Source organism: Rhinoderma darwinii, unplaced genomic scaffold (genome assembly GCF_050947455.1).
Source record: "Rhinoderma darwinii isolate aRhiDar2 unplaced genomic scaffold, aRhiDar2.hap1 Scaffold_448, whole genome shotgun sequence".
Classification (NCBI taxonomy): domain Eukaryota; kingdom Metazoa; phylum Chordata; class Amphibia; order Anura; family Rhinodermatidae; genus Rhinoderma; species Rhinoderma darwinii.
The window spans coordinates 1-123136 of record NW_027463921.1 but is presented as its reverse complement, the minus strand read 5'-3'; the positions used below and the strand labels follow the sequence as shown (position 1 = coordinate 123136).

The 123136-nt window shown below is 47.1% G+C and overlaps 73 non-coding genes and 1 pseudogene across 73 annotated transcripts; all 74 read right to left on the bottom strand.

Annotated features, from left to right (window-relative positions):
- Positions 1–11388: 11388 nt before the first annotated feature.
- Positions 11389–11579, bottom strand: LOC142716299 (U2 spliceosomal RNA). The gene has a single exon (XR_012871549.1). It is a non-coding gene; the product is annotated as a U2 spliceosomal RNA (small nuclear RNA).
- Positions 11580–12859: 1280 nt separating this feature from the next.
- On the bottom strand, positions 12860–13050 carry LOC142716298 (U2 spliceosomal RNA). The gene has a single exon (XR_012871548.1). It is a non-coding gene; the product is annotated as a U2 spliceosomal RNA (small nuclear RNA).
- Positions 13051–14342: 1292 nt separating this feature from the next.
- On the bottom strand, positions 14343–14533 carry LOC142716219 (U2 spliceosomal RNA). The gene has a single exon (XR_012871477.1). It is a non-coding gene; the product is annotated as a U2 spliceosomal RNA (small nuclear RNA).
- Positions 14534–15817: 1284 nt separating this feature from the next.
- Positions 15818–16008, bottom strand: LOC142716218 (U2 spliceosomal RNA). The gene has a single exon (XR_012871476.1). It is a non-coding gene; the product is annotated as a U2 spliceosomal RNA (small nuclear RNA).
- Positions 16009–17292: 1284 nt separating this feature from the next.
- LOC142716217 (U2 spliceosomal RNA) lies at positions 17293–17483 on the bottom strand. The gene has a single exon (XR_012871475.1). It is a non-coding gene; the product is annotated as a U2 spliceosomal RNA (small nuclear RNA).
- A 1280-nt stretch (positions 17484–18763) lies between these two features.
- LOC142716215 (U2 spliceosomal RNA) lies at positions 18764–18954 on the bottom strand. The gene has a single exon (XR_012871473.1). It is a non-coding gene; the product is annotated as a U2 spliceosomal RNA (small nuclear RNA).
- A 1288-nt stretch (positions 18955–20242) lies between these two features.
- LOC142716305 (U2 spliceosomal RNA) lies at positions 20243–20433 on the bottom strand. Its single transcript, XR_012871554.1, has one exon. It is a non-coding gene; the product is annotated as a U2 spliceosomal RNA (small nuclear RNA).
- A 1280-nt stretch (positions 20434–21713) lies between these two features.
- LOC142716214 (U2 spliceosomal RNA) lies at positions 21714–21904 on the bottom strand. The gene has a single exon (XR_012871472.1). It is a non-coding gene; the product is annotated as a U2 spliceosomal RNA (small nuclear RNA).
- A 1276-nt stretch (positions 21905–23180) lies between these two features.
- On the bottom strand, positions 23181–23371 carry LOC142716213 (U2 spliceosomal RNA). Its single transcript, XR_012871471.1, has one exon. It is a non-coding gene; the product is annotated as a U2 spliceosomal RNA (small nuclear RNA).
- A 1276-nt stretch (positions 23372–24647) lies between these two features.
- LOC142716211 (U2 spliceosomal RNA) lies at positions 24648–24838 on the bottom strand. The gene has a single exon (XR_012871470.1). It is a non-coding gene; the product is annotated as a U2 spliceosomal RNA (small nuclear RNA).
- Positions 24839–26122: 1284 nt separating this feature from the next.
- LOC142716210 (U2 spliceosomal RNA) lies at positions 26123–26313 on the bottom strand. The gene has a single exon (XR_012871469.1). It is a non-coding gene; the product is annotated as a U2 spliceosomal RNA (small nuclear RNA).
- A 1280-nt stretch (positions 26314–27593) lies between these two features.
- Positions 27594–27784, bottom strand: LOC142716209 (U2 spliceosomal RNA). The gene has a single exon (XR_012871468.1). It is a non-coding gene; the product is annotated as a U2 spliceosomal RNA (small nuclear RNA).
- Positions 27785–29064: 1280 nt separating this feature from the next.
- On the bottom strand, positions 29065–29255 carry LOC142716208 (U2 spliceosomal RNA). Its single transcript, XR_012871467.1, has one exon. It is a non-coding gene; the product is annotated as a U2 spliceosomal RNA (small nuclear RNA).
- Positions 29256–30524: 1269 nt separating this feature from the next.
- Positions 30525–30715, bottom strand: LOC142716207 (U2 spliceosomal RNA). Its single transcript, XR_012871466.1, has one exon. It is a non-coding gene; the product is annotated as a U2 spliceosomal RNA (small nuclear RNA).
- A 1288-nt stretch (positions 30716–32003) lies between these two features.
- LOC142716206 (U2 spliceosomal RNA) lies at positions 32004–32194 on the bottom strand. Its single transcript, XR_012871465.1, has one exon. It is a non-coding gene; the product is annotated as a U2 spliceosomal RNA (small nuclear RNA).
- Positions 32195–33478: 1284 nt separating this feature from the next.
- On the bottom strand, positions 33479–33669 carry LOC142716205 (U2 spliceosomal RNA). Its single transcript, XR_012871464.1, has one exon. It is a non-coding gene; the product is annotated as a U2 spliceosomal RNA (small nuclear RNA).
- Positions 33670–34961: 1292 nt separating this feature from the next.
- Positions 34962–35152, bottom strand: LOC142716203 (U2 spliceosomal RNA). Its single transcript, XR_012871462.1, has one exon. It is a non-coding gene; the product is annotated as a U2 spliceosomal RNA (small nuclear RNA).
- Positions 35153–36440: 1288 nt separating this feature from the next.
- LOC142716202 (U2 spliceosomal RNA) lies at positions 36441–36631 on the bottom strand. The gene has a single exon (XR_012871461.1). It is a non-coding gene; the product is annotated as a U2 spliceosomal RNA (small nuclear RNA).
- A 1288-nt stretch (positions 36632–37919) lies between these two features.
- On the bottom strand, positions 37920–38110 carry LOC142716200 (U2 spliceosomal RNA). The gene has a single exon (XR_012871460.1). It is a non-coding gene; the product is annotated as a U2 spliceosomal RNA (small nuclear RNA).
- A 1288-nt stretch (positions 38111–39398) lies between these two features.
- Positions 39399–39589, bottom strand: LOC142716199 (U2 spliceosomal RNA). The gene has a single exon (XR_012871459.1). It is a non-coding gene; the product is annotated as a U2 spliceosomal RNA (small nuclear RNA).
- A 1288-nt stretch (positions 39590–40877) lies between these two features.
- On the bottom strand, positions 40878–41068 carry LOC142716198 (U2 spliceosomal RNA). The gene has a single exon (XR_012871458.1). It is a non-coding gene; the product is annotated as a U2 spliceosomal RNA (small nuclear RNA).
- Positions 41069–42356: 1288 nt separating this feature from the next.
- LOC142716358 (U2 spliceosomal RNA) lies at positions 42357–42547 on the bottom strand. Its single transcript, XR_012871601.1, has one exon. It is a non-coding gene; the product is annotated as a U2 spliceosomal RNA (small nuclear RNA).
- A 1288-nt stretch (positions 42548–43835) lies between these two features.
- LOC142716357 (U2 spliceosomal RNA) lies at positions 43836–44026 on the bottom strand. Its single transcript, XR_012871600.1, has one exon. It is a non-coding gene; the product is annotated as a U2 spliceosomal RNA (small nuclear RNA).
- Positions 44027–45302: 1276 nt separating this feature from the next.
- On the bottom strand, positions 45303–45493 carry LOC142716355 (U2 spliceosomal RNA). Its single transcript, XR_012871599.1, has one exon. It is a non-coding gene; the product is annotated as a U2 spliceosomal RNA (small nuclear RNA).
- A 1272-nt stretch (positions 45494–46765) lies between these two features.
- Positions 46766–46956, bottom strand: LOC142716354 (U2 spliceosomal RNA). The gene has a single exon (XR_012871598.1). It is a non-coding gene; the product is annotated as a U2 spliceosomal RNA (small nuclear RNA).
- A 1292-nt stretch (positions 46957–48248) lies between these two features.
- Positions 48249–48439, bottom strand: LOC142716353 (U2 spliceosomal RNA). Its single transcript, XR_012871597.1, has one exon. It is a non-coding gene; the product is annotated as a U2 spliceosomal RNA (small nuclear RNA).
- A 1279-nt stretch (positions 48440–49718) lies between these two features.
- LOC142716351 (U2 spliceosomal RNA) lies at positions 49719–49909 on the bottom strand. Its single transcript, XR_012871595.1, has one exon. It is a non-coding gene; the product is annotated as a U2 spliceosomal RNA (small nuclear RNA).
- Positions 49910–51201: 1292 nt separating this feature from the next.
- Positions 51202–51392, bottom strand: LOC142716350 (U2 spliceosomal RNA). Its single transcript, XR_012871594.1, has one exon. It is a non-coding gene; the product is annotated as a U2 spliceosomal RNA (small nuclear RNA).
- A 1284-nt stretch (positions 51393–52676) lies between these two features.
- Positions 52677–52867, bottom strand: LOC142716349 (U2 spliceosomal RNA). The gene has a single exon (XR_012871593.1). It is a non-coding gene; the product is annotated as a U2 spliceosomal RNA (small nuclear RNA).
- A 1296-nt stretch (positions 52868–54163) lies between these two features.
- Positions 54164–54354, bottom strand: LOC142716348 (U2 spliceosomal RNA). Its single transcript, XR_012871592.1, has one exon. It is a non-coding gene; the product is annotated as a U2 spliceosomal RNA (small nuclear RNA).
- Positions 54355–55621: 1267 nt separating this feature from the next.
- On the bottom strand, positions 55622–55812 carry LOC142716347 (U2 spliceosomal RNA). The gene has a single exon (XR_012871591.1). It is a non-coding gene; the product is annotated as a U2 spliceosomal RNA (small nuclear RNA).
- A 1285-nt stretch (positions 55813–57097) lies between these two features.
- On the bottom strand, positions 57098–57288 carry LOC142716346 (U2 spliceosomal RNA). The gene has a single exon (XR_012871590.1). It is a non-coding gene; the product is annotated as a U2 spliceosomal RNA (small nuclear RNA).
- A 1265-nt stretch (positions 57289–58553) lies between these two features.
- On the bottom strand, positions 58554–58744 carry LOC142716308 (U2 spliceosomal RNA). The gene has a single exon (XR_012871557.1). It is a non-coding gene; the product is annotated as a U2 spliceosomal RNA (small nuclear RNA).
- Positions 58745–60040: 1296 nt separating this feature from the next.
- LOC142716344 (U2 spliceosomal RNA) lies at positions 60041–60231 on the bottom strand. Its single transcript, XR_012871589.1, has one exon. It is a non-coding gene; the product is annotated as a U2 spliceosomal RNA (small nuclear RNA).
- Positions 60232–61519: 1288 nt separating this feature from the next.
- On the bottom strand, positions 61520–61710 carry LOC142716343 (U2 spliceosomal RNA). Its single transcript, XR_012871588.1, has one exon. It is a non-coding gene; the product is annotated as a U2 spliceosomal RNA (small nuclear RNA).
- Positions 61711–62994: 1284 nt separating this feature from the next.
- On the bottom strand, positions 62995–63185 carry LOC142716342 (U2 spliceosomal RNA). Its single transcript, XR_012871587.1, has one exon. It is a non-coding gene; the product is annotated as a U2 spliceosomal RNA (small nuclear RNA).
- A 1292-nt stretch (positions 63186–64477) lies between these two features.
- On the bottom strand, positions 64478–64668 carry LOC142716341 (U2 spliceosomal RNA). Its single transcript, XR_012871586.1, has one exon. It is a non-coding gene; the product is annotated as a U2 spliceosomal RNA (small nuclear RNA).
- Positions 64669–65972: 1304 nt separating this feature from the next.
- LOC142716339 (U2 spliceosomal RNA) lies at positions 65973–66163 on the bottom strand. Its single transcript, XR_012871584.1, has one exon. It is a non-coding gene; the product is annotated as a U2 spliceosomal RNA (small nuclear RNA).
- Positions 66164–67447: 1284 nt separating this feature from the next.
- LOC142716338 (U2 spliceosomal RNA) lies at positions 67448–67638 on the bottom strand. Its single transcript, XR_012871583.1, has one exon. It is a non-coding gene; the product is annotated as a U2 spliceosomal RNA (small nuclear RNA).
- A 1280-nt stretch (positions 67639–68918) lies between these two features.
- Positions 68919–69109, bottom strand: LOC142716337 (U2 spliceosomal RNA). The gene has a single exon (XR_012871582.1). It is a non-coding gene; the product is annotated as a U2 spliceosomal RNA (small nuclear RNA).
- A 1278-nt stretch (positions 69110–70387) lies between these two features.
- LOC142716336 (U2 spliceosomal RNA) lies at positions 70388–70578 on the bottom strand. The gene has a single exon (XR_012871581.1). It is a non-coding gene; the product is annotated as a U2 spliceosomal RNA (small nuclear RNA).
- Positions 70579–71870: 1292 nt separating this feature from the next.
- On the bottom strand, positions 71871–72061 carry LOC142716335 (U2 spliceosomal RNA). Its single transcript, XR_012871580.1, has one exon. It is a non-coding gene; the product is annotated as a U2 spliceosomal RNA (small nuclear RNA).
- A 1296-nt stretch (positions 72062–73357) lies between these two features.
- Positions 73358–73548, bottom strand: LOC142716333 (U2 spliceosomal RNA). The gene has a single exon (XR_012871579.1). It is a non-coding gene; the product is annotated as a U2 spliceosomal RNA (small nuclear RNA).
- A 1288-nt stretch (positions 73549–74836) lies between these two features.
- On the bottom strand, positions 74837–75027 carry LOC142716332 (U2 spliceosomal RNA). The gene has a single exon (XR_012871578.1). It is a non-coding gene; the product is annotated as a U2 spliceosomal RNA (small nuclear RNA).
- A 1300-nt stretch (positions 75028–76327) lies between these two features.
- Positions 76328–76518, bottom strand: LOC142716331 (U2 spliceosomal RNA). Its single transcript, XR_012871577.1, has one exon. It is a non-coding gene; the product is annotated as a U2 spliceosomal RNA (small nuclear RNA).
- Positions 76519–77802: 1284 nt separating this feature from the next.
- On the bottom strand, positions 77803–77993 carry LOC142716330 (U2 spliceosomal RNA). The gene has a single exon (XR_012871576.1). It is a non-coding gene; the product is annotated as a U2 spliceosomal RNA (small nuclear RNA).
- Positions 77994–79281: 1288 nt separating this feature from the next.
- On the bottom strand, positions 79282–79472 carry LOC142716329 (U2 spliceosomal RNA). Its single transcript, XR_012871575.1, has one exon. It is a non-coding gene; the product is annotated as a U2 spliceosomal RNA (small nuclear RNA).
- Positions 79473–80756: 1284 nt separating this feature from the next.
- On the bottom strand, positions 80757–80947 carry LOC142716327 (U2 spliceosomal RNA). Its single transcript, XR_012871573.1, has one exon. It is a non-coding gene; the product is annotated as a U2 spliceosomal RNA (small nuclear RNA).
- Positions 80948–82231: 1284 nt separating this feature from the next.
- On the bottom strand, positions 82232–82422 carry LOC142716307 (U2 spliceosomal RNA). The gene has a single exon (XR_012871556.1). It is a non-coding gene; the product is annotated as a U2 spliceosomal RNA (small nuclear RNA).
- Positions 82423–83718: 1296 nt separating this feature from the next.
- Positions 83719–83909, bottom strand: LOC142716309 (U2 spliceosomal RNA). The gene has a single exon (XR_012871558.1). It is a non-coding gene; the product is annotated as a U2 spliceosomal RNA (small nuclear RNA).
- Positions 83910–85185: 1276 nt separating this feature from the next.
- On the bottom strand, positions 85186–85376 carry LOC142716326 (U2 spliceosomal RNA). Its single transcript, XR_012871572.1, has one exon. It is a non-coding gene; the product is annotated as a U2 spliceosomal RNA (small nuclear RNA).
- A 1308-nt stretch (positions 85377–86684) lies between these two features.
- On the bottom strand, positions 86685–86875 carry LOC142716325 (U2 spliceosomal RNA). The gene has a single exon (XR_012871571.1). It is a non-coding gene; the product is annotated as a U2 spliceosomal RNA (small nuclear RNA).
- Positions 86876–88163: 1288 nt separating this feature from the next.
- Positions 88164–88354, bottom strand: LOC142716324 (U2 spliceosomal RNA). Its single transcript, XR_012871570.1, has one exon. It is a non-coding gene; the product is annotated as a U2 spliceosomal RNA (small nuclear RNA).
- A 1284-nt stretch (positions 88355–89638) lies between these two features.
- Positions 89639–89817, bottom strand: LOC142716313 (U2 spliceosomal RNA; annotated as a pseudogene).
- A 1300-nt stretch (positions 89818–91117) lies between these two features.
- On the bottom strand, positions 91118–91308 carry LOC142716322 (U2 spliceosomal RNA). Its single transcript, XR_012871569.1, has one exon. It is a non-coding gene; the product is annotated as a U2 spliceosomal RNA (small nuclear RNA).
- A 4945-nt stretch (positions 91309–96253) lies between these two features.
- LOC142716321 (U2 spliceosomal RNA) lies at positions 96254–96444 on the bottom strand. Its single transcript, XR_012871568.1, has one exon. It is a non-coding gene; the product is annotated as a U2 spliceosomal RNA (small nuclear RNA).
- Positions 96445–97744: 1300 nt separating this feature from the next.
- On the bottom strand, positions 97745–97935 carry LOC142716320 (U2 spliceosomal RNA). The gene has a single exon (XR_012871567.1). It is a non-coding gene; the product is annotated as a U2 spliceosomal RNA (small nuclear RNA).
- A 1292-nt stretch (positions 97936–99227) lies between these two features.
- Positions 99228–99418, bottom strand: LOC142716319 (U2 spliceosomal RNA). The gene has a single exon (XR_012871566.1). It is a non-coding gene; the product is annotated as a U2 spliceosomal RNA (small nuclear RNA).
- A 1295-nt stretch (positions 99419–100713) lies between these two features.
- Positions 100714–100904, bottom strand: LOC142716318 (U2 spliceosomal RNA). The gene has a single exon (XR_012871565.1). It is a non-coding gene; the product is annotated as a U2 spliceosomal RNA (small nuclear RNA).
- Positions 100905–102205: 1301 nt separating this feature from the next.
- LOC142716317 (U2 spliceosomal RNA) lies at positions 102206–102396 on the bottom strand. Its single transcript, XR_012871564.1, has one exon. It is a non-coding gene; the product is annotated as a U2 spliceosomal RNA (small nuclear RNA).
- Positions 102397–103685: 1289 nt separating this feature from the next.
- LOC142716340 (U2 spliceosomal RNA) lies at positions 103686–103876 on the bottom strand. Its single transcript, XR_012871585.1, has one exon. It is a non-coding gene; the product is annotated as a U2 spliceosomal RNA (small nuclear RNA).
- A 1316-nt stretch (positions 103877–105192) lies between these two features.
- Positions 105193–105383, bottom strand: LOC142716306 (U2 spliceosomal RNA). The gene has a single exon (XR_012871555.1). It is a non-coding gene; the product is annotated as a U2 spliceosomal RNA (small nuclear RNA).
- A 1277-nt stretch (positions 105384–106660) lies between these two features.
- On the bottom strand, positions 106661–106851 carry LOC142716314 (U2 spliceosomal RNA). The gene has a single exon (XR_012871561.1). It is a non-coding gene; the product is annotated as a U2 spliceosomal RNA (small nuclear RNA).
- Positions 106852–108140: 1289 nt separating this feature from the next.
- LOC142716328 (U2 spliceosomal RNA) lies at positions 108141–108331 on the bottom strand. Its single transcript, XR_012871574.1, has one exon. It is a non-coding gene; the product is annotated as a U2 spliceosomal RNA (small nuclear RNA).
- Positions 108332–109623: 1292 nt separating this feature from the next.
- On the bottom strand, positions 109624–109814 carry LOC142716302 (U2 spliceosomal RNA). Its single transcript, XR_012871551.1, has one exon. It is a non-coding gene; the product is annotated as a U2 spliceosomal RNA (small nuclear RNA).
- A 1292-nt stretch (positions 109815–111106) lies between these two features.
- LOC142716289 (U2 spliceosomal RNA) lies at positions 111107–111297 on the bottom strand. Its single transcript, XR_012871540.1, has one exon. It is a non-coding gene; the product is annotated as a U2 spliceosomal RNA (small nuclear RNA).
- A 1277-nt stretch (positions 111298–112574) lies between these two features.
- On the bottom strand, positions 112575–112765 carry LOC142716277 (U2 spliceosomal RNA). The gene has a single exon (XR_012871529.1). It is a non-coding gene; the product is annotated as a U2 spliceosomal RNA (small nuclear RNA).
- A 1292-nt stretch (positions 112766–114057) lies between these two features.
- Positions 114058–114248, bottom strand: LOC142716265 (U2 spliceosomal RNA). The gene has a single exon (XR_012871518.1). It is a non-coding gene; the product is annotated as a U2 spliceosomal RNA (small nuclear RNA).
- Positions 114249–115528: 1280 nt separating this feature from the next.
- On the bottom strand, positions 115529–115719 carry LOC142716253 (U2 spliceosomal RNA). Its single transcript, XR_012871507.1, has one exon. It is a non-coding gene; the product is annotated as a U2 spliceosomal RNA (small nuclear RNA).
- A 1280-nt stretch (positions 115720–116999) lies between these two features.
- LOC142716297 (U2 spliceosomal RNA) lies at positions 117000–117190 on the bottom strand. Its single transcript, XR_012871547.1, has one exon. It is a non-coding gene; the product is annotated as a U2 spliceosomal RNA (small nuclear RNA).
- A 1296-nt stretch (positions 117191–118486) lies between these two features.
- Positions 118487–118677, bottom strand: LOC142716240 (U2 spliceosomal RNA). The gene has a single exon (XR_012871496.1). It is a non-coding gene; the product is annotated as a U2 spliceosomal RNA (small nuclear RNA).
- A 1300-nt stretch (positions 118678–119977) lies between these two features.
- Positions 119978–120168, bottom strand: LOC142716228 (U2 spliceosomal RNA). Its single transcript, XR_012871485.1, has one exon. It is a non-coding gene; the product is annotated as a U2 spliceosomal RNA (small nuclear RNA).
- A 1280-nt stretch (positions 120169–121448) lies between these two features.
- LOC142716216 (U2 spliceosomal RNA) lies at positions 121449–121639 on the bottom strand. Its single transcript, XR_012871474.1, has one exon. It is a non-coding gene; the product is annotated as a U2 spliceosomal RNA (small nuclear RNA).
- Positions 121640–122923: 1284 nt separating this feature from the next.
- Positions 122924–123114, bottom strand: LOC142716204 (U2 spliceosomal RNA). The gene has a single exon (XR_012871463.1). It is a non-coding gene; the product is annotated as a U2 spliceosomal RNA (small nuclear RNA).
- Between the last annotated feature and the right edge of the window lie 22 nt (positions 123115–123136).

Genomic DNA, 123136 nt, shown 5'->3' with positions numbered 1-123136 from the left:
TAAAAAAAAAAAAAAAAAAAAAAATAAATAAATAAATAAATAAATAAATAAATGTGATAAATAGGGGTCAGTGCTGTGAATAGTACATGGGGTGTCAGTACTATGTGTAATACGTGGAGGGATAATGTGCTGGTCGTCAGGCATGGCGTATCTTGCCGAATAACAGCCTATTTGTAACGCCGCTAGTGTTAGCTAAAGCGGGCTGCTCTGCATTCCAAACCAAACGCCAGCACATCATGCCCTCCCAGCATATAAGACCCGGCTGCGTCCTGAAAAAAAGTGTAGTATACGTAGTAAGAAATATCCATGAAACATGGGGTATTAGTTGTTATTTTGGCCAAAATACGCAAAGCTCGCAACCCAACGTCAAGGGTCCCCAGTGCCTTGCGAGTCCCTAACCAGAACTTTTCGTTCCTAATTTAAAAACACAAACAGAAAAAATGGGACATAAAGATCATCAAAACCACAAAAAAGGCCATACTCACTAGGTAGGTGGGTGGGTGAAAACCCGTTCCCATCAGGACGCAGACGGGTCAAAGAATGCTGCAGAAGGAGTGTGCATTAAGTAGTGATAGCCCCTCCCACTAGTCTTGAGGGGAGTGGCGGACTAAGTGCTCAAAGGTGTGCGATAAATGAGTGTCAGTGTAGTGCTAGGGTGTGAATGGATGGTAAAAAATAAATATGTATGTATGAAAGTGTGTAATAATGTAAAAAAAAAAAAAAAAAAAAAAATAAATAAATAAATAAATGTGATAAATAGGGGTCAGTGCTGTGAATAGTACATGGGGTGTCAGTACTATGTGTAATACGTGGAGGGATAATGTGCTGGTCGTCAGGCATGGCGTATCTTGCCGAATAACAGCCTATTTGTAACGCCGCTAGTGTTAGCTAAAGCGGGCTGCTCTGCATTCCAAACCAAACGCCAGCACATCATGCCCTCCCAGCATATAAGACCCGGCTGCGTCCTGAAAAAAAGTGTAGTATACGTAGTAAGAAATATCCATGAAACATGGGGTATTAGTTGTTATTTTGGCCAAAATACGCAAAGCTCGCAACCCAACGTCAAGGGTCCCCAGTGCCTTGCGAGTCCCTAACCAGAACTTTTCGTTCCTAATTTAAAAACACAAACAGAAAAAATGGGACATAAAGATCATCAAAACCACAAAAAAGGCCATACTCACTAGGTAGGTGGGTGGGTGAAAACCCGTTCCCATCAGGACGCAGACGGGTCAAAGAATGCTGCAGAAGGAGTGTGCATTAAGTAGTGATAGCCCCTCCCACTAGTCTTGAGGGGAGTGGCGGACTAAGTGCTCAAAGGTGTGCGATAAATGAGTGTCAGTGTAGTGCTAGGGTGTGAATGGATGGTAAAAAATAAATATGTATGTATGAAAGTGTGTAATAATGTAAAAAAAAAAAAAAAAAATAAATAAATAAATAAATAAATGTGATAAATAGGGGTCAGTGCTGTGAATAGTACATGGGGTGTCAGTACTATGTGTAATACGTGGAGGGATAATGTGCTGGTCGTCAGGCATGGCGTATCTTGCCGAATAACAGCCTATTTGTAACGCCGCTAGTGTTAGCTAAAGCGGGCTGCTCTGCATTCCAAACCAAACGCCAGCACATCATGCCCTCCCAGCATATAAGACCCGGCTGCGTCCTGAAAAAAAGTGTAGTATACGTAGTAAGAAATATCCATGAAACATGGGGTATTAGTTGTTATTTTGGCCAAAATACGCAAAGCTCGCAACCCAACGTCAAGGGTCCCCAGTGCCTTGCGAGTCCCTAACCAGAACTTTTCGTTCCTAATTTAAAAACACAAACAGAAAAAATGGGACATAAAGATCATCAAAACCACAAAAAAGGCCATACTCACTAGGTAGGTGGGTGGGTGAAAACCCGTTCCCATCAGGACGCAGACGGGTCAAAGAATGCTGCAGAAGGAGTGTGCATTAAGTAGTGATAGCCCCTCCCACTAGTCTTGAGGGGAGTGGCGGACTAAGTGCTCAAAGGTGTGCGATAAATGAGTGTCAGTGTAGTGCTAGGGTGTGAATGGATGGTAAAAAATAAATATGTATGTATGAAAGTGTGTAATAATGTAAAAAAAAAATAAAAAATAAATAAATAAATAAATAAATGTGATAAATAGGGGTCAGTGCTGTGAATAGTACATGGGGTGTCAGTACTATGTGTAATACGTGGAGGGATAATGTGCTGGTCGTCAGGCATGGCGTATCTTGCCGAATAACAGCCTATTTGTAACGCCGCTAGTGTTAGCTAAAGCGGGCTGCTCTGCATTCCAAACCAAACGCCAGCACATCATGCCCTCCCAGCATATAAGACCCGGCTGCGTCCTGAAAAAAAGTGTAGTATACGTAGTAAGAAATATCCATGAAACATGGGGTATTAGTTGTTATTTTGGCCAAAATACGCAAAGCTCGCAACCCAACGTCAAGGGTCCCCAGTGCCTTGCGAGTCCCTAACCAGAACTTTTCGTTCCTAATTTAAAAACACAAACAGAAAAAATGGGACATAAAGATCATCAAAACCACAAAAAAGGCCATACTCACTAGGTAGGTGGGTGGGTGAAAACCCGTTCCCATCAGGACGCAGACGGGTCAAAGAATGCTGCAGAAGGAGTGTGCATTAAGTAGTGATAGCCCCTCCCACTAGTCTTGAGGGGAGTGGCGGACTAAGTGCTCAAAGGTGTGCGATAAATGAGTGTCAGTGTAGTGCTAGGGTGTGAATGGATGGTAAAAAATAAATATGTATGTATGAAAGTGTGTAATAATGTAAAAAAAAAAATAAATAAATAAATAAATAAATAAATGTGATAAATAGGGGTCAGTGCTGTGAATAGTACATGGGGTGTCAGTACTATGTGTAATACGTGGAGGGATAATGTGCTGGTCGTCAGGCATGGCGTATCTTGCCGAATAACAGCCTATTTGTAACGCCGCTAGTGTTAGCTAAAGCGGGCTGCTCTGCATTCCAAACCAAACGCCAGCACATCATGCCCTCCCAGCATATAAGACCCGGCTGCGTCCTGAAAAAAAGTGTAGTATACGTAGTAAGAAATATCCATGAAACATGGGGTATTAGTTGTTATTTTGGCCAAAATACGCAAAGCTCGCAACCCAACGTCAAGGGTCCCCAGTGCCTTGCGAGTCCCTAACCAGAACTTTTCGTTCCTAATTTAAAAACACAAACAGAAAAAATGGGACATAAAGATCATCAAAACCACAAAAAAGGCCATACTCACTAGGTAGGTGGGTGGGTGAAAACCCGTTCCCATCAGGACGCAGACGGGTCAAAGAATGCTGCAGAAGGAGTGTGCATTAAGTAGTGATAGCCCCTCCCACTAGTCTTGAGGGGAGTGGCGGACTAAGTGCTCAAAGGTGTGCGATAAATGAGTGTCAGTGTAGTGCTAGGGTGTGAATGGATGGTAAAAAATAAATATGTATGTATGAAAGTGTGTAATAATGTAAAAAAAAAAAAAAAATAAATAAATAAATAAATAAATGTGATAAATAGGGGTCAGTGCTGTGAATAGTACATGGGGTGTCAGTACTATGTGTAATACGTGGAGGGATAATGTGCTGGTCGTCAGGCATGGCGTATCTTGCCGAATAACAGCCTATTTGTAACGCCGCTAGTGTTAGCTAAAGCGGGCTGCTCTGCATTCCAAACCAAACGCCAGCACATCATGCCCTCCCAGCATATAAGACCCGGCTGCGTCCTGAAAAAAAGTGTAGTATACGTAGTAAGAAATATCCATGAAACATGGGGTATTAGTTGTTATTTTGGCCAAAATACGCAAAGCTCGCAACCCAACGTCAAGGGTCCCCAGTGCCTTGCGAGTCCCTAACCAGAACTTTTCGTTCCTAATTTAAAAACACAAACAGAAAAAATGGGACATAAAGATCATCAAAACCACAAAAAAGGCCATACTCACTAGGTAGGTGGGTGGGTGAAAACCCGTTCCCATCAGGACGCAGACGGGTCAAAGAATGCTGCAGAAGGAGTGTGCATTAAGTAGTGATAGCCCCTCCCACTAGTCTTGAGGGGAGTGGCGGACTAAGTGCTCAAAGGTGTGCGATAAATGAGTGTCAGTGTAGTGCTAGGGTGTGAATGGATGGTAAAAAATAAATATGTATGTATGAAAGTGTGTAATAATGTAAAAAAAAAAAAAAAAATAAATAAATAAATAAATAAATGTGATAAATAGGGGTCAGTGCTGTGAATAGTACATGGGGTGTCAGTACTATGTGTAATACGTGGAGGGATAATGTGCTGGTCGTCAGGCATGGCGTATCTTGCCGAATAACAGCCTATTTGTAACGCCGCTAGTGTTAGCTAAAGCGGGCTGCTCTGCATTCCAAACCAAACGCCAGCACATCATGCCCTCCCAGCATATAAGACCCGGCTGCGTCCTGAAAAAAAGTGTAGTATACGTAGTAAGAAATATCCATGAAACATGGGGTATTAGTTGTTATTTTGGCCAAAATACGCAAAGCTCGCAACCCAACGTCAAGGGTCCCCAGTGCCTTGCGAGTCCCTAACCAGAACTGACGACCAGCACATTATCCCTCCACGTATTACACATAGTACTGACACCCCATGTACTATTCACAGCACTGACCCCTATTTATCACATTTATTTATTTATTTATTTATTTTTTTTTTTTTTTTTTTTTTTTTTTATTTTTTTTTTTACATTATTACACACTTTCATACATACATATTTATTTTTTACCATCCATTCACACCCTAGCACTACACTGACACTCATTTATCGCACACCTTTGAGCACTTAGTCCGCCACTCCCCTCAAGACTAGTGGGAGGGGCTATCACTACTTAATGCACACTCCTTCTGCAGCATTCTTTGACCCGTCTGCGTCCTGATGGGAACGGGTTTTCACCCACCCACCTACCTAGTGAGTATGGCCTTTTTTGTGGTTTTGATGATCTTTATGTCCCATTTTTTCTGTTTGTGTTTTTAAATTAGGAACGAAAAGTTCTGGTTAGGGACTCGCAAGGCACTGGGGACCCTTGACGTTGGGTTGCGAGCTTTGCGTATTTTGGCCAAAATAACAACTAATACCCCATGTTTCATGGATATTTCTTACTACGTATACTACACTTTTTTTCAGGACGCAGCCGGGTCTTATATGCTGGGAGGGCATGATGTGCTGGCGTTTGGTTTGGAATGCAGAGCAGCCCGCTTTAGCTAACACTAGCGGCGTTACAAATAGGCTGTTATTCGGCAAGATACGCCATGCCTGACGACCAGCACATTATCCCTCCACGTATTACACATAGTACTGACACCCCATGTACTATTCACAGCACTGACCCCTATTTATCACATTTATTTATTTATTTTTTTTTTTTTTTTTTTTACATTATTACACACTTTCATACATACATATTTATTTTTTACCATCCATTCACACCCTAGCACTACACTGACACTCATTTATCGCACACCTTTGAGCACTTAGTCCGCCACTCCCCTCAAGACTAGTGGGAGGGGCTATCACTACTTAATGCACACTCCTTCTGCAGCATTCTTTGACCCGTCTGCGTCCTGATGGGAACGGGTTTTCACCCACCCACCTACCTAGTGAGTATGGCCTTTTTTGTGGTTTTGATGATCTTTATGTCCCATTTTTTCTGTTTGTGTTTTTAAATTAGGAACGAAAAGTTCTGGTTAGGGACTCGCAAGGCACTGGGGACCCTTGACGTTGGGTTGCGAGCTTTGCGTATTTTGGCCAAAATAACAACTAATACCCCATGTTTCATGGATATTTCTTACTACGTATACTACACTTTTTTTCAGGACGCAGCCGGGTCTTATATGCTGGGAGGGCATGATGTGCTGGCGTTTGGTTTGGAATGCAGAGCAGCCCGCTTTAGCTAACACTAGCGGCGTTACAAATAGGCTGTTATTCGGCAAGATACGCCATGCCTGACGACCAGCACATTATCCCTCCACGTATTACACATAGTACTGACACCCCATGTACTATTCACAGCACTGACCCCTATTTATCACATTTATTTATTTATTTATTTATTTATTTTTTTTTTTTTTACATTATTACACACTTTCATACATACATATTTATTTTTTACCATCCATTCACACCCTAGCACTACACTGACACTCATTTATCGCACACCTTTGAGCACTTAGTCCGCCACTCCCCTCAAGACTAGTGGGAGGGGCTATCACTACTTAATGCACACTCCTTCTGCAGCATTCTTTGACCCGTCTGCGTCCTGATGGGAACGGGTTTTCACCCACCCACCTACCTAGTGAGTATGGCCTTTTTTGTGGTTTTGATGATCTTTATGTCCCATTTTTTCTGTTTGTGTTTTTAAATTAGGAACGAAAAGTTCTGGTTAGGGACTCGCAAGGCACTGGGGACCCTTGACGTTGGGTTGCGAGCTTTGCGTATTTTGGCCAAAATAACAACTAATACCCCATGTTTCATGGATATTTCTTACTACGTATACTACACTTTTTTTCAGGACGCAGCCGGGTCTTATATGCTGGGAGGGCATGATGTGCTGGCGTTTGGTTTGGAATGCAGAGCAGCCCGCTTTAGCTAACACTAGCGGCGTTACAAATAGGCTGTTATTCGGCAAGATACGCCATGCCTGACGACCAGCACATTATCCCTCCACGTATTACACATAGTACTGACACCCCATGTACTATTCACAGCACTGACCCCTATTTATCACATTTATTTATTTATTTATTTATTTTTTTTTTTTTTTTTTTTTTTTTTTTACATTATTACACACTTTCATACATACATATTTATTTTTTACCATCCATTCACACCCTAGCACTACACTGACACTCATTTATCGCACACCTTTGAGCACTTAGTCCGCCACTCCCCTCAAGACTAGTGGGAGGGGCTATCACTACTTAATGCACACTCCTTCTGCAGCATTCTTTGACCCGTCTGCGTCCTGATGGGAACGGGTTTTCACCCACCCACCTACCTAGTGAGTATGGCCTTTTTTGTGGTTTTGATGATCTTTATGTCCCATTTTTTCTGTTTGTGTTTTTAAATTAGGAACGAAAAGTTCTGGTTAGGGACTCGCAAGGCACTGGGGACCCTTGACGTTGGGTTGCGAGCTTTGCGTATTTTGGCCAAAATAACAACTAATACCCCATGTTTCATGGATATTTCTTACTACGTATACTACACTTTTTTTCAGGACGCAGCCGGGTCTTATATGCTGGGAGGGCATGATGTGCTGGCGTTTGGTTTGGAATGCAGAGCAGCCCGCTTTAGCTAACACTAGCGGCGTTACAAATAGGCTGTTATTCGGCAAGATACGCCATGCCTGACGACCAGCACATTATCCCTCCACGTATTACACATAGTACTGACACCCCATGTACTATTCACAGCACTGACCCCTATTTATCACATTTATTTATTTTTTTTTTTTTTTTTTTTTTTTTTTTTTTACATTATTACACACTTTCATACATACATATTTATTTTTTACCATCCATTCACACCCTAGCACTACACTGACACTCATTTATCGCACACCTTTGAGCACTTAGTCCGCCACTCCCCTCAAGACTAGTGGGAGGGGCTATCACTACTTAATGCACACTCCTTCTGCAGCATTCTTTGACCCGTCTGCGTCCTGATGGGAACGGGTTTTCACCCACCCACCTACCTAGTGAGTATGGCCTTTTTTGTGGTTTTGATGATCTTTATGTCCCATTTTTTCTGTTTGTGTTTTTAAATTAGGAACGAAAAGTTCTGGTTAGGGACTCGCAAGGCACTGGGGACCCTTGACGTTGGGTTGCGAGCTTTGCGTATTTTGGCCAAAATAACAACTAATACCCCATGTTTCATGGATATTTCTTACTACGTATACTACACTTTTTTTCAGGACGCAGCCGGGTCTTATATGCTGGGAGGGCATGATGTGCTGGCGTTTGGTTTGGAATGCAGAGCAGCCCGCTTTAGCTAACACTAGCGGCGTTACAAATAGGCTGTTATTCGGCAAGATACGCCATGCCTGACGACCAGCACATTATCCCTCCACGTATTACACATAGTACTGACACCCCATGTACTATTCACAGCACTGACCCCTATTTATCACATTTATTTATTTATTTATTTATTTATTTTTTTTTTTTTTTTTTTTTTTTTTTTTACATTATTACACACTTTCATACATACATATTTATTTTTTACCATCCATTCACACCCTAGCACTACACTGACACTCATTTATCGCACACCTTTGAGCACTTAGTCCGCCACTCCCCTCAAGACTAGTGGGAGGGGCTATCACTACTTAATGCACACTCCTTCTGCAGCATTCTTTGACCCGTCTGCGTCCTGATGGGAACGGGTTTTCACCCACCCACCTACCTAGTGAGTATGGCCTTTTTTGTGGTTTTGATGATCTTTATGTCCCATTTTTTCTGTTTGTGTTTTTAAATTAGGAACGAAAAGTTCTGGTTAGGGACTCGCAAGGCACTGGGGACCCTTGACGTTGGGTTGCGAGCTTTGCGTATTTTGGCCAAAATAACAACTAATACCCCATGTTTCATGGATATTTCTTACTACGTATACTACACTTTTTTTCAGGACGCAGCCGGGTCTTATATGCTGGGAGGGCATGATGTGCTGGCGTTTGGTTTGGAATGCAGAGCAGCCCGCTTTAGCTAACACTAGCGGCGTTACAAATAGGCTGTTATTCGGCAAGATACGCCATGCCTGACGACCAGCACATTATCCCTCCACGTATTACACATAGTACTGACACCCCATGTACTATTCACAGCACTGACCCCTATTTATCACATTTATTTATTTATTTATTTATTTTTTTTTTTTTTTTTTACATTATTACACACTTTCATACATACATATTTATTTTTTACCATCCATTCACACCCTAGCACTACACTGACACTCATTTATCGCACACCTTTGAGCACTTAGTCCGCCACTCCCCTCAAGACTAGTGGGAGGGGCTATCACTACTTAATGCACACTCCTTCTGCAGCATTCTTTGACCCGTCTGCGTCCTGATGGGAACGGGTTTTCACCCACCCACCTACCTAGTGAGTATGGCCTTTTTTGTGGTTTTGATGATCTTTATGTCCCATTTTTTCTGTTTGTGTTTTTAAATTAGGAACGAAAAGTTCTGGTTAGGGACTCGCAAGGCACTGGGGACCCTTGACGTTGGGTTGCGAGCTTTGCGTATTTTGGCCAAAATAACAACTAATACCCCATGTTTCATGGATATTTCTTACTACGTATACTACACTTTTTTTCAGGACGCAGCCGGGTCTTATATGCTGGGAGGGCATGATGTGCTGGCGTTTGGTTTGGAATGCAGAGCAGCCCGCTTTAGCTAACACTAGCGGCGTTACAAATAGGCTGTTATTCGGCAAGATACGCCATGCCTGACGACCAGCACATTATCCCTCCACGTATTACACATAGTACTGACACCCCATGTACTATTCACAGCACTGACCCCTATTTATCACATTTATTTATTTATTTATTTATATTTTTTTTTTTTTTTTTTTTTACATTATTACACACTTTCATACATACATATTTATTTTTTACCATCCATTCACACCCTAGCACTACACTGACACTCATTTATCGCACACCTTTGAGCACTTAGTCCGCCACTCCCCTCAAGACTAGTGGGAGGGGCTATCACTACTTAATGCACACTCCTTCTGCAGCATTCTTTGACCCGTCTGCGTCCTGATGGGAACGGGTTTTCACCCACCCACCTACCTAGTGAGTATGGCCTTTTTTGTGGTTTTGATGTCCCTTACAACAGACCCCGAACGCCGTGCCCGACGTGGCGAAACGGCGTCCGGGATCCGCGTTAATGCAGCCACGGTCTCCTCCAGCCATCCGGGACCGTGGTGCACAGCAGCGGCGCGCAGCCGCTCTAAAATCAAGGCCTCTGCCATTACTAAAAAACCGGGCAACGGGGAGCTTTGCTTACTGTGTGTTACTCCTCCCGCTGCTTCCGGCTCAATGCCGAGAAACAGCGGGAAGCGCAGTAACGGCCCCCCCGCCCCCCTTAACTCCTCCCCGTCCCTCCTTCAGCTCCTTCAACTTTCCCTGACCTCGTAACATTAACCCTTTCCCTACCAGGACGGTCATGTCGGCTTCCCTTAAGCCTGCAGCTGCGTCCAGCCTCTTCTGGATTTGCTTCTTTTGCTTGCACCACAATGCAGTGCTGAAAGAGGAGGAATCTACATAAAAACGCCTTCCTGGCAACGCCCAAATGCCCTGCTGCCATGCAGATAAACACTGGCAGCGGCAGCAAGTGCATGCCCACAGCCACCCCTTGTTCCTTCACACCTTGTATCAGCTGTAATCCAGTCCAGTCCAGTGCTGCCTGCTGAGCAGCACTGACCAACACTGCCTGGGCCCAGGCTTTTATCTCTGAGGCCCCATTATGATGTCAGAAAGCTGGCTCTGGAATCCTGAGGGCTCCACTATGACACGTGCAAAGTTCCGTCTGAACTTTATATAAGACGGTGAGGCTCAGTCAGTCACTCAGTGTTGCCTGAGAGGGCAACACTGCAACAGCCGGCCGCCAGGCTGTCTTTTTTTTGCACAGCTAGTTGCCTCCAGGAGGCCACAAGAGGGAGACAAGGGACTGCAAAATGGAAAATAGGCATCCACCAACTTTACAGACAACTTCTCCTTGCTCCTACAACCTCCATCCTTGCACAGTTTGTTATTCTTCTAGGTAACATAGTAACAAATCCAAATTGCTGCTCTCTTTGTAGGCAAGCAAGGCTTTGTTGCAACTGCAATTCTTACTTCTTCTTGAAATGTAGGGACGACAGTACATTCCATCACATCCATCTAGTGTACACAGGTAGGTCCATTGTGGCGGGCAGGCGAGCGGGCGGGCTGCTTTATTGGCTGTTTGCTGTTCCCCTACTCCACTCCACTATTTGACTGTTGTGCTGCATCAATCAATCAATCAATCAATCAATCAATCAATCAATCAATCAATCAATCAATCAATCAATCAGTGGCTGGCTCAGGTGCAGCTCTTTAACTTACCTAAAAGGGAGGGCGGAGAGAAGACAAGGAAGGTGAATGAGGTGTTCCAATGTGAAATGCCGGAAACACAGAAACACAGACGACACACAACAAGAGGTGGCAATCTATTCATTAATTGCATTTAATCAATGAGCTCATTATCACTCATGCATTGTCCAACAGGTGTTGAAATAATGGGATTAAAAGGGGAGATCCCTTCAGAAAGACAGAAACAATAGCAAAGACAAAAAACACTTTTGGAATCTGCTTTTAGTCAACACATAAGGAAAGGGTGCACCGGTCCTGGAAATACTGCAATACCAGGTCAATGCGTGGAGTGGACAGAGCAAGCTCTATTTCCATCTCCCTGTTCTAAAAATCCATTTAATATATGGTCCCCAGATAGGGGACGTATCAGATATTAAACTGATAAGAACAGATACTACACTTGATCTTAGCCAAAAGGCAGAGAAGCGATAACCCGAACGGGCCGCGCGTTGCCCGAGCCTGCCCGATACTGCTGTTCAGCCCTTGCAGCGATTCAGCCTACTTCTAGGCAATTCCATGGGGCCCTGCAGGCTCACACACTCACAGCTACACGGGAGGTGAATAAAGGCCGGAGAGGAAGCCAGACAGGATTTGCTTCTTTTGCTTGCACCACAATGCAGTGCTGAAAGAGGAGGAATCTACATAAAAACGCCTTCCTGGCAACGCCCAAATGCCCTGCTGCCATGCAGATAAACACTGGCAGCGGCAGCAAGTGCATGCCCACAGCCACCCCTTGTTCCTTCACACCTTGTATCAGCTGTAATCCAGTCCAGTCCAGTGCTGCCTGCTGAGCAGCACTGACCAACACTGCCTGGGCCCAGGCTTTTATCTCTGAGGCCCCATTATGATGTCAGAAAGCTGGCTCTGGAATCCTGAGGGCTCCACTATGACACGTGCAAAGTTCCGTCTGAACTTTATATAAGACGGTGAGGCTCAGTCAGTCACTCAGTGTTGCCTGAGAGGGCAACACTGCAACAGCCGGCCGCCAGGCTGTCTTTTTTTTGCACAGCTAGTTGCCTCCAGGAGGCCACAAGAGGGAGACAAGGGACTGCAAAATGGAAAATAGGCATCCACCAACTTTACAGACAACTTCTCCTTGCTCCTACAACCTCCATCCTTGCACAGTTTGTTATTCTTCTAGGTAACATAGTAACAAATCCAAATTGCTGCTCTCTTTGTAGGCAAGCAAGGCTTTGTTGCAACTGCAATTCTTACTTCTTCTTGAAATGTAGGGACGACAGTACATTCCATCACATCCATCTAGTGTACACAGGTAGGTCCATTGTGGCGGGCAGGCGAGCGGGCGAGCTGCTTTATTGGCTGTTTGCTGTTCCCCTACTCCACTCCACTATTTGACTGTTGTGCTGCATCAATCAATCAATCAATCAATCAATCAATCAATCAATCAATCAGTGGCTGGCTCAGGTGCAGCTCTTTAACTTACCTAAAAGGGAGGGCGGAGAGAAGACAAGGAAGGTGAATGAGGTGTTCCAATGTGAAATGCCGGAAACACAGAAACACAGACGACACACAACAAGAGGTGGCAATCTATTCATTAATTGCATTTAATCAATGAGCTCATTATCACTCATGCATTGTCCAACAGGTGTTGAAATAATGGGATTAAAAGGGGAGATCCCTTCAGAAAGACAGAAACAATAGCAAAGACAAAAAACACTTTTGGAATCTGCTTTTAGTCAACACATAAGGAAAGGGTGCACCGGTCCTGGAAATACTGCAATACCAGGTCAATGCGTGGAGTGGACAGAGCAAGCTCTATTTCCATCTCCCTGTTCTAAAAATCCATTTAATATATGGTCCCCAGATAGGGGACGTATCAGATATTAAACTGATAAGAACAGATACTACACTTGATCTTAGCCAAAAGGCAGAGAAGCGATAACCCGAACGGGCCGCGCGTTGCCCGAGCCTGCCCGATACTGCTGTTCAGCCCTTGCAGCGATTCAGCCTACTTCTAGGCAATTCCATGGGGCCCTGCAGGCTCACACACTCACAGCTACACGGGAGGTGAATAAAGGCCGGAGAGGAAGCCAGACAGGATTTGCTTCTTTTGCTTGCACCACAATGCAGTGCTGAAAGAGGAGGAATCTACATAAAAACGCCTTCCTGGCAACGCCCAAATGCCCTGCTGCCATGCAGATAAACACTGGCAGCGGCAGCAAGTGCATGCCCACAGCCACCCCTTGTTCCTTCACACCTTGTATCAGCTGTAATCCAGTCCAGTCCAGTGCTGCCTGCTGAGCAGCACTGACCAACACTGCCTGGGCCCAGGCTTTTATCTCTGAGGCCCCATTATGATGTCAGAAAGCTGGCTCTGGAATCCTGAGGGCTCCACTATGACACGTGCAAAGTTCCGTCTGAACTTTATATAAGACGGTGAGGCTCAGTCAGTCACTCAGTGTTGCCTGAGAGGGCAACACTGCAACAGCCGGCCGCCAGGCTGTCTTTTTTTTGCACAGCTAGTTGCCTCCAGGAGGCCACAAGAGGGAGACAAGGGACTGCAAAATGGAAAATAGGCATCCACCAACTTTACAGACAACTTCTCCTTGCTCCTACAACCTCCATCCTTGCACAGTTTGTTATTCTTCTAGGTAACATAGTAACAAATCCAAATTGCTGCTCTCTTTGTAGGCAAGCAAGGCTTTGTTGCAACTGCAATTCTTACTTCTTCTTGAAATGTAGGGACGACAGTACATTCCATCACATCCATCTAGTGTACACAGGTAGGTCCATTGTGGCGGGCAGGCGAGCGGGCGGGCTGCTTTATTGGCTGTTTGCTGTTCCCCTACTCCACTCCACTATTTGACTGTTGTGCTGCATCAATCAATCAATCAATCAATCAATCAATCAATCAATCAATCAATCAATCAATCAGTGGCTGGCTCAGGTGCAGCTCTTTAACTTACCTAAAAGGGAGGGCGGAGAGAAGACAAGGAAGGTGAATGAGGTGTTCCAATGTGAAATGCCGGAAACACAGAAACACAGACGACACACAACAAGAGGTGGCAATCTATTCATTAATTGCATTTAATCAATGAGCTCATTATCACTCATGCATTGTCCAACAGGTGTTGAAATAATGGGATTAAAAGGGGAGATCCCTTCAGAAAGACAGAAACAATAGCAAAGACAAAAAACACTTTTGGAATCTGCTTTTAGTCAACACATAAGGAAAGGGTGCACCGGTCCTGGAAATACTGCAATACCAGGTCAATGCGTGGAGTGGACAGAGCAAGCTCTATTTCCATCTCCCTGTTCTAAAAATCCATTTAATATATGGTCCCCAGATAGGGGACGTATCAGATATTAAACTGATAAGAACAGATACTACACTTGATCTTAGCCAAAAGGCCGAGAAGCGATAACCCGAACGGGCCGCGCGTTGCCCGAGCCTGCCCGATACTGCTGTTCAGCCCTTGCAGCGATTCAGCCTACTTCTAGGCAATTCCATGGGGCCCTGCAGGCTCACACACTCACAGCTACACGGGAGGTGAATAAAGGCCGGAGAGGAAGCCAGACAGGATTTGCTTCTTTTGCTTGCACCACAATGCAGTGCTGAAAGAGGAGGAATCTACATAAAAACGCCTTCCTGGCAACGCCCAAATGCCCTGCTGCCATGCAGATAAACACTGGCAGCGGCAGCAAGTGCATGCCCACAGCCACCCCTTGTTCCTTCACACCTTGTATCAGCTGTAATCCAGTCCAGTCCAGTGCTGCCTGCTGAGCAGCACTGACCAACACTGCCTGGGCCCAGGCTTTTATCTCTGAGGCCCCATTATGATGTCAGAAAGCTGGCTCTGGAATCCTGAGGGCTCCACTATGACACGTGCAAAGTTCCGTCTGAACTTTATATAAGACGGTGAGGCTCAGTCAGTCACTCAGTGTTGCCTGAGAGGGCAACACTGCAACAGCCGGCCGCCAGGCTGTCTTTTTTTTGCACAGCTAGTTGCCTCCAGGAGGCCACAAGAGGGAGACAAGGGACTGCAAAATGGAAAATAGGCATCCACCAACTTTACAGACAACTTCTCCTTGCTCCTACAACCTCCATCCTTGCACAGTTTGTTATTCTTCTAGGTAACATAGTAACAAATCCAAATTGCTGCTCTCTTTGTAGGCAAGCAAGGCTTTGTTGCAACTGCAATTCTTACTTCTTCTTGAAATGTAGGGACGACAGTACATTCCATCACATCCATCTAGTGTACACAGGTAGGTCCATTGTGGCGGGCAGGCGAGCGGGCGGGCTGCTTTATTGGCTGTTTGCTGTTCCCCTACTCCACTCCACTATTTGACTGTTGTGCTGCATTAATCAATCAATCAATCAATCAATCAATCAATCAATCAATCAATCAGTGGCTGGCTCAGGTGCAGCTCTTTAACTTACCTAAAAGGGAGGGCGGAGAGAAGACAAGGAAGGTGAATGAGGTGTTCCAATGTGAAATGCCGGAAACACAGAAACACAGACGACACACAACAAGAGGTGGCAATCTATTCATTAATTGCATTTAATCAATGAGCTCATTATCACTCATGCATTGTCCAACAGGTGTTGAAATAATGGGATTAAAAGGGGAGATCCCTTCAGAAAGACAGAAACAATAGCAAAGACAAAAAACACTTTTGGAATCTGCTTTTAGTCAACACATAAGGAAAGGGTGCACCGGTCCTGGAAATACTGCAATACCAGGTCAATGCGTGGAGTGGACAGAGCAAGCTCTATTTCCATCTCCCTGTTCTAAAAATCCATTTAATATATGGTCCCCAGATAGGGGACGTATCAGATATTAAACTGATAAGAACAGATACTACACTTGATCTTAGCCAAAAGGCCGAGAAGCGATAACCCGAACGGGCCGCGCGTTGCCCGAGCCTGCCCGATACTGCTGTTCAGCCCTTGCAGCGATTCAGCCTACTTCTAGGCAATTCCATGGGGCCCTGCAGGCTCACACACTCACAGCTACACGGGAGGTGAATAAAGGCCGGAGAGGAAGCCAGACAGGATTTGCTTCTTTTGCTTGCACCACAATGCAGTGCTGAAAGAGGAGGAATCTACATAAAAACGCCTTCCTGGCAACGCCCAAATGCCCTGCTGCCATGCAGATAAACACTGGCAGCGGCAGCAAGTGCATGCCCACAGCCACCCCTTGTTCCTTCACACCTTGTATCAGCTGTAATCCAGTCCAGTCCAGTGCTGCCTGCTGAGCAGCACTGACCAACACTGCCTGGGCCCAGGCTTTTATCTCTGAGGCCCCATTATGATGTCAGAAAGCTGGCTCTGGAATCCTGAGGGCTCCACTATGACACGTGCAAAGTTCCGTCTGAACTTTATATAAGACGGTGAGGCTCAGTCAGTCACTCAGTGTTGCCTGAGAGGGCAACACTGCAACAGCCGGCCGCCAGGCTGTCTTTTTTTTGCACAGCTAGTTGCCTCCAGGAGGCCACAAGAGGGAGACAAGGGACTGCAAAATGGAAAATAGGCATCCACCAACTTTACAGACAACTTCTCCTTGCTCCTACAACCTCCATCCTTGCACAGTTTGTTATTCTTCTAGGTAACATAGTAACAAATCCAAATTGCTGCTCTCTTTGTAGGCAAGCAAGGCTTTCTTGCAACTGCAATTCTTACTTCTTCTTGAAATGTAGGGACGACAGTACATTCCATCACATCCATCTAGTGTACACAGGTAGGTCCATTGTGGCGGGCAGGCGAGCGGGCGGGCTGCTTTATTGGCTGTTTGCTGTTCCCCTACTCCACTCCACTATTTGACTGTTGTGCTGCATCAATCAATCAATCAATCAATCAATCAATCAATCAATCAATCAATCAGTGGCTGGCTCAGGTGCAGCTCTTTAACTTACCTAAAAGGGAGGGCGGAGAGAAGACAAGGAAGGTGAATGAGGTGTTCCAATGTGAAATGCCGGAAACACAGAAACACAGACGACACACAACAAGAGGTGGCAATCTATTCATTAATTGCATTTAATCAATGAGCTCATTATCACTCATGCATTGTCCAACAGGTGTTGAAATAATGGGATTAAAAGGGGAGATCCCTTCAGAAAGACAGAAACAATAGCAAAGACAAAAAACACTTTTGGAATCTGCTTTTAGTCAACACATAAGGAAAGGGTGCACCGGTCCTGGAAATACTGCAATACCAGGTCAATGCGTGGAGTGGACAGAGCAAGCTCTATTTCCATCTCCCTGTTCTAAAAATCCATTTAATATATGGTCCCCAGATAGGGGACGTATCAGATATTAAACTGATAAGAACAGATACTACACTTGATCTTAGCCAAAAGGCCGAGAAGCGATAACCCGAACGGGCCGCGCGTTGCCCGAGCCTGCCCGATACTGCTGTTCAGCCCTTGCAGCGATTCAGCCTACTTCTAGGCAATTCCATGGGGCCCTGCAGGCTCACACACTCACAGCTACACGGGAGGTGAATAAAGGCCGGAGAGGAAGCCAGACAGGATTTGCTTCTTTTGCTTGCACCACAATGCAGTGCTGAAAGAGGAGGAATCTACATAAAAACGCCTTCCTGGCAACGCCCAAATGCCCTGCTGCCATGCAGATAAACACTGGCAGCGGCAGCAAGTGCATGCCCACAGCCACCCCTTGTTCCTTCACACCTTGTATCAGCTGTAATCCAGTCCAGTCCAGTGCTGCCTGCTGAGCAGCACTGACCAACACTGCCTGGGCCCAGGCTTTTATCTCTGAGGCCCCATTATGATGTCAGAAAGCTGGCTCTGGAATCCTGAGGGCTCCACTATGACACGTGCAAAGTTCCGTCTGAACTTTATATAAGACGGTGAGGCTCAGTCAGTCACTCAGTGTTGCCTGAGAGGGCAACACTGCAACAGCCGGCCGCCAGGCTGTCTTTTTTTTGCACAGCTAGTTGCCTCCAGGAGGCCACAAGAGGGAGACAAGGGACTGCAAAATGGAAAATAGGCATCCACCAACTTTACAGACAACTTCTCCTTGCTCCTACAACCTCCATCCTTGCACAGTTTGTTATTCTTCTAGGTAACATAGTAACAAATCCAAATTGCTGCTCTCTTTGTAGGCAAGCAAGGCTTTCTTGCAACTGCAATTCTTACTTCTTCTTGAAATGTAGGGACGACAGTACATTCCATCACATCCATCTAGTGTACACAGGTAGGTCCATTGTGGCGGGCAGGCGAGCGGGCGGGCTGCTTTATTGGCTGTTTGCTGTTCCCCTACTCCACTCCACTATTTGACTGTTGTGCTGCATTAATCAATCAATCAATCAATCAATCAATCAATCAATCAATCAGTGGCTGGCTCAGGTGCAGCTCTTTAACTTACCTAAAAGGGAGGGCGGAGAGAAGACAAGGAAGGTGAATGAGGTGTTCCAATGTGAAATGCCGGAAACACAGAAACACAGACGACACACAACAAGAGGTGGCAATCTATTCATTAATTGCATTTAATCAATGAGCTCATTATCACTCATGCATTGTCCAACAGGTGTTGAAATAATGGGATTAAAAGGGGAGATCCCTTCAGAAAGACAGAAACAATAGCAAAGACAAAAAACACTTTTGGAATCTGCTTTTAGTCAACACATAAGGAAAGGGTGCACCGGTCCTGGAAATACTGCAATACCAGGTCAATGCGTGGAGTGGACAGAGCAAGCTCTATTTCCATCTCCCTGTTCTAAAAATCCATTTAATATATGGTCCCCAGATAGGGGACGTATCAGATATTAAACTGATAAGAACAGATACTACACTTGATCTTAGCCAAAAGGCCGAGAAGCGATAACCCGAACGGGCCGCGCGTTGCCCGAGCCTGCCCGATACTGCTGTTCAGCCCTTGCAGCGATTCAGCCTACTTCTAGGCAATTCCATGGGGCCCTGCAGGCTCACACACTCACAGCTACACGGGAGGTGAATAAAGGCCGGAGAGGAAGCCAGACAGGATTTGCTTCTTTTGCTTGCACCACAATGCAGTGCTGAAAGAGGAGGAATCTACATAAAAACGCCTTCCTGGCAACGCCCAAATGCCCTGCTGCCATGCAGATAAACACTGGCAGCGGCAGCAAGTGCATGCCCACAGCCACCCCTTGTTCCTTCACACCTTGTATCAGCTGTAATCCAGTCCAGTCCAGTGCTGCCTGCTGAGCAGCACTGACCAACACTGCCTGGGCCCAGGCTTTTATCTCTGAGGCCCCATTATGATGTCAGAAAGCTGGCTCTGGAATCCTGAGGGCTCCACTATGACACGTGCAAAGTTCCGTCTGAACTTTATATAAGACGGTGAGGCTCAGTCAGTCACTCAGTGTTGCCTGAGAGGGCAACACTGCAACAGCCGGCCGCCAGGCTGTCTTTTTTTTGCACAGCTAGTTGCCTCCAGGAGGCCACAAGAGGGAGACAAGGGACTGCAAAATGGAAAATAGGCATCCACCAACTTTACAGACAACTTCTCCTTGCTCCTACAACCTCCATCCTTGCACAGTTTGTTATTCTTCTAGGTAACATAGTAACAAATCCAAATTGCTGCTCTCTTTGTAGGCAAGCAAGGCTTTCTTGCAACTGCAATTCTTACTTCTTCTTGAAATGTAGGGACGACAGTACATTCCATCACATCCATCTAGTGTACACAGGTAGGTCCATTGTGGCGGGCAGGCGAGCGGGCGGGCTGCTTTATTGGCTGTTTGCTGTTCCCCTACTCCACTCCACTATTTGACTGTTGTGCTGCATCAATCAATCAATCAATCAATCAATCAATCAATCAATCAATCAATCAATCAGTGGCTGGCTCAGGTGCAGCTCTTTAACTTACCTAAAAGGGAGGGCGGAGAGAAGACAAGGAAGGTGAATGAGGTGTTCCAATGTGAAATGCCGGAAACACAGAAACACAGACGACACACAACAAGAGGTGGCAATCTATTCATTAATTGCATTTAATCAATGAGCTCATTATCACTCATGCATTGTCCAACAGGTGTTGAAATAATGGGATTAAAAGGGGAGATCCCTTCAGAAAGACAGAAACAATAGCAAAGACAAAAAACACTTTTGGAATCTGCTTTTAGTCAACACATAAGGAAAGGGTGCACCGGTCCTGGAAATACTGCAATACCAGGTCAATGCGTGGAGTGGACAGAGCAAGCTCTATTTCCATCTCCCTGTTCTAAAAATCCATTTAATATATGGTCCCCAGATAGGGGACGTATCAGATATTAAACTGATAAGAACAGATACTACACATGATCTTAGCCAAAAGGCCGAGAAGCGATAACCCGAACGGGCCGCGCGTTGCCCGAGCCTGCCCGATACTGCTGTTCAGCCCTTGCAGCGATTCAGCCTACTTCTAGGCAATTCCATGGGGCCCTGCAGGCTCACACACTCACAGCTACACGGGAGGTGAATAAAGGCCGGAGAGGAAGCCAGACAGGATTTGCTTCTTTTGCTTGCACCACAATGCAGTGCTGAAAGAGGAGGAATCTACATAAAAACGCCTTCCTGGCAACGCCCAAATGCCCTGCTGCCATGCAGATAAACACTGGCAGCGGCAGCAAGTGCATGCCCACAGCCACCCCTTGTTCCTTCACACCTTGTATCAGCTGTAATCCAGTCCAGTCCAGTGCTGCCTGCTGAGCAGCACTGACCAACACTGCCTGGGCCCAGGCTTTTATCTCTGAGGCCCCAATATGATGTCAGAAAGCTGGCTCTGGAATCCTGAGGGCTCCACTATGACACGTGCAAAGTTCCGTCTGAACTTTATATAAGACGGTGAGGCTCAGTCAGTCACTCAGTGTTGCCTGAGAGGGCAACACTGCAACAGCCGGCCGCCAGGCTGTCTTTTTTTTGCACAGCTAGTTGCCTCCAGGAGGCCACAAGAGGGAGACAAGGGACTGCAAAATGGAAAATAGGCATCCACCAACTTTACAGACAACTTCTCCTTGCTCCTACAACCTCCATCCTTGCACAGTTTGTTATTCTTCTAGGTAACATAGTAACAAATCCAAATTGCTGCTCTCTTTGTAGGCAAGCAAGGCTTTGTTGCAACTGCAATTCTTACTTCTTCTTGAAATGTAGGGACGACAGTACATTCCATCACATCCATCTAGTGTACACAGGTAGGTCCATTGTGGCGGGCAGGCGAGCGGGCGGGCTGCTTTATTGGCTGTTTGCTGTTCCCCTACTCCACTCCACTATTTGACTGTTGTGCTGCATCAATCAATCAATCAATCAATCAATCAATCAATCAATCAATCAGTGGCTGGCTCAGGTGCAGCTCTTTAACTTACCTAAAAGGGAGGGCGGAGAGAAGACAAGGAAGGTGAATGAGGTGTTCCAATGTGAAATGGCGGAAACACAGAAACACAGACGACACACAACAAGAGGTGGCAATCTATTCATTAATTGCATTTAATCAATGAGCTCATTATCACTCATGCATTGTCCAACAGGTGTTGAAATAATGGGATTAAAAGGGGAGATCCCTTCAGAAAGACAGAAACAATAGCAAAGACAAAAAACACTTTTGGAATCTGCTTTTAGTCAACACATAAGGAAAGGGTGCACCGGTCCTGGAAATACTGCAATACCAGGTCAATGCGTGGAGTGGACAGAGCAAGCTCTATTTCCATCTCCCTGTTCTAAAAATCCATTTAATATATGGTCCCCAGATAGGGGACGTATCAGATATTAAACTGATAAGAACAGATACTACACTTGATCTTAGCCAAAAGGCCGAGAAGCGATAACCCGAACGGGCCGCGCGTTGCCCGAGCCTGCCCGATACTGCTGTTCAGCCCTTGCAGCGATTCAGCCTACTTCTAGGCAATTCCATGGGGCCCTGCAGGCTCACACACTCACAGCTACACGGGAGGTGAATAAAGGCCGGAGAGGAAGCCAGACAGGATTTGCTTCTTTTGCTTGCACCACAATGCAGTGCTGAAAGAGGAGGAATCTACATAAAAATGCCTTCCTGGCAACGCCCAAATGCCCTGCTGCCATGCAGATAAACACTGGCAGCGGCAGCAAGTGCATGCCCACAGCCACCCCTTGTTCCTTCACACCTTGTATCAGCTGTAATCCAGTCCAGTCCAGTGCTGCCTGCTGAGCAGCACTGACCAACACTGCCTGGGCCCAGGCTTTTATCTCTGAGGCCCCATTATGATGTCAGAAAGCTGGCTCTGGAATCCTGAGGGCTCCACTATGACACGTGCAAAGTTCCGTCTGAACTTTATATAAGACGGTGAGGCTCAGTCAGTCACTCAGTGTTGCCTGAGAGGGCAACACTGCAACAGCCGGCCGCCAGGCTGTCTTTTTTTTGCACAGCTAGTTGCCTCCAGGAGGCCACAAGAGGGAGACAAGGGACTGCAAAATGGAAAATAGGCATCCACCAACTTTACAGACAACTTCTCCTTGCTCCTACAACCTCCATCCTTGCACAGTTTGTTATTCTTCTAGGTAACATAGTAACAAATCCAAATTGCTGCTCTCTTTGTAGGCAAGCAAGGCTTTGTTGCAACTGCAATTCTTACTTCTTCTTGAAATGTAGGGACGACAGTACATTCCATCACATCCATCTAGTGTACACAGGTAGGTCCATTGTGGCGGGCAGGCGAGCGGGCGGGCTGCTTTATTGGCTGTTTGCTGTTCCCCTACTCCACTCCACTATTTGACTGTTGTGCTGCATCAATCAATCAATCAATCAATCAATCAATCAATCAATCAGTGGCTGGCTCAGGTGCAGCTCTTTAACTTACCTAAAAGGGAGGGCGGAGAGAAGACAAGGAAGGTGAATGAGGTGTTCCAATGTGAAATGCCGGAAACACAGAAACACAGACGACACACAACAAGAGGTGGCAATCTATTCATTAATTGCATTTAATCAATGAGCTCATTATCACTCATGCATTGTCCAACAGGTGTTGAAATAATGGGATTAAAAGGGGAGATCCCTTCAGAAAGACAGAAACAATAGCAAAGACAAAAAACACTTTTGGAATCTGCTTTTAGTCAACACATAAGGAAAGGGTGCACCGGTCCTGGAAATACTGCAATACCAGGTCAATGCGTGGAGTGGACAGAGCAAGCTCTATTTCCATCTCCCTGTTCTAAAAATCCATTTAATATATGGTCCCCAGATAGGGGACGTATCAGATATTAAACTGATAAGAACAGATACTACACTTGATCTTAGCCAAAAGGCCGAGAAGCGATAACCCGAACGGGCCGCGCGTTGCCCGAGCCTGCCCGATACTGCTGTTCAGCCCTTGCAGCGATTCAGCCTACTTCTAGGCAATTCCATGGGGCCCTGCAGGCTCACACACTCACAGCTACACGGGAGGTGAATAAAGGCCGGAGAGGAAGCCAGACAGGATTTGCTTCTTTTGCTTGCACCACAATGCAGTGCTGAAAGAGGAGGAATCTACATAAAAACGCCTTCCTGGCAACGCCCAAATGCCCTGCTGCCATGCAGATAAACACTGGCAGCGGCAGCAAGTGCATGCCCACAGCCACCCCTTGTTCCTTCACACCTTGTATCAGCTGTAATCCAGTCCAGTCCAGTGCTGCCTGCTGAGCAGCACTGACCAACACTGCCTGGGCCCAGGCTTTTATCTCTGAGGCCCCATTATGATGTCAGAAAGCTGGCTCTGGAATCCTGAGGGCTCCACTATGACACGTGCAAAGTTCCGTCTGAACTTTATATAAGACGGTGAGGCTCAGTCAGTCACTCAGTGTTGCCTGAGAGGGCAACACTGCAACAGCCGGCCGCCAGGCTGTCTTTTTTTTGCACAGCTAGTTGCCTCCAGGAGGCCACAAGAGGGAGACAAGGGACTGCAAAATGGAAAATAGGCATCCACCAACTTTACAGACAACTTCTCCTTGCTCCTACAACCTCCATCCTTGCACAGTTTGTTATTCTTCTAGGTAACATAGTAACAAATCCAAATTGCTGCTCTCTTTGTAGGCAAGCAAGGCTTTGTTGCAACTGCAATTCTTACTTCTTCTTGAAATGTAGGGACGACAGTACATTCCATCACATCCATCTAGTGTACACAGGTAGGTCCATTGTGGCGGGCAGGCGAGCGGGCGGGCTGCTTTATTGGCTGTTTGCTGTTCCCCTACTCCACTCCACTATTTGACTGTTGTGCTGCATCAATCAATCAATCAATCAATCAATCAATCAATCAATCAGTGGCTGGCTCAGGTGCAGCTCTTTAACTTACCTAAAAGGGAGGGCGGAGAGAAGACAAGGAAGGTGAATGAGGTGTTCCAATGTGAAATGCCGGAAACACAGAAACACAGACGACACACAACAAGAGGTGGCAATCTATTCATTAATTGCATTTAATCAATGAGCTCATTATCACTCATGCATTGTCCAACAGGTGTTGAAATAATGGGATTAAAAGGGGAGATCCCTTCAGAAAGACAGAAACAATAGCAAAGACAAAAAACACTTTTGGAATCTGCTTTTAGTCAACACATAAGGAAAGGGTGCACCGGTCCTGGAAATACTGCAATACCAGGTCAATGCGTGGAGTGGACAGAGCAAGCTCTATTTCCATCTCCCTGTTCTAAAAATCCATTTAATATATGGTCCCCAGATAGGGGACGTATCAGATATTAAACTGATAAGAACAGATACTACACTTGATCTTAGCCAAAAGGCCGAGAAGCGATAACCCGAACGGGCCGCGCGTTGCCCGAGCCTGCCCGATACTGCTGTTCAGCCCTTGCAGCGATTCAGCCTACTTCTAGGCAATTCCATGGGGCCCTGCAGGCTCACACACTCACAGCTACACGGGAGGTGAATAAAGGCCGGAGAGGAAGCCAGACAGGATTTGCTTCTTTTGCTTGCACCACAATGCAGTGCTGAAAGAGGAGGAATCTACATAAAAACGCCTTCCTGGCAACGCCCAAATGCCCTGCTGCCATGCAGATAAACACTGGCAGCGGCAGCAAGTGCATGCCCACAGCCACCCCTTGTTCCTTCACACCTTGTATCAGCTGTAATCCAGTCCAGTCCAGTGCTGCCTGCTGAGCAGCACTGACCAACACTGCCTGGGCCCAGGCTTTTATCTCTGAGGCCCCATTATGATGTCAGAAAGCTGGCTCTGGAATCCTGAGGGCTCCACTATGACACGTGCAAAGTTCCGTCTGAACTTTATATAAGACGGTGAGGCTCAGTCAGTCACTCAGTGTTGCCTGAGAGGGCAACACTGCAACAGCCGGCCGCCAGGCTGTCTTTTTTTTGCACAGCTAGTTGCCTCCAGGAGGCCACAAGAGGGAGACAAGGGACTGCAAAATGGAAAATAGGCATCCACCAACTTTACAGACAACTTCTCCTTGCTCCTACAACCTCCATCCTTGCACAGTTTGTTATTCTTCTAGGTAACATAGTAACAAATCCAAATTGCTGCTCTCTTTGTAGGCAAGCAAGGCTTTGTTGCAACTGCAATTCTTACTTCTTCTTGAAATGTAGGGACGACCGTACATTCCATCACATCCATCTAGTGTACACAGGTAGGTCCATTGTGGCGGGCAGGCGAGCGGGCGGGCTGCTTTATTGGCTGTTTGCTGTTCCCCTACTCCACTCCACTATTTGACTGTTGTGCTGCATCAATCAATCAATCAATCAATCAATCAATCAATCAATCAATCAATCAGTGGCTGGCTCAGGTGCAGCTCTTTAACTTACCTAAAAGGGAGGGCGGAGAGAAGACAAGGAAGGTGAATGAGGTGTTCCAATGTGAAATGCCGGAAACACAGAAACACAGACGACACACAACAAGAGGTGGCAATCTATTCATTAATTGCATTTAATCAATGAGCTCATTATCACTCATGCATTGTCCAACAGGTGTTGAAATAATGGGATTAAAAGGGGAGATCCCTTCAGAAAGACAGAAACAATAGCAAAGACAAAAAACACTTTTGGAATCTGCTTTTAGTCAACACATAAGGAAAGGGTGCACCGGTCCTGGAAATACTGCAATACCAGGTCAATGCGTGGAGTGGACAGAGCAAGCTCTATTTCCATCTCCCTGTTCTAAAAATCCATTTAATATATGGTCCCCAGATAGGGGACGTATCAGATATTAAACTGATAAGAACAGATACTACACTTGATCTTAGCCAAAAGGCCGAGAAGCGATAACCCGAACGGGCCGCGCGTTGCCCGAGCCTGCCCGATACTGCTGTTCAGCCCTTGCAGCGATTCAGCCTACTTCTAGGCAATTCCATGGGGCCCTGCAGGCTCACACACTCACAGCTACACGGGAGGTGAATAAAGGCCGGAGAGGAAGCCAGACAGGATTTGCTTCTTTTGCTTGCACCACAATGCAGTGCTGAAAGAGGAGGAATCTACATAAAAACGCCTTCCTGGCAACGCCCAAATGCCCTGCTGCCATGCAGATAAACACTGGCAGCGGCAGCAAGTGCATGCCCACAGCCACCCCTTGTTCCTTCACACCTTGTATCAGCTGTAATCCAGTCCAGTCCAGTGCTGCCTGCTGAGCAGCACTGACCAACACTGCCTGGGCCCAGGCTTTTATCTCTGAGGCCCCATTATGATGTCAGAAAGCTGGCTCTGGAATCCTGAGGGCTCCACTATGACACGTGCAAAGTTCCGTCTGAACTTTATATAAGACGGTGAGGCTCAGTCAGTCACTCAGTGTTGCCTGAGAGGGCAACACTGCAACAGCCGGCCGCCAGGCTGTCTTTTTTTTGCACAGCTAGTTGCCTCCAGGAGGCCACAAGAGGGAGACAAGGGACTGCAAAATGGAAAATAGGCATCCACCAACTTTACAGACAACTTCTCCTTGCTCCTACAACCTCCATCCTTGCACAGTTTGTTATTCTTCTAGGTAACATAGTAACAAATCCAAATTGCTACTCTCTTTGTAGGCAAGCAAGGCTTTGTTGCAACTGCAATTCTTACTTCTTCTTGAAATGTAGGGACGACAGTACATTCCATCACATCCATCTAGTGTACACAGGTAGGTCCATTGTGGCGGGCAGGCGAGCGGGCGGGCTGCTTTATTGGCTGTTTGCTGTTCCCCTACTCCACTCCACTATTTGACTGTTGTGCTGCATCAATCAATCAATCAATCAATCAATCAATCAATCAATCAATCAGTGGCTGGCTCAGGTGCAGCTCTTTAACTTACCTAAAAGGGAGGGCGGAGAGAAGACAAGGAAGGTGAATGAGGTGTTCCAATGTGAAATGCCGGAAACACAGAAACACAGACGACACACAACAAGAGGTGGCAATCTATTCATTAATTGCATTTAATCAATGAGCTCATTATCACTCATGCATTGTCCAACAGGTGTTGAAATAATGGGATTAAAAGGGGAGATCCCTTCAGAAAGACAGAAACAATAGCAAAGACAAAAAACACTTTTGGAATCTGCTTTTAGTCAACACATAAGGAAAGGGTGCACCGGTCCTGGAAATACTGCAATACCAGGTCAATGCGTGGAGTGGACAGAGCAAGCTCTATTTCCATCTCCCTGTTCTAAAAATCCATTTAATATATGGTCCCCAGATAGGGGACGTATCAGATATTAAACTGATAAGAACAGATACTACACTTGATCTTAGCCAAAAGGCCGAGAAGCGATAACCCGAACGGGCCGCGCGTTGCCCGAGCCTGCCCGATACTGCTGTTCAGCCCTTGCAGCGATTCAGCCTACTTCTAGGCAATTCCATGGGGCCCTGCAGGCTCACACACTCACAGCTACACGGGAGGTGAATAAAGGCCGGAGAGGAAGCCAGACAGGATTTGCTTCTTTTGCTTGCACCACAATGCAGTGCTGAAAGAGGAGGAATCTACATAAAAACGCCTTCCTGGCAACGCCCAAATGCCCTGCTGCCATGCAGATAAACACTGGCAGCGGCAGCAAGTGCATGCCCACAGCCACCCCTTGTTCCTTCACACCTTGTATCAGCTGTAATCCAGTCCAGTCCAGTGCTGCCTGCTGAGCAGCACTGACCAACACTGCCTGGGCCCAGGCTTTTATCTCTGAGGCCCCATTATGATGTCAGAAAGCTGGCTCTGGAATCCTGAGGGCTCCACTATGACACGTGCAAAGTTCCGTCTGAACTTTATATAAGACGGTGAGGCTCAGTCAGTCACTCAGTGTTGCCTGAGAGGGCAACACTGCAACAGCCGGCCGCCAGGCTGTCTTTTTTTTGCACAGCTAGTTGCCTCCAGGAGGCCACAAGAGGGAGACAAGGGACTGCAAAATGGAAAATAGGCATCCACCAACTTTACAGACAACTTCTCCTTGCTCCTACAACCTCCATCCTTGCACAGTTTGTTATTCTTCTAGGTAACATAGTAACAAATCCAAATTGCTGCTCTCTTTGTAGGCAAGCAAGGCTTTGTTGCAACTGCAATTCTTACTTCTTCTTGAAATGTAGGGACGACAGTACATTCCATCACATCCATCTAGTGTACACAGGTAGGTCCATTGTGGCGGGCAGGCGAGCGGGCGGGCTGCTTTATTGGCTGTTTGCTGTTCCCCTACTCCACTCCACTATTTGACTGTTGTGCTGCATCAATCAATCAATCAATCAATCAATCAATCAATCAATCAATCAGTGGCTGGCTCAGGTGCAGCTCTTTAACTTACCTAAAAGGGAGGGCGGAGAGAAGACAAGGAAGGTGAATGAGGTGTTCCAATGTGAAATGCCGGAAACACAGAAACACAGACGACACACAACAAGAGGTGGCAATCTATTCATTAATTGCATTTAATCAATGAGCTCATTATCACTCATGCATTGTCCAACAGGTGTTGAAATAATGGGATTAAAAGGGGAGATCCCTTCAGAAAGACAGAAACAATAGCAAAGACAAAAAACACTTTTGGAATCTGCTTTTAGTCAACACATAAGGAAAGGGTGCACCGGTCCTGGAAATACTGCAATACCAGGTCAATGCGTGGAGTGGACAGAGCAAGCTCTATTTCCATCTCCCTGTTCTAAAAATCCATTTAATATATGGTCCCCAGATAGGGGACGTATCAGATATTAAACTGATAAGAACAGATACTACACTTGATCTTAGCCAAAAGGCCGAGAAGCGATAACCCGAACGGGCCGCGCGTTGCCCGAGCCTGCCCGATACTGCTGTTCAGCCCTTGCAGCGATTCAGCCTACTTCTAGGCAATTCCATGGGGCCCTGCAGGCTCACACACTCACAGCTACACGGGAGGTGAATAAAGGCCGGAGAGGAAGCCAGACAGGATTTGCTTCTTTTGCTTGCACCACAATGCAGTGCTGAAAGAGGAGGAATCTACATAAAAACGCCTTCCTGGCAACGCCCAAATGCCCTGCTGCCATGCAGATAAACACTGGCAGCGGCAGCAAGTGCATGCCCACAGCCACCCCTTGTTCCTTCACACCTTGTATCAGCTGTAATCCAGTCCAGTCCAGTGCTGCCTGCTGAGCAGCACTGACCAACACTGCCTGGGCCCAGGCTTTTATCTCTGAGGCCCCATTATGATGTCAGAAAGCTGGCTCTGGAATCCTGAGGGCTCCACTATGACACGTGCAAAGTTCCGTCTGAACTTTATATAAGACGGTGAGGCTCAGTCAGTCACTCAGTGTTGCCTGAGAGGGCAACACTGCAACAGCCGGCCGCCAGGCTGTCTTTTTTTTGCACAGCTAGTTGCCTCCAGGAGGCCACAAGAGGGAGACAAGGGACTGCAAAATGGAAAATAGGCATCCACCAACTTTACAGACAACTTCTCCTTGCTCCTACAACCTCCATCCTTGCACAGTTTGTTATTCTTCTAGGTAACATAGTAACAAATCCAAATTGCTGCTCTCTTTGTAGGCAAGCAAGGCTTTGTTGCAACTGCAATTCTTACTTCTTCTTGAAATGTAGGGACGACAGTACATTCCATCACATCCATCTAGCCATTGTGGCGGGCAGGCGAGCGGGCGGGCTGCTTTATTGGCTGTTTGCTGTTCCCCTACTCCACTCCACTATTTGACTGTTGTGCTGCATCAATCAATCAATCAATCAATCAATCAATCAATCAATCAATCAATCAGTGGCTGGCTCAGGTGCAGCTCTTTAACTTACCTAAAAGGGAGGGCGGAGAGAAGACAAGGAAGGTGAATGAGGTGTTCCAATGTGAAATGCCGGAAACACAGAAACACAGACGACACACAACAAGAGGTGGCAATCTATTCATTAATTGCATTTAATCAATGAGCTCATTATCACTCATGCATTGTCCAACAGGTGTTGAAATAATGGGATTAAAAGGGGAGATCCCTTCAGAAAGACAGAAACAATAGCAAAGACAAAAAACACTTTTGGAATCTGCTTTTAGTCAACACATAAGGAAAGGGTGCACCGGTCCTGGAAATACTGCAATACCAGGTCAATGCGTGGAGTGGACAGAGCAAGCTCTATTTCCATCTCCCTGTTCTAAAAATCCATTTAATATATGGTCCCCAGATAGGGGACGTATCAGATATTAAACTGATAAGAACAGATACTACACTTGATCTTAGCCAAAAGGCCGAGAAGCGATAACCCGAACGGGCCGCGCGTTGCCCGAGCCTGCCCGATACTGCTGTTCAGCCCTTGCAGCGATTCAGCCTACTTCTAGGCAATTCCATGGGGCCCTGCAGGCTCACACACTCACAGCTACACGGGAGGTGAATAAAGGCCGGAGAGGAAGCCAGACAGGATTTGCTTCTTTTGCTTGCACCACAATGCAGTGCTGAAAGAGGAGGAATCTACATAAAAACGCCTTCCTGGCAACGCCCAAATGCCCTGCTGCCATGCAGATAAACACTGGCAGCGGCAGCAAGTGCATGCCCACAGCCACCCCTTGTTCCTTCACACCTTGTATCAGCTGTAATCCAGTCCAGTCCAGTGCTGCCTGCTGAGCAGCACTGACCAACACTGCCTGGGCCCAGGCTTTTATCTCTGAGGCCCCATTATGATGTCAGAAAGCTGGCTCTGGAATCCTGAGGGCTCCACTATGACACGTGCAAAGTTCCGTCTGAACTTTATATAAGACGGTGAGGCTCAGTCAGTCACTCAGTGTTGCCTGAGAGGGCAACACTGCAACAGCCGGCCGCCAGGCTGTCTTTTTTTTGCACAGCTAGTTGCCTCCAGGAGGCCACAAGAGGGAGACAAGGGACTGCAAAATGGAAAATAGGCATCCACCAACTTTACAGACAACTTCTCCTTGCTCCTACAACCTCCATCCTTGCACAGTTTGTTATTCTTCTAGGTAACATAGTAACAAATCCAAATTGCTGCTCTCTTTGTAGGCAAGCAAGGCTTTGTTGCAACTGCAATTCTTACTTCTTCTTGAAATGTAGGGACGACAGTACATTCCATCACATCCATCTAGTGTACACAGGTAGGTCCATTGTGGCGGGCAGGCGAGCGGGCGGGCTGCTTTATTGGCTGTTTGCTGTTCCCCTACTCCACTCCACTATTTGACTGTTGTGCTGCATCAATCAATCAATCAATCAATCAATCAATCAATCAATCAATCAATCAATCAGTGGCTGGCTCAGGTGCAGCTCTTTAACTTACCTAAAAGGGAGGGCGGAGAGAAGACAAGGAAGGTGAATGAGGTGTTCCAATGTGAAATGCCGGAAACACAGAAACACAGACGACACACAACAAGAGGTGGCAATCTATTCATTAATTGCATTTAATCAATGAGCTCATTATCACTCATGCATTGTCCAACAGGTGTTGAAATAATGGGATTAAAAGGGGAGATCCCTTCAGAAAGACAGAAACAATAGCAAAGACAAAAAACACTTTTGGAATCTGCTTTTAGTCAACACATAAGGAAAGGGTGCACCGGTCCTGGAAATACTGCAATACCAGGTCAATGCGTGGAGTGGACAGAGCAAGCTCTATTTCCATCTCCCTGTTCTAAAAATCCATTTAATATATGGTCCCCAGATAGGGGACGTATCAGATATTAAACTGATAAGAACAGATACTACACTTGATCTTAGCCAAAAGGCCGAGAAGCGATAACCCGAACGGGCCGCGCATTGCCCGAGCCTGCCCGATACTGCTGTTCAGCCCTTGCAGCGATTCAGCCTACTTCTAGGCAATTCCATGGGGCCCTGCAGGCTCACACACTCACAGCTACACGGGAGGTGAATAAAGGCCGGAGAGGAAGCCAGACAGGATTTGCTTCTTTTGCTTGCACCACAATGCAGTGCTGAAAGAGGAGGAATCTACATAAAAACGCCTTCCTGGCAACGCCCAAATGCCCTGCTGCCATGCAGATAAACACTGGCAGCGGCAGCAAGTGCATGCCCACAGCCACCCCTTGTTCCTTCACACCTTGTATCAGCTGTAATCCAGTCCAGTCCAGTGCTGCCTGCTGAGCAGCACTGACCAACACTGCCTGGGCCCAGGCTTTTATCTCTGAGGCCCCATTATGATGTCAGAAAGCTGGCTCTGGAATCCTGAGGGCTCCACTATGACACGTGCAAAGTTCCGTCTGAACTTTATATAAGACGGTGAGGCTCAGTCAGTCACTCAGTGTTGCCTGAGAGGGCAACACTGCAACAGCCGGCCGCCAGGCTGTCTTTTTTTTGCACAGCTAGTTGCCTCCAGGAGGCCACAAGAGGGAGACAAGGGACTGCAAAATGGAAAATAGGCATCCACCAACTTTACAGACAACTTCTCCTTGCTCCTACAACCTCCATCCTTGCACAGTTTGTTATTCTTCTAGGTAACATAGTAACAAATCCAAATTGCTGCTCTCTTTGTAGGCAAGCAAGGCTTTGTTGCAACTGCAATTCTTACTTCTTCTTGAAATGTAGGGACGACAGTACATTCCATCACATCCATCTAGTGTACACAGGTAGGTCCATTGTGGCGGGCAGGCGAGCGGGCGGGCTGCTTTATTGGCTGTTTGCTGTTCCCCTACTCCACTCCACTATTTGACTGTTGTGCTGCATCAATCAATCAATCAATCAATCAATCAATCAATCAATCAATCAATCAGTGGCTGGCTCAGGTGCAGCTCTTTAACTTACCTAAAAGGGAGGGCGGAGAGAAGACAAGGAAGGTGAATGAGGTGTTCCAATGTGAAATGCCGGAAACACAGAAACACAGACGACACACAACAAGAGGTGGCAATCTATTCATTAATTGCATTTAATCAATGAGCTCATTATCACTCATGCATTGTCCAACAGGTGTTGAAATAATGGGATTAAAAGGGGAGATCCCTTCAGAAAGACAGAAACAATAGCAAAGACAAAAAACACTTTTGGAATCTGCTTTTAGTCAACACATAAGGAAAGGGTGCACCGGTCCTGGAAATACTGCAATACCAGGTCAATGCGTGGAGTGGACAGAGCAAGCTCTATTTCCATCTCCCTGTTCTAAAAATCCATTTAATATATGGTCCCCAGATAGGGGACGTATCAGATATTAAACTGATAAGAACAGATACTACACTTGATCTTAGCCAAAAGGCCGAGAAGCGATAACCCGAACGGGCCGCGCGTTGCCCGAGCCTGCCCGATACTGCTGTTCAGCCCTTGCAGCGATTCAGCCTACTTCTAGGCAATTCCATGGGGCCCTGCAGGCTCACACACTCACAGCTACACGGGAGGTGAATAAAGGCCGGAGAGGAAGCCAGACAGGATTTGCTTCTTTTGCTTGCACCACAATGCAGTGCTGAAAGAGGAGGAATCTACATAAAAACGCCTTCCTGGCAACGCCCAAATGCCCTGCTGCCATGCAGATAAACACTGGCAGCGGCAGCAAGTGCATGCCCACAGCCACCCCTTGTTCCTTCACACCTTGTATCAGCTGTAATCCAGTCCAGTCCAGTGCTGCCTGCTGAGCAGCACTGACCAACACTGCCTGGGCCCAGGCTTTTATCTCTGAGGCCCCATTATGATGTCAGAAAGCTGGCTCTGGAATCCTGAGGGCTCCACTATGACACGTGCAAAGTTCCGTCTGAACTTTATATAAGACGGTGAGGCTCAGTCAGTCACTCAGTGTTGCCTGAGAGGGCAACACTGCAACAGCCGGCCGCCAGGCTGTCTTTTTTTTGCACAGCTAGTTGCCTCCAGGAGGCCACAAGAGGGAGACAAGGGACTGCAAAATGGAAAATAGGCATCCACCAACTTTACAGACAACTTCTCCTTGCTCCTACAACCTCCATCCTTGCACAGTTTGTTATTCTTCTAGGTAACATAGTAACAAATCCAAATTGCTGCTCTCTTTGTAGGCAAGCAAGGCTTTGTTGCAACTGCAATTCTTACTTCTTCTTGAAATGTAGGGACGACAGTACATTCCATCACATCCATCTAGTGTACACAGGTAGGTCCATTGTGGCGGGCAGGCGAGCGGGCGGGCTGCTTTATTGGCTGTTTGCTGTTCCCCTACTCCACTCCACTATTTGACTGTTGTGCTGCATCAATCAATCAATCAATCAATCAATCAATCAATCAATCAATCAATCAATCAATCAGTGGCTGGCTCAGGTGCAGCTCTTTAACTTACCTAAAAGGGAGGGCGGAGAGAAGACAAGGAAGGTGAATGAGGTGTTCCAATGTGAAATGCCGGAAACACAGAAACACAGACGACACACAACAAGAGGTGGCAATCTATTCATTAATTGCATTTAATCAATGAGCTCATTATCACTCATGCATTGTCCAACAGGTGTTGAAATAATGGGATTAAAAGGGGAGATCCCTTCAGAAAGACAGAAACAATAGCAAAGACAAAAAACACTTTTGGAATCTGCTTTTAGTCAACACATAAGGAAAGGGTGCACCGGTCCTGGAAATACTGCAATACCAGGTCAATGCGTGGAGTGGACAGAGCAAGCTCTATTTCCATCTCCCTGTTCTAAAAATCCATTTAATATATGGTCCCCAGATAGGGGACGTATCAGATATTAAACTGATAAGAACAGATACTACACTTGATCTTAGCCAAAAGGCCGAGAAGCGATAACCCGAACGGGCCGCGCGTTGCCCGAGCCTGCCCGATACTGCTGTTCAGCCCTTGCAGCGATTCAGCCTACTTCTAGGCAATTCCATGGGGCCCTGCAGGCTCACACACTCACAGCTACACGGGAGGTGAATAAAGGCCGGAGAGGAAGCCAGACAGGATTTGCTTCTTTTGCTTGCACCACAATGCAGTGCTGAAAGAGGAGGAATCTACATAAAAACGCCTTCCTGGCAACGCCCAAATGCCCTGCTGCCATGCAGATAAACACTGGCAGCGGCAGCAAGTGCATGCCCACAGCCACCCCTTGTTCCTTCACACCTTGTATCAGCTGTAATCCAGTCCAGTCCAGTGCTGCCTGCTGAGCAGCACTGACCAACACTGCCTGGGCCCAGGCTTTTATCTCTGAGGCCCCATTATGATGTCAGAAAGCTGGCTCTGGAATCCTGAGGGCTCCACTATGACACGTGCAAAGTTCCGTCTGAACTTTATATAAGACGGTGAGGCTCAGTCAGTCACTCAGTGTTGCCTGAGAGGGCAACACTGCAACAGCCGGCCGCCAGGCTGTCTTTTTTTTGCACAGCTAGTTGCCTCCAGGAGGCCACAAGAGGGAGACAAGGGACTGCAAAATGGAAAATAGGCATCCACCAACTTTACAGACAACTTCTCCTTGCTCCTACAACCTCCATCCTTGCACAGTTTGTTATTCTTCTAGGTAACATAGTAACAAATCCAAATTGCTGCTCTCTTTGTAGGCAAGCAAGGCTTTGTTGCAACTGCAATTCTTACTTCTTCTTGAAATGTAGGGACGACAGTACATTCCATCACATCCATCTAGTGTACACAGGTAGGTCCATTGTGGCGGGCAGGCGAGCGGGCGGGCTGCTTTATTGGCTGTTTGCTGTTCCCCTACTCCACTCCACTATTTGACTGTTGTGCTGCATCAATCAATCAATCAATCAATCAATCAATCAATCAATCAATCAATCAATCAGTGGCTGGCTCAGGTGCAGCTCTTTAACTTACCTAAAAGGGAGGGCGGAGAGAAGACAAGGAAGGTGAATGAGGTGTTCCAATGTGAAATGCCGGAAACACAGAAACACAGACGACACACAACAAGAGGTGGCAATCTATTCATTAATTGCATTTAATCAATGAGCTCATTATCACTCATGCATTGTCCAACAGGTGTTGAAATAATGGGATTAAAAGGGGAGATCCCTTCAGAAAGACAGAAACAATAGCAAAGACAAAAAACACTTTTGGAATCTGCTTTTAGTCAACACATAAGGAAAGGGTGCACCGGTCCTGGAAATACTGCAATACCAGGTCAATGCGTGGAGTGGACAGAGCAAGCTCTATTTCCATCTCCCTGTTCTAAAAATCCATTTAATATATGGTCCCCAGATAGGGGACGTATCAGATATTAAACTGATAAGAACAGATACTACACTTGATCTTAGCCAAAAGGCCGAGAAGCGATAACCCGAACGGGCCGCGCGTTGCCCGAGCCTGCCCGATACTGCTGTTCAGCCCTTGCAGCGATTCAGCCTACTTCTAGGCAATTCCATGGGGCCCTGCAGGCTCACACACTCACAGCTACACGGGAGGTGAATAAAGGCCGGAGAGGAAGCCAGACAGGATTTGCTTCTTTTGCTTGCACCACAATGCAGTGCTGAAAGAGGAGGAATCTACATAAAAACGCCTTCCTGGCAACGCCCAAATGCCCTGCTGCCATGCAGATAAACACTGGCAGCGGCAGCAAGTGCATGCCCACAGCCACCCCTTGTTCCTTCACACCTTGTATCAGCTGTAATCCAGTCCAGTCCAGTGCTGCCTGCTGAGCAGCACTGACCAACACTGCCTGGGCCCAGGCTTTTATCTCTGAGGCCCCATTATGATGTCAGAAAGCTGGCTCTGGAATCCTGAGGGCTCCACTATGACACGTGCAAAGTTCCGTCTGAACTTTATATAAGACGGTGAGGCTCAGTCAGTCACTCAGTGTTGCCTGAGAGGGCAACACTGCAACAGCCGGCCGCCAGGCTGTCTTTTTTTTGCACAGCTAGTTGCCTCCAGGAGGCCACAAGAGGGAGACAAGGGACTGCAAAATGGAAAATAGGCATCCACCAACTTTACAGACAACTTCTCCTTGCTCCTACAACCTCCATCCTTGCACAGTTTGTTATTCTTCTAGGTAACATAGTAACAAATCCAAATTGCTGCTCTCTTTGTAGGCAAGCAAGGCTTTGTTGCAACTGCAATTCTTACTTCTTCTTGAAATGTAGGGACGACAGTACATTCCATCACATCCATCTAGTGTACACAGGTAGGTCCATTGTGGCGGGCAGGCGAGCGGGCGGGCTGCTTTATTGGCTGTTTGCTGTTCCCCTACTCCACTCCACTATTTGACTGTTGTGCTGCATCAATCAATCAATCAATCAATCAATCAATCAATCAATCAATCAATCAATCAGTGGCTGGCTCAGGTGCAGCTCTTTAACTTACCTAAAAGGGAGGGCGGAGAGAAGACAAGGAAGGTGAATGAGGTGTTCCAATGTGAAATGCCGGAAACACAGAAACACAGACGACACACAACAAGAGGTGGCAATCTATTCATTAATTGCATTTAATCAATGAGCTCATTATCACTCATGCATTGTCCAACAGGTGTTGAAATAATGGGATTAAAAGGGGAGATCCCTTCAGAAAGACAGAAACAATAGCAAAGACAAAAAACACTTTTGGAATCTGCTTTTAGTCAACACATAAGGAAAGGGTGCACCGGTCCTGGAAATACTGCAATACCAGGTCAATGCGTGGAGTGGACAGAGCAAGCTCTATTTCCATCTCCCTGTTCTAAAAATCCATTTAATATATGGTCCCCAGATAGGGGACGTATCAGATATTAAACTGATAAGAACAGATACTACACTTGATCTTAGCCAAAAGGCCGAGAAGCGATAACCCGAACGGGCCGCGCGTTGCCCGAGCCTGCCCGATACTGCTGTTCAGCCCTTGCAGCGATTCAGCCTACTTCTAGGCAATTCCATGGGGCCCTGCAGGCTCACACACTCACAGCTACACGGGAGGTGAATAAAGGCCGGAGAGGAAGCCAGACAGGATTTGCTTCTTTTGCTTGCACCACAATGCAGTGCTGAAAGAGGAGGAATCTACATAAAAACGCCTTCCTGGCAACGCCCAAATGCCCTGCTGCCATGCAGATAAACACTGGCAGCGGCAGCAAGTGCATGCCCACAGCCACCCCTTGTTCCTTCACACCTTGTATCAGCTGTAATCCAGTCCAGTCCAGTGCTGCCTGCTGAGCAGCACTGACCAACACTGCCTGGGCCCAGGCTTTTATCTCTGAGGCCCCATTATGATGTCAGAAAGCTGGCTCTGGAATCCTGAGGGCTCCACTATGACACGTGCAAAGTTCCGTCTGAACTTTATATAAGACGGTGAGGCTCAGTCAGTCACTCAGTGTTGCCTGAGAGGGCAACACTGCAACAGCCGGCCGCCAGGCTGTCTTTTTTTTGCACAGCTAGTTGCCTCCAGGAGGCCACAAGAGGGAGACAAGGGACTGCAAAATGGAAAATAGGCATCCACCAACTTTACAGACAACTTCTCCTTGCTCCTACAACCTCCATCCTTGCACAGTTTGTTATTCTTCTAGGTAACATAGTAACAAATCCAAATTGCTGCTCTCTTTGTAGGCAAGCAAGGCTTTGTTGCAACTGCAATTCTTACTTCTTCTTGAAATGTAGGGACGACAGTACATTCCATCACATCCATCTAGTGTACACAGGTAGGTCCATTGTGGCGGGCAGGCGAGCGGGCGGGCTGCTTTATTGGCTGTTTGCTGTTCCCCTACTCCACTCCACTATTTGACTGTTGTGCTGCATCAATCAATCAATCAATCAATCAATCAATCAATCAATCAATCAATCAATCAGTGGCTGGCTCAGGTGCAGCTCTTTAACTTACCTAAAAGGGAGGGCGGAGAGAAGACAAGGAAGGTGAATGAGGTGTTCCAATGTGAAATGCCGGAAACACAGAAACACAGACGACACACAACAAGAGGTGGCAATCTATTCATTAATTGCATTTAATCAATGAGCTCATTATCACTCATGCATTGTCCAACAGGTGTTGAAATAATGGGATTAAAAGGGGAGATCCCTTCAGAAAGACAGAAACAATAGCAAAGACAAAAAACACTTTTGGAATCTGCTTTTAGTCAACACATAAGGAAAGGGTGCACCGGTCCTGGAAATACTGCAATACCAGGTCAATGCGTGGAGTGGACAGAGCAAGCTCTATTTCCATCTCCCTGTTCTAAAAATCCATTTAATATATGGTCCCCAGATAGGGGACGTATCAGATATTAAACTGATAAGAACAGATACTACACTTGATCTTAGCCAAAAGGCCGAGAAGCGATAACCCGAACGGGCCGCGCGTTGCCCGAGCCTGCCCGATACTGCTGTTCAGCCCTTGCAGCGATTCAGCCTACTTCTAGGCAATTCCATGGGGCCCTGCAGGCTCACACACTCACAGCTACACGGGAGGTGAATAAAGGCCGGAGAGGAAGCCAGACAGGATTTGCTTCTTTTGCTTGCACCACAATGCAGTGCTGAAAGAGGAGGAATCTACATAAAAACGCCTTCCTGGCAACGCCCAAATGCCCTGCTGCCATGCAGATAAACACTGGCAGCGGCAGCAAGTGCATGCCCACAGCCACCCCTTGTTCCTTCACACCTTGTATCAGCTGTAATCCAGTCCAGTCCAGTGCTGCCTGCTGAGCAGCACTGACCAACACTGCCTGGGCCCAGGCTTTTATCTCTGAGGCCCCATTATGATGTCAGAAAGCTGGCTCTGGAATCCTGAGGGCTCCACTATGACACGTGCAAAGTTCCGTCTGAACTTTATATAAGACGGTGAGGCTCAGTCAGTCACTCAGTGTTGCCTGAGAGGGCAACACTGCAACAGCCGGCCGCCAGGCTGTCTTTTTTTTGCACAGCTAGTTGCCTCCAGGAGGCCACAAGAGGGAGACAAGGGACTGCAAAATGGAAAATAGGCATCCACCAACTTTACAGACAACTTCTCCTTGCTCCTACAACCTCCATCCTTGCACAGTTTGTTATTCTTCTAGGTAACATAGTAACAAATCCAAATTGCTGCTCTCTTTGTAGGCAAGCAAGGCTTTGTTGCAACTGCAATTCTTACTTCTTCTTGAAATGTAGGGACGACAGTACATTCCATCACATCCATCTAGTGTACACAGGTAGGTCCATTGTGGCGGGCAGGCGAGCGGGCGGGCTGCTTTATTGGCTGTTTGCTGTTCCCCTACTCCACTCCACTATTTGACTGTTGTGCTGCATCAATCAATCAATCAATCAATCAATCAATCAATCAATCAATCAATCAATCAGTGGCTGGCTCAGGTGCAGCTCTTTAACTTACCTAAAAGGGAGGGCGGAGAGAAGACAAGGAAGGTGAATGAGGTGTTCCAATGTGAAATGCCGGAAACACAGAAACACAGACGACACACAACAAGAGGTGGCAATCTATTCATTAATTGCATTTAATCAATGAGCTCATTATCACTCATGCATTGTCCAACAGGTGTTGAAATAATGGGATTAAAAGGGGAGATCCCTTCAGAAAGACAGAAACAATAGCAAAGACAAAAAACACTTTTGGAATCTGCTTTTAGTCAACACATAAGGAAAGGGTGCACCGGTCCTGGAAATACTGCAATACCAGGTCAATGCGTGGAGTGGACAGAGCAAGCTCTATTTCCATCTCCCTGTTCTAAAAATCCATTTAATATATGGTCCCCAGATAGGGGACGTATCAGATATTAAACTGATAAGAACAGATACTACACTTGATCTTAGCCAAAAGGCCGAGAAGCGATAACCCGAACGGGCCGCGCGTTGCCCGAGCCTGCCCGATACTGCTGTTCAGCCCTTGCAGCGATTCAGCCTACTTCTAGGCAATTCCATGGGGCCCTGCAGGCTCACACACTCACAGCTACACGGGAGGTGAATAAAGGCCGGAGAGGAAGCCAGACAGGATTTGCTTCTTTTGCTTGCACCACAATGCAGTGCTGAAAGAGGAGGAATCTACATAAAAACGCCTTCCTGGCAACGCCCAAATGCCCTGCTGCCATGCAGATAAACACTGGCAGCGGCAGCAAGTGCATGCCCACAGCCACCCCTTGTTCCTTCACACCTTGTATCAGCTGTAATCCAGTCCAGTCCAGTGCTGCCTGCTGAGCAGCACTGACCAACACTGCCTGGGCCCAGGCTTTTATCTCTGAGGCCCCATTATGATGTCAGAAAGCTGGCTCTGGAATCCTGAGGGCTCCACTATGACACGTGCAAAGTTCCGTCTGAACTTTATATAAGACGGTGAGGCTCAGTCAGTCACTCAGTGTTGCCTGAGAGGGCAACACTGCAACAGCCGGCCGCCAGGCTGTCTTTTTTTTGCACAGCTAGTTGCCTCCAGGAGGCCACAAGAGGGAGACAAGGGACTGCAAAATGGAAAATAGGCATCCACCAACTTTACAGACAACTTCTCCTTGCTCCTACAACCTCCATCCTTGCACAGTTTGTTATTCTTCTAGGTAACATAGTAACAAATCCAAATTGCTGCTCTCTTTGTAGGCAAGCAAGGCTTTGTTGCAACTGCAATTCTTACTTCTTCTTGAAATGTAGGGACGACAGTACATTCCATCACATCCATCTAGTGTACACAGGTAGGTCCATTGTGGCGGGCAGGCGAGCGGGCGGGCTGCTTTATTGGCTGTTTGCTGTTCCCCTACTCCACTCCACTATTTGACTGTTGTGCTGCATCAATCAATCAATCAATCAATCAATCAATCAATCAATCAATCAATCAATCAGTGGCTGGCTCAGGTGCAGCTCTTTAACTTACCTAAAAGGGAGGGCGGAGAGAAGACAAGGAAGGTGAATGAGGTGTTCCAATGTGAAATGCCGGAAACACAGAAACACAGACGACACACAACAAGAGGTGGCAATCTATTCATTAATTGCATTTAATCAATGAGCTCATTATCACTCATGCATTGTCCAACAGGTGTTGAAATAATGGGATTAAAAGGGGAGATCCCTTCAGAAAGACAGAAACAATAGCAAAGACAAAAAACACTTTTGGAATCTGCTTTTAGTCAACACATAAGGAAAGGGTGCACCGGTCCTGGAAATACTGCAATACCAGGTCAATGCGTGGAGTGGACAGAGCAAGCTCTATTTCCATCTCCCTGTTCTAAAAATCCATTTAATATATGGTCCCCAGATAGGGGACGTATCAGATATTAAACTGATAAGAACAGATACTACACTTGATCTTAGCCAAAAGGCCGAGAAGCGATAACCCGAACGGGCCGCGCGTTGCCCGAGCCTGCCCGATACTGCTGTTCAGCCCTTGCAGCGATTCAGCCTACTTCTAGGCAATTCCATGGGGCCCTGCAGGCTCACACACTCACAGCTACACGGGAGGTGAATAAAGGCCGGAGAGGAAGCCAGACAGGATTTGCTTCTTTTGCTTGCACCACAATGCAGTGCTGAAAGAGGAGGAATCTACATAAAAACGCCTTCCTGGCAACGCCCAAATGCCCTGCTGACATGCAGATAAACACTGGCAGCGGCAGCAAGTGCATGCCCACAGCCACCCCTTGTTCCTTCACACCTTGTATCAGCTGTAATCCAGTCCAGTCCAGTGCTGCCTGCTGAGCAGCACTGACCAACACTGCCTGGGCCCAGGCTTTTATCTCTGAGGCCCCATTATGATGTCAGAAAGCTGGCTCTGGAATCCTGAGGGCTCCACTATGACACGTGCAAAGTTCCGTCTGAACTTTATATAAGACGGTGAGGCTCAGTCAGTCACTCAGTGTTGCCTGAGAGGGCAACACTGCAACAGCCGGCCGCCAGGCTGTCTTTTTTTTGCACAGCTAGTTGCCTCCAGGAGGCCACAAGAGGGAGACAAGGGACTGCAAAATGGAAAATAGGCATCCACCAACTTTACAGACAACTTCTCCTTGCTCCTACAACCTCCATCCTTGCACAGTTTGTTATTCTTCTAGGTAACATAGTAACAAATCCAAATTGCTGCTCTCTTTGTAGGCAAGCAAGGCTTTGTTGCAACTGCAATTCTTACTTCTTCTTGAAATGTAGGGACGACAGTACATTCCATCACATCCATCTAGTGTACACAGGTAGGTCCATTGTGGCGGGCAGGCGAGCGGGCGGGCTGCTTTATTGGCTGTTTGCTGTTCCCCTACTCCACTCCACTATTTGACTGTTGTGCTGCATCAATCAATCAATCAATCAATCAATCAATCAATCAATCAATCAATCAATCAGTGGCTGGCTCAGGTGCAGCTCTTTAACTTACCTAAAAGGGAGGGCGGAGAGAAGACAAGGAAGGTGAATGAGGTGTTCCAATGTGAAATGCCGGAAACACAGAAACACAGACGACACACAACAAGAGGTGGCAATCTATTCATTAATTGCATTTAATCAATGAGCTCATTATCACTCATGCATTGTCCAACAGGTGTTGAAATAATGGGATTAAAAGGGGAGATCCCTTCAGAAAGACAGAAACAATAGCAAAGACAAAAAACACTTTTGGAATCTGCTTTTAGTCAACACATAAGGAAAGGGTGCACCGGTCCTGGAAATACTGCAATACCAGGTCAATGCGTGGAGTGGACAGAGCAAGCTCTATTTCCATCTCCCTGTTCTAAAAATCCATTTAATATATGGTCCCCAGATAGGGGACGTATCAGATATTAAACTGATAAGAACAGATACTACACTTGATCTTAGCCAAAAGGCCGAGAAGCGATAACCCGAACGGGCCGCGCGTTGCCCGAGCCTGCCCGATACTGCTGTTCAGCCCTTGCAGCGATTCAGCCTACTTCTAGGCAATTCCATGGGGCCCTGCAGGCTCACACACTCACAGCTACACGGGAGGTGAATAAAGGCCGGAGAGGAAGCCAGACAGGATTTGCTTCTTTTGCTTGCACCACAATGCAGTGCTGAAAGAGGAGGAATCTACATAAAAACGCCATCCTGGCAACGCCCAAATGCCCTGCTGCCATGCAGATAAACACTGGCAGCGGCAGCAAGTGCATGCCCACAGCCACCCCTTGTTCCTTCACACCTTGTATCAGCTGTAATCCAGTCCAGTCCAGTGCTGCCTGCTGAGCAGCACTGACCAACACTGCCTGGGCCCAGGCTTTTATCTCTGAGGCCCCATTATGATGTCAGAAAGCTGGCTCTGGAATCCTGAGGGCTCCACTATGACACGTGCAAAGTTCCGTCTGAACTTTATATAAGACGGTGAGGCTCAGTCAGTCACTCAGTGTTGCCTGAGAGGGCAACACTGCAACAGCCGGCTGCCAGGCTGTCTTTTTTTTGCACAGCTAGTTGCCTCCAGGAGGCCACAAGAGGGAGACAAGGGACTGCAAAATGGAAAATAGGCATCCACCAACTTTACAGACAACTTCTCCTTGCTCCTACAACCTCCATCCTTGCACAGTTTGTTATTCTTCTAGGTAACATAGTAACAAATCCAAATTGCTGCTCTCTTTGTAGGCAAGCAAGGCTTTGTTGCAACTGCAATTCTTACTTCTTCTTGAAATGTAGGGACGACAGTACATTCCATCACATCCATCTAGTGTACACAGGTAGGTCCATTGTGGCGGGCAGGCGAGCGGGCGGGCTGCTTTATTGGCTGTTTGCTGTTCCCCTACTCCACTCCACTATTTGACTGTTGTGCTGCATCAATCAATCAATCAATCAATCAATCAATCAATCAATCAGTGGCTGGCTCAGGTGCAGCTCTTTAACTTACCTAAAAGGGAGGGCGGAGAGAAGACAAGGAAGGTGAATGAGGTGTTCCAATGTGAAATGCCGGAAACACAGAAACACAGACGACACACAACAAGAGGTGGCAATCTATTCATTAATTGCATTTAATCAATGAGCTCATTATCACTCATGCATTGTCCAACAGGTGTTGAAATAATGGGATTAAAAGGGGAGATCCCTTCAGAAAGACAGAAACAATAGCAAAGACAAAAAACACTTTTGGAATCTGCTTTTAGTCAACACATAAGGAAAGGGTGCACCGGTCCTGGAAATACTGCAATACCAGGTCAATGCGTGGAGTGGACAGAGCAAGCTCTATTTCCATCTCCCTGTTCTAAAAATCCATTTAATATATGGTCCCCAGATAGGGGACGTATCAGATATTAAACTGATAAGAACAGATACTACACTTGATCTTAGCCAAAAGGCCGAGAAGCGATAACCCGAACGGGCCGCGCGTTGCCCGAGCCTGCCCGATACTGCTGTTCAGCCCTTGCAGCGATTCAGCCTACTTCTAGGCAATTCCATGGGGCCCTGCAGGCTCACACACTCACAGCTACACGGGAGGTGAATAAAGGCCGGAGAGGAAGCCAGACAGGATTTGCTTCTTTTGCTTGCACCACAATGCAGTGCTGAAAGAGGAGGAATCTACATAAAAACGCCTTCCTGGCAACGCCCAAATGCCCTGCTGCCATGCAGATAAACACTGGCAGCGGCAGCAAGTGCATGCCCACAGCCACCCCTTGTTCCTTCACACCTTGTATCAGCTGTAATCCAGTCCAGTCCAGTGCTGCCTGCTGAGCAGCACTGACCAACACTGCCTGGGCCCAGGCTTTTATCTCTGAGGCCCCATTATGATGTCAGAAAGCTGGCTCTGGAATCCTGAGGGCTCCACTATGACACGTGCAAAGTTCCGTCTGAACTTTATATAAGACGGTGAGGCTCAGTCAGTCACTCAGTGTTGCCTGAGAGGGCAACACTGCAACAGCCGGCCGCCAGGCTGTCTTTTTTTTGCACAGCTAGTTGCCTCCAGGAGGCCACAAGAGGGAGACAAGGGACTGCAAAATGGAAAATAGGCATCCACCAACTTTACAGACAACTTCTCCTTGCTCCTACAACCTCCATCCTTGCACAGTTTGTTATTCTTCTAGGTAACATAGTAACAAATCCAAATTGCTGCTCTCTTTGTAGGCAAGCAAGGCTTTGTTGCAACTGCAATTCTTACTTCTTCTTGAAATGTAGGGACGACAGTACATTCCATCACATCCATCTAGTGTACACAGGTAGGTCCATTGTGGCGGGCAGGCGAGCGGGCGGGCTGCTTTATTGGCTGTTTGCTGTTCCCCTACTCCACTCCACTATTTGACTGTTGTGCTGCATCAATCAATCAATCAATCAATCAATCAATCAATCAGTGGCTGGCTCAGGTGCAGCTCTTTAACTTACCTAAAAGGGAGGGCGGAGAGAAGACAAGGAAGGTGAATGAGGTGTTCCAATGTGAAATGCCGGAAACACAGAAACACAGACGACACACAACAAGAGGTGGCAATCTATTCATTAATTGCATTTAATCAATGAGCTCATTATCACTCATGCATTGTCCAACAGGTGTTGAAATAATGGGATTAAAAGGGGAGATCCCTTCAGAAAGACAGAAACAATAGCAAAGACAAAAAACACTTTTGGAATCTGCTTTTAGTCAACACATAAGGAAAGGGTGCACCGGTCCTGGAAATACTGCAATACCAGGTCAATGCGTGGAGTGGACAGAGCAAGCTCTATTTCCATCTCCCTGTTCTAAAAATCCATTTAATATATGGTCCCCAGATAGGGGACGTATCAGATATTAAACTGATAAGAACAGATACTACACTTGATCTTAGCCAAAAGGCCGAGAAGCGATAACCCGAACGGGCCGCGCGTTGCCCGAGCCTGCCCGATACTGCTGTTCAGCCCTTGCAGCGATTCAGCCTACTTCTAGGCAATTCCATGGGGCCCTGCAGGCTCACACACTCACAGCTACACGGGAGGTGAATAAAGGCCGGAGAGGAAGCCAGACAGGATTTGCTTCTTTTGCTTGCACCACAATGCAGTGCTGAAAGAGGAGGAATCTACATAAAAACGCCTTCCTGGCAACGCCCAAATGCCCTGCTGCCATGCAGATAAACACTGGCAGCGGCCGCAAGTGCATGCCCACAGCCACCCCTTGTTCCTTCACACCTTGTATCAGCTGTAATCCAGTCCAGTCCAGTGCTGCCTGCTGAGCAGCACTGACCAACACTGCCTGGGCCCAGGCTTTTATCTCTGAGGCCCCATTATGATGTCAGAAAGCTGGCTCTGGAATCCTGAGGGCTCCACTATGACACGTGCAAAGTTCCGTCTGAACTTTATATAAGACGGTGAGGCTCAGTCAGTCACTCAGTGTTGCCTGAGAGGGCAACACTGCAACAGCCGGCCGCCAGGCTGTCTTTTTTTTGCACAGCTAGTTGCCTCCAGGAGGCCACAAGAGGGAGACAAGGGACTGCAAAATGGAAAATAGGCATCCACCAACTTTACAGACAACTTCTCCTTGCTCCTACAACCTCCATCCTTGCACAGTTTGTTATTCTTCTAGGTAACATAGTAACAAATCCAAATTGCTGCTCTCTTTGTAGGCAAGCAAGGCTTTGTTGCAACTGCAATTCTTACTTCTTCTTGAAATGTAGGGACGACAGTACATTCCATCACATCCATCTAGTGTACACAGGTAGGTCCATTGTGGCGGGCAGGCGAGCGGGCGGGCTGCTTTATTGGCTGTTTGCTGTTCCCCTACTCCACTCCACTATTTGACTGTTGTGCTGCATCAATCAATCAATCAATCAATCAATCAATCAATCAATCAATCAATCAATCAATCAGTGGCTGGCTCAGGTGCAGCTCTTTAACTTACCTAAAAGGGAGGGCGGAGAGAAGACAAGGAAGGTGAATGAGGTGTTCCAATGTGAAATGCCGGAAACACAGAAACACAGACGACACACAACAAGAGGTGGCAATCTATTCATTAATTGCATTTAATCAATGAGCTCATTATCACTCATGCATTGTCCAACAGGTGTTGAAATAATGGGATTAAAAGGGGAGATCCCTTCAGAAAGACAGAAACAATAGCAAAGACAAAAAACACTTTTGGAATCTGCTTTTAGTCAACACATAAGGAAAGGGTGCACCGGTCCTGGAAATACTGCAATACCAGGTCAATGCGTGGAGTGGACAGAGCAAGCTCTATTTCCATCTCCCTGTTCTAAAAATCCATTTAATATATGGTCCCCAGATAGGGGACGTATCAGATATTAAACTGATAAGAACAGATACTACACTTGATCTTAGCCAAAAGGCCGAGAAGCGATAACCCGAACGGGCCGCGCGTTGCCCGAGCCTGCCCGATACTGCTGTTCAGCCCTTGCAGCGATTCAGCCTACTCCTAGGCAATTCCATGGGGCCCTGCAGGCTCACACACTCACAGCTACACGGGAGGTGAATAAAGGCCGGAGAGGAAGCCAGACAGGATTTGCTTCTTTTGCTTGCACCACAATGCAGTGCTGAAAGAGGAGGAATCTACATAAAAACGCCTTCCTGGCAACGCCCAAATGCCCTGCTGACATGCAGATAAACACTGGCAGCGGCAGCAAGTGCATGCCCACAGCCACCCCTTGTTCCTTCACACCTTGTATCAGCTGTAATCCAGTCCAGTCCAGTGCTGCCTGCTGAGCAGCACTGACCAACACTGCCTGGGCCCAGGCTTTTATCTCTGAGGCCCCATTATGATGTCAGAAAGCTGGCTCTGGAATCCTGAGGGCTCCACTATGACACGTGCAAAGTTCCGTCTGAACTTTATATAAGACGGTGAGGCTCAGTCAGTCACTCAGTGTTGCCTGAGAGGGCAACACTGCAACAGCCGGCCGCCAGGCTGTCTTTTTTTTGCACAGCTAGTTGCCTCCAGGAGGCCACAAGAGGGAGACAAGGGACTGCAAAATGGAAAATAGGCATCCACCAACTTTACAGACAACTTCTCCTTGCTCCTACAACCTCCATCCTTGCACAGTTTGTTATTCTTCTAGGTAACATAGTAACAAATCCAAATTGCTGCTCTCTTTGTAGGCAAGCAAGGCTTTGTTGCAACTGCAATTCTTACTTCTTCTTGAAATGTAGGGACGACAGTACATTCCATCACATCCATCTAGTGTACACAGGTAGGTCCATTGTGGCGGGCAGGCGAGCGGGCGGGTTGCTTTATTGGCTGTTTGCTGTTCCCCTACTCCACTCCACTATTTGACTGTTGTGCTGCATCAATCATCAATCAATCAATCAATCAATCAATCAATCAATCAGTGGCTGGCTCAGGTGCAGCTCTTTAACTTACCTAAAAGGGAGGGCGGAGAGAAGACAAGGAAGGTGAATGAGGTGTTCCAATGTGAAATGCCGGAAACACAGAAACACAGACGACACACAACAAGAGGTGGCAATCTATTCATTAATTGCATTTAATCAATGAGCTCATTATCACTCATGCATTGTCCAACAGGTGTTGAAATAATGGGATTAAAAGGGGAGATCCCTTCAGAAAGACAGAAACAATAGCAAAGACAAAAAACACTTTTGGAATCTGCTTTTAGTCAACACATAAGGAAAGGGTGCACCGGTCCTGGAAATACTGCAATACCAGGTCAATGCGTGGAGTGGACAGAGCAAGCTCTATTTCCATCTCCCTGTTCTAAAAATCCATTTAATATATGGTCCCCAGATAGGGGACGTATCAGATATTAAACTGATAAGAACAGATACTACACTTGATCTTAGCCAAAAGGCCGAGAAGCGATAACCCGAACGGGCCGCGCGTTGCCCGAGCCTGCCCGATACTGCTGTTCAGCCCTTGCAGCGATTCAGCCTACTTCTAGGCAATTCCATGGGGCCCTGCAGGCTCACACACTCACAGCTACACGGGAGGTGAATAAAGGCCGGAGAGGAAGCCAGACAGGATTTGCTTATTTTGCTTGCACCACAATGCAGTGCTGAAAGAGGAGGAATCTACATAAAAACGCCTTCCTGGCAACGCCCAAATGCCCTGCTGCCATGCAGATAAACACTGGCAGCGGCAGCAAGTGCATGCCCACAGCCACCCCTTGTTCCTTCACACCTTGTATCAGCTGTAATCCAGTCCAGTCCAGTGCTGCCTGCTGAGCAGCACTGACCAACACTGCCTGGGCCCAGGGTTTTATCTCTGAGGCCCCATTATGATGTCAGAAAGCTGGCTCTGGAATCCTGAGGGCTCCACTATGACACGTGCAAAGTTCCGTCTGAACTTTATATAAGACGGTGAGGCTCAGTCAGTCACTCAGTGTTGCCTGAGAGGGCAACACTGCAACAGCCGGCCGCCAGGCTGTCTTTTTTTTGCACAGCTAGTTGCCTCCAGGAGGCCACAAGAGGGAGACAAGGGACTGCAAAATGGAAAATAGGCATCCACCAACTTTACAGACAACTTCTCCTTGCTCCTACAACCTCCATCCTTGCACAGTTTGTTATTCTTCTAGGTAACATAGTAACAAATCCAAATTGCTGCTCTCTTTGTAGGCAAGCAAGGCTTTGTTGCAACTGCAATTCTTACTTCTTCTTGAAATGTAGGGACGACAGTACATTCCATCACATCCATCTAGTGTACACAGGTAGGTCCATTGTGGCGGGCAGGCGAGCGGGCGGGCTGCTTTATTGGCTGTTTGCTGTTCCCCTACTCCACTCCACTATTTGACTGTTGTGCTGCATCAATCAATCAATCAATCAATCAATCAATCAATCAATCAATCAATCAATCAATCAGTGGCTGGCTCAGGTGCAGCTCTTTAACTTACCTAAAAGGGAGGGCGGAGAGAAGACAAGGAAGGTGAATGAGGTGTTCCAATGTGAAATGCCGGAAACACAGAAACACAGACGACACACAACAAGAGGTGGCAATCTATTCATTAATTGCATTTAATCAATGAGCTCATTATCACTCATGCATTGTCCAACAGGTGTTGAAATAATGGGATTAAAAGGGGAGATCCCTTCAGAAAGACAGAAACAATAGCAAAGACAAAAAACACTTTTGGAATCTGCTTTTAGTCAACACATAAGGAAAGGGTGCACCGGTCCTGGAAATACTGCAATACCAGGTCAATGCGTGGAGTGGACAGAGCAAGCTCTATTTCCATCTCCCTGTTCTAAAAATCCATTTAATATATGGTCCCCAGATAGGGGACGTATCAGATATTAAACTGATAAGAACAGATACTACACTTGATCTTAGCCAAAAGGCCGAGAAGCGATAACCCGAACGGGCCGCGCGTTGCCCGAGCCTGCCCGATACTGCTGTTCAGCCCTTGCAGCGATTCAGCCTACTTCTAGGCAATTCCATGGGGCCCTGCAGGCTCACACACTCACAGCTACACGGGAGGTGAATAAAGGCCGGAGAGGAAGCCAGACAGGATTTGCTTCTTTTGCTTGCACCACAATGCAGTGCTGAAAGAGGAGGAATCTACATAAAAACGCCTTCCTGGCAACGCCCAAATGCCCTGCTGCCATGCAGATAAACACTGGCAGCGGCAGCAAGTGCATGCCCACAGCCACCCCTTGTTCCTTCACACCTTGTATCAGCTGTAATCCAGTCCAGTCCAGTGCTGCCTGCTGAGCAGCACTGACCAACACTGCCTGGGCCCAGGCTTTTATCTCTGAGGCCCCATTATGATGTCAGAAAGCTGGCTCTGGAATCCTGAGGGCTCCACTATGACACGTGCAAAGTTCCGTCTGAACTTTATATAAGACGGTGAGGCTCAGTCAGTCACTCAGTGTTGCCTGAGAGGGCAACACTGCAACAGCCGGCCGCCAGGCTGTCTTTTTTTTGCACAGCTAGTTGCCTCCAGGAGGCCACAAGAGGGAGACAAGGGACTGCAAAATGGAAAATAGGCATCCACCAACTTTACAGACAACTTCTCCTTGCTCCTACAACCTCCATCCTTGCACAGTTTGTTATTCTTCTAGGTAACATAGTAACAAATCCAAATTGCTGCTCTCTTTGTAGGCAAGCAAGGCTTTGTTGCAACTGCAATTCTTACTTCTTCTTGAAATGTAGGGACGACAGTACATTCCATCACATCCATCTAGTGTACACAGGTAGGTCCATTGTGGCGGGCAGGCGAGCGGGCGGGCTGCTTTATTGGCTGTTTGCTGTTCCCCTACTCCACTCCACTATTTGACTGTTGTGCTGCATCAATCAATCAATCAATCAATCAATCAATCAATCAATCAATCAATCAGTGGCTGGCTCAGGTGCAGCTCTTTAACTTACCTAAAAGGGAGGGCGGAGAGAAGACAAGGAAGGTGAATGAGGTGTTCCAATGTGAAATGCCGGAAACACAGAAACACAGACGACACACAACAAGAGGTGGCAATCTATTCATTAATTGCATTTAATCAATGAGCTCATTATCACTCATGCATTGTCCAACAGGTGTTGAAATAATGGGATTAAAAGGGGAGATCCCTTCAGAAAGACAGAAACAATAGCAAAGACAAAAAACACTTTTGGAATCTGCTTTTAGTCAACACATAAGGAAAGGGTGCACCGGTCCTGGAAATACTGCAATACCAGGTCAATGCGTGGAGTGGACAGAGCAAGCTCTATTTCCATCTCCCTGTTCTAAAAATCCATTTAATATATGGTCCCCAGATAGGGGACGTATCAGATATTAAACTGATAAGAACAGATACTACACTTGATCTTAGCCAAAAGGCCGAGAAGCGATAACCCGAACGGGCCGCGCGTTGCCCGAGCCTGCCCGATACTGCTGTTCAGCCCTTGCAGCGATTCAGCCTACTTCTAGGCAATTCCATGGGGCCCTGCAGGCTCACACACTCACAGCTACACGGGAGGTGAATAAAGGCCGGAGAGGAAGCCAGACAGGATTTGCTTCTTTTGCTTGCACCACAATGCAGTGCTGAAAGAGGAGGAATCTACATAAAAACGCCTTCCTGGCAACGCCCAAATGCCCTGCTGCCATGCAGATAAACACTGGCAGCGGCAGCAAGTGCATGCCCACAGCCACCCCTTGTTCCTTCACACCTTGTATCAGCTGTAATCCAGTCCAGTCCAGTGCTGCCTGCTGAGCAGCACTGACCAACACTGCCTGGGCCCAGGCTTTTATCTCTGAGGCCCCATTATGATGTCAGAAAGCTGGCTCTGGAATCCTGAGGGCTCCACTATGACACGTGCAAAGTTCCGTCTGAACTTTATATAAGACGGTGAGGCTCAGTCAGTCACTCAGTGTTGCCTGAGAGGGCAACACTGCAACAGCCGGCCGCCAGGCTGTCTTTTTTTTGCACAGCTAGTTGCCTCCAGGAGGCCACAAGAGGGAGACAAGGGACTGCAAAATGGAAAATAGGCATCCACCAACTTTACAGACAACTTCTCCTTGCTCCTACAACCTCCATCCTTGCACAGTTTGTTATTCTTCTAGGTAACATAGTAACAAATCCAAATTGCTGCTCTCTTTGTAGGCAAGCAAGGCTTTGTTGCAACTGCAATTCTTACTTCTTCTTGAAATGTAGGGACGACAGTACATTCCATCACATCCATCTAGTGTACACAGGTAGGTCCATTGTGGCGGGCAGGCGAGCGGGCGGGCTGCTTTATTGGCTGTTTGCTGTTCCCCTACTCCACTCCACTATTTGACTGTTGTGCTGCATCAATCAATCAATCAATCAATCAATCAATCAATCAATCAATCAATCAATCAATCAATCAGTGGCTGGCTCAGGTGCAGCTCTTTAACTTACCTAAAAGGGAGGGCGGAGAGAAGACAAGGAAGGTGAATGAGGTGTTCCAATGTGAAATGCCGGAAACACAGAAACACAGACGACACACAACAAGAGGTGGCAATCTATTCATTAATTGCATTTAATCAATGAGCTCATTATCACTCATGCATTGTCCAACAGGTGTTGAAATAATGGGATTAAAAGGGGAGATCCCTTCAGAAAGACAGAAACAATAGCAAAGACAAAAAACACTTTTGGAATCTGCTTTTAGTCAACACATAAGGAAAGGGTGCACCGGTCCTGGAAATACTGCAATACCAGGTCAATGCGTGGAGTGGACAGAGCAAGCTCTATTTCCATCTCCCTGTTCTAAAAATCCATTTAATATATGGTCCCCAGATAGGGGACGTATCAGATATTAAACTGATAAGAACAGATACTACACTTGATCTTAGCCAAAAGGCCGAGAAGCGATAACCCGAACGGGCCGCGCGTTGCCCGAGCCTGCCCAATACTGCTGTTCAGCCCTTGCAGCGATTCAGCCTACTTCTAGGCAATTCCATGGGGCCCTGCAGGCTCACACACTCACAGCTACACGGGAGGTGAATAAAGGCCGGAGAGGAAGCCAGACAGGATTTGCTTCTTTTGCTTGCACCACAATGCAGTGCTGAAAGAGGAGGAATCTACATAAAAACGCCTTCCTGGCAACGCCCAAATGCCCTGCTGCCATGCAGATAAACACTGGCAGCGGCAGCAAGTGCATGCCCACAGCCACCCCTTGTTCCTTCACACCTTGTATCAGCTGTAATCCAGTCCAGTCCAGTGCTGCCTGCTGAGCAGCACTGACCAACACTGCCTGGGCCCAGGCTTTTATCTCTGAGGCCCCATTATGATGTCAGAAAGCTGGCTCTGGAATCCTGAGGGCTCCACTATGACACGTGCAAAGTTCCGTCTGAACTTTATATAAGACGGTGAGGCTCAGTCAGTCACTCAGTGTTGCCTGAGAGGGCAACACTGCAACAGCCGGCCGCCAGGCTGTCTTTTTTTTGCACAGCTAGTTGCCTCCAGGAGGCCACAAGAGGGAGACAAGGGACTGCAAAATGGAAAATAGGCATCCACCAACTTTACAGACAACTTCTCCTTGCTCCTACAACCTCCATCCTTGAAATTGCTGCTCTCTTTGGCTCTCTTTGTAGGCAAGCAAGGCTTTGTTGCAACTGCAATTCTTACTTCTTCTTGAAATGTAGGGACGACAGTACATTCCATCACATCCATCTAGTGTACACAGGTAGGTCCATTGTGGCGGGCAGGCGAGCGGGCGGGCTGCTTTATTGGCTGTTTGCTGTTCCCCTACTCCACTCCACTATTTGACTGTTGTGCTGCAATCAATCAATCAATCAATCAATCAATCAATCAATCAATCAATCAATCAATCAATCAATCAGTGGCTGGCTCAGGTGCAGCTCTTTAACTTACCTAAAAGGGAGGGCGGAGAGAAGACAAGGAAGGTGAATGAGGTGTTCCAATGTGAAATGCCGGAAACACAGAAACACAGACGACACACAACAAGAGGTGGCAATCTATTCATTAATTGCATTTAATCAATGAGCTCATTATCACTCATGCATTGTCCAACAGGTGTTGAAATAATGGGATTAAAAGGGGAGATCCCTTCAGAAAGACAGAAACAATAGCAAAGACAAAAAACACTTTTGGAATCTGCTTTTAGTCAACACATAAGGAAAGGGTGCACCGGTCCTGGAAATACTGCAATACCAGGTCAATGCGTGGAGTGGACAGAGCAAGCTCTATTTCCATCTCCCTGTTCTAAAAATCCATTTAATATATGGTCCCCAGATAGGGGACGTATCAGATATTAAACTGATAAGAACAGATACTACACTTGATCTTAGCCAAAAGGCCGAGAAGCGATAACCCGAACGGGCCGCGCGTTGCCCGAGCCTGCCCGATACTGCTGTTCAGCCCTTGCAGCGATTCAGCCTACTTCTAGGCAATTCCATGGGGCCCTGCAGGCTCACACACTCACAGCTACACGGGAGGTGAATAAAGGCCGGAGAGGAAGCCAGACAGGATTTGCTTCTTTTGCTTGCACCACAATGCAGTGCTGAAAGAGGAGGAATCTACATAAAAACGCCTTCCTGGCAACGCCCAAATGCCCTGCTGCCATGCAGATAAACACTGGCAGCGGCAGCAAGTGCATGCCCACAGCCACCCCTTGTTCCTTCACACCTTGTATCAGCTGTAATCCAGTCCAGTCCAGTGCTGCCTGCTGAGCAGCACTGACCAACACTGCCTGGGCCCAGGCTTTTATCTCTGAGGCCCCATTATGATGTCAGAAAGCTGGCTCTGGAATCCTGAGGGCTCCACTATGACACGTGCAAAGTTCCGTCTGAACTTTATATAAGACGGTGAGGCTCAGTCAGTCACTCAGTGTTGCCTGAGAGGGCAACACTGCAACAGCCGGCCGCCAGGCTGTCTTTTTTTTGCACAGCTAGTTGCCTCCAGGAGGCCACAAGAGGGAGACAAGGGACTGCAAAATGGAAAATAGGCATCCACCAACTTTACAGACAACTTCTCCTTGCTCCTACAACCTCCATCCTTGCACAGTTTGTTATTCTTCTAGGTAACATAGTAACAAATCCAAATTGCTGCTCTCTTTGTAGGCAAGCAAGGCTTTGTTGCAACTGCAATTCTTACTTCTTCTTGAAATGTAGGGACGACAGTACATTCCATCACATCCATCTAGTGTACACAGGTAGGTCCATTGTGGCGGGCAGGCGAGCGGGCGGGCTGCTTTATTGGCTGTTTGCTGTTCCCCTACTCCACTCCACTATTTGACTGTTGTGCTGCAATCAATCAATCAATCAATCAATCAATCAATCAATCAATCAATCAATCAGTGGCTGGCTCAGGTGCAGCTCTTTAACTTACCTAAAAGGGAGGGCGGAGAGAAGACAAGGAAGGTGAATGAGGTGTTCCAATGTGAAATGCCGGAAACACAGAAACACAGACGACACACAACAAGAGGTGGCAATCTATTCATTAATTGCATTTAATCAATGAGCTCATTATCACTCATGCATTGTCCAACAGGTGTTGAAATAATGGGATTAAAAGGGGAGATCCCTTCAGAAAGACAGAAACAATAGCAAAGACAAAAAACACTTTTGGAATCTGCTTTTAGTCAACACATAAGGAAAGGGTGCACCGGTCCTGGAAATACTGCAATACCAGGTCAATGCGTGGAGTGGACAGAGCAAGCTCTATTTCCATCTCCCTGTTCTAAAAATCCATTTAATATATGGTCCCCAGATAGGGGACGTATCAGATATTAAACTGATAAGAACAGATACTACACTTGATCTTAGCCAAAAGGCCGAGAAGCGATAACCCGAACGGGCCGCGCGTTGCCCGAGCCTGCCCGATACTGCTGTTCAGCCCTTGCAGCGATTCAGCCTACTTCTAGGCAATTCCATGGGGCCCTGCAGGCTCACACACTCACAGCTAGAAGCCAGACAGGATTTGCTTCTTTTGCTTGCACCACAATGCAGTGCTGAAAGAGGAGGAATCTACATAAAAACGCCTTCCTGGCAACGCCCAAATGCCCTGCTGCCATGCAGATAAACACTGGCAGCGGCAGCAAGTGCATGCCCACAGCCACCCCTTGTTCCTTCACACCTTGTATCAGCTGTAATCCAGTCCAGTCCAGTGCTGCCTGCTGAGCAGCACTGACCAACACTGCCTGGGCCCAGGCTTTTATCTCTGAGGCCCCATTATGATGTCAGAAAGCTGGCTCTGGAATCCTGAGGGCTCCACTATGACACGTGCAAAGTTCCGTCTGAACTTTATATAAGACGGTGAGGCTCAGTCAGTCACTCAGTGTTGCCTGAGAGGGCAACACTGCAACAGCCGGCCGCCAGGCTGTCTTTTTTTTGCACAGCTAGTTGCCTCCAGGAGGCCACAAGAGGGAGACAAGGGACTGCAAAATGGAAAATAGGCATCCACCAACTTTACAGACAACTTCTCCTTGCTCCTACAACCTCCATCCTTGCACAGTTTGTTATTCTTCTAGGTAACATAGTAACAAATCCAAATTGCTGCTCTCTTTGTAGGCAAGCAAGGCTTTGTTGCAACTGCAATTCTTACTTCTTCTTGAAATGTAGGGACGACAGTACATTCCATCACATCCATCTAGTGTACACAGGTAGGTCCATTGTGGCGGGCAGGCGAGCGGGCGGGCTGCTTTATTGGCTGTTTGCTGTTCCCCTACTCCACTCCACTATTTGACTGTTGTGCTGCATCAATCAATCAATCAATCAATCAATCAATCAATCAATCAATCAATCAATCAATCAGTGGCTGGCTCAGGTGCAGCTCTTTAACTTACCTAAAAGGGAGGGCGGAGAGAAGACAAGGAAGGTGAATGAGGTGTTCCAATGTGAAATGCCGGAAACACAGAAACACAGACGACACACAACAAGAGGTGGCAATCTATTCATTAATTGCATTTAATCAATGAGCTCATTATCACTCATGCATTGTCCAACAGGTGTTGAAATAATGGGATTAAAAGGGGAGATCCCTTCAGAAAGACAGAAACAATAGCAAAGACAAAAAACACTTTTGGAATCTGCTTTTAGTCAACACATAAGGAAAGGGTGCACCGGTCCTGGAAATACTGCAATACCAGGTCAATGCGTGGAGTGGACAGAGCAAGCTCTATTTCCATCTCCCTGTTCTAAAAATCCATTTAATATATGGTCCCCAGATAGGGGACGTATCAGATATTAAACTGATAAGAACAGATACTACACTTGATCTTAGCTAAAAGGCCGAGAAGCGATAACCCGAACGGGCCGCGCGTTGCCCGAGCCTGCCCGATACTGCTGTTCAGCCCTTGCAGCGATTCAGCCTACTTCTAGGCAATTCCATGGGGCCCTGCAGGCTCACACACTCACAGCTACACGGGAGGTGAATAAAGGCCGGAGAGGAAGCCAGACAGGATTTGCTTCTTTTGCTTGCACCACAATGCAGTGCTGAAAGAGGAGGAATCTACATAAAAACGCCTTCCTGGCAACGCCCAAATGCCCTGCTGCCATGCAGATAAACACTGGCAGCGGCAGCAAGTGCATGCCCACAGCCACCCCTTGTTCCTTCACACCTTGTATCAGCTGTAATCCAGTCCAGTCCAGTGCTGCCTGCTGAGCAGCACTGACCAACACTGCCTGGGCCCAGGCTTTTATCTCTGAGGCCCCATTATGATGTCAGAAAGCTGGCTCTGGAATCCTGAGGGCTCCACTATGACACGTGCAAAGTTCCGTCTGAACTTTATATAAGACGGTGAGGCTCAGTCAGTCACTCAGTGTTGCCTGAGAGGGCAACACTGCAACAGCCGGCCGCCAGGCTGTCTTTTTTTTGCACAGCTAGTTGCCTCCAGGAGGCCACAAGAGGGAGACAAGGGACTGCAAAATGGAAAATAGGCATCCACCAACTTTACAGACAACTTCTCCTTGCTCCTACAACCTCCATCCTTGCACAGTTTGTTATTCTTCTAGGTAACATAGTAACAAATCCAAATTGCTGCTCTCTTTGTAGGCAAGCAAGGCTTTGTTGCAACTGCAATTCTTACTTCTTCTTGAAATGTAGGGACGACAGTACATTCCATCACATCCATCTAGTGTACACAGGTAGGTCCATTGTGGCGGGCAGGCGAGCGGGCGGGCTGCTTTATTGGCTGTTTGCTGTTCCCCTACTCCACTCCACTATTTGACTGTTGTGCTGCATCAATCAATCAATCAATCAATCAATCAATCAATCAATCAATCAATCAATCAATCAATCAGTGGCTGGCTCAGGTGCAGCTCTTTAACTTACCTAAAAGGGAGGGCGGAGAGAAGACAAGGAAGGTGAATGAGGTGTTCCAATGTGAAATGCCGGAAACACAGAAACACAGACGACACACAACAAGAGGTGGCAATCTATTCATTAATTGCATTTAATCAATGAGCTCATTATCACTCATGCATTGTCCAACAGGTGTTGAAATAATGGGATTAAAAGGGGAGATCCCTTCAGAAAGACAGAAACAATAGCAAAGACAAAAAACACTTTTGGAATCTGCTTTTAGTCAACACATAAGGAAAGGGTGCACCGGTCCTGGAAATACTGCAATACCAGGTCAATGCGTGGAGTGGACAGAGCAAGCTCTATTTCCATCTCCCTGTTCTAAAAATCCATTTAATATATGGTCCCCAGATAGGGGACGTATCAGATATTAAACTGATAAGAACAGATACTACACTTGATCTTAGCCAAAAGGCCGAGAAGCGATAACCCGAACGGGCCGCGCGTTGCCCGAGCCTGCCCGATACTGCTGTTCAGCCCTTGCAGCGATTCAGCCTACTTCTAGGCAATTCCATGGGGCCCTGCAGGCTCACACACTCACAGCTACACGGGAGGTGAATAAAGGCCGGAGAGGAAGCCAGACAGGATTTGCTTCTTTTGCTTGCACCACAATGCAGTGCTGAAAGAGGAGGAATCTACATAAAAACGCCTTCCTGGCAACGCCCAAATGCCCTGCTGCCATGCAGATAAACACTGGCAGCGGCAGCAAGTGCATGCCCACAGCCACCCCTTGTTCCTTCACACCTTGTATCAGCTGTAATCCAGTCCAGTCCAGTGCTGCCTGCTGAGCAGCACTGACCAACACTGCCTGGGCCCAGGCTTTTATCTCTGAGGCCCCATTATGATGTCAGAAAGCTGGCTCTGGAATCCTGAGGGCTCCACTATGACACGTGCAAAGTTCCGTCTGAACTTTATATAAGACGGTGAGGCTCAGTCAGTCACTCAGTGTTGCCTGAGAGGGCAACACTGCAACAGCCGGCCGCCAGGCTGTCTTTTTTTTGCACAGCTAGTTGCCTCCAGGAGGCCACAAGAGGGAGACAAGGGACTGCAAAATGGAAAATAGGCATCCACCAACTTTACAGACAACTTCTCCTTGCTCCTACAACCTCCATCCTTGCACAGTTTGTTATTCTTCTAGGTAACATAGTAACAAATCCAAATTGCTGCTCTCTTTGTAGGCAAGCAAGGCTTTGTTGCAACTGCAATTCTTACTTCTTCTTGAAATGTAGGGACGACAGTACATTCCATCACATCCATCTAGTGTACACAGGTAGGTCCATTGTGGCGGGCAGGCGAGCGGGCGGGCTGCTTTATTGGCTGTTTGCTGTTCCCCTACTCCACTCCACTATTTGACTGTTGTGCTGCATCAATCAATCAATCAATCAATCAATCAATCAATCAATCAATCAATCAATCAGTGGCTGGCTCAGGTGCAGCTCTTTAACTTACCTAAAAGGGAGGGCGGAGAGAAGACAAGGAAGGTGAATGAGGTGTTCCAATGTGAAATGCCGGAAACACAGAAACACAGACGACACACAACAAGAGGTGGCAATCTATTCATTAATTGCATTTAATCAATGAGCTCATTATCACTCATGCATTGTCCAACAGGTGTTGAAATAATGGGATTAAAAGGGGAGATCCCTTCAGAAAGACAGAAACAATAGCAAAGACAAAAAACACTTTTGGAATCTGCTTTTAGTCAACACATAAGGAAAGGGTGCACCGGTCCTGGAAATACTGCAATACCAGGTCAATGCGTGGAGTGGACAGAGCAAGCTCTATTTCCATCTCCCTGTTCTAAAAATCCATTTAATATATGGTCCCCAGATAGGGGACGTATCAGATATTAAACTGATAAGAACAGATACTACACTTGATCTTAGCCAAAAGGCCGAGAAGCGATAACCCGAACGGGCCGCGCGTTGCCCGAGCCTGCCCGATACTGCTGTTCAGCCCTTGCAGCGATTCAGCCTACTTCTAGGCAATTCCATGGGGCCCTGCAGGCTCACACACTCACAGCTACACGGGAGGTGAATAAAGGCCGGAGAGGAAGCCAGACAGGATTTGCTTCTTTTGCTTGCACCACAATGCAGTGCTGAAAGAGGAGGAATCTACATAAAAACGCCTTCCTGGCAACGCCCAAATGCCCTGCTGCCATGCAGATAAACACTGGCAGCGGCAGCAAGTGCATGCCCACAGCCACCCCTTGTTCCTTCACACCTTGTATCAGCTGTAATCCAGTCCAGTCCAGTGCTGCCTGCTGAGCAGCACTGACCAACACTGCCTGGGCCCAGGCTTTTATCTCTGAGGCCCCATTATGATGTCAGAAAGCTGGCTCTGGAATCCTGAGGGCTCCACTATGACACGTGCAAAGTTCCGTCTGAACTTTATATAAGACGGTGAGGCTCAGTCAGTCACTCAGTGTTGCCTGAGAGGGCAACACTGCAACAGCCGGCCGCCAGGCTGTCTTTTTTTTGCACAGCTAGTTGCCTCCAGGAGGCCACAAGAGGGAGACAAGGGACTGCAAAATGGAAAACATCCACCAACTTTACAGACAACTTCTCCTTGCTCCTACAACCTCCATCCTTGCACAGTTTGTTATTCTTCTAGGTAACATAGTAACAAATCCAAATTGCTGCTCTCTTTGTAGGCAAGCAAGGCTTTGTTGCAACTGCAATTCTTACTTCTTCTTGAAATGTAGGGACGACAGTACATTCCATCACATCCATCTAGTGTACACAGGTAGGTCCATTGTGGCGGGCAGGCGAGCGGGCGGGCTGCTTTATTGGCTGTTTGCTGTTCCCCTACTCCACTCCACTATTTGACTGTTGTGCTGCATCAATCAATCAATCAATCAATCAATCAATCAATCAATCAATCAATCAATCAGTGGCTGGCTCAGGTGCAGCTCTTTAACTTACCTAAAAGGGAGGGCGGAGAGAAGACAAGGAAGGTGAATGAGGTGTTCCAATGTGAAATGCCGGAAACACAGAAACACAGACGACACACAACAAGAGGTGGCAATCTATTCATTAATTGCATTTAATCAATGAGCTCATTATCACTCATGCATTGTCCAACAGGTGTTGAAATAATGGGATTAAAAGGGGAGATCCCTTCAGAAAGACAGAAACAATAGCAAAGACAAAAAACACTTTTGGAATCTGCTTTTAGTCAACACATAAGGAAAGGGTGCACCGGTCCTGGAAATACTGCAATACCAGGTCAATGCGTGGAGTGGACAGAGCAAGCTCTATTTCCATCTCCCTGTTCTAAAAATCCATTTAATATATGGTCCCCAGATAGGGGACGTATCAGATATTAAACTGATAAGAACAGATACTACACTTGATCTTAGCCAAAAGGCCGAGAAGCGATAACCCGAACGGGCCGCGCGTTGCCCGAGCCTGCCCGATACTGCTGTTCAGCCCTTGCAGCGATTCAGCCTACTTCTAGGCAATTCCATGGGGCCCTGCAGGCTCACACACTCACAGCTACACGGGAGGTGAATAAAGGCCGGAGAGGAAGCCAGACAGGATTTGCTTCTTTTGCTTGCACCACAATGCAGTGCTGAAAGAGGAGGAATCTACATAAAAACGCCTTCCTGGCAACGCCCAAATGCCCTGCTGCCATGCAGATAAACACTGGCAGCGGCAGCAAGTGCATGCCCACAGCCACCCCTTGTTCCTTCACACCTTGTATCAGCTGTAATCCAGTCCAGTCCAGTGCTGCCTGCTGAGCAGCACTGACCAACACTGCCTGGGCCCAGGCTTTTATCTCTGAGGCCCCATTATGATGTCAGAAAGCTGGCTCTGGAATCCTGAGGGCTCCACTATGACACGTGCAAAGTTCCGTCTGAACTTTATATAAGACGGTGAGGCTCAGTCAGTCACTCAGTGTTGCCTGAGAGGGCAACACTGCAACAGCCGGCCGCCAGGCTGTCTTTTTTTTGCACAGCTAGTTGCCTCCAGGAGGCCACAAGAGGGAGACAAGGGACTGCAAAATGGAAAATAGGCATCCACCAACTTTACAGACAACTTCTCCTTGCTCCTACAACCTCCATCCTTGCACAGTTTGTTATTCTTCTAGGTAACATAGTAACAAATCCAAATTGCTGCTCTCTTTGTAGGCAAGCAAGGCTTTGTTGCAACTGCAATTCTTACTTCTTCTTGAAATGTAGGGACGACAGTACATTCCATCACATCCATCTAGTGTACACAGGTAGGTCCATTGTGGCGGGCAGGCGAGCGGGCGGGCTGCTTTATTGGCTGTTTGCTGTTCCCCTACTCCACTCCACTATTTGACTGTTGTGCTGCATCAATCAATCAATCAATCAATCAATCAATCAATCAATCAATCAATCAATCAATCAGTGGCTGGCTCAGGTGCAGCTCTTTAACTTACCTAAAAGGGAAGGCGGAGAGAAGACAAGGAAGGTGAATGAGGTGTTCCAATGTGAAATGCCGGAAACACAGAAACACAGACGACACACAACAAGAGGTGGCAATCTATTCATTAATTGCATTTAATCAATGAGCTCATTATCACTCATGCATTGTCCAACAGGTGTTGAAATAATGGGATTAAAAGGGGAGATCCCTTCAGAAAGACAGAAACAATAGCAAAGACAAAAAACACTTTTGGAATCTGCTTTTAGTCAACACATAAGGAAAGGGTGCACCGGTCCTGGAAATACTGCAATACCAGGTCAATGCGTGGAGTGGACAGAGCAAGCTCTATTTCCATCTCCCTGTTCTAAAAATCCATTTAATATATGGTCCCCAGATAGGGGACGTATCAGATATTAAACTGATAAGAACAGATACTACACTTGATCTTAGCCAAAAGGCCGAGAAGCGATAACCCGAACGGGCCGCGCGTTGCCCGAGCCTGCCCGATACTGCTGTTCAGCCCTTGCAGCGATTCAGCCTACTTCTAGGCAATTCCATGGGGCCCTGCAGGCTCACACACTCACAGCTACACGGGAGGTGAATAAAGGCCGGAGAGGAAGCCAGACAGGATTTGCTTCTTTTGCTTGCACCACAATGCAGTGCTGAAAGAGGAGGAATCTACATAAAAACGCCTTCCTGGCAACGCCCAAATGCCCTGCTGCCATGCAGATAAACACTGGCAGCGGCAGCAAGTGCATGCCCACAGCCACCCCTTGTTCCTTCACACCTTGTATCAGCTGTAATCCAGTCCAGTCCAGTGCTGCCTGCTGAGCAGCACTGACCAACACTGCCTGGGCCCAGGCTTTTATCTCTGAGGCCCCATTATGATGTCAGAAAGCTGGCTCTGGAATCCTGAGGGCTCCACTATGACACGTGCAAAGTTCCGTCTGAACTTTATATAAGACGGTGAGGCTCAGTCAGTCACTCAGTGTTGCCTGAGAGGGCAACACTGCAACAGCCGGCCGCCAGGCTGTCTTTTTTTTGCACAGCTAGTTGCCTCCAGGAGGCCACAAGAGGGAGACAAGGGACTGCAAAATGGAAAATAGGCATCCACCAACTTTACAGACAACTTCTCCTTGCTCCTACAACCTCCATCCTTGCACAGTTTGTTATTCTTCTAGGTAACATAGTAACAAATCCAAATTGCTGCTCTCTTTGTAGGCAAGCAAGGCTTTGTTGCAACTGCAATTCTTACTTCTTCTTGAAATGTAGGGACGACAGTACATTCCATCACATCCATCTAGTGTACACAGGTAGGTCCATTGTGGCGGGCAGGCGAGCGGGCGGGCTGCTTTATTGGCTGTTTGCTGTTCCCCTACTCCACTCCACTATTTGACTGTTGTGCTGCATCAATCAATCAATCAATCAATCAATCAATCAATCAATCAATCAATCAATCAATCAATCAATCAATCAGTGGCTGGCTCAGGTGCAGCTCTTTAACTTACCTAAAAGGGAGGGCGGAGAGAAGACAAGGAAGGTGAATGAGGTGTTCCAATGTGAAATGCCGGAAACACAGAAACACAGACGACACACAACAAGAGGTGGCAATCTATTCATTAATTGCATTTAATCAATGAGCTCATTATCACTCATGCATTGTCCAACAGGTGTTGAAATAATGGGATTAAAAGGGGAGATCCCTTCAGAAAGACAGAAACAATAGCAAAGACAAAAAACACTTTTGGAATCTGCTTTTAGTCAACACATAAGGAAAGGGTGCACCGGTCCTGGAAATACTGCAATACCAGGTCAATGCGTGGAGTGGACAGAGCAAGCTCTATTTCCATCTCCCTGTTCTAAAAATCCATTTAATATATGGTCCCCAGATAGGGGACGTATCAGATATTAAACTGATAAGAACAGATACTACACTTGATCTTAGCCAAAAGGCCGAGAAGCGATAACCCGAACGGGCCGCGCGTTGCCCGAGCCTGCCCGATACTGCTGTTCAGCCCTTGCAGCGATTCAGCCTACTTCTAGGCAATTCCATGGGGCCCTGCAGGCTCACACACTCACAGCTACACGGGAGGTGAATAAAGGCCGGAGAGGAAGCCAGACAGGATTTGCTTCTTTTGCTTGCACCACAATGCAGTGCTGAAAGAGGAGGAATCTACATAAAAACGCCTTCCTGGCAACGCCCAAATGCCCTGCTGCCATGCAGATAAACACTGGCAGCGGCAGCAAGTGCATGCCCACAGCCACCCCTTGTTCCTTCACACCTTGTATCAGCTGTAATCCAGTCCAGTCCAGTGCTGCCTGCTGAGCAGCACTGACCAACACTGCCTGGGCCCAGGCTTTTATCTCTGAGGCCCCATTATGATGTCAGAAAGCTGGCTCTGGAATCCTGAGGGCTCCACTATGACACGTGCAAAGTTCCGTCTGAACTTTATATAAGACGGTGAGGCTCAGTCAGTCACTCAGTGTTGCCTGAGAGGGCAACACTGCAACAGCCGGCCGCCAGGCTGTCTTTTTTTTGCACAGCTAGTTGCCTCCAGGAGGCCACAAGAGGGAGACAAGGGACTGCAAAATGGAAAATAGGCATCCACCAACTTTACAGACAACTTCTCCTTGCTCCTACAACCTCCATCCTTGCACAGTTTGTTATTCTTCTAGGTAACATAGTAACAAATCCAAATTGCTGCTCTCTTTGTAGGCAAGCAAGGCTTTGTTGCAACTGCAATTCTTACTTCTTCTTGAAATGTAGGGACGACAGTACATTCCATCACATCCATCTAGTGTACACAGGTAGGTCCATTGTGGCGGGCAGGCGAGCGGGCGGGCTGCTTTATTGGCTGTTTGCTGTTCCCCTACTCCACTCCACTATTTGACTGTTGTGCTGCATCAATCAATCAATCAATCAATCAATCAATCAATCAATCAATCAATCAGTGGCTGGCTCAGGTGCAGCTCTTTAACTTACCTAAAAGGGAGGGCGGAGAGAAGACAAGGAAGGTGAATGAGGTGTTCCAATGTGAAATGCCGGAAACACAGAAACACAGACGACACACAACAAGAGGTGGCAATCTATTCATTAATTGCATTTAATCAATGAGCTCATTATCACTCATGCATTGTCCAACAGGTGTTGAAATAATGGGATTAAAAGGGGAGATCCCTTCAGAAAGACAGAAACAATAGCAAAGACAAAAAACACTTTTGGAATCTGCTTTTAGTCAACACATAAGGAAAGGGTGCACCGGTCCTGGAAATACTGCAATACCAGGTCAATGCGTGGAGTGGACAGAGCAAGCTCTATTTCCATCTCCCTGTTCTAAAAATCCATTTAATATATGGTCCCCAGATAGGGGACGTATCAGATATTAAACTGATAAGAACAGATACTACACTTGATCTTAGCCAAAAGGCCGAGAAGCGATAACCCGAACGGGCCGCGCGTTGCCCGAGCCTGCCCGATACTGCTGTTCAGCCCTTGCAGCGATTCAGCCTACTTCTAGGCAATTCCATGGGGCCCTGCAGGCTCACACACTCACAGCTACACGGGAGGTGAATAAAGGCCGGAGAGGAAGCCAGACAGGATTTGCTTCTTTTGCTTGCACCACAATGCAGTGCTGAAAGAGGAGGAATCTACATAAAAACGCCTTCCTGGCAACGCCCAAATGCCCTGCTGCCATGCAGATAAACACTGGCAGCGGCAGCAAGTGCATGCCCACAGCCACCCCTTGTTCCTTCACACCTTGTATCAGCTGTAATACAGTCCAGTCCAGTGCTGCCTGCTGAGCAGCACTGACCAACACTGCCTGGGCCCAGGCTTTTATCTCTGAGGCCCCATTATGATGTCAGAAAGCTGGCTCTGGAATCCTGAGGGCTCCACTATGACACGTGCAAAGTTCCGTCTGAACTTTATATAAGACGGTGAGGCTCAGTCAGTCACTCAGTGTTGCCTGAGAGGGCAACACTGCAACAGCCGGCCGCCAGGCTGTCTTTTTTTTGCACAGCTAGTTGCCTCCAGGAGGCCACAAGAGGGAGACAAGGGACTGCAAAATGGAAAATAGGCATCCACCAACTTTACAGACAACTTCTCCTTGCTCCTACAACCTCCATCCTTGCACAGTTTGTTATTCTTCTAGGTAACATAGTAACAAATCCAAATTGCTGCTCTCTTTGTAGGCAAGCAAGGCTTTGTTGCAACTGCAATTCTTACTTCTTCTTGAAATGTAGGGACGACAGTACATTCCATCACATCCATCTAGTGTACACAGGTAGGTCCATTGTGGCGGGCAGGCGAGCGGGCGGGCTGCTTTATTGGCTGTTTGCTGTTCCCCTACTCCACTCCACTATTTGACTGTTGTGCTGCATCAATCAATCAATCAATCAATCAATCAATCAATCAATCAATCAGTGGCTGGCTCAGGTGCAGCTCTTTAACTTACCTAAAAGGGAGGGCGGAGAGAAGACAAGGAAGGTGAATGAGGTGTTCCAATGTGAAATGCCGGAAACACAGAAACACAGACGACACACAACAAGAGGTGGCAATCTATTCATTAATTGCATTTAATCAATGAGCTCATTATCACTCATGCATTGTCCAACAGGTGTTGAAATAATGGGATTAAAAGGGGAGATCCCTTCAGAAAGACAGAAACAATAGCAAAGACAAAAAACACTTTTGGAATCTGCTTTTAGTCAACACATAAGGAAAGGGTGCACCGGTCCTGGAAATACTGCAATACCAGGTCAATGCGTGGAGTGGACAGAGCAAGCTCTATTTCCATCTCCCTGTTCTAAAAATCCATTTAATATATGGTCCCCAGATAGGGGACGTATCAGATATTAAACTGATAAGAACAGATACTACACTTGATCTTAGCCAAAAGGCCGAGAAGCGATAACCCGAACGGGCCGCGCGTTGCCCGAGCCTGCCCGATACTGCATGTTCAGCCCTTGCAGCGATTCAGCCTACTTCTAGGCAATTCCATGGGGCCCTGCAGACTCACACACTCACAGCTAGAAGCCAGACAGGATTTGCTTCTTTTGCTTGCACCACAATGCAGTGCTGAAAGAGGAGGAATCTACATAAAAACGCCTTCCTGGCAACGCCCAAATGCCCTGCTGCCATGCAGATAAACACTGGCAGCGGCAGCAAGTGCATGCCCACAGCCACCCCTTGTTCCTTCACACCTTGTATCAGCTGTAATCCAGTCCAGTCCAGTGCTGCCTGCTGAGCAGCACTGACCAACACTGCCTGGGCCCAGGCTTTTATCTCTGAGGCCCCATTATGATGTCAGAAAGCTGGCTCTGGAATCCTGAGGGCTCCACTATGACACGTGCAAAGTTCCGTCTGAACTTTATATAAGACGGTGAGGCTCAGTCAGTCACTCAGTGTTGCCTGAGAGGGCAACACTGCAACAGCCGGCCGCCAGGCTGTCTTTTTTTTGCACAGCTAGTTGCCTCCAGGAGGCCACAAGAGGGAGACAAGGGACTGCAAAATGGAAAATAGGCATCCACCAACTTTACAGACAACTTCTCCTTGCTCCTACAACCTCCATCCTTGCACAGTTTGTTATTCTTCTAGGTAACATAGTAACAAATCCAAATTGCTGCTCTCTTTGTAGGCAAGCAAGGCTTTGTTGCAACTGCAATTCTTACTTCTTCTTGAAATGTAGGGACGACAGTACATTCCATCACATCCATCTAGTGTACACAGGTAGGTCCATTGTGGCGGGCAGGCGAGCGGGCGGGCTGCTTTATTGGCTGTTTGCTGTTCCCCTACTCCACTCCACTATTTGACTGTTGTGCTGCATCAATCAATCAATCAATCAATCAATCAATCAATCAATCAATCAATCACTCAATCAATCAATCAATCAGTGGCTGGCTCAGGTGCAGCTCTTTAACTTACCTAAAAGGGAGGGCGGAGAGAAGACAAGGAAGGTGAATGAGGTGTTCCAATGTGAAATGCCGGAAACACAGAAACACAGACGACACACAACAAGAGGTGGCAATCTATTCATTAATTGCATTTAATCAATGAGCTCATTATCACTCATGCATTGTCCAACAGGTGTTGAAATAATGGGATTAAAAGGGGAGATCCCTTCAGAAAGACAGAAACAATAGCAAAGACAAAAAACACTTTTGGAATCTGCTTTTAGTCAACACATAAGGAAAGGGTGCACCGGTCCTGGAAATACTGCAATACCAGGTCAATGCGTGGAGTGGACAGAGCAAGCTCTATTTCCATCTCCCTGTTCTAAAAATCCATTTAATATATGGTCCCCAGATAGGGGACGTATCAGATATTAAACTGATAAGAACAGATACTACACTTGATCTTAGCCAAAAGGCCGAGAAGCGATAACCCGAACGGGCCGCGCGTTGCCCGAGCCTGCCCGATACTGCTGTTCAGCCCTTGCAGCGATTCAGCCTACTTCTAGGCAATTCCATGGGGCCCTGCAGGCTCACACACTCACAGCTACACGGGAGGTGAATAAAGGCCGGAGAGGAAGCCAGACAGGATTTGCTTCTTTTGCTTGCACCACAATGCAGTGCTGAAAGAGGAGGAATCTACATAAAAACGCCTTCCTGGCAACGCCCAAATGCCCTGCTGCCATGCAGATAAACACTGGCAGCGGCAGCAAGTGCATGCCCACAGCCACCCCTTGTTCCTTCACACCTTGTATCAGCTGTAATCCAGTCCAGTCCAGTGCTGCCTGCTGAGCAGCACTGACCAACACTGCCTGGGCCCAGGCTTTTATCTCTGAGGCCCCATTATGATGTCAGAAAGCTGGCTCTGGAATCCTGAGGGCTCCACTATGACACGTGCAAAGTTCCGTCTGAACTTTATATAAGACGGTGAGGCTCAGTCAGTCACTCAGTGTTGCCTGAGAGGGCAACACTGCAACAGCCGGCCGCCAGGCTGTCTTTTTTTTGCACAGCTAGTTGCCTCCAGGAGGCCACAAGAGGGAGACAAGGGACTGCAAAATGGAAAATAGGCATCCACCAACTTTACAGACAACTTCTCCTTGCTCCTACAACCTCCATCCTTGCACAGTTTGTTATTCTTCTAGGTAACATAGTAACAAATCCAAATTGCTGCTCTCTTTGTAGGCAAGCAAGGCTTTGTTGCAACTGCAATTCTTACTTCTTCTTGAAATGTAGGGACGACAGTACATTCCATCACATCCATCTAGTGTACACAGGTAGGTCCATTGTGGCGGGCAGGCGAGCGGGCGGGCTGCTTTATTGGCTGTTTGCTGTTCCCCTACTCCACTCCACTATTTGACTGTTGTGCTGCATCAATCAATCAATCAATCAATCAATCAATCAATCAATCAATCAATCAATCAATCAGTGGCTGGCTCAGGTGCAGCTCTTTAACTTACCTAAAAGGGAGGGCGGAGAGAAGACAAGGAAGGTGAATGAGGTGTTCCAATGTGAAATGCCGGAAACACAGAAACACAGACGACACACAACAAGAGGTGGCAATCTATTCATTAATTGCATTTAATCAATGAGCTCATTATCACTCATGCATTGTCCAACAGGTGTTGAAATAATGGGATTAAAAGGGGAGATCCCTTCAGAAAGACAGAAACAATAGCAAAGACAAAAAACACTTTTGGAATCTGCTTTTAGTCAACACATAAGGAAAGGGTGCACCGGTCCTGGAAATACTGCAATACCAGGTCAATGCGTGGAGTGGACAGAGCAAGCTCTATTTCCATCTCCCTGTTCTAAAAATCCATTTAATATATGGTCCCCAGATAGGGGACGTATCAGATATTAAACTGATAAGAACAGATACTACACTTGATCTTAGCCAAAAGGCCGAGAAGCGATAACCCGAACGGGCCGCGCGTTGCCCGAGCCTGCCCGATACTGCTGTTCAGCCCTTGCAGCGATTCAGCCTACTTCTAGGCAATTCCATGGGGCCCTGCAGGCTCACACACTCACAGCTACACGGGAGGTGAATAAAGGCCGGAGAGGAAGCCAGACAGGATTTGCTTCTTTTGCTTGCACCACAATGCAGTGCTGAAAGAGGAGGAATCTACATAAAAACGCCTTCCTGGCAACGCCCAAATGCCCTGCTGCCATGCAGATAAACACTGGCAGCGGCAGCAAGTGCATGCCCACAGCCACCCCTTGTTCCTTCACACCTTGTATCAGCTGTAATCCAGTCCAGTCCAGTGCTGCCTGCTGAGCAGCACTGACCAACACTGCCTGGGCCCAGGCTTTTATCTCTGAGGCCCCATTATGATGTCAGAAAGCTGGCTCTGGAATCCTGAGGGCTCCACTATGACACGTGCAAAGTTCCGTCTGAACTTTATATAAGACGGTGAGGCTCAGTCAGTCACTCAGTGTTGCCTGAGAGGGCAACACTGCAACAGCCGGCCGCCAGGCTGTCTTTTTTTTGCACAGCTAGTTGCCTCCAGGAGGCCACAAGAGGGAGACAAGGGACTGCAAAATGGAAAATAGGCATCCACCAACTTTACAGACAACTTCTCCTTGCTCCTACAACCTCCATCCTTGCACAGTTTGTTATTCTTCTAGGTAACATAGTAACAAATCCAAATTGCTGCTCTCTTTGTAGGCAAGCAAGGCTTTGTTGCAACTGCAATTCTTACTTCTTCTTGAAATGTAGGGACGACAGTACATTCCATCACATCCATCTAGTGTACACAGGTAGGTCCATTGTGGCGGGCAGGCGAGCGGGCGGGCTGCTTTATTGGCTGTTTGCTGTTCCCCTACTCCACTCCACTATTTGACTGTTGTGCTGCATCAATCAATCAATCAATCAATCAATCAATCAATCAATCAATCAATCAATCAATCAATCAGTGGCTGGCTCAGGTGCAGCTCTTTAACTTACCTAAAAGGGAGGGCGGAGAGAAGACAAGGAAGGTGAATGAGGTGTTCCAATGTGAAATGCCGGAAACACAGAAACACAGACGACACACAACAAGAGGTGGCAATCTATTCATTAATTGCATTTAATCAATGAGCTCATTATCACTCATGCATTGTCCAACAGGTGTTGAAATAATGGGATTAAAAGGGGAGATCCCTTCAGAAAGACAGAAACAATAGCAAAGACAAAAAACACTTTTGGAATCTGCTTTTAGTCAACACATAAGGAAAGGGTGCACCGGTCCTGGAAATACTGCAATACCAGGTCAATGCGTGGAGTGGACAGAGCAAGCTCTATTTCCATCTCCCTGTTCTAAAAATCCATTTAATATATGGTCCCCAGATAGGGGACGTATCAGATATTAAACTGATAAGAACAGATACTACACTTGATCTTAGCCAAAAGGCCGAGAAGCGATAACCCGAACGGGCCGCGCGTTGCCCGAGCCTGCCCGATACTGCTGTTCAGCCCTTGCAGCGATTCAGCCTACTTCTAGGCAATTCCATGGGGCCCTGCAGGCTCACACACTCACAGCTACACGGGAGGTGAATAAAGGCCGGAGAGGAAGCCAGACAGGATTTGCTTCTTTTGCTTGCACCACAATGCAGTGCTGAAAGAGGAGGAATCTACATAAAAACGCCTTCCTGGCAACGCCCAAATGCCCTGCTGCCATGCAGATAAACACTGGCAGCGGCAGCAAGTGCATGCCCACAGCCACCCCTTGTTCCTTCACACCTTGTATCAGCTGTAATCCAGTCCAGTCCAGTGCTGCCTGCTGAGCAGCACTGACCAACACTGCCTGGGCCCAGGCTTTTATCTCTGAGGCCCCATTATGATGTCAGAAAGCTGGCTCTGGAATCCTGAGGGCTCCACTATGACACGTGCAAAGTTCCGTCTGAACTTTATATAAGACGGTGAGGCTCAGTCAGTCACTCAGTGTTGCCTGAGAGGGCAACACTGCAACAGCCGGCCGCCAGGCTGTCTTTTTTTTGCACAGCTAGTTGCCTCCAGGAGGCCACAAGAGGGAGACAAGGGACTGCAAAATGGAAAATAGGCATCCACCAACTTTACAGACAACTTCTCCTTGCTCCTACAACCTCCATCCTTGCACAGTTTGTTATTCTTCTAGGTAACATAGTAACAAATCCAAATTGCTGCTCTCTTTGTAGGCAAGCAAGGCTTTGTTGCAACTGCAATTCTTACTTCTTCTTGAAATGTAGGGACGACAGTACATTCCATCACATCCATCTAGTGTACACAGGTAGGTCCATTGTGGCGGGCAGGCGAGCGGGCGGACTGCTTTATTGGCTGTTTGCTGTTCCCCTACTCCACTCCACTATTTGACTGTTGTGCTGCATCAATCAATCAATCAATCAATCAATCAATCAATCAATCAATCAATCAATCAGTGGCTGGCTCAGGTGCAGCTCTTTAACTTACCTAAAAGGGAGGGCGGAGAGAAGACAAGGAAGGTGAATGAGGTGTTCCAATGTGAAATGCCGGAAACACAGAAACACAGACGACACACAACAAGAGGTGGCAATCTATTCATTAATTGCATTTAATCAATGAGCTCATTATCACTCATGCATTGTCCAACAGGTGTTGAAATAATGGGATTAAAAGGGGAGATCCCTTCAGAAAGACAGAAACAATAGCAAAGACAAAAAACACTTTTGGAATCTGCTTTTAGTCAACACATAAGGAAAGGGTGCACCGGTCCTGGAAATACTGCAATACCAGGTCAATGCGTGGAGTGGACAGAGCAAGCTCTATTTCCATCTCCCTGTTCTAAAAATCCATTTAATATATGGTCCCCAGATAGGGGACGTATCAGATATTAAACTGATAAGAACAGATACTACACTTGATCTTAGCCAAAAGGCCGAGAAGCGATAACCCGAACGGGCCGCGCGTTGCCCGAGCCTGCCCGATACTGCTGTTCAGCCCTTGCAGCGATTCAGCCTACTTCTAGGCAATTCCATGGGGCCCTGCAGGCTCACACACCCACAGCTACACGGGAGGTGAATAAAGGCCGGAGAGGAAGCCAGACAGGATTTGCTTCTTTTGCTTGCACCACAATGCAGTGCTGAAAGAGGAGGAATCTACATAAAAACGCCTTCCTGGCAACGCCCAAATGCCCTGCTGCCATGCAGATAAACACTGGCAGCGGCAGCAAGTGCATGCCCACAGCCACCCCTTGTTCCTTCACACCTTGTATCAGCTGTAATCCAGTCCAGTCCAGTGCTGCCTGCTGAGCAGCACTGACCAACACTGCCTGGGCCCAGGCTTTTATCTCTGAGGCCCCATTATGATGTCAGAAAGCTGGCTCTGGAATCCTGAGGGCTCCACTATGACACGTGCAAAGTTCCGTCTGAACTTTATATAAGACGGTGAGGCTCAGTCAGTCACTCAGTGTTGCCTGAGAGGGCAACACTGCAACAGCCGGCCGCCAGGCTGTCTTTTTTTTGCACAGCTAGTTGCCTCCAGGAGGCCACAAGAGGGAGACAAGGGACTGCAAAATGGAAAATAGGCATCCACCAACTTTACAGACAACTTCTCCTTGCTCCTACAACCTCCATCCTTGCACAGTTTGTTATTCTTCTAGGTAACATAGTAACAAATCCAAATTGCTGCTCTCTTTGTAGGCAAGCAAGGCTTTGTTGCAACTGCAATTCTTACTTCTTCTTGAAATGTAGGGACGACAGTACATTCCATCACATCCATCTAGTGTACACAGGTAGGTCCATTGTGGCGGGCAGGCGAGCGGGCGGGCTGCTTTATTGGCTGTTTGCTGTTCCCCTACTCCACTCCACTATTTGACTGTTGTGCTGCATCAATCAATCAATCAATCAATCAATCAATCAATCAATCAATCAATCAATCAATCAATCAATCAGTGGCTGGCTCAGGTGCAGCTCTTTAACTTACCTAAAAGGGAGGGCGGAGAGAAGACAAGGAAGGTGAATGAGGTGTTCCAATGTGAAATGCCGGAAACACAGAAACACAGACGACACACAACAAGAGGTGGCAATCTATTCATTAATTGCATTTAATCAATGAGCTCATTATCACTCATGCATTGTCCAACAGGTGTTGAAATAATGGGATTAAAAGGGGAGATCCCTTCAGAAAGACAGAAACAATAGCAAAGACAAAAAACACTTTTGGAATCTGCTTTTAGTCAACACATAAGGAAAGGGTGCACCGGTCCTGGAAATACTGCAATACCAGGTCAATGCGTGGAGTGGACAGAGCAAGCTCTATTTCCATCTCCCTGTTCTAAAAATCCATTTAATATATGGTCCCCAGATAGGGGACGTATCAGATATTAAACTGATAAGAACAGATACTACACTTGATCTTAGCCAAAAGGCCGAGAAGCGATAACCCGAACGGGCCGCGCGTTGCCCGAGCCTGCCCGATACTGCTGTTCAGCCCTTGCAGCGATTCAGCCTACTTCTAGGCAATTCCATGGGGCCCTGCAGGCTCACACACTCACAGCTACACGGGAGGTGAATAAAGGCCGGAGAGGAAGCCAGACAGGATTTGCTTCTTTTGCTTGCACCACAATGCAGTGCTGAAAGAGGAGGAATCTACATAAAAACGCCTTCCTGGCAACGCCCAAATGCCCTGCTGCCATGCAGATAAACACTGGCAGCGGCAGCAAGTGCATGCCCACAGCCACCCCTTGTTCCTTCACACCTTGTATCAGCTGTAATCCAGTCCAGTCCAGTGCTGCCTGCTGAGCAGCACTGACCAACACTGCCTGGGCCCAGGCTTTTATCTCTGAGGCCCCATTATGATGTCAGAAAGCTGGCTCTGGAATCCTGAGGGCTCCACTATGACACGTGCAAAGTTCCGTCTGAACTTTATATAAGACGGTGAGGCTCAGTCAGTCACTCAGTGTTGCCTGAGAGGGCAACACTGCAACAGCCGGCCGCCAGGCTGTCTTTTTTTTGCACAGCTAGTTGCCTCCAGGAGGCCACAAGAGGGAGACAAGGGACTGCAAAATGGAAAATAGGCATCCACCAACTTTACAGACAACTTCTCCTTGCTCCTACAACCTCCATCCTTGCACAGTTTGTTATTCTTCTAGGTAACATAGTAACAAATCCAAATTGCTGCTCTCTTTGTAGGCAAGCAAGGCTTTGTTGCAACTGCAATTCTTACTTCTTCTTGAAATGTAGGGACGACAGTACATTCCATCACATCCATCTAGTGTACACAGGTAGGTCCATTGTGGCGGGCAGGCGAGCGGGCGGGCTGCTTTATTGGCTGTTTGCTGTTCCCCTACTCCACTCCACTATTTGACTGTTGTGCTGCATCAATCAATCAATCAATCAATCAATCAATCAATCAATCAATCAATCAGTGGCTGGCTCAGGTGCAGCTCTTTAACTTACCTAAAAGGGAGGGCGGAGAGAAGACAAGGAAGGTGAATGAGGTGTTCCAATGTGAAATGCCGGAAACACAGAAACACAGACGACACACAACAAGAGGTGGCAATCTATTCATTAATTGCATTTAATCAATGAGCTCATTATCACTCATGCATTGTCCAACAGGTGTTGAAATAATGGGATTAAAAGGGGAGATCCCTTCAGAAAGACAGAAACAATAGCAAAGACAAAAAACACTTTTGGAATCTGCTTTTAGTCAACACATAAGGAAAGGGTGCACCGGTCCTGGAAATACTGCAATACCAGGTCAATGCGTGGAGTGGACAGAGCAAGCTCTATTTCCATCTCCCTGTTCTAAAAATCCATTTAATATATGGTCCCCAGATAGGGGACGTATCAGATATTAAACTGATAAGAACAGATACTACACTTGATCTTAGCCAAAAGGCCGAGAAGCGATAACCCGAACGGGCCGCGCGTTGCCCGAGCCTGCCCGATACTGCTGTTCAGCCCTTGCAGCGATTCAGCCTACTTCTAGGCAATTCCATGGGGCCCTGCAGGCTCACACACTCACAGCTACACGGGAGGTGAATAAAGGCCGGAGAGGAAGCCAGACAGGATTTGCTTCTTTTGCTTGCACCACAATGCAGTGCTGAAAGAGGAGGAATCTACATAAAAACGCCTTCCTGGCAACGCCCAAATGCCCTGCTGCCATGCAGATAAACACTGGCAGCGGCAGCAAGTGCATGCCCACAGCCACCCCTTGTTCCTTCACACCTTGTATCAGCTGTAATCCAGTCCAGTCCAGTGCTGCCTGCTGAGCAGCACTGACCAACACTGCCTGGGCCCAGGCTTTTATCTCTGAGGCCCCATTATGATGTCAGAAAGCTGGCTCTGGAATCCTGAGGGCTCCACTATGACACGTGCAAAGTTCCGTCTGAACTTTATATAAGACGGTGAGGCTCAGTCAGTCACTCAGTGTTGCCTGAGAGGGCAACACTGCAACAGCCGGCCGCCAGGCTGTCTTTTTTTTGCACAGCTAGTTGCCTCCAGGAGGCCACAAGAGGGAGACAAGGGACTGCAAAATGGAAAATAGGCATCCACCAACTTTACAGACAACTTCTCCTTGCTCCTACAACCTCCATCCTTGCACAGTTTGTTATTCTTCTAGGTAACATAGTAACAAATCCAAATTGCTGCTCTCTTTGTAGGCAAGCAAGGCTTTGTTGCAACTGCAATTCTTACTTCTTCTTGAAATGTAGGGACGACAGTACATTCCATCACATCCATCTAGTGTACACAGGTAGGTCCATTGTGGCGGGCAGGCGAGCGGGCGGGCTGCTTTATTGGCTGTTTGCTGTTCCCCTACTCCACTCCACTATTTGACTGTTGTGCTGCATCAATCAATCAATCAATCAATCAATCAATCAATCAATCAATCAATCAATCAGTGGCTGGCTCAGGTGCAGCTCTTTAACTTACCTAAAAGGGAGGGCGGAGAGAAGACAAGGAAGGTGAATGAGGTGTTCCAATGTGAAATGCCGGAAACACAGAAACACAGACGACACACAACAAGAGGTGGCAATCTATTCATTAATTGCATTTAATCAATGAGCTCATTATCACTCATGCATTGTCCAACAGGTGTTGAAATAATGGGATTAAAAGGGGAGATCCCTTCAGAAAGACAGAAACAATAGCAAAGACAAAAAACACTTTTGGAATCTGCTTTTAGTCAACACATAAGGAAAGGGTGCACCGGTCCTGGAAATACTGCAATACCAGGTCAATGCGTGGAGTGGACAGAGCAAGCTCTATTTCCATCTCCCTGTTCTAAAAATCCATTTAATATATGGTCCCCAGATAGGGGACGTATCAGATATTAAACTGATAAGAACAGATACTACACTTGATCTTAGCCAAAAGGCCGAGAAGCGATAACCCGAACGGGCCGCGCGTTGCCCGAGCCTGCCCGATACTGCTGTTCAGCCCTTGCAGCGATTCAGCCTACTTCTAGGCAATTCCATGGGGCCCTGCAGGCTCACACACTCACAGCTACACGGGAGGTGAATAAAGGCCGGAGAGGAAGCCAGACAGGATTTGCTTCTTTTGCTTGCACCACAATGCAGTGCTGAAAGAGGAGGAATCTACATAAAAACGCCTTCCTGGCAACGCCCAAATGCCCTGCTGCCATGCAGATAAACACTGGCAGCGGCAGCAAGTGCATGCCCACAGCCACCCCTTGTTCCTTCACACCTTGTATCAGCTGTAATCCAGTCCAGTCCAGTGCTGCCTGCTGAGCAGCACTGACCAACACTGCCTGGGCCCAGGCTTTTATCTCTGAGGCCCCATTATGATGTCAGAAAGCTGGCTCTGGAATCCTGAGGGCTCCACTATGACACGTGCAAAGTTCCGTCTGAACTTTATATAAGACGGTGAGGCTCAGTCAGTCACTCAGTGTTGCCTGAGAGGGCAACACTGCAACAGCCGGCCGCCAGGCTGTCTTTTTTTTGCACAGCTAGTTGCCTCCAGGAGGCCACAAGAGGGAGACAAGGGACTGCAAAATGGAAAATAGGCATCCACCAACTTTACAGACAACTTCTCCTTGCTCCTACAACCTCCATCCTTGCACAGTTTGTTATTCTTCTAGGTAACATAGTAACAAATCCAAATTGCTGCTCTCTTTGTAGGCAAGCAAGGCTTTGTTGCAACTGCAATTCTTACTTCTTCTTGAAATGTAGGGACGACAGTACATTCCATCACATCCATCTAGTGTACACAGGTAGGTCCATTGTGGCGGGCAGGCGAGCGGGCGGACTGCTTTATTGGCTGTTTGCTGTTCCCCTACTCCACTCCACTATTTGACTGTTGTGCTGCATCAATCAATCAATCAATCAATCAATCAATCAATCAATCAATCAATCAGTGGCTGGCTCAGGTGCAGCTCTTTAACTTACCTAAAAGGGAGGGCGGAGAGAAGACAAGGAAGGTGAATGAGGTGTTCCAATGTGAAATGCCGGAAACACAGAAACACAGACGACACACAACAAGAGGTGGCAATCTATTCATTAATTGCATTTAATCAATGAGCTCATTATCACTCATGCATTGTCCAACAGGTGTTGAAATAATGGGATTAAAAGGGGAGATCCCTTCAGAAAGACAGAAACAATAGCAAAGACAAAAAACACTTTTGGAATCTGCTTTTAGTCAACACATAAGGAAAGGGTGCACCGGTCCTGGAAATACTGCAATACCAGGTCAATGCGTGGAGTGGACAGAGCAAGCTCTATTTCCATCTCCCTGTTCTAAAAATCCATTTAATATATGGTCCCCAGATAGGGGACGTATCAGATATTAAACTGATAAGAACAGATACTACACTTGATCTTAGCCAAAAGGCCGAGAAGCGATAACCCGAACGGGCCGCGCGTTGCCCGAGCCTGCCCGATACTGCTGTTCAGCCCTTGCAGCGATTCAGCCTACTTCTAGGCAATTCCATGGGCCCCTGCAGGCTCACACACTCACAGCTACACGGGAGGTGAATAAAGGCCGGAGAGGAAGCCAGACAGGATTTGCTTCTTTTGCTTGCACCACAATGCAGTGCTGAAAGAGGAGGAATCTACATAAAAACGCCTTCCTGGCAACGCCCAAATGCCCTGCTGCCATGCAGATAAACACTGGCAGCGGCAGCAAGTGCATGCCCACAGCCACCCCTTGTTCCTTCACACCTTGTATCAGCTGTAATCCAGTCCAGTCCAGTGCTGCCTGCTGAGCAGCACTGACCAACACTGCCTGGGCCCAGGCTTTTATCTCTGAGGCCCCATTATGATGTCAGAAAGCTGGCTCTGGAATCCTGAGGGCTCCACTATGACACGTGCAAAGTTCCGTCTGAACTTTATATAAGACGGTGAGGCTCAGTCAGTCACTCAGTGTTGCCTGAGAGGGCAACACTGCAACAGCCGGCCGCCAGGCTGTCTTTTTTTTGCACAGCTAGTTGCCTCCAGGAGGCCACAAGAGGGAGACAAGGGACTGCAAAATGGAAAATAGGCATCCACCAACTTTACAGACAACTTCTCCTTGCTCCTACAACCTCCATCCTTGCACAGTTTGTTATTCTTCTAGGTAACATAGTAACAAATCCAAATTGCTGCTCTCTTTGTAGGCAAGCAAGGCTTTGTTGCAACTGCAATTCTTACTTCTTCTTGAAATGTAGGGACGACAGTACATTCCATCACATCCATCTAGTGTACACAGGTAGGTCCATTGTGGCGGGCAGGCGAGCGGGCGGACTGCTTTATTGGCTGTTTGCTGTTCCCCTACTCCACTCCACTATTTGACTGTTGTGCTGCATCAATCAATCAATCAATCAATCAATCAATCAATCAATCAATCAATCAGTGGCTGGCTCAGGTGCAGCTCTTTAACTTACCTAAAAGGGAGGGCGGAGAGAAGACAAGGAAGGTGAATGAGGTGTTCCAATGTGAAATGCCGGAAACACAGAAACACAGACGACACACAACAAGAGGTGGCAATCTATTCATTAATTGCATTTAATCAATGAGCTCATTATCACTCATGCATTGTCCAACAGGTGTTGAAATAATGGGATTAAAAGGGGAGATCCCTTCAGAAAGACAGAAACAATAGCAAAGACAAAAAACACTTTTGGAATCTGCTTTTAGTCAACACATAAGGAAAGGGTGCACCGGTCCTGGAAATACTGCAATACCAGGTCAATGCGTGGAGTGGACAGAGCAAGCTCTATTTCCATCTCCCTGTTCTAAAAATCCATTTAATATATGGTCCCCAGATAGGGGACGTATCAGATATTAAACTGATAAGAACAGATACTACACTTGATCTTAGCCAAAAGGCCGGGAAGCGATAACCCGAACGGGCCGCGCGTTGCCCGAGCCTGCCCGATACTGCTGTTCAGCCCTTGCAGCGATTCAGCCTACTTCTAGGCAATTCCATGGGGCCCTGCAGGCTCACACACTCACAGCTACACGGGAGGTGAATAAAGGCCGGAGAGGAAGCCAGACAGGATTTGCTTCTTTTGCTTGCACCACAATGCAGTGCTGAAAGAGGAGGAATCTACATAAAAACGCCTTCCTGGCAACGCCCAAATGCCCTGCTGCCATGCAGATAAACACTGGCAGCGGCAGCAAGTGCATGCCCACAGCCACCCCTTGTTCCTTCACACCTTGTATCAGCTGTAATCCAGTCCAGTCCAGTGCTGCCTGCTGAGCAGCACTGACCAACACTGCCTGGGCCCAGGCTTTTATCTCTGAGGCCCCATTATGATGTCAGAAAGCTGGCTCTGGAATCCTGAGGGCTCCACTATGACACGTGCAAAGTTCCGTCTGAACTTTATATAAGACGGTGAGGCTCAGTCAGTCACTCAGTGTTGCCTGAGAGGGCAACACTGCAACAGCCGGCCGCCAGGCTGTCTTTTTTTTGCACAGCTAGTTGCCTCCAGGAGGCCACAAGAGGGAGACAAGGGACTGCAAAATGGAAAATAGGCATCCACCAACTTTACAGACAACTTCTCCTTGCTCCTACAACCTCCATCCTTGCACAGTTTGTTATTCTTCTAGGTAACATAGTAACAAATCCAAATTGCTGCTCTCTTTGTAGGCAAGCAAGGCTTTGTTGCAACTGCAATTCTTACTTCTTCTTGAAATGTAGGGACGACAGTACATTCCATCACATCCATCTAGTGTACACAGGTAGGTCCATTGTGGCGGGCAGGCGAGCGGGCGGGCTGCTTTATTGGCTGTTTGCTGTTCCCCTACTCCACTCCACTATTTGACTGTTGTGCTGCATCAATCAATCAATCAATCAATCAATCAATCAATCAATCAATCAATCAATCAATCAATCAGTGGCTGGCTCAGGTGCAGCTCTTTAACTTACCTAAAAGGGAGGGCGGAGAGAAGACAAGGAAGGTGAATGAGGTGTTCCAATGTGAAATGCCGGAAACACAGAAACACAGACGACACACAACAAGAGGTGGCAATCTATTCATTAATTGCATTTAATCAATGAGCTCATTATCACTTATGCATTGTCCAACAGGTGTTGAAATAATGGGATTAAAAGGGGAGATCCCTTCAGAAAGACAGAAACAATAGCAAAGACAAAAAACACTTTTGGAATCTGCTTTTAGTCAACACATAAGGAAAGGGTGCACCGGTCCTGGAAATACTGCAATACCAGGTCAATGCGTGGAGTGGACAGAGCAAGCTCTATTTCCATCTCTCTGTTCTAAAAATCCATTTAATATATGGTCCCCAGATAGGGGACGTATCAGATATTAAACTGATAAGAACAGATACTACACTTGATCTTAGCCAAAAGGCCGAGAAGCGATAACCCGAACGGGCCGCGCGTTGCCCGAGCCTGCCCGATACTGCTGTTCAGCCCTTGCAGCGATTCAGCCTACTTCTAGGCAATTCCATGGGGCCCTGCAGGCTCACACACTCACAGCTACACGGGAGGTGAATAAAGGCCGGAGAGGAAGCCAGACAGGATTTGCTTCTTTTGCTTGCACCACAATGCAGTGCTGAAAGAGGAGGAATCTACATAAAAACGCCTTCCTGGCAACGCCCAAATGCCCTGCTGCCATGCAGATAAACACTGGCAGCGGCAGCAAGTGCATGCCCACAGCCACCCCTTGTTCCTTCACACCTTGTATCAGCTGTAATCCAGTCCAGTCCAGTGCTGCCTGCTGAGCAGCACTGACCAACACTGCCTGGGCCCAGGCTTTTATCTCTGAGGCCCCATTATGATGTCAGAAAGCTGGCTCTGGAATCCTGAGGGCTCCACTATGACACGTGCAAAGTTCCGTCTGAACTTTATATAAGACGGTGAGGCTCAGTCAGTCACTCAGTGTTGCCTGAGAGGGCAACACTGCAACAGCCGGCCGCCAGGCTGTCTTTTTTTTGCACAGCTAGTTGCCTCCAGGAGGCCACAAGAGGGAGACAAGGGACTGCAAAATGGAAAATAGGCATCCACCAACTTTACAGACAACTTCTCCTTGCTCCTACAACCTCCATCCTTGCACAGTTTGTTATTCTTCTAGGTAACATAGTAACAAATCCAAATTGCTGCTCTCTTTGTAGGCAAGCAAGGCTTTGTTGCAACTGCAATTCTTACTTCTTCTTGAAATGTAGGGACGACAGTACATTCCATCACATCCATCTAGTGTACACAGGTAGGTCCATTGTGGCGGGCAGGCGAGCGGGCGGGCTGCTTTATTGGCTGTTTGCTGTTCCCCTACTCCACTCCACTATTTGACTGTTGTGCTGCATCAATCAATCAATCAATCAATCAATCAATCAATCAATCAGTGGCTGGCTCAGGTGCAGCTCTTTAACTTACCTAAAAGGGAGGGCGGAGAGAAGACAAGGAAGGTGAATGAGGTGTTCCAATGTGAAATGCCGGAAACACAGAAACACAGACGACACACAACAAGAGGTGGCAATCTATTCATTAATTGCATTTAATCAATGAGCTCATTATCACTCATGCATTGTCCAACAGGTGTTGAAATAATGGGATTAAAAGGGGAGATCCCTTCAGAAAGACAGAAACAATAGCAAAGACAAAAAACACTTTTGGAATCTGCTTTTAGTCAACACATAAGGAAAGGGTGCACCGGTCCTGGAAATACTGCAATACCAGGTCAATGCGTGGAGTGGACAGAGCAAGCTCTATTTCCATCTCCCTGTTCTAAAAATCCATTTAATATATGGTCCCCAGATAGGGGACGTATCAGATATTAAACTGATAAGAACAGATACTACACTTGATCTTAGCCAAAAGGCCGAGAAGCGATAACCCGAACGGGCCGCGCGTTGCCCGAGCCTGCCCGATACTGCTGTTCAGCCCTTGCAGCGATTCAGCCTACTTCTAGGCAATTCCATGGGGCCCTGCAGGCTCACACACTCACAGCTACACGGGAGGTGAATAAAGGCCGGAGAGGAAGCCAGACAGGATTTGCTTCTTTTGCTTGCACCACAATGCAGTGCTGAAAGAGGAGGAATCTACATAAAAACGCCTTCCTGGCAACGCCCAAATGCCCTGCTGCCATGCAGATAAACACTGGCAGCGGCAGCAAGTGCATGCCCACAGCCACCCCTTGTTCCTTCACACCTTGTATCAGCTGTAATCCAGTCCAGTCCAGTGCTGCCTGCTGAGCAGCACTGACCAACACTGCCTGGGCCCAGGCTTTTATCTCTGAGGCCCCATTATGATGTCAGAAAGCTGGCTCTGGAATCCTGAGGGCTCCACTATGACACGTGCAAAGTTCCGTCTGAACTTTATATAAGACGGTGAGGCTCAGTCAGTCACTCAGTGTTGCCTGAGAGGGCAACACTGCAACAGCCGGCCGCCAGGCTGTCTTTTTTTTGCACAGCTAGTTGCCTCCAGGAGGCCACAAGAGGGAGACAAGGGACTGCAAAATGGAAAATAGGCATCCACCAACTTTACAGACAACTTCTCCTTGCTCCTACAACCTCCATCCTTGCACAGTTTGTTATTCTTCTAGGTAACATAGTAACAAATCCAAATTGCTGCTCTCTTTGTAGGCAAGCAAGGCTTTGTTGCAACTGCAATTCTTACTTCTTCTTGAAATGTAGGGACGACAGTACATTCCATCACATCCATCTAGTGTACACAGGTAGGTCCATTGTGGCGGGCAGGCGAGCGGGCGGGCTGCTTTATTGGCTGTTTGCTGTTCCCCTACTCCACTCCACTATTTGACTGTTGTGCTGCATCAATCAATCAATCAATCAATCAATCAATCAATCAATCAATCAATCAATCAATCAATCAATCAATCAATCAGTGGCTGGCTCAGGTGCAGCTCTTTAACTTACCTAAAAGGGAGGGCGGAGAGAAGACAAGGAAGGTGAATGAGGTGTTCCAATGTGAAATGCCGGAAACACAGAAACACAGACGACACACAACAAGAGGTGGCAATCTATTCATTAATTGCATTTAATCAATGAGCTCATTATCACTCATGCATTGTCCAACAGGTGTTGAAATAATGGGATTAAAAGGGGAGATCCCTTCAGAAAGACAGAAACAATAGCAAAGACAAAAAACACTTTTGGAATCTGCTTTTAGTCAACACATAAGGAAAGGGTGCACCGGTCCTGGAAATACTGCAATACCAGGTCAATGCGTGGAGTGGACAGAGCAAGCTCTATTTCCATCTCCCTGTTCTAAAAATCCATTTAATATATGGTCCCCAGATAGGGGACGTATCAGATATTAAACTGATAAGAACAGATACTACACTTGATCTTAGCCAAAAGGCCGAGAAGCGATAACCCGAACGGGCCGCGCGTTGCCCGAGCCTGCCCGATACTGCTGTTCAGCCCTTGCAGCGATTCAGCCTACTTCTAGGCAATTCCATGGGGCCCTGCAGGCTCACACACTCACAGCTACACGGGAGGTGAATAAAGGCCGGAGAGGAAGCCAGACAGGATTTGCTTCTTTTGCTTGCACCACAATGCAGTGCTGAAAGAGGAGGAATCTACATAAAAACGCCTTCCTGGCAACGCCCAAATGCCCTGCTGCCATGCAGATAAACACTGGCAGCGGCAGCAAGTGCATGCCCACAGCCACCCCTTGTTCCTTCACACCTTGTATCAGCTGTAATCCAGTCCAGTCCAGTGCTGCCTGCTGAGCAGCACTGACCAACACTGCCTGGGCCCAGGCTTTTATCTCTGAGGCCCCATTATGATGTCAGAAAGCTGGCTCTGGAATCCTGAGGGCTCCACTATGACACGTGCAAAGTTCCGTCTGAACTTTATATAAGACGGTGAGGCTCAGTCAGTCACTCAGTGTTGCCTGAGAGGGCAACACTGCAACAGCCGGCCGCCAGGCTGTCTTTTTTTTGCACAGCTAGTTGCCTCCAGGAGGCCACAAGAGGGAGACAAGGGACTGCAAAATGGAAAATAGGCATCCACCAACTTTACAGACAACTTCTCCTTGCTCCTACAACCTCCATCCTTGCACAGTTTGTTATTCTTCTAGGTAACATAGTAACAAATCCAAATTGCTGCTCTCTTTGTAGGCAAGCAAGGCTTTGTTGCAACTGCAATTCTTACTTCTTCTTGAAATGTAGGGACGACAGTACATTCCATCACATCCATCTAGTGTACACAGGTAGGTCCATTGTGGCGGGCAGGCGAGCGGGCGGGCTGCTTTATTGGCTGTTTGCTGTTCCCCTACTCCACTCCACTATTTGACTGTTGTGCTGCATCAATCAATCAATCAATCAATCAATCAATCAATCAATCAATCAATCAATCAGTGGCTGGCTCAGGTGCAGCTCTTTAACTTACCTAAAAGGGAGGGCGGAGAGAAGACAAGGAAGGTGAATGAGGTGTTCCAATGTGAAATGCCGGAAACACAGAAACACAGACGACACACAACAAGAGGTGGCAATCTATTCATTAATTGCATTTAATCAATGAGCTCATTATCACTCATGCATTGTCCAACAGGTGTTGAAATAATGGGATTAAAAGGGGAGATCCCTTCAGAAAGACAGAAACAATAGCAAAGACAAAAAACACTTTTGGAATCTGCTTTTAGTCAACACATAAGGAAAGGGTGCACCGGTCCTGGAAATACTGCAATACCAGGTCAATGCGTGGAGTGGACAGAGCAAGCTCTATTTCCATCTCCCTGTTCTAAAAATCCATTTAATATATGGTCCCCAGATAGGGGACGTATCAGATATTAAACTGATAAGAACAGATACTACACTTGATCTTAGCCAAAAGGCCGAGAAGCGATAACCCGAACGGGCCGCGCGTTGCCCGAGCCTGCCCGATACTGCTGTTCAGCCCTTGCAGCGATTCAGCCTACTTCTAGGCAATTCCATGGGGCCCTGCAGGCTCACACACTCACAGCTACACGGGAGGTGAATAAAGGCCGGAGAGGAAGCCAGACAGGATTTGCTTCTTTTGCTTGCACCACAATGCAGTGCTGAAAGAGGAGGAATCTACATAAAAACGCCTTCCTGGCAACGCCCAAATGCCCTGCTGCCATGCAGATAAACACTGGCAGCGGCAGCAAGTGCATGCCCACAGCCACCCCTTGTTCCTTCACACCTTGTATCAGCTGTAATCCAGTCCAGTCCAGTGCTGCCTGCTGAGCAGCACTGACCAACACTGCCTGGGCCCAGGCTTTTATCTCTGAGGCCCCATTATGATGTCAGAAAGCTGGCTCTGGAATCCTGAGGGCTCCACTATGACACGTGCAAAGTTCCGTCTGAACTTTATATAAGACGGTGAGGCTCAGTCAGTCACTCAGTGTTGCCTAAGAGGGCAACACTGCAACAGCCGGCCGCCAGGCTGTCTTTTTTTTGCACAGCTAGTTGCCTCCAGGAGGCCACAAGAGGGAGACAAGGGACTGCAAAATGGAAAATAGGCATCCACCAACTTTACAGACAACTTCTCCTTGCTCCTACAACCTCCATCCTTGCACAGTTTGTTATTCTTCTAGGTAACATAGTAACAAATCCAAATTGCTGCTCTCTTTGTAGGCAAGCAAGGCTTTGTTGCAACTGCAATTCTTACTTCTTCTTGAAATGTAGGGACGACAGTACATTCCATCACATCCATCTAGTGTACACAGGTAGGTCCATTGTGGCGGGCAGGCGAGCGGGCGGGCTGCTTTATTGGCTGTTTGCTGTTCCCCTACTCCACTCCACTATTTGACTGTTGTGCTGCATCAATCAATCAATCAATCAATCAATCAATCAATCAATCAATCAATCAGTGGCTGGCTCAGGTGCAGCTCTTTAACTTACCTAAAAGGGAGGGCGGAGAGAAGACAAGGAAGGTGAATGAGGTGTTCCAATGTGAAATGCCGGAAACACAGAAACACAGACGACACACAACAAGAGGTGGCAATCTATTCATTAATTGCATTTAATCAATGAGCTCATTATCACTCATGCATTGTCCAACAGGTGTTGAAATAATGGGATTAAAAGGGGAGATCCCTTCAGAAAGACAGAAACAATAGCAAAGACAAAAAACACTTTTGGAATCTGCTTTTAGTCAACACATAAGGAAAGGGTGCACCGGTCCTGGAAATACTGCAATACCAGGTCAATGCGTGGAGTGGACAGAGCAAGCTCTATTTCCATCTCCCTGTTCTAAAAATCCATTTAATATATGGTCCCGTATCAGATATTAAACTGATAAGAACAGATACTACACTTGATCTTAGCCAAAAGGCCGAGAAGCGATAACCCGAACGGGCCGCGCGTTGCCCGAGCCTGCCCGATACTGCTGTTCAGCCCTTGCAGCGATTCAGCCTACTTCTAGGCAATTCCATGGGGCCCTGCAGGCTCACACACTCACAGCTACACGGGAGGTGAATAAAGGCCGGAGAGGAAGCCAGACAGGATTTGCTTCTTTTGCTTGCACCACAATGCAGTGCTGAAAGAGGAGGAATCTACATAAAAACGCCTTCCTGGCAACGCCCAAATGCCCTGCTGCCATGCAGATAAACACTGGCAGCGGCAGCAAGTGCATGCCCACAGCCACCCCTTGTTCCTTCACACCTTGTATCAGCTGTAATCCAGTCCAGTCCAGTGCTGCCTGCTGAGCAGCACTGACCAACACTGCCTGGGCCCAGGCTTTTATCTCTGAGGCCCCATTATGATGTCAGAAAGCTGGCTCTGGAATCCTGAGGGCTCCACTATGACACGTGCAAAGTTCCGTCTGAACTTTATATAAGACGGTGAGGCTCAGTCAGTCACTCAGTGTTGCCTGAGAGGGCAACACTGCAACAGCCGGCCGCCAGGCTGTCTTTTTTTTGCACAGCTAGTTGCCTCCAGGAGGCCACAAGAGGGAGACAAGGGACTGCAAAATGGAAAATAGGCATCCACCAACTTTACAGACAACTTCTCCTTGCTCCTACAACCTCCATCCTTGCACAGTTTGTTATTCTTCTAGGTAACATAGTAACAAATCCAAATTGCTGCTCTCTTTGTAGGCAAGCAAGGCTTTGTTGCAACTGCAATTCTTACTTCTTCTTGAAATGTAGGGACGACAGTACATTCCATCACATCCATCTAGTGTACACAGGTAGGTCCATTGTGGCGGGCAGGCGAGCGGGCGGGCTGCTTTATTGGCTGTTTGCTGTTCCCCTACTCCACTCCACTATTTGACTGTTGTGCTGCATCAATCAATCAATCAATCAATCAATCAATCAATCAATCAATCAATCAATCAATCAATCAATCAGTGGCTGGCTCAGGTGCAGCTCTTTAACTTACCTAAAAGGGAGGGTGGAGAGAAGACAAGGAAGGTGAATGAGGTGTTCCAATGTGAAATGCCGGAAACACAGAAACACAGACGACACACAACAAGAGGTGGCAATCTATTCATTAATTGCATTTAATCAATGAGCTCATTATCACTCATGCATTGTCCAACAGGTGTTGAAATAATGGGATTAAAAGGGGAGATCCCTTCAGAAAGACAGAAACAATAGCAAAGACAAAAAACACTTTTGGAATCTGCTTTTAGTCAACACATAAGGAAAGGGTGCACCGGTCCTGGAAATACTGCAATACCAGGTCAATGCGTGGAGTGGACAGAGCAAGCTCTATTTCCATCTCCCTGTTCTAAAAATCCATTTAATATATGGTCCCCAGATAGGGGACGTATCAGATATTAAACTGATAAGAACAGATACTACACTTGATCTTAGCCAAAAGGCCGAGAAGCGATAACCCGAACGGGCCGCGCGTTGCCCGAGCCTGCCCGATACTGCTGTTCAGCCCTTGCAGCGATTCAGCCTACTTCTAGGCAATTCCATGGGGCCCTGCAGGCTCACACACTCACAGCTACACGGGAGGTGAATAAAGGCCGGAGAGGAAGCCAGACAGGATTTGCTTCTTTTGCTTGCACCACAATGCAGTGCTGAAAGAGGAGGAATCTACATAAAAACGCCTTCCTGGCAACGCCCAAATGCCCTGCTGCCATGCAGATAAACACTGGCAGCGGCAGCAAGTGCATGCCCACAGCCACCCCTTGTTCCTTCACACCTTGTATCAGCTGTAATCCAGTCCAGTCCAGTGCTGCCTGTTGAGCAGCACTGACCAACACTGCCTGGGCCCAGGCTTTTATCTCTGAGGCCCCATTATGATGTCAGAAAGCTGGCTCTGGAATCCTGAGGGCTCCACTATGACACGTGCAAAGTTCCGTCTGAACTTTATATAAGACGGTGAGGCTCAGTCAGTCACTCAGTGTTGCCTGAGAGGGCAACACTGCAACAGCCGGCCGCCAGGCTGTCTTTTTTTTGCACAGCTAGTTGCCTCCAGGAGGCCACAAGAGGGAGACAAGGGACTGCAAAATGGAAAATAGGCATCCACCAACTTTACAGACAACTTCTCCTTGCTCCTACAACCTCCATCCTTGCACAGTTTGTTATTCTTCTAGGTAACATAGTAACAAATCCAAATTGCTGCTCTCTTTGTAGGCAAGCAAGGCTTTGTTGCAACTGCAATTCTTACTTCTTCTTGAAATGTAGGGACGACAGTACATTCCATCACATCCATCTAGTGTACACAGGTAGGTCCATTGTGGCGGGCAGGCGAGCGGGCGGGCTGCTTTATTGGCTGTTTGCTGTTCCCCTACTCCACTCCACTATTTGACTGTTGTGCTGCATCAATCAATCAATCAATCAATCAATCAATCAATCAATCAATCAATCAATCAATCAATCAGTGGCTGGCTCAGGTGCAGCTCTTTAACTTACCTAAAAGGGAGGGCGGAGAGAAGACAAGGAAGGTGAATGAGGTGTTCCAATGTGAAATGCCGGAAACACAGAAACACAGACGACACACAACAAGAGGTGGCAATCTATTCATTAACCCCTTAACGCACCATGACGTAACTGTACGTCATGGTGAGCAGTAAGTTCGCGCACCTTGACGTACAGTTACGTCATTGCTTTGACAGTTAACCGCCGCGCGGCGCTACACCGCAGCGGCGGTTAACTGTGCAGGGTGTCAGCCCTGCTCTCCCCGTTGCCGATCAGCGGCCTGTCGCCGCTGATATCGGCAGTTAACCCCTTAATTGCGGCGCTCGATTTTGAACGCCACAATTAAGGTCTTTAGTGCCGATCGGCAGCCCCCATGTGAAATCACGGGGGCTGGCGATGGTACCCATGGCAACCGGACGCCAGACAATGGCTTCCGGGTTGCCATGTACAGAAGCCTATGAGGACCACCCCGAGGGTGGACGTCGTAGGCTTCCTGTCAGTGTGACTGTCACGTCACAATGACAGTTGAAATGCATTACACTACGTGTGTAGTGTAATGTATTCCAGCAGCGATCAGAGCTGCAAGTCTAAGTGTCCCCTAGTGGGACAAGTGAAAAAAGTAAAAAAAAGAATAAAAATGTTTTAAAAAAAGTGTAAAAATAAAAGTTAGAAGTGATATAAACAAGAACTGCTTTTTTTCCTATAATAAGTCTTTCATTATAGGAAAAAAAATGAGCACGTAAAAAAAAAGTACACATATTTGGTATCACCGCGTTCGTAACGACCCCAACTATAAAACTATAATATTATTTTTCCCGCACAGTGAACGCCGCGAAAAAAATAAACGAAAAACAATGCCAGAATCACTATTTTTTGGTCACCACCCCTCACAAAATATGTAATAAAAAGTGATCAAAAAGTCGCATGTACGCCAAAATTGTACCGATACAAACTACAACCCGTCCCGCAAAAAACAAGCCCTTACACAGCTTTTTTGACTGAAAAATAAAAAAGTTATGGCTCTCAGAATATGGTGACACAGAAAAGACATTATTTTCTAAATAAGTTATTTTATTGCGCAAACGCTGCAAAACATAAAAAAACGTATATACAAATGGTATCGCCGTAATCGTACCGACCCGCAGAATAAAGTATAATAGTCATTTATAGCCCAGGGTAAACGCTGTCAAAAATAAATAAAAATCATTGTCAGAATTGATGGTTTTTGGTCACCTTGCTTGCCGAAAAATTGAATAAAAAGTGATCAACAAAATCGCATGTACCCCAAAATGGTACCAATGAAAATTACAGATTTTCCCGCAACAAATAAGCCCTCACACGGCTCCGGTGGTGAAAAAATAAAAAAAGTTCCGGCTCCCAGATTATGGCGATGCAAAATGTGCAGAGTGTTCCAAAAGTGGATAAGATCGGGCACCATTTATCAGTGCGACACCGGCCACATATCTGTGGATTATTATTTATTTACCCCATTATTATACCCTCTTATTATGCCCCTGATGTACTCTGCCCAGCCTACATGTGCCCCCACATTATAAACTGAAATACCAGCAAAACGCCAGAGCTACTACCAAGCAAAATATACGCTCCAAAAGCCAAATGGCGTCCCTCCCTTCTGAGCCCTACAGCGTGCCCAAACAGCCGTTTATGTCCACCGATATGGCATCGTACCAAAAAATGGTACCAATAAAAACGACAACTCGTCCCGCAAAAAATAAGCCCCCACACCGCTCTATTGACAGAAAAATAAAAAAGTAGTGGCTCTTGGAAAGCGGAGAGGAAAAACGAAAAAGCAAAACATGAATCAGTTCGTAAAGGGTTAATTACTTTCTAATGAAAAAAACATTTATGACCACATGTGGGGTATTGCCGTACTCGGGAGAAATTGCTTTACAAACGTTGGGGTGCATTTTCTCGTTTATCCTTTGTGAAATTGAAAAAATTCAACATTTTAGTGGAAATAATGTTGATATTAATTTTCACGGCCTAATTCTAATAAATTCTGCAAAAGACGTGTGGGGCCTAAATGCTCACTATACCCCTAGATAGATTCCTTAAGTGGTGTAGTTTCCCAAATGGGGTTACTTTTGGGGGGCTTCCACTGTTTCAGTCTCTCAGGGGCAAATTCGACATGACACCCAAAAACATTCCAGCTAAATTTGAGCTCCAAAAGCCAAATAGCGCTCCTTCCCTTCTAAGCCCCGGTGTGGGTCCAAACAGTAGTTTATTACCACATATGGGGTATTTACGTAATCAGGAGAAATTGTTTTACAAATGTTGGGGCGCTTTTTCTCCTTTATTCCTTGTAAAAATTAAAAATGGCTACCTTTTTTCAGAAAAAAAGTAGATTTTCATCTTCACATACTAATTCAAATAAATTTAGCAAAAAAACTGTGGGTTCAAAATGCTAACTATACCCATAGATAAATACCTTGAGGGGTATCGTTTCCAAAATGGGGTAACTATTGGGGGGTTTCCACGGTTTTCTTCCCTCCAGTGCATTGCAAACGCGACACGGCACTGAAAACTATTCCAGCAAAATCAGAAATCCAAAATCCAAATGGTGCTCCTTCTCTTCTGAGGCCTGCTGTGGGTCCAAACAGCAATTTATTACCACATATGGGGTATTGCTATAATCGGAAGACATTGCTTTACATATGTTGGGGTGTTTTTTCTACTTTATTCCTTGTAAAAATTTAAAATTTCCTAATTTTTTCACAAAAAAAGTAGATTTTCACCTTCACATACTAATTCAAATAAATTTAGCAAAAAAACTGTGGGTTCAAAATGCTAACTATACCCATAGATAAATTCCTTGAGGGGTATAGTTTCCAAAATGGGGTCACTTTTGGGGTGTTTCCACTGTTTTGGCAGCACAAGGCCTCCTCACACCTGACATGGTACCTAAAATATATTCTAATAAAATAGAGGCCCAAAATCCACTAGGTGCTCCTTTGCTTCGGAGGCCTGTGTTTCAGTCCATGACCGCGCTAGGGCCACATGTGGGGTATTTCTAAAAACTGCAGAATCTGGGCAATAAATCTTGAGTTGCATTTCTTGGGTAAAACCTTCTGTGGTACAGAAAAAATTTATTACAAATGAATTTTTGAAGAAAAAAAATAAAATTTGTAAATTTCACCTCTACTTTGCTTTAATTCCTGTGAAACGCCTAAAGGGCTAAAATACTTTGTGAATGCTGTTTTGAATACTTTGATGGGTGCAGTTTTCAAAATGGGGTGATTTATGGTGACTTTCTAATATATAAGGCCCTCAAAGCCATTTCAGAACTGAACTGGTCCCTGAAAAAATAGCCTTTTGAAATTTTCTTGAAAATATGAGAAATTGCTGCTAAAGTTCTAAGCCTTGTAACGTCCTAGAAAAATAAAAGAATGTTCAAAAAACGACGCAAACATAAAGTAGACATATGGGAAATATAAACTAGTATGTATTTTGTGTGGTATTACTATCTGTTTTACAAGTAAATACATTAAAATTTAGAAAAATGCTAATTTTTGCTAATTTTCTCTAAATCTTGGCGTTTCTTACAAATAAATATTGAATTTAATGACAAAATTTTTTCAGTATCATAAAGTACAATATGTCACGAGAAAACAATCCCAGAATCGCTTGGATAGGTAAAAGCATTCTGGAGTTATTACCACATAAAGTGACACATGTCAGATTGGCAAAAATGGGGCTGGTCCTGAAGGCCAAAACAGGCTTAGTCACTAAGGGGTTAATTGCATTTAATCAATGAGCTCATTATCACTCATGCATTGTCCAACAGGTGTTGAAATAATGGGATTAAAAGGGGAGATCCCTTCAGAAAGACAGAAACAATAGCAAAGACAAAAAACACTTTTGGAATCTGCTTTTAGTCAACACATAAGGAAAGGGTGCACCGGTCCTGGAAATACTGCAATACCAGGTCAATGCGTGGAGTGGACAGAGCAAGCTCTATTTCCATCTCCCTGTTCTAAAAATCCATTTAATATATGGTCCCCAGATAGGGGACGTATCAGATATTAAACTGATAAGAACAGATACTACACTTGATCTTAGCCAAAAGGCCGAGAAGCGATAACCCGAACGGGCCGCGCGTTGCCCGAGCCTGCCCGATACTGCTGTTCAGCCCTTGCAGCGATTCAGCCTACTTCTAGGCAATTCCATGGGGCCCTGCAGGCTCACACACTCACAGCTACACGGGAGGTGAATAAAGGCCGGAGAGGAAGCCAGACAGGATTTGCTTCTTTTGCTTGCACCACAATGCAGTGCTGAAAGAGGAGGAATCTACATAAAAACGCCTTCCTGGCAACGCCCAAATGCCCTGCTGCCATGCAGATAAACACTGGCAGCGGCAGCAAGTGCATGCCCACAGCCACCCCTTGTTCCTTCACACCTTGTATCAGCTGTAATCCAGTCCAGTCCAGTGCTGCCTGCTGAGCAGCACTGACCAACACTGCCTGGGCCCAGGCTTTTATCTCTGAGGCCCCATTATGATGTCAGAAAGCTGGCTCTGGAATCCTGAGGGCTCCACTATGACACGTGCAAAGTTCCGTCTGAACTTTATATAAGACGGTGAGGCTCAGTCAGTCACTCAGTGTTGCCTGAGAGGGCAACACTGCAACAGCCGGCCGCCAGGCTGTCTTTTTTTTGCACAGCTAGTTGCCTCCAGGAGGCCACAAGAGGGAGACAAGGGACTGCAAAATGGAAAATAGGCATCCACCAACTTTACAGACAACTTCTCCTTGCTCCTACAACCTCCATCCTTGCACAGTTTGTTATTCTTCTAGGTAACATAGTAACAAATCCAAATTGCTGCTCTCTTTGTAGGCAAGCAAGGCTTTGTTGCAACTGCAATTCTTACTTCTTCTTGAAATGTAGGGACGACAGTACATTCCATCACATCCATCTAGTGTACACAGGTAGGTCCATTGTGGCGGGCAGGCGAGCGGGCGGGCTGCTTTATTGGCTGTTTGCTGTTCCCCTACTCCACTCCACTATTTGACTGTTGTGCTGCATCAATCAATCAATCAATCAATCAATCAATCAATCAATCAATCAATCAATCAATCAATCAATCAGTGGCTGGCTCAGGTGCAGCTCTTTAACTTACCTAAAAGGGAGGGCGGAGAGAAGACAAGGAAGGTGAATGAGGTGTTCCAATGTGAAATGCCGGAAACACAGAAACACAGACGACACACAACAAGAGGTGGCAATCTATTCATTAATTGCATTTAATCAATGAGCTCATTATCACTCATGCATTGTCCAACAGGTGTTGAAATAATGGGATTAAAAGGGGAGATCCCTTCAGAAAGACAGAAACAATAGCAAAGACAAAAAACACTTTTGGAATCTGCTTTTAGTCAACACATAAGGAAAGGGTGCACCGGTCCTGGAAATACTGCAATACCAGGTCAATGCGTGGAGTGGACAGAGCAAGCTCTATTTCCATCTCCCTGTTCTAAAAATCCATTTAATATATGGTCCCCAGATAGGGGACGTATCAGATATTAAACTGATAAGAACAGATACTACACTTGATCTTAGCCAAAAGGCCGAGAAGCGATAACCCGAACGGGCCGCGCGTTGCCCGAGCCTGCCCGATACTGCTGTTCAGCCCTTGCAGCGATTCAGCCTACTTCTAGGCAATTCCATGGGGCCCTGCAGGCTCACACACTCACAGCTACACGGGAGGTGAATAAAGGCCGGAGAGGAAGCCAGACAGGATTTGCTTCTTTTGCTTGCACCACAATGCAGTGCTGAAAGAGGAGGAATCTACATAAAAACGCCTTCCTGGCAACGCCCAAATGCCCTGCTGCCATGCAGATAAACACTGGCAGCGGCAGCAAGTGCATGCCCACAGCCACCCCTTGTTCCTTCACACCTTGTATCAGCTGTAATCCAGTCCAGTCCAGTGCTGCCTGCTGAGCAGCACTGACCAACACTGCCTGGGCCCAGGCTTTTATCTCTGAGGCCCCATTATGATGTCAGAAAGCTGGCTCTGGAATCCTGAGGGCTCCACTATGACACGTGCAAAGTTCCGTCTGAACTTTATATAAGACGGTGAGGCTCAGTCAGTCACTCAGTGTTGCCTGAGAGGGCAACACTGCAACAGCCGGCCGCCAGGCTGTCTTTTTTTTGCACAGCTAGTTGCCTCCAGGAGGCCACAAGAGGGAGACAAGGGACTGCAAAATGGAAAATAGGCATCCACCAACTTTACAGACAACTTCTCCTTGCTCCTACAACCTCCATCCTTGCACAGTTTGTTATTCTTCTAGGTAACATAGTAACAAATCCAAATTGCTGCTCTCTTTGTAGGCAAGCAAGGCTTTGTTGCAACTGCAATTCTTACTTCTTCTTGAAATGTAGGGACGACAGTACATTCCATCACATCCATCTAGTGTACACAGGTAGGTCCATTGTGGCGGGCAGGCGAGCGGGCGGGCTGCTTTATTGGCTGTTTGCTGTTCCCCTACTCCACTCCACTATTTGACTGTTGTGCTGCATCAATCAATCAATCAATCAATCAATCAATCAATCAATCAATCAATCAATCAATCAGTGGTTGGCTCAGGTGCAGCTCTTTAACTTACCTAAAAGGGAGGGCGGAGAGAAGACAAGGAAGGTGAATGAGGTGTTCCAATGTGAAATGCCGGAAACACAGAAACACAGACGACACACAACAAGAGGTGGCAATCTATTCATTAATTGCATTTAATCAATGAGCTCATTATCACTCATGCATTGTCCAACAGGTGTTGAAATAATGGGATTAAAAGGGGAGATCCCTTCAGAAAGACAGAAACAATAGCAAAGACAAAAAACACTTTTGGAATCTGCTTTTAGTCAACACATAAGGAAAGGGTGCACCGGTCCTGGAAATACTGCAATACCAGGTCAATGCGTGGAGTGGACAGAGCAAGCTCTATTTCCATCTCCCTGTTCTAAAAATCCATTTAATATATGGTCCCCAGATAGGGGACGTATCAGATATTAAACTGATAAGAACAGATACTACACTTGATCTTAGCCAAAAGGCCGAGAAGCGATAACCCGAACGGGCCGCGCGTTGCCCGAGCCTGCCCGATACTGCTGTTCAGCCCTTGCAGCGATTCAGCCTACTTCTAGGCAATTCCATGGGGCCCTGCAGGCTCACACACTCACAGCTACACGGGAGGTGAATAAAGGCCGGAGAGGAAGCCAGACAGGATTTGCTTCTTTTGCTTGCACCACAATGCAGTGCTGAAAGAGGAGGAATCTACATAAAAACGCCTTCCTGGCAATGCCCAAATGCCCTGCTGCCATGCAGATAAACACTGGCAGCGGCAGCAAGTGCATGCCCACAGCCACCCCTTGTTCCTTCACACCTTGTATCAGCTGTAATCCAGTCCAGTCCAGTGCTGCCTGCTGAGCACTGAGCAGCACTGACCAACACTGCCTGGGCCCAGGCTTTTATCTCTGAGGCCCCATTATGATGTCAGAAAGCTGGCTCTGGAATCCTGAGGGCTCCACTATGACACGTGCAAAGTTCCGTCTGAACTTTATATAAGACGGTGAGGCTCAGTCAGTCACTCAGTGTTGCCTGAGAGGGCAACACTGCAACAGCCGGCCGCCAGGCTGTCTTTTTTTTGCACAGCTAGTTGCCTCCAGGAGGCCACAAGAGGGAGACAAGGGACTGCAAAATGGAAAATAGGCATCCACCAACTTTACAGACAACTTCTCCTTGCTCCTACAACCTCCATCCTTGCACAGTTTGTTATTCTTCTAGGTAACATAGTAACAAATCCAAATTGCTGCTCTCTTTGTAGGCAAGCAAGGCTTTGTTGCAACTGCAATTCTTACTTCTTCTTGAAATGTAGGGACGACAGTACATTCCATCACATCCATCTAGTGTACACAGGTAGGTCCATTGTGGCGGGCAGGCGAGCGGGCGGGCTGCTTTATTGGCTGTTTGCTGTTCCCCTACTCCACTCCACTATTTGACTGTTGTGCTGCATCAATCAATCAATCAATCAATCAATCAATCAATCAATCAATCAATCAATCAGTGGCTGGCTCAGGTGCAGCTCTTTAACTTACCTAAAAGGGAGGGCGGAGAGAAGACAAGGAAGGTGAATGAGGTGTTCCAATGTGAAATGCCGGAAACACAGAAACACAGACGACACACAACAAGAGGTGGCAATCTATTCATTAATTGCATTTAATCAATGAGCTCATTATCACTCATGCATTGTCCAACAGGTGTTGAAATAATGGGATTAAAAGGGGAGATCCCTTCAGAAAGACAGAAACAATAGCAAAGACAAAAAACACTTTTGGAATCTGCTTTTAGTCAACACATAAGGAAAGGGTGCACCGGTCCTGGAAATACTGCAATACCAGGTCAATGCGTGGAGTGGACAGAGCAAGCTCTATTTCCATCTCCCTGTTCTAAAAATCCATTTAATATATGGTCCCCAGATAGGGGACGTATCAGATATTAAACTGATAAGAACAGATACTACACTTGATCTTAGCCAAAAGGCCGAGAAGCGATAACCCGAACGGGCCGCGCGTTGCCCGAGCCTGCCCGATACTGCTGTTCAGCCCTTGCAGCGATTCAGCCTACTTCTAGGCAATTCCATGGGGCCCTGCAGGCTCACACACTCACAGCTACACGGGAGGTGAATAAAGGCCGGAGAGGAAGCCAGACAGGATTTGCTTCTTTTGCTTGCACCACAATGCAGTGCTGAAAGAGGAGGAATCTACATAAAAACGCCTTCCTGGCAACGCCCAAATGCCCTGCTGCCATGCAGATAAACACTGGCAGCGGCAGCAAGTGCATGCCCACAGCCACCCCTTGTTCCTTCACACCTTGTATCAGCTGTAATCCAGTCCAGTCCAGTGCTGCCTGCTGAGCAGCACTGACCAACACTGCCTGGGCCCAGGCTTTTATCTCTGAGGCCCCATTATGATGTCAGAAAGCTGGCTCTGGAATCCTGAGGGCTCCACTATGACACGTGCAAAGTTCCGTCTGAACTTTATATAAGACGGTGAGGCTCAGTCAGTCACTCAGTGTTGCCTGAGAGGGCAACACTGCAACAGCCGGCCGCCAGGCTGTCTTTTTTTTGCACAGCTAGTTGCCTCCAGGAGGCCACAAGAGGGAGACAAGGGACTGCAAAATGGAAAATAGGCATCCACCAACTTTACAGACAACTTCTCCTTGCTCCTACAACCTCCATCCTTGCACAGTTTGTTATTCTTCTAGGTAACATAGTAACAAATCCAAATTGCTGCTCTCTTTGTAGGCAAGCAAGGCTTTGTTGCAACTGCAATTCTTACTTCTTCTTGAAATGTAGGGACGACAGTACATTCCATCACATCCATCTAGTGTACACAGGTAGGTCCATTGTGGCGGGCAGGCGAGCGGGCGGGCTGCTTTATTGGCTGTTTGCTGTTCCCCTACTCCACTCCACTATTTGACTGTTGTGCTGCAATCAATCAATCAATCAATCAATCAATCAATCAATCAATCAATCAATCAATCAATCAATCAATCAGTGGCTGGCTCAGGTGCAGCTCTTTAACTTACCTAAAAGGGAGGGCGGAGAGAAGACAAGGAAGGTGAATGAGGTGTTCCAATGTGAAATGCCGGAAACACAGAAACACAGACGACACACAACAAGAGGTGGCAATCTATTCATTAATTGCATTTAATCAATGAGCTCATTATCACTCATGCATTGTCCAACAGGTGTTGAAATAATGGGATTAAAAGGGGAGATCCCTTCAGAAAGACAGAAACAATAGCAAAGACAAAAAACACTTTTGGAATCTGCTTTTAGTCAACACATAAGGAAAGGGTGCACCGGTCCTGGAAATACTGCAATACCAGGTCAATGCGTGGAGTGGACAGAGCAAGCTCTATTTCCATCTCCCTGTTCTAAAAATCCATTTAATATATGGTCCCCAGATAGGGGACGTATCAGATATTAAACTGATAAGAACAGATACTACACTTGATCTTAGCCAAAAGGCCGAGAAGCGATAACCCGAACGGGCCGCGCGTTGCCCGAGCCTGCCCGATACTGCTGTTCAGCCCTTGCAGCGATTCAGCCTACTTCTAGGCAATTCCATGGGGCCCTGCAGGCTCACACACTCACAGCTACACGGGAGGTGAATAAAGGCCGGAGAGGAAGCCAGACAGGATTTGCTTCTTTTGCTTGCACCACAATGCAGTGCTGAAAGAGGAGGAATCTACATAAAAACGCCTTCCTGGCAACGCCCAAATGCCCTGCTGCCATGCAGATAAACACTGGCAGCGGCAGCAAGTGCATGCCCACAGCCACCCCTTGTTCCTTCACACCTTGTATCAGCTGTAATCCAGTCCAGTCCAGTGCTGCCTGCTGAGCAGCACTGACCAACACTGCCTGGGCCCAGGCTTTTATCTCTGAGGCCCCATTATGATGTCAGAAAGCTGGCTCTGGAATCCTGAGGGCTCCACTATGACACGTGCAAAGTTCCGTCTGAACTTTATATAAGACGGTGAGGCTCAGTCAGTCACTCAGTGTTGCCTGAGAGGGCAACACTGCAACAGCCGGCCGCCAGGCTGTCTTTTTTTTGCACAGCTAGTTGCCTCCAGGAGGCCACAAGAGGGAGACAAGGGACTGCAAAATGGAAAATAGGCATCCACCAACTTTACAGACAACTTCTCCTTGCTCCTACAACCTCCATCCTTGCACAGTTTGTTATTCTTCTAGGTAACATAGTAACAAATCCAAATTGCTGCTCTCTTTGTAGGCAAGCAAGGCTTTGTTGCAACTGCAATTCTTACTTCTTCTTGAAATGTAGGGACGACAGTACATTCCATCACATCCATCTAGTGTACACAGGTAGGTCCATTGTGGCGGGCAGGCGAGCGGGCGGGCTGCTTTATTGGCTGTTTGCTGTTCCCCTACTCCACTCCACTATTTGACTGTTGTGCTGCATCAATCAATCAATCAATCAATCAATCAATCAATCAATCAATCAATCAATCAGTGGCTGGCTCAGGTGCAGCTCTTTAACTTACCTAAAAGGGAGGGCGGAGAGAAGACAAGGAAGGTGAATGAGGTGTTCCAATGTGAAATGCCGGAAACACAGAAACACAGACGACACACAACAAGAGGTGGCAATCTATTCATTAATTGCATTTAATCAATGAGCTCATTATCACTCATGCATTGTCCAACAGGTGTTGAAATAATGGGATTAAAAGGGGAGATCCCTTCAGAAAGACAGAAACAATAGCAAAGACAAAAAAACACTTTTGGAATCTGCTTTTAGTCAACACATAAGGAAAGGGTGCACCGCTCCTGGAAATACTGCAATACCAGGTCAATGCGTGGAGTGGACAGAGCAAGCTCTATTTCCATCTCCCTGTTCTAAAAATCCATTTAATATATGGTCCCCAGATAGGGGACGTATCAGATATTAAACTGATAAGAACAGATACTACACTTGATCTTAGCCAAAAGGCCGAGAAGCGATAACCCGAACGGGCCGCGCGTTGCCCGAGCCTGCCCGATACTGCTGTTCAGCCCTTGCAGCGATTCAGCCTACTTCTAGGCAATTCCATGGGGCCCTGCAGGCTCACACACTCACAGCTACACGGGAGGTGAATAAAGGCCGGAGAGGAAGCCAGACAGGATTTGCTTCTTTTGCTTGCACCACAATGCAGTGCTGAAAGAGGAGGAATCTACATAAAAACGCCTTCCTGGCAACGCCCAAATGCCCTGCTGCCATGCAGATAAACACTGGCAGCGGCAGCAAGTGCATGCCCACAGCCACCCCTTGTTCCTTCACACCTTGTATCAGCTGTAATCCAGTCCAGTCCAGTGCTGCCTGCTGAGCAGCACTGACCAACACTGCCTGGGCCCAGGCTTTTATCTCTGAGGCCCCATTATGATGTCAGAAAGCTGGCTCTGGAATCCTGAGGGCTCCACTATGACACGTGCAAAGTTCCGTCTGAACTTTATATAAGACGGTGAGGCTCAGTCAGTCACTCAGTGTTGCCTGAGAGGGCAACACTGCAACAGCCGGCCGCCAGGCTGTCTTTTTTTTGCACAGCTAGTTGCCTCCAGGAGGCCACAAGAGGGAGACAAGGGACTGCAAAATGGAAAATAGGCATCCACCAACTTTACAGACAACTTCTCCTTGCTCCTACAACCTCCATCCTTGCACAGTTTGTTATTCTTCTAGGTAACATAGTAACAAATCCAAATTGCTGCTCTCTTTGTAGGCAAGCAAGGCTTTGTTGCAACTGCAATTCTTACTTCTTCTTGAAATGTAGGGACGACAGTACATTCCATCACATCCATCTAGTGTACACAGGTAGGTCCATTGTGGCGGGCAGGCGAGCGGGCGGGCTGCTTTATTGGCTGTTTGCTGTTCCCCTACTCCACTCCACTATTTGACTGTTGTGCTGCATCAATCAATCAATCAATCAATCAATCAATCAATCAATCAATCAATCAATCAATCAATCAATCAATCAATCAATCAATCAGTGGCTGGCTCAGGTGCAGCTCTTTAACTTACCTAAAAGGGAGGGCGGAGAGAAGACAAGGAAGGTGAATGAGGTGTTCCAATGTGAAATGCCGGAAACACAGAAACACAGACGACACACAACAAGAGGTGGCAATCTATTCATTAATTGCATTTAATCAATGAGCTCATTATCACTCATGCATTGTCCAACAGGTGTTGAAATAATGGGATTAAAAGGGGAGATCCCTTCAGAAAGACAGAAACAATAGCAAAGACAAAAAACACTTTTGGAATCTGCTTTTAGTCAACACATAAGGAAAGGGTGCACCGGTCCTGGAAATACTGCAATACCAGGTCAATGCGTGGAGTGGACAGAGCAAGCTCTATTTCCATCTCCCTGTTCTAAAAATCCATTTAATATATGGTCCCCAGATAGGGGAAGTATCAGATATTAAACTGATAAGAACAGATACTACACTTGATCTTAGCCAAAAGGCCGAGAAGCGATAACCCGAACGGGCCGCGCGTTGCCCGAGCCTGCCCGATACTGCTGTTCAGCCCTTGCAGCGATTCAGCCTACTTCTAGGCAATTCCATGGGGCCCTGCAGGCTCACACACTCACAGCTACACGGGAGGTGAATAAAGGCCGGAGAGGAAGCCAGACAGGATTTGCTTCTTTTGCTTGCACCACAATGCAGTGCTGAAAGAGGAGGAATCTACATAAAAACGCCTTCCTGGCAACGCCCAAATGCCCTGCTGCCATGCAGATAAACACTGGCAGCGGCAGCAAGTGCATGCCCACAGCCACCCCTTGTTCCTTCACACCTTGTATCAGCTGTAATCCAGTCCAGTCCAGTGCTGCCTGCTGAGCAGCACTGACCAACACTGCCTGGGCCCAGGCTTTTATCTCTGAGGCCCCATTATGATGTCAGAAAGCTGGCTCTGGAATCCTGAGGGCTCCACTATGACACGTGCAAAGTTCCGTCTGAACTTTATATAAGACGGTGAGGCTCAGTCAGTCACTCAGTGTTGCCTGAGAGGGCAACACTGCAACAGCCGGCCGCCAGGCTGTCTTTTTTTTGCACAGCTAGTTGCCTCCAGGAGGCCACAAGAGGGAGACAAGGGACTGCAAAATGGAAAATAGGCATCCACCAACTTTACAGACAACTTCTCCTTGCTCCTACAACCTCCATCCTTGCACAGTTTGTTATTCTTCTAGGTAACATAGTAACAAATCCAAATTGCTGCTCTCTTTGTAGGCAAGCAAGGCTTTGTTGCAACTGCAATTCTTACTTCTTCTTGAAATGTAGGGACGACAGTACATTCCATCACATCCATCTAGTGTACACAGGTAGGTCCATTGTGGCGGGCAGGCGAGCGGGCGGGCTGCTTTATTGGCTGTTTGCTGTTCCCCTACTCCACTCCACTATTTGACTGTTGTGCTGCATCAATCAATCAATCAATCAATCAATCAATCAATCAATCAGTGGCTGGCTCAGGTGCAGCTCTTTAACTTACCTAAAAGGGAGGGCGGAGAGAAGACAAGGAAGGTGAATGAGGTGTTCCAATGTGAAATGCCGGAAACACAGAAACACAGACGACACACAACAAGAGGTGGCAATCTATTCATTAATTGCATTTAATCAATGAGCTCATTATCACTCATGCATTGTCCAACAGGTGTTGAAATAATGGGATTAAAAGGGGAGATCCCTTCAGAAAGACAGAAACAATAGCAAAGACAAAAAAACACTTTTGGAATCTGCTTTTAGTCAACACATAAGGAAAGGGTGCACCGGTCCTGGAAATACTGCAATACCAGGTCAATGCGTGGAGTGGACAGAGCAAGCTCTATTTCCATCTCCCTGTTCTAAAAATCCATTTAATATATGGTCCCCAGATAGGGGACGTATCAGATATTAAACTGATAAGAACAGATACTACACTTGATCTTAGCCAAAAGGCCGAGAAGCGATAACCCGAACGGGCCGCGCGTTGCCCGAGCCTGCCCGATACTGCTGTTCAGCCCTTGCAGCGATTCAGCCTACTTCTAGGCAATTCCATGGGGCCCTGCAGGCTCACACACTCACAGCTACACGGGAGGTGAATAAAGGCCGGAGAGGAAGCCAGACAGGATTTGCTTCTTTTGCTTGCACCACAATGCAGTGCTGAAAGAGGAGGAATCTACATAAAAACGCCTTCCTGGCAACGCCCAAATGCCCTGCTGCCATGCAGATAAACACTGGCAGCGGCAGCAAGTGCATGCCCACAGCCACCCCTTGTTCCTTCACACCTTGTATCAGCTGTAATCCAGTCCAGTCCAGTGCTGCCTGCTGAGCAGCACTGACCAACACTGCCTGGGCCCAGGCTTTTATCTCTGAGGCCCCATTATGATGTCAGAAAGCTGGCTCTGGAATCCTGAGGGCTCCACTATGACACGTGCAAAGTTCCGTCTGAACTTTATATAAGACGGTGAGGCTCAGTCAGTCACTCAGTGTTGCCTGAGAGGGCAACACTGCAACAGCCGGCCGCCAGGCTGTCTTTTTTTTGCACAGCTAGTTGCCTCCAGGAGGCCACAAGAGGGAGACAAGGGACTGCAAAATGGAAAATAGGCATCCACCAACTTTACAGACAACTTCTCCTTGCTCCTACAACCTCCATCCTTGCACAGTTTGTTATTCTTCTAGGTAACATAGTAACAAATCCAAATTGCTGCTCTCTTTGTAGGCAAGCAAGGCTTTGTTGCAACTGCAATTCTTACTTCTTCTTGAAATGTAGGGACGACAGTACATTCCATCACATCCATCTAGTGTACACAGGTAGGTCCATTGTGTTGGGCAGGCGAGCGGGCGGGCTGCTTTATTGGCTGTTTGCTGTTCCCCTACTCCACTCCACTATTTGACTGTTGTGCTGCATCAATCAATCAATCAATCAATCAATCAATCAATCAATCAATCAATCAATCAGTGGCTGGCTCAGGTGCAGCTCTTTAACTTACCTAAAAGGGAGGGCGGAGAGAAGACAAGGAAGGTGAATGAGGTGTTCCAATGTGAAATGCCGGAAACACAGAAACACAGACGACACACAACAAGAGGTGGCAATCTATTCATTAATTGCATTTAATCAATGAGCTCATTATCACTCATGCATTGTCCAACAGGTGTTGAAATAATGGGATTAAAAGGGGAGATCCCTTCAGAAAGACAGAAACAATAGCAAAGACAAAAAAACACTTTTGGAATCTGCTTTTAGTCAACACATAAGGAAAGGGTGCACCGCTCCTGGAAATACTGCAATACCAGGTCAATGCGTGGAGTGGACAGAGCAAGCTCTATTTCCATCTCCCTGTTCTAAAAATCCATTTAATATATGGTCCCCAGATAGGGGACGTATCAGATATTAAACTGATAAGAACAGATACTACACTTGATCTTAGCCAAAAGGCCGAGAAGCGATAACCCGAACGGGCCGCGCGTTGCCCGAGCCTGCCCGATACTGCTGTTCAGCCCTTGCAGCGATTCAGCCTACTTCTAGGCAATTCCATGGGGCCCTGCAGGCTCACACACTCACAGCTACACGGGAGGTGAATAAAGGCCGGAGAGGAAGCCAGACAGGATTTGCTTCTTTTGCTTGCACCACAATGCAGTGCTGAAAGAGGAGGAATCTACATAAAAACGCCTTCCTGGCAACGCCCAAATGCCCTGCTGCCATGCAGATAAACACTGGCAGCGGCAGCAAGTGCATGCCCACAGCCACCCCTTGTTCCTTCACACCTTGTATCAGCTGTAATCCAGTCCAGTCCAGTGCTGCCTGCTGAGCAGCACTGACCAACACTGCCTGGGCCCAGGCTTTTATCTCTGAGGCCCCATTATGATGTCAGAAAGCTGGCTCTGGAATCCTGAGGGCTCCACTATGACACGTGCAAAGTTCCGTCTGAACTTTATATAAGACGGTGAGGCTCAGTCAGTCACTCAGTGTTGCCTGAGAGGGCAACACTGCAACAGCCGGCCGCCAGGCTGTCTTTTTTTTGCACAGCTAGTTGCCTCCAGGAGGCCACAAGAGGGAGACAAGGGACTGCAAAATGGAAAATAGGCATCCACCAACTTTACAGACAACTTCTCCTTGCTCCTACAACCTCCATCCTTGCACAGTTTGTTATTCTTCTAGGTAACATAGTAACAAATCCAAATTGCTGCTCTCTTTGTAGGCAAGCAAGGCTTTGTTGCAACTGCAATTCTTACTTCTTCTTGAAATGTAGGGACGACAGTACATTCCATCACATCCATCTAGTGTACACAGGTAGGTCCATTGTGGCGGGCAGGCGAGCGGGCGGGCTGCTTTATTGGCTGTTTGCTGTTCCCCTACTCCACTCCACTATTTGACTGTTGTGCTGCATCAATCAATCAATCAATCAATCAATCAATCAATCAATCAATCAATCAATCAATCAGTGGCTGGCTCAGGTGCAGCTCTTTAACTTACCTAAAAGGGAGGGCGGAGAGAAGACAAGGAAGGTGAATGAGGTGTTCCAATGTGAAATGCCGGAAACACAGAAACACAGACGACACACAACAAGAGGTGGCAATCTATTCATTAATTGCATTTAATCAATGAGCTCATTATCACTCATGCATTGTCCAACAGGTGTTGAAATAATGGGATTAAAAGGGGAGATCCCTTCAGAAAGACAGAAACAATAGCAAAGACAAAAAACACTTTTGGAATCTGCTTTTAGTCAACACATAAGGAAAGGGTGCACCGGTCCTGGAAATACTGCAATACCAGGTCAATGCGTGGAGTGGACAGAGCAAGCTCTATTTCCATCTCCCTGTTCTAAAAATCCATTTAATATATGGTCCCCAGATAGGGGACGTATCAGATATTAAACTGATAAGAACAGATACTACACTTGATCTTAGCCAAAAGGCCGAGAAGCGATAACCCGAACGGGCCGCGCGTTGCCCGAGCCTGCCCGATACTGCTGTTCAGCCCTTGCAGCGATTCAGCCTACTTCTAGGCAATTCCATGGGGCCCTGCAGGCTCACACACTCACAGCTACACGGGAGGTGAATAAAGGCCGGAGAGGAAGCCAGACAGGATTTGCTTCTTTTGCTTGCACCACAATGCAGTGCTGAAAGAGGAGGAATCTACATAAAAACGCCTTCCTGGCAACGCCCAAATGCCCTGCTGCCATGCAGATAAACACTGGCAGCGGCAGCAAGTGCATGCCCACAGCCACCCCTTGTTCCTTCACACCTTGTATCAGCTGTAATCCAGTCCAGTCCAGTGCTGCCTGCTGAGCAGCACTGACCAACACTGCCTGGGCCCAGGCTTTTATCTCTGAGGCCCCATTATGATGTCAGAAAGCTGGCTCTGGAATCCTGAGGGCTCCACTATGACACGTGCAAAGTTCCGTCTGAACTTTATATAAGACGGTGAGGCTCAGTCAGTCACTCAGTGTTGCCTGAGAGGGCAACACTGCAACAGCCGGCCGCCAGGCTGTCTTTTTTTTGCACAGCTAGTTGCCTCCAGGAGGCCACAAGAGGGAGACAAGGGACTGCAAAATGGAAAATAGGCATCCACCAACTTTACAGACAACTTCTCCTTGCTCCTACAACCTCCATCCTTGCACAGTTTGTTATTCTTCTAGGTAACATAGTAACAAATCCAAATTGCTGCTCTCTTTGTAGGCAAGCAAGGCTTTGTTGCAACTGCAATTCTTACTTCTTCTTGAAATGTAGGGACGACAGTACATTCCATCACATCCATCTAGTGTACACAGGTAGGTCCATTGTGGCGGGCAGGCGAGCGGGCGGGCTGCTTTATTGGCTGTTTGCTGTTCCCCTACTCCACTCCACTATTTGACTGTTGTGCTGCATCAATCAATCAATCAATCAATCAATCAATCAATCAATCAATCAATCAATCAATCAGTGGCTGGCTCAGGTGCAGCTCTTTAACTTACCTAAAAGGGAGGGCGGAGAGAAGACAAGGAAGGTGAATGAGGTGTTCCAATGTGAAATGCCGGAAACACAGAAACACAGACGACACACAACAAGAGGTGGCAATCTATTCATTAATTGCATTTAATCAATGAGCTCATTATCACTCATGCATTGTCCAACAGGTGTTGAAATAATGGGATTAAAAGGGGAGATCCCTTCAGAAAGACAGAAACAATAGCAAAGACAAAAAACACTTTTGGAATCTGCTTTTAGTCAACACATAAGGAAAGGGTGCACCGGTCCTGGAAATACTGCAATACCAGGTCAATGCGTGGAGTGGACAGAGCAAGCTCTATTTCCATCTCCCTGTTCTAAAAATCCATTTAATATATGGTCCCCAGATAGGGGACGTATCAGATATTAAACTGATAAGAACAGATACTACACTTGATCTTAGCCAAAAGGCCGAGAAGCGATAACCCGAACGGGCCGCGCGTTGCCCGAGCCTGCCCGATACTGCTGTTCAGCCCTTGCAGCGATTCAGCCTACTTCTAGGCAATTCCATGGGGCCCTGCAGGCTCACACACTCACAGCTACACGGGAGGTGAATAAAGGCCGGAGAGGAAGCCAGACAGGATTTGCTTCTTTTGCTTGCACCACAATGCAGTGCTGAAAGAGGAGGAATCTACATAAAAACGCCTTCCTGGCAACGCCCAAATGCCCTGCTGCCATGCAGATAAACACTGGCAGCGGCAGCAAGTGCATGCCCACAGCCACCCCTTGTTCCTTCACACCTTGTATCAGCTGTAATCCAGTCCAGTCCAGTGCTGCCTGCTGAGCAGCACTGACCAACACTGCCTGGGCCCAGGCTTTTATCTCTGAGGCCCCATTATGATGTCAGAAAGCTGGCTCTGGAATCCTGAGGGCTCCACTATGACACGTGCAAAGTTCCGTCTGAACTTTATATAAGACGGTGAGGCTCAGTCAGTCACTCAGTGTTGCCTGAGAGGGCAACACTGCAACAGCCGGCCGCCAGGCTGTCTTTTTTTTGCACAGCTAGTTGCCTCCAGGAGGCCACAAGAGGGAGACAAGGGACTGCAAAATGGAAAATAGGCATCCACCAACTTTACAGACAACTTCTCCTTGCTCCTACAACCTCCATCCTTGCACAGTTTGTTATTCTTCTAGGTAACATAGTAACAAATCCAAATTGCTGCTCTCTTTGTAGGCAAGCAAGGCTTTGTTGCAACTGCAATTCTTACTTCTTCTTGAAATGTAGGGACGACAGTACATTCCATCACATCCATCTAGTGTACACAGGTAGGTCCATTGTGGCGGGCAGGCGAGCGGGCGGGCTGCTTTATTGGCTGTTTGCTGTTCCCCTACTCCACTCCACTATTTGACTGTTGTGCTGCAATCAATCAATCAATCAATCAATCAATCAATCAATCAATCAGTGGCTGGCTCAGGTGCAGCTCTTTAACTTACCTAAAAGGGAGGGCGGAGAGAAGACAAGGAAGGTGAATGAGGTGTTCCAATGTGAAATGCCGGAAACACAGAAACACAGACGACACACAACAAGAGGTGGCAATCTATTCATTAATTGCATTTAATCAATGAGCTCATTATCACTCATGCATTGTCCAACAGGTGTTGAAATAATGGGATTAAAAGGGGAGATCCCTTCAGAAAGACAGAAACAATAGCAAAGACAAAAAACACTTTTGGAATCTGCTTTTAGTCAACACATAAGGAAAGGGTGCACCGGTCCTGGAAATACTGCAATACCAGGTCAATGCGTGGAGTGGACAGAGCAAGCTCTATTTCCATCTCCCTGTTCTAAAAATCCATTTAATATATGGTCCCCAGATAGGGGACGTATCAGATATTAAACTGATAAGAACAGATACTACACTTGATCTTAGCCAAAAGGCCGAGAAGCGATAACCCGAACGGGCCGCGCGTTGCCCGAGCCTGCCCGATACTGCTGTTCAGCCCTTGCAGCGATTCAGCCTACTTCTAGGCAATTCCATGGGGCCCTGCAGGCTCACACACTCACAGCTACACGGGAGGTGAATAAAGGCCGGAGAGGAAGCCAGACAGGATTTGCTTCTTTTGCTTGCACCACAATGCAGTGCTGAAAGAGGAGGAATCTACATAAAAACGCCTTCCTGGCAACGCCCAAATGCCCTGCTGCCATGCAGATAAACACTGGCAGCGGCAGCAAGTGCATGCCCACAGCCACCCCTTGTTCCTTCACACCTTGTATCAGCTGTAATACAGTCCAGTCCAGTGCTGCCTGCTGAGCAGCACTGACCAACACTGCCTGGGCCCAGGCTTTTATCTCTGAGGCCCCATTATGATGTCAGAAAGCTGGCTCTGGAATCCTGAGGGCTCCACTATGACACGTGCAAAGTTCCGTCTGAACTTTATATAAGACGGTGAGGCTCAGTCAGTCACTCAGTGTTGCCTGAGAGGGCAACACTGCAACAGCCGGCCGCCAGGCTGTCTTTTTTTTGCACAGCTAGTTGCCTCCAGGAGGCCACAAGAGGGAGACAAGGGACTGCAAAATGGAAAATAGGCATCCACCAACTTTACAGACAACTTCTCCTTGCTCCTACAACCTCCATCCTTGCACAGTTTGTTATTCTTCTAGGTAACATAGTAACAAATCCAAATTGCTGCTCTCTTTGTAGGCAAGCAAGGCTTTGTTGCAACTGCAATTCTTACTTCTTCTTGAAATGTAGGGACGACAGTACATTCCATCACATCCATCTAGTGTACACAGGTAGGTCCATTGTGGCGGGCAGGCGAGCGGGCGGGCTGCTTTATTGGCTGTTTGCTGTTCCCCTACTCCACTCCACTATTTGACTGTTGTGCTGCATCAATCAATCAATCAATCAATCAATCAATCAATCAATCAATCAATCAATCAATCAGTGGCTGGCTCAGGTGCAGCTCTTTAACTTACCTAAAAGGGAGGGCGGAGAGAAGACAAGGAAGGTGAATGAGGTGTTCCAATGTGAAATGCCGGAAACACAGAAACACAGACGACACACAACAAGAGGTGGCAATCTATTCATTAATTGCATTTAATCAATGAGCTCATTATCACTCATGCATTGTCCAACAGGTGTTGAAATAATGGGATTAAAAGGGGAGATCCCTTCAGAAAGACAGAAACAATAGCAAAGACAAAAAACACTTTTGGAATCTGCTTTTAGTCAACACATAAGGAAAGGGTGCACCGGTCCTGGAAATACTGCAATACCAGGTCAATGCGTGGAGTGGACAGAGCAAGCTCTATTTCCATCTCCCTGTTCTAAAAATCCATTTAATATATGGTCCCCAGATAGGGGACGTATCAGATATTAAACTGATAAGAACAGATACTACACTTGATCTTAGCCAAAAGGCCGAGAAGCGATAACCCGAACGGGCCGCGCGTTGCCCGAGCCTGCCCGATACTGCTGTTCAGCCCTTGCAGCGATTCAGCCTACTTCTAGGCAATTCCATGGGGCCCTGCAGGCTCACACACTCACAGCTACACGGGAGGTGAATAAAGGCCGGAGAGGAAGCCAGACAGGATTTGCTTCTTTTGCTTGCACCACAATGCAGTGCTGAAAGAGGAGGAATCTACATAAAAACGCCTTCCTGGCAACGCCCAAATGCCCTGCTGCCATGCAGATAAACACTGGCAGCGGCAGCAAGTGCATGCCCACAGCCACCCCTTGTTCCTTCACACCTTGTATCAGCTGTAATCCAGTCCAGTCCAGTGCTGCCTGCTGAGCAGCACTGACCAACACTGCCTGGGCCCAGGCTTTTATCTCTGAGGCCCCATTATGATGTCAGAAAGCTGGCTCTGGAATCCTGAGGGCTCCACTATGACACGTGCAAAGTTCCGTCTGAACTTTATATAAGACGGTGAGGCTCAGTCAGTCACTCAGTGTTGCCTGAGAGGGCAACACTGCAACAGCCGGCCGCCAGGCTGTCTTTTTTTTGCACAGCTAGTTGCCTCCAGGAGGCCACAAGAGGGAGACAAGGGACTGCAAAATGGATAATAGGCATCCACCAACTTTACAGACAACTTCTCCTTGCTCCTACAACCTCCATCCTTGCACAGTTTGTTATTCTTCTAGGTAACATAGTAACAAATCCAAATTGCTGCTCTCTTTGTAGGCAAGCAAGGCTTTGTTGCAACTGCAATTCTTACTTCTTCTTGAAATGTAGGGACGACAGTACATTCCATCACATCCATCTAGTGTACACAGGTAGGTCCATTGTGGCGGGCAGGCGAGCGGGCGGGCTGCTTTATTGGCTGTTTGCTGTTCCCCTACTCCACTCCACTATTTGACTGTTGTGCTGCATCAATCAATCAATCAATCAATCAATCAATCAATCAATCAATCAGTGGCTGGCTCAGGTGCAGCTCTTTAACTTACCTAAAAGGGAGGGCGGAGAGAAGACAAGGAAGGTGAATGAGGTGTTCCAATGTGAAATGCCGGAAACACAGAAACACAGACGACACACAACAAGAGGTGGCAATCTATTCATTAATTGCATTTAATCAATGAGCTCATTATCACTCATGCATTGTCCAACAGGTGTTGAAATAATGGGATTAAAAGGGGAGATCCCTTCAGAAAGACAGAAACAATAGCAAAGACAAAAAACACTTTTGGAATCTGCTTTTAGTCAACACATAAGGAAAGGGTGCACCGGTCCTGGAAATACTGCAATACCAGGTCAATGCGTGGAGTGGACAGAGCAAGCTCTATTTCCATCTCCCTGTTCTAAAAATCCATTTAATATATGGTCCCCAGATAGGGGACGTATCAGATATTAAACTGATAAGAACAGATACTACACTTGATCTTAGCCAAAAGGCCGAGAAGCGATAACCCGAACGGGCCGCGCGTTGCCCGAGCCTGCCCGATACTGCTGTTCAGCCCTTGCAGCGATTCAGCCTACTTCTAGGCAATTCCATGGGGCCCTGCAGGCTCACACACTCACAGCTACACGGGAGGTGAATAAAGGCCGGAGAGGAAGCCAGACAGGATTTGCTTCTTTTGCTTGCACCACAATGCAGTGCTGAAAGAGGAGGAATCTACATAAAAACGCCTTCCTGGCAACGCCCAAATGCCCTGCTGCCATGCAGATAAACACTGGCAGCGGCAGCAAGTGCATGCCCACAGCCACCCCTTGTTCCTTCACACCTTGTATCAGCTGTAATCCAGTCCAGTCCAGTGCTGCCTGCTGAGCAGCACTGACCAACACTGCCTGGGCCCAGGCTTTTATCTCTGAGGCCCCATTATGATGTCAGAAAGCTGGCTCTGGAATCCTGAGGGCTCCACTATGACACGTGCAAAGTTCCGTCTGAACTTTATATAAGACGGTGAGGCTCAGTCAGTCACTCAGTGTTGCCTGAGAGGGCAACACTGCAACAGCCGGCCGCCAGGCTGTCTTTTTTTTGCACAGCTAGTTGCCTCCAGGAGGCCACAAGAGGGAGACAAGGGACTGCAAAATGGAAAATAGGCATCCACCAACTTTACAGACAACTTCTCCTTGCTCCTACAACCTCCATCCTTGCACAGTTTGTTATTCTTCTAGGTAACATAGTAACAAATCCAAATTGCTGCTCTCTTTGTAGGCAAGCAAGGCTTTGTTGCAACTGCAATTCTTACTTCTTCTTGAAATGTAGGGACGACAGTACATTCCATCACATCCATCTAGTGTACACAGGTAGGTCCATTGTGGCGGGCAGGCGAGCGGGCGGGCTGCTTTATTGGCTGTTTGCTGTTCCCCTACTCCACTCCACTATTTGACTGTTGTGCTGCATCAATCAATCAATCAATCAATCAATCAATCAATCAATCAATCAGTGGCTGGCTCAGGTGCAGCTCTTTAACTTACCTAAAAGGGAGGGCGGAGAGAAGACAAGGAAGGTGAATGAGGTGTTCCAATGTGAAATGCCGGAAACACAGAAACACAGACGACACACAACAAGAGGTGGCAATCTATTCATTAATTGCATTTAATCAATGAGCTCATTATCACTCATGCATTGTCCAACAGGTGTTGAAATAATGGGATTAAAAGGGGAGATCCCTTCAGAAAGACAGAAACAATAGCAAAGACAAAAAACACTTTTGGAATCTGCTTTTAGTCAACACATAAGGAAAGGGTGCACCGGTCCTGGAAATACTGCAATACCAGGTCAATGCGTGGAGTGGACAGAGCAAGCTCTGTTTCCATCTCCCTGTTCTAAAAATCCATTTAATATATGGTCCCCAGATAGGGGACGTATCAGATATTAAACTGATAAGAACAGATACTACACTTGATCTTAGCCAAAAGGCCGAGAAGCGATAACCCGAACGGGCCGCGCGTTGCCCGAGCCTGCCCGATACTGCTGTTCAGCCCTTGCAGCGATTCAGCCTACTTCTAGGCAATTCCATGGGGCCCTGCAGGCTCACACACTCACAGCTACACGGGAGGTGAATAAAGGCCGGAGAGGAAGCCAGACAGGATTTGCTTCTTTTGCTTGCACCACAATGCAGTGCTGAAAGAGGAGGAATCTACATAAAAACGCCTTCCTGGCAACGCCCAAATGCCCTGCTGCCATGCAGATAAACACTGGCAGCGGCAGCAAGTGCATGCCCACAGCCACCCCTTGTTCCTTCACACCTTGTATCAGCTGTAATCCAGTCCAGTCCAGTGCTGCCTGCTGAGCAGCACTGACCAACACTGCCTGGGCCCAGGCTTTTATCTCTGAGGCCCCATTATGATGTCAGAAAGCTGGCTCTGGAATCCTGAGGGCTCCACTATGACACGTGCAAAGTTCCGTCTGAACTTTATATAAGACGGTGAGGCTCAGTCAGTCACTCAGTGTTGCCTGAGAGGGCAACACTGCAACAGCCGGCCGCCAGGCTGTCTTTTTTTTGCACAGCTAGTTGCCTCCAGGAGGCCACAAGAGGGAGACAAGGGACTGCAAAATGGAAAATAGGCATCCACCAACTTTACAGACAACTTCTCCTTGCTCCTACAACCTCCATCCTTGCACAGTTTGTTATTCTTCTAGGTAACATAGTAACAAATCCAAATTGCTGCTCTCTTTGTAGGCAAGCAAGGCTTTGTTGCAACTGCAATTCTTACTTCTTCTTGAAATGTAGGGACGACAGTACATTCCATCACATCCATCTAGTGTACACAGGTAGGTCCATTGTGGCGGGCAGGCGAGCGGGCGGGCTGCTTTATTGGCTGTTTGCTGTTCCCCTACTCCACTCCACTATTTGACTGTTGTGCTGCATCAATCAATCAATCAATCAATCAATCAATCAATCAATCAATCAATCAATCAATCAATCAGTGGCTGGCTCAGGTGCAGCTCTTTAACTTACCTAAAAGGGAGGGCGGAGAGAAGACAAGGAAGGTGAATGAGGTGTTCCAATGTGAAATGCCGGAAACACAGAAACACAGACGACACACAACAAGAGGTGGCAATCTATTCATTAATTGCATTTAATCAATGAGCTCATTATCACTCATGCATTGTCCAACAGGTGTTGAAATAATGGGATTAAAAGGGGAGATCCCTTCAGAAAGACAGAAACAATAGCAAAGACAAAAAACACTTTTGGAATCTGCTTTTAGTCAACACATAAGGAAAGGGTGCACCGGTCCTGGAAATACTGCAATACCAGGTCAATGCGTGGAGTGGACAGAGCAAGCTCTATTTCCATCTCCCTGTTCTAAAAATCCATTTAATATATGGTCCCCAGATAGGGGACGTATCAGATATTAAACTGATAAGAACAGATACTACACTTGATCTTAGCCAAAAGGCCGAGAAGCGATAACCCGAACGGGCCGCGCGTTGCCCGAGCCTGCCCGATACTGCTGTTCAGCCCTTGCAGCGATTCAGCCTACTTCTAGGCAATTCCATGGGGCCCTGCAGGCTCACACACTCACAGCTACACGGGAGGTGAATAAAGGCCGGAGAGGAAGCCAGACAGGATTTGCTTCTTTTGCTTGCACCACAATGCAGTGCTGAAAGAGGAGGAATCTACATAAAAACGCCTTCCTGGCAACGCCCAAATGCCCTGCTGCCATGCAGATAAACACTGGCAGCGGCAGCAAGTGCATGCCCACAGCCACCCCTTGTTCCTTCACACCTTGTATCAGCTGTAATCCAGTCCAGTCCAGTGCTGCCTGCTGAGCAGCACTGACCAACACTGCCTGGGCCCAGGCTTTTATCTCTGAGGCCCCATTATGATGTCAGAAAGCTGGCTCTGGAATCCTGAGGGCTCCACTATGACACGTGCAAAGTTCCGTCTGAACTTTATATAAGACGGTGAGGCTCAGTCAGTCACTCAGTGTTGCCTGAGAGGGCAACACTGCAACAGCCGGCCGCCAGGCTGTCTTTTTTTTGCACAGCTAGTTGCCTCCAGGAGGCCACAAGAGGGAGACAAGGGACTGCAAAATGGAAAATAGGCATCCACCAACTTTACAGACAACTTCTCCTTGCTCCTACAACCTCCATCCTTGCACAGTTTGTTATTCTTCTAGGTAACATAGTAACAAATCCAAATTGCTGCTCTCTTTGTAGGCAAGCAAGGCTTTGTTGCAACTGCAATTCTTACTTCTTCTTGAAATGTAGGGACGACAGTACATTCCATCACATCCATCTAGTGTACACAGGTAGGTCCATTGTGGCGGGCAGGCGAGCGGGCGGGCTGCTTTATTGGCTGTTTGCTGTTCCCCTACTCCACTCCACTATTTGACTGTTGTGCTGCATCAATCAATCAATCAATCAATCAATCAATCAATCAATCAATCAATCAATCAATCAATCAATCAGTGGCTGGCTCAGGTGCAGCTCTTTAACTTACCTAAAAGGGAGGGCGGAGAGAAGACAAGGAAGGTGAATGAGGTGTTCCAATGTGAAATGCCGGAAACACAGAAACACAGACGACACACAACAAGAGGTGGCAATCTATTCATTAATTGCATTTAATCAATGAGCTCATTATCACTCATGCATTGTCCAACAGGTGTTGAAATAATGGGATTAAAAGGGGAGATCCCTTCAGAAAGACAGAAACAATAGCAAAGACAAAAAACACTTTTGGAATCTGCTTTTAGTCAACACATAAGGAAAGGGTGCACCGGTCCTGGAAATACTGCAATACCAGGTCAATGCGTGGAGTGGACAGAGCAAGCTCTATTTCCATCTCCCTGTTCTAAAAATCCATTTAATATATGGTCCCCAGATAGGGGACGTATCAGATATTAAACTGATAAGAACAGATACTACACTTGATCTTAGCCAAAAGGCCGAGAAGCGATAACCCGAACGGGCCGCGCGTTGCCCGAGCCTGCCCGATACTGCTGTTCAGCCCTTGCAGCGATTCAGCCTACTTCTAGGCAATTCCATGGGGCCCTGCAGGCTCACACACTCACAGCTACACGGGAGGTGAATAAAGGCCGGAGAGGAAGCCAGACAGGATTTGCTTCTTTTGCTTGCACCACAATGCAGTGCTGAAAGAGGAGGAATCTACATAAAAACGCCTTCCTGGCAACGCCCAAATGCCCTGCTGCCATGCAGATAAACACTGGCAGCGGCAGCAAGTGCATGCCCACAGCCACCCCTTGTTCCTTCACACCTTGTATCAGCTGTAATCCAGTCCAGTCCAGTGCTGCCTGCTGAGCAGCACTGACCAACACTGCCTGGGCCCAGGCTTTTATCTCTGAGGCCCCATTATGATGTCAGAAAGCTGGCTCTGGAATCCTGAGGGCTCCACTATGACACGTGCAAAGTTCCGTCTGAACTTTATATAAGACGGTGAGGCTCAGTCAGTCACTCAGTGTTGCCTGAGAGGGCAACACTGCAACAGCCGGCCGCCAGGCTGTCTTTTTTTTGCACAGCTAGTTGCCTCCAGGAGGCCACAAGAGGGAGACAAGGGACTGCAAAATGGAAAATAGGCATCCACCAACTTTACAGACAACTTCTCCTTGCTCCTACAACCTCCATCCTTGCACAGTTTGTTATTCTTCTAGGTAACATAGTAACAAATCCAAATTGCTGCTCTCTTTGTAGGCAAGCAAGGCTTTGTTGCAACTGCAATTCTTACTTCTTCTTGAAATGTAGGGACGACAGTACATTCCATCACATCCATCTAGTGTACACAGGTAGGTCCATTGTGGCGGGCAGGCGAGCGGGCGGGCTGCTTTATTGGCTGTTTGCTGTTCCCCTACTCCACTCCACTATTTGACTGTTGTGCTGCATCAATCAATCAATCAATCAATCAATCAATCAATCAATCAATCAGTGGCTGGCTCAGGTGCAGCTCTTTAACTTACCTAAAAGGGAGGGCGGAGAGAAGACAAGGAAGGTGAATGAGGTGTTCCAATGTGAAATGCCGGAAACACAGAAACACAGACGACACACAACAAGAGGTGGCAATCTATTCATTAATTGCATTTAATCAATGAGCTCATTATCACTCATGCATTGTCCAACAGGTGTTGAAATAATGGGATTAAAAGGGGAGATCCCTTCAGAAAGACAGAAACAATAGCAAAGACAAAAAACACTTTTGGAATCTGCTTTTAGTCAACACATAAGGAAAGGGTGCACCGGTCCTGGAAATACTGCAATACCAGGTCAATGCGTGGAGTGGACAGAGCAAGCTCTATTTCCATCTCCCTGTTCTAAAAATCCATTTAATATATGGTCCCCAGATAGGGGACGTATCAGATATTAAACTGATAAGAACAGATACTACACTTGATCTTAGCCAAAAGGCCGAGAAGCGATAACCCGAACGGGCCGCGCGTTGCCCGAGCCTGCCCGATACTGCTGTTCAGCCCTTGCAGCGATTCAGCCTACTTCTAGGCAATTCCATGGGGCCCTGCAGGCTCACACACTCACAGCTACACGGGAGGTGAATAAAGGCCGGAGAGGAAGCCAGACAGGATTTGCTTCTTTTGCTTGCACCACAATGCAGTGCTGAAAGAGGAGGAATCTACATAAAAACGCCTTCCTGGCAACGCCCAAATGCCCTGCTGCCATGCAGATAAACACTGGCAGCGGCAGCAAGTGCATGCCCACAGCCACCCCTTGTTCCTTCACACCTTGTATCAGCTGTAATCCAGTCCAGTCCAGTGCTGCCTGCTGAGCAGCACTGACCAACACTGCCTGGGCCCAGGCTTTTATCTCTGAGGCCCCATTATGATGTCAGAAAGCTGGCTCTGGAATCCTGAGGGCTCCACTATGACACGTGCAAAGTTCCGTCTGAACTTTATATAAGACGGTGAGGCTCAGTCAGTCACTCAGTGTTGCCTGAGAGGGCAACACTGCAACAGCCGGCCGCCAGGCTGTCTTTTTTTTGCACAGCTAGTTGCCTCCAGGAGGCCACAAGAGGGAGACAAGGGACTGCAAAATGGAAAATAGGCATCCACCAACTTTACAGACAACTTCTCCTTGCTCCTACAACCTCCATCCTTGCACAGTTTGTTATTCTTCTAGGTAACATAGTAACAAATCCAAATTGCTGCTCTCTTTGTAGGCAAGCAAGGCTTTGTTGCAACTGCAATTCTTACTTCTTCTTGAAATGTAGGGACGACAGTACATTCCATCACATCCATCTAGTGTACACAGGTAGGTCCATTGTGGCGGGCAGGCGAGCGGGCGGGCTGCTTTATTGGCTGTTTGCTGTTCCCCTACTCCACTCCACTATTTGACTGTTGTGCTGCATCAATCAATCAATCAATCAATCAATCAATCAATCAATCAATCAATCAGTGGCTGGCTCAGGTGCAGCTCTTTAACTTACCTAAAAGGGAGGGCGGAGAGAAGACAAGGAAGGTGAATGAGGTGTTCCAATGTGAAATGCCGGAAACACAGAAACACAGACGACACACAACAAGAGGTGGCAATCTATTCATTAATTGCATTTAATCAATGAGCTCATTATCACTCATGCATTGTCCAACAGGTGTTGAAATAATGGGATTAAAAGGGGAGATCCCTTCAGAAAGACAGAAACAATAGCAAAGACAAAAAACACTTTTGGAATCTGCTTTTAGTCAACACATAAGGAAAGGGTGCACCGGTCCTGGAAATACTGCAATACCAGGTCAATGCGTGGAGTGGACAGAGCAAGCTCTATTTCCATCTCCCTGTTCTAAAAATCCATTTAATATATGGTCCCCAGATAGGGGACGTATCAGATATTAAACTGATAAGAACAGATACTACACTTGATCTTAGCCAAAAGGCCGAGAAGCGATAACCCGAACGGGCCGCGCGTTG